General features: G+C 31.7%; 5 protein-coding genes across 12 annotated transcripts; 1 reads left to right on the forward strand and 4 right to left on the reverse strand.

Moving 5' to 3' along the window:
- Positions 1-5,336: 5,336 nt before the first annotated feature.
- On the reverse strand, positions 5,337-37,778 carry Mmp1 (Matrix metalloproteinase 1). 8 transcript variants are annotated; one of them, XR_011108835.1, is made up of 14 exons: positions 37,521-37,778; positions 30,949-31,248; positions 16,221-16,350; positions 14,491-14,595; positions 13,855-14,023; positions 12,792-12,867; positions 12,117-12,194; positions 11,059-11,190; positions 10,751-10,919; positions 10,263-10,466; positions 9,557-9,813; positions 8,966-9,050; positions 6,428-6,539; positions 5,576-5,665 (listed from the first exon to the last, which is right to left on the reverse strand). XR_011108835.1 is itself a non-coding variant. In XM_068772357.1 (13 exons), exons 2-13 carry the CDS (start codon positions 31,105-31,107, stop codon positions 5,565-5,567), a joined length of 1,665 nt encoding a protein of 554 aa, XP_068628458.1. In that variant the 5' UTR covers positions 31,108-31,248; positions 37,521-37,778; the 3' UTR covers positions 5,337-5,564. The 8 variants fall into 8 exon arrangements, 3 of the variants coding, with proteins under 3 accessions (XP_068628458.1, XP_068628456.1, XP_068628457.1); XR_011108833.1 differs by having other exon boundaries at positions 8,879-9,050; XR_011108832.1 differs by lacking the exon at positions 6,428-6,539 and adding an exon at positions 7,363-7,556 and having other exon boundaries at positions 5,580-5,665; positions 8,879-9,050.
- Positions 37,779-54,873: 17,095 nt separating this feature from the next.
- Positions 54,874-69,959, reverse strand: SiaT (Sialyltransferase). The gene is made up of 5 exons (XM_068772989.1): positions 69,182-69,959; positions 58,595-58,692; positions 56,272-56,417; positions 56,065-56,195; positions 54,874-55,121 (listed from the first exon to the last, which is right to left on the reverse strand). The coding sequence occupies exons 1-5, from the start codon at positions 69,957-69,959 to the stop codon at positions 54,874-54,876; spliced, it is 1,401 nt and encodes a 466-aa protein (XP_068629090.1).
- Positions 69,960-72,294: 2,335 nt separating this feature from the next.
- On the reverse strand, positions 72,295-77,839 carry Tmem43 (Transmembrane protein 43). The gene is made up of 8 exons (XM_068772710.1): positions 77,757-77,839; positions 77,570-77,676; positions 76,951-77,177; positions 76,238-76,431; positions 75,298-75,473; positions 74,438-74,666; positions 73,924-74,029; positions 72,295-73,094 (listed from the first exon to the last, which is right to left on the reverse strand). The coding sequence occupies exons 2-8, from the start codon at positions 77,672-77,674 to the stop codon at positions 72,959-72,961; spliced, it is 1,173 nt and encodes a 390-aa protein (XP_068628811.1). The 5' UTR covers positions 77,675-77,676; positions 77,757-77,839; the 3' UTR covers positions 72,295-72,958.
- Positions 77,840-78,286: 447 nt separating this feature from the next.
- Positions 78,287-86,465, forward strand: LOC137929682 (transcription termination factor 5, mitochondrial-like). Its single transcript, XM_068772740.1, has 8 exons — positions 78,287-78,480; positions 78,556-78,793; positions 78,875-79,035; positions 79,613-79,953; positions 81,252-81,383; positions 83,191-83,309; positions 84,865-85,143; positions 86,075-86,465. Exons 1-8 carry the CDS (start codon positions 78,351-78,353, stop codon positions 86,349-86,351), a joined length of 1,677 nt encoding a protein of 558 aa, XP_068628841.1. The 5' UTR covers positions 78,287-78,350; the 3' UTR covers positions 86,352-86,465.
- Positions 86,466-86,785: 320 nt separating this feature from the next.
- On the reverse strand, positions 86,786-91,825 carry repo (reversed polarity). Its single transcript, XM_068772419.1, has 3 exons — positions 91,121-91,825; positions 88,890-89,013; positions 86,786-88,813 (listed from the first exon to the last, which is right to left on the reverse strand). Exons 1-3 carry the CDS (start codon positions 91,492-91,494, stop codon positions 88,160-88,162), a joined length of 1,152 nt encoding a protein of 383 aa, XP_068628520.1. The 5' UTR covers positions 91,495-91,825; the 3' UTR covers positions 86,786-88,159.
- Positions 91,826-112,719: the final 20,894 nt, after the last annotated feature.

Here is a 112,719-nt window from a genome sequence, read left to right on the forward strand (position 1 = left end):
ATTATACCCATAATATTGACTATGTACATTAGGATAACATAAAGTAGTTGTTGTTTTGTAAGAATAAAACGTAAAAATTTGCATATAATGAAAATTATATGTATTGATATCCGTCTCATGATTTATCATTGAAGGTAATTATTGCAGATGCAATGTGGTTGAAAATGATTTTTATATAAATTGTTTTTTTAATATTTATCGTATATGTATATCAGATTGAATATATAATAGGCAGCCATCACGATTATATTAATGTTGAGGTAAAACGGTCTTTGTTACTTTATCTCATTTTGTAATGAATTTGAATGATGGAGGTGTCGTTATGTGATTAAAGAACAAATTATAAATTAATGGTTATTAAGACTTTATTGAATGGATATTTGTTGAAAATGTAGTCCTCAGCTGGGGACGTAGTTGTTGTAATCAAATAATATTAATAATAAGTAAGTTATTTTTTACGTTTTTATTGTGTAAATATATCAAGAGTGGTTTGTTGTTTCCAGCTCCGTATACAAGTCACCGAAGGTGCTAAACGTCTATTAAGCAGCTATAAAGCTTTTTAGATCACTACTAATTTCATACTTTGAGAAATGTAACCCAATCTGTTGCCGGTTAACACCGCGATCGCACTCTATGACAGGGGCTACAGCGGTTAGAAGTCAACCCTACCAACGTTGCATCAATCTGCGTGCTTCACTATACATTTCACAATGATCTATTTTTAATTTAATATTAAAATTGTTATTTTCGTTGAGATCAATGCGATACTTTCTGCACCTACATTCAGACGCGGTTGGAACTTGCGTAGAACAGAATGTTATTTAAATATAGATACTAATTCATTCATAAAAGTGATACCTAGTGCCTTCACTTTTCATAAAGTGAAAGCATCGTAAACTAGGAAGCATAAGTAAAGTTTGCGTTAACAGACCCACCTTTATTAGAGTATTCAAATAATCATGAGCTAAAAGCAAAAGATACTCTTACTTTATAATCTGTTCTGGTGTATTCTTTATTTTTTTTCTATTTATTTAATATTACGTATCGACACTAACTAATTCGCACATGTAAAAGTATTATTATATAAAAAAATTAAAATTAATATAAAAAATGAACATATGCTTAGCGATTTATCAGTTGTACTCGGTTAAAATTATCTGTCCTGATCAACGAATATCAATATTTCAAATTTACTTCTTTATAGATAAATAACATTAACATTAAATAACATTCGAGGATTATTTAGTATTGATATTTACTGCCAATAATGTTAGCATCAGAAGAATTTTAGACTAATACCACGAAAGCGTAATAAATAATTGAATTTTTTAAAATATCGTCTCATGTGGCGATTCCTAAAAATGGGTCATATTAGATGATTACCTCAGTTCGGTGAAACCTTTGATCTTTTAAAACCTAAATTCAATAGGGTCTTTTTTGCCCTCTTAGAGCGAGGTGTTTTTCACGATATCTACATGTATATGTATAAATTCTAAAAAAATTAGCGTTAGAAAAAGAATTATTAGAACATAATTGGAACAATTTCGAGCACTCGTTAAAACTTACACATTGACCGTGAATTCCTTCTTTTTGGATTTTTTCTACTCTCACTCTTAATAATCTTCACTTATCCACTGTTCTAACTTGACTAGAGTAGACACATTAACGACCAAAAGAGAGGAGTTCGACACGTTGTGTATGCTTTTATAAATTTGCTTCATTTAGAATCTACATTCTTGCGCGTCGTAAAAACTTTTGCTCTAGAAGAAACTTTAGATCTTTCACATTAAAAAATAAATTTTATTAAATTCAATAATATAATGTAAACAGTTTTTTTATGTTATGTTCTGAGGGTACAAGCTTACAGTGAAACAAACAAATATTTTTAACGTGACCATATAAAAGATAAAGTTTCAGACCCTTAACAGTTGAGTGTAAGCCAAGGGCTGGAAATTGTGAAGATTTTGAACGGAGTTGGTTATTGAAGATTGCGATACATTTGCTTATAATAGTCTTTTATGGTCGGCATCAGAATTATCCATTCCGTGACCGGATTCGTCTGGTAAATATGCCTTCGCATTGTTATATTTAAGTATACAGATATCCTGTTTCCCTCCTCGCAGTATATTTTTAAGTTTTCCACGTATACATAAAAATATGAACGGTAACGGCGTTTATTTTTAGTTTTCTAACATCAAGCCAAGATCTTCCACGTTCCTAAGAACCAATGATACACTGATGAAAATACGTGTGCCCTTTTCCGTAGACTTAGCTAATAAATTTTATATTTCGTTGAAAGTTTGGTGATAGTGTGTATATTATGTTTTTGAATAATATACGTATATTTTGATGTACATAAATAAAGTGTAAATGTATAACGCACAAATAATATTGAACAAATATTGTAAGTATGCAATAAAAGTGCATACGGAAAAAAAACATGTACTTAGCTGTAAACTAATACCGAAAATGTTAGTAATACAATTTTCATACATTCTTATGACGCTAAGCGCGTTCTGGTTAACGTAGAATATTATTTTTTTGAGAGAGACAACTCATCCGAATTCATGTTTTTAAATCTGATTTCACTTATAGCAGCAAGCACTTGAGTCCATTAAGTAATATGTATATTTTAAGTTGTCAAAAAAATATTTAATTAGTGTTACTGTAAGAAAGATCTTTCTGTTAGGTAATGCAGTTACTTGGTTGACTGTCACACACACGCACAAAACACATTTGGAAATCGCTTTCGGGGTCGTCCACAGAGATTTTTAATGAATCGCGTCTTGCGTTAAGATAGCTTAAGAATAACACCAAGAGATAGCCTTCGTAATACGATTATAACTATCTACATTGTATTTTAATATAATAGTAACAAAATTCAGTGATCTGTTAATGTTACGATATTTTGTACTCTGCAATAATTTTATTAACATAACATATGAAAATTTTATATAAAACATAAGAGATTATTCAAATATGGTGTTTGAAATTGTAATAGCGTGTGGGATGACAATTCTGCAATCTGTGTTTACGTGTAAATGGTACGGGTACGGTAAGTGTGTAAACTGTTGAAATATTTGCAGTTGCAACAAATTAAATCAAAACAAACAACGAATAAGGCAAACGGCTTCCGATTTTCTATGAATATGATATGATAAATGTTGAATGAAATCGGCGTGATAGATTAACGGTCCAACGAAAACTTTCATTTGTTCCATTAAATGTCCTATCCACACAAAGTGATTATTATTTAAATTACAGACTTATTACTGTACTGATATCACTATCTGATACTGATATTGATTATTAAAAATTTAACCTAGCGGTCGATCAAAAAACTATCATGGATTTTGGTTATTGAAATGTGTACATTTGTTATAAATTAATAGTTAATCCAAAATATATTGACATTGTAATGAATGTTGTAAAGTTTTAAACCCACTTATTTTTTTTATTTAATTTGATTAATTATTTATTACTTTTATTTGACGGAGATCGTTAGTTTTAACAATTATAAAAAAATCGGGTTTATAGATAGAATAAATTAAAACTTGATTGACGTGCAAACGCGCAATACATTTTGTAATTGTTGTAATTGTTTATTTACGTTGTATGTCATAATGTGTGAATAGGGCATAGCAGTATTAAGACATCTTCCTAAACGGATACACTTTTTGCAATAGTTTTCTATTTACCAAATCACCTCTACCATTCGTTTTTCTGTTACTCGTACAAACCAATAGAACAACATGGCCTTCTCAAGTTTAAGAACGTAGTTAGTGAATTAAGAAACGATGAAATATTTAAAACGTCTTATGATAAATTGTAATTGCATAATTATAATTCGAACGCATTTAGAATGTGTACTGTTCACCACTACCCTAAAAGTATCTCTTATGTAGTACACATTCCCGAAAAGTATCTTAAGATCTAAGTTATTAATTAAAATATTATTTGTATTCTATGAAATGTTTTGTATGTAGTCACATTGTAGCTAAAGGGTTAGTTAATTATTGAGAGTCTGTAACTAGTCGAAAGGAGAAGCAAGTTAACGATAAATATTGACGATGTTTCGGAGACTCAGCAGTAACTGGTCTTTTAGCCGCATTGGAGTTTGTGTATGTCGCTGATGTGATCATGTATCAATTGTTTTGATGTCAGTTCATAAATTAGTATAATATAATGCATGTAATTAGTGTCATTTCCATTTAAATCTAAATGGTTTGTGTTAATTTGATAGCGTTATGTTGGTCTAGATACAAGTTTATAGTCATTCAAAGGGTATATTAAGTTAAATTTAATACTTCCCGATCTTTTAACCGGCAAGTTACCTTGTACCAGTACAATAAGCCCACGCGCGGCCGCAGTGACGTGTTATCACTTAAGTTTAGAGCGGTGCGACGCTCGTCTCTTACTGTATGTGAATTAATTAATCCTTAAAGTTCTAGATCATATAAATATATATTATTTTTCAACGAATGTAAATGGTGATGAAGTGTTTTTCGATCGAAATTCTTTAAATTATAATTCACCGACATAATTCGATAAAAGTAAACATGTTCGTGCACTGGGCGACTCATTCATTATATTAATCTATAATCATAGCGAGGGAGGTAGTGTAGTGTAAATTGTAAATCGTAAAAGTAAACAACACGAGCGCATGCAGTCGAGGCGCGGCGCTAACACTGCCACAGCACGCGGCCACTAAATATATTGATATGATCTAGGATGTGTCGTAGGTGTTTTTCAAGTAGTGATCGTGTTCTAAGTCTTATGTTACGCCTTCTAAATGATATGAATGGGCTCTAGGCACAGGCGTGACGCAGTTCCCATAACCACCTTACACATCGATCTACAGACACCCGAATTCGTGGAGCTATTCCGCCATAATTATGAAGACGTAACACATGTCCAGCGTAATACTCGTAGCGATGCGAACCTTGCTAAGGAACACCGTAGCGCAAGCGACTTAAACAGGCTACGCCTGCGCCTGTATCCCATGTAGGCAACGTTCGACATTCGGAAGTAAGATTAATCACGTTCGAATAATTGTAGACAGGTTTCGAAGTTTAATATAATTTGCATTTTCCTAAGAGTTAGACGAACGATTGAGACAGTAGGTCGAATGGCCGTGTTATGGTGAATTGTGGAGATGTTTATTAAAAAATACGTTTATGAAAACAAAAAAAAAACCGAGAATTATTGTCACATAAACTTGTAATTACTAACGTAAGAGGAATTATTGGAAAAAACAGAAAAACGTTAAATAAACCAATTGAATTCAGTCGTTTGTTAATTATTACCTCATAGTCGTTTAAGAAAATGAAAAGCAATTATCGCTTTAAATATTTTAATACAAAAATGTTCGCTTACGACAATATCACACTCAAACTTACATCATCTATTTATTTTAGGTATAAAAACTATGACTTCACTTTAAATTATCGTTCTCACAACAGTATAAAAAGTTAAGCATTCACAATCACAGCAAGACGTTCGCTATATACAATACAGCTGATGCGGACAGGCGCACAGGATCGCAGTGACGGCACGTGGGGGCGCTAGGAACGCGCGGCGGCCAGAAGCACGCCCAGTGTTGCCAGGAGCACTAACGACGGCCGCGCTGACTCGCCGCTGCTTCCGCCAGTACCGTCGCCTTCATCTACCCACACAAATAATATTGAACCATTCGCCTATAACGGATGCAGTCTTGCAAGCTGATGTTTGCGCCTTGAACGCAAATATTGCAAGCGAATTAAAAGCAGCCATTGCAAATTTCTAAAACAAAACACTTATAAAATATCACTTACACCGACACGGCAAAGATAGAAGCAGTGTTACGTTTAATAGATAAATTATATGTAGCTTTGTAAAATAGTTTTTAATTTTTTTTAATCTTTACAACATTTAAAATAAATTTTACACTTGCTCTATTTTCTTTTAACTCAAACAACGGCAGTAATAATGTCGGTTAGATTTAATAAATCAATTGTTTAATTGATTAATTGTTTACATTGATATATCCGTTGGTAGTTGTGACTTTAATTCAACATCCTGATATGTTATATAGGGTTTTAACTTGTATATATAAATTATATGCTACGCTTTGACCGTGTCGTATAAGTGAATGTTCTCTACGAAGCTTTGTTCATGAGCTAGCATGCTTGATTGAAATTCACAAAATTAAAAAAAAATAGTAAGAATCGATATGATCCAAATTTGCTGGCTCGTGAATAAAAACACTATAAAAATTTATTCAAATTTTAATGTCGTGAAACCCACAACAATAATGAAAACGGTTTAAAAAAGCGAATTAAAAAAAAAAAACCAACCGCAAAATTCGTTAGTCGTTAGCTGTCATGCATGCAACGAACTTCACGGAGATGAAGTATATGAATAGCAAAAGAAATGAACGGAAACCTACGATGCGGGTGGGTGACGCCACAGCGGAGGACGTTAAGTCGCCCTCCTTAAGTATTGGAGTCCCGAGGTAACGAGAAACTACAGCCTAGCTTCTTTTGATTTAACGTTGGCAACTGAAAAATTAACTCCTCTTTAACAAATTGCTTTTGATGACTTAAACCTTTACCCACACATTCTAACTACTTCAAAATGAACATCTAGTATCTACCAAAAATTAAAAACTCATGCAACTTCTAAATAAAGATAGTTAAAGAGTATATTATAGAAGATATATCATCATTTGAAGTGAAACTACCGGGTACGATAATTTTCTAGTTGTTCTATATGCTAATATATTAGTAACAAAATATATACACGCATATCAATGATTAGCCAATTAGTATCGAACAAATAAAACATATTAATAATACAATTAAACTAAATGATTTTTACTTTTTGTTAAAAATTATTTTTGTTACTGTTACGTGCTAGGTTCAACAACATCTACTTCTTTATCTTATACATCTCGTTCTACACATGAGAAACCACAAAGAAATCATTTGACAATAAGTAAAATGTATAATTTTTTATCTGAATAACCGTTTGAAAAGGTTGTTCTAGTTTGTCTATTCTTTTCTGTCTTTTCACTAAGATTATTAATTCCTTGAGAAAGAATAGAATGTGATTATAAATATTTGTAAAACCTTGTAATATAGTCATCATAATATACATAATAGTTTTTGTTTAAAAACATATAATAGCCGGTTTAAAAATTATCTTTTGACTATTGTTTCAATCGTTTAAACGCATAAATTTATCAACAGCAGACACTAATATTTTACACGTAAAAATGCTTAATTAAATACGTTTGAGTAAGATTAGTGTTCGCAAGCACGCGTGCAAGTAAACGTCCCAAGCGACTAAATAACATGCAAATGTGGGATGAAATCAACGTACAGGTGACGCGTGACAAGCTCGCCGGTACTAAAATCACCGCTTATGTCTATAATCTCACTGGTACTCATATGCTCTCCTATTAAACTAACTGAGTCTTTGTTCTTTATTATATCTCTATGTACAACGTTCAGGAACTCTCCACCGAGGCTATTCCCTGAACCAGAAGAATGACCTTGGAGCGGATGATTTTACACCTAGAAAGACAAAACACACAAACACACATGACGTAAGGTGGACATGTGTCATGCACCTTCACGTACCGTGTGGGACAAACACAGACATTGAATAATTTTAAAAACACATTTGTGGTGCTATATCGTCAAAATTGTGCACGTGAAATATTTGCTAATTATTTAACAGTCTTGATCGATGTTTTATCCATGTTTTAAAAATAATAATCCATTAATTCTTATATACCGATCAAAAATATGCAGTTAACTTTGAAAGACATAATGATCATACACTGTGCACAAATAATTTTATTCTAGTAATTAAAAAATTCAAAGCATAAAATGTTATTGTGTGTTGTGTGATAGTAAATATATTGTGCTTAAACATTATGCACTTGTACATTGTTTTTAAATAAAATATTATAGGTGCAAAACATTTAAGCGTGGTCAATACAGGTAGATTCAATGGCGCCCAGAAGCCGTATCTATAACTCAGGACTCACCGTCGACCATTGTGCCCAAAGACAAGCTCCCTTGCTTACGAACCACGATGTTCGTAAGCCAACCTCGTAAAAGCATTATGATCTTTTAGTAACGTTAATGTATTAGCACGATAGAAGCTTTAAAAATTAATATCGAAAAATGTATATTAAAGTTTTTAATTTGTTAGTATATAACTGCTGTTAAATAATGATAGAAAGGTAGTTTATGATCATTGTTATGTTAAAAAAAATGATACATGACAATCGAACTGGTTTGCTGAAAATAATTACAAAACATATAAAATAACAAGTACATGTCGGATGGCAAGGATGTTATACAGATAAGAAATAAAAAAAAATTAGTCTCTAAACTAATAGAACACAATCAAATACAATGAAAACAGGAACACGTAATGGAAGACATTCACACAAAGATTGGCAAAAGAACAAACATATAATAGTGGCCAGGTCGGCGACGGTCATCCCTTCTTTGAAACTGTAACACGAATAATAGTAGCTTCAGAAATTTTCTAATTTATAGAATAAATTGCCAGTCATGACAACGAAAATATTGCAAAAAAAATTGACAAAGGATTATTATGACCTTTAATGACTTTTACCTTTGCCTTTTGACATGAGTAAATTAAAAAAAAAACTACTAAAAAAATAATTACGAAAAATTATTTAAAACCTAATAATAATTGAAATTAATGCTTTACATGTTGCAATGATTTATCCGTCAAAATTTAAATACGCTTAACAATTTTAAATGTTCTTTTTTAATTAAAATGTTTTTCTGAAAACCATGTTATCAAATTCACTCGATTCTTTAATCGGAAGTGATCGGGGCGTCCATGAATCTACCTGCATCGAAGAGTATGTCGCCGACGTCGTCATCCGCAAGCGGAGGTGAATTTGTGTCCGTGGGTGTGGCTGAGAGACGCGCGTTACCTCCGACGGTCCCGCTTGGCGCACTGCTGCAACCTAACCACCAGTATGCGGTTGACCGCGGGAAAGCTGGCTTGTCTGTGTCCACCTGTAAACCGTTTTTATAACTTAATTTTAATAACCACATAATCTAGACGCCATATATTATATACAATTAAAAGAACCCTATGTAGTAACTTCCAAGTTGTCAAGAAATGTTGCAAAACGTGAAATAGCAGACATACACCACGTAACAAATAAACTTTCGATTTTTATACAAAATAGATTCCATAAATGCTTTGTCTAATCAGAATAAGTAATAGTAAATATGTAAATCCATTACGAGGTCTCTCAATTATGGTCCCATTGATTATGCTCGAAATTTTTCTAAGAGAACTAGTCAGGAATGAGGAGATCCGTAGACGAACCGACATAATCTTTGAACTTTTAAGTCCAGCGAAGGGTTGTCCACCCTTAAATGCACAGACGATCTTTTTAAGATCTTCGAAAGATGCTTACAACTGATCTTACTGGAAATATTTGGAGAAGGCCCATGTCTACTAGTGGACGTTTTAAACAAAAATAATCATAATGACGATGAAATTTATTACGTACACTAAATGTTCTGTCGTTGAACCGCCAGTAGGAAGATCCTTTGAAGAAATACGTGTAACCATTGGTGTATTGTAACGCAGCATCTATACTATCTGGAATGCCTTCCCAGTTAGAAAGCGGTTTGGGGTAAGTAGATTTGACAGGAGGGCGTTGAGCCGGATCGAATCGCCAGAACTTCGCACCCTTGTAGAAGTAAATTTTGCCATTACCAGACCAAACCAATGCAGCGTCAATATTATCTGGTATACCTGTGAAACCTAAAATGTGTATGGATAGATTAGAGTGGGTTAATAAGTATCTAATATAGTTGAAAGTTGATCAAGAATGGTACATGTTGGCCACCATAAAATGTGTAATGACTACTAAAAAATAAGATTATGTCACAATTAGCTATTTTAAGTTATAATTTCCCTGAATCAGCATTGTATTCGTTTGTTGTTGCAACTCAGCGAAATTTAAATTTCATGTATTAACTTACGCTAATTATTTATGTTTGGATAATCTCATTATTACAAGGAGTCATCAAAGATTGTCTAAATAAATATAATAAAATAATGTTTAGTTACCATTATTATTGATAATTTTTTCAGTTTTTATATTAAATGGTAGCAAATATTAACAAAAAATTTAAATATAGTTGAACAATGGTTAAAAGTTTATTAATTTTAATTCATTATTTTTATCATTGAGTGTGTAACAACAATACCTTCACTAATATCCTTTGGATAGTCGCCATCGATATTCTGACCGTTATATCTCCAATATTTAGAGCCCTTGAAGAAGTAGGTCTTGCCATTCTTGTAGGTGAAAGCGGCATCGATGTTCGCAGGCAGGCCGGGCCACGCGCGCGATATCAGTCGGGGATAACCAGCTGCTACGCCACTCTCTGTTAGTCTCCAATAGTGTTCGCCTGTTGACAAAAATATCCTTTATGAATTTTATTTCAAGAGACAAAAGACTTCGCATCAATTGTTATAAGATTTTCTCGAATGTATTTGAGTAACAATTCCGTAAGAAGATGTATAGTAAATAACACATTAACAAGCTCCAGAACCCTTAACAAGCCATAGAGAGGGACGAAAGTAACCGTGAGATCCCGGCTGATTGATAAGCTGTAGTGGCAGTGGGCAGGCAGATGGCTGCTAGGTCCATGTAGGTAGGTAGAAATTAAAAAAATATTTAAAAAAACTTTACCTTTGAAAACAAATGTGGCTCCGTCAGCGGAGTTGAAAATGGTGTCGATAGATGGATTGGCGCAGAGAGCAGGGTCTTCAGCAGATGTAGGTGGTGTGGTTGCCCGTGGTGCCGATGGGCGCGATGGAATACCGCCAATATCCAACTGAGTTTTGTGTCCATACAGAGCCTGTATTAAACAAATACACATGTGAGTTCTTATCGTGTGAAGTTTCCTATATAAACACTGTACTAAATTTTCACAACAAAGTTATTGTTGTATTCGAACATGTTATTGCCGTTTAAGGAAACTCAAAGAAAAAACATACCTGGATGCCTTGGATATCATCTTGGTCAAGCTGGAAGGCAGGGTCGTATCCTCGATAGAATGGAGCCATTAAAGCTGATCGAACGTCACTGTGTGACAAGCCTAAAGAATGTCCGAACTCGTGTGCTGCAACCTGTATAATACAAAATAATGCTTAATAATAGAAAGAAATTATCTTTTAATTATTTAAATGATTACGATAACTACCAATGTATAAATGTATTTAAATAATTTTGACGCATTTGTATGATAGAACAGTTAATTAAAAATATTATCACATTGGTATTAAAAGAGTTTTAAAAGGTCAAGAAAAAACCTATGTACCGTACTAAACACATGTACGATGTAAGTCATATTTGGTACAAGTATAGTTTTATATTCTTCAAGCTTAATCATACTACTGACAAAATCTACAAGTCAATGACCTGATAGTGTCTAAAATTCTCTTTTACTTATTGCATTGTTCAGAGTTTTTTATTATTTTATAAGAGTCTGTATGTGTTGAATCCAGAACCCATTAATAACCACATTTAATAAGCATCAAATAGTACTTCTCATTATTTTCAAAATCTTACGTATGTAACGACTCATTTCATAGCAGTGAAACAATTGCCGACCGGGGTAGTCATGCCATATTATCAATTGTTAAGAACTCTTTTAGTTAGAAATTACTGGCTACTATGAACTATTGAGTTTAATAAAAAAAATCATAGGATATATATAATAATCATAGGATATATATAATTGTGAATTACTGCGTCCTTAATGCAAAGGAACTGTTGTATTTACGCTTTATTGTTGAAAGACATAACCGCCATGAAAATCATTAAACGCGTCACGCTATCAAGCCGTTCTCTTTATCAATAAATGTTGTTGTAAAATTTACGAGTTATTTAGTATTTTAAGGAATAGCTTTATTAAGTTATTATTTACCTTGTTCGTGCAACATTTTTGATTAACTTGTTATGCTTAAAGATGGTCATATATCAGTAATGTTTACGTGTGTATGCTAACAAGATTATTTACTTCAAATGTTAGTTTATTAATTAATGTACGTACTTGGAAGAGATTGGTCCCGCGTCTTGAATTAATCGTCCACATTTCAGCGTCATCGAAGTGAGCATCACCTCCATAAACCTACAATTAAAATTACATATTTATCATTAAACTACACATTAAGTAATTAAACAGTAAATATTTTGTTAAAATAAATTAACTATTTATTTTCAGTACATTGATCGTCATTGTCGTGTCTAATGCGTTGCATAGGTTTCACCCAAAGATTGCCACTTTGACGCCTTGTGCGGCCCACATCCAGCGACTTCTTGCGATCTCGACTATGCAGCCTGTCCACCTAGTGGATAGGGTATCCACACCGCTTACACCGACTCGCAGTCACCACTCTACAACTTTTCGGTAACAACGGCCGGTGGTTGCACAAGCTTACGAACAATTCTTTCACCATCACCTTATTTCTGACTCGCTTTCGTAGCGAAGCTCCGAGTATAGCCTTGTCCATTGCTCTCTTTATTTTCATAGTTACAAATAATAATGTACGTATACCATGTCTGCATATGTATAATTTCAAATTGGCTACGCTTTCAAACGTTTTTCATTGCTCTTGATTTTTCATAATAAAAAATGATGTAGACAATAGAACGGGAAATGCATTGACATAAAAATAACAATTTATTATCATTAATGGATTCAAATGTATCATAAAGTTGTACTTACAGGGAAATACGCATGGGCGAGGGTTCCACCAGGTCCGTCAAACGGATCACCATCACCATGTTCTCCCTTTTCGAATCTGAAAAATGTTAATATAGTTTTCTAGTGAATGTAAATAATCGCAAAGATTATTAAGTAAACAGTATTCCCTAAAACTAAATATCACCCCCCCGGCCTCTTAAAGATCGCCAAAATGATCTAGCTGCCCGCAACTAGTGACTTGACGCGACCCTTACTACATCGTCGGTCCACCATGTGGTGGTTTTTTTGACGCATCTATCAGCTTGTGGTAAAAAAACGTTAATGCGCTTAAAAAGATTGAACTTCTACAGTTCAATCGTCGCACGGAGCGCAGCGTACCATCAATCACACTTTTGTAAGCAAATGACCTCGATGATCGAAAAACAATTTCTATTGTTTCTGATAAAGTTTATGCTAAGCCGTTTATTAGCCCTAAGACGTTTACAGTTTCATCTGACATGAGTTCATGGAACAGAAGAGTCTGTAAACTATAAAAAAACAATTAAAAAATGCGTTACACTCTGCAACTTATTTTGCAAGTTATGCAAGGAAAAATTTATGGATTATCTTTTATGTATTTTTACCATTTTCTTGTTGGTCGACGAAAATACATAAGAACCCCTCCGGATATAGTAAATTAAAGATGCGTATAAACACATCCTTTGCTCGTTGTGACTGACGAATGAAATAAGATGTGAATTTTCTAGTGCTATCTCTGTCAATATACTGTACTCTAGTTTGTACTTTAACGATATTGAATTTTTTATTTCAACGATTTAATTGAACACATGAAACCTTAGTTGCTGTAGGCAGAAAATTATAATAATTATTGTACAAATTACGTCACGCTCTTTTTCATTGTAATGACGAGTTATTGTGACATAAACTGTTTTTGTACATATGGTAATGAAAAAAATGATCAACTATTATTGTGAAACGCTTTATTTCAATTGTAGCGGATTATCTTTATAATGTTATAATTTTTTTTGGTAAAATATGATTTTACCGTTACCTAATAAAACAATAATTTTATTGTATAACTTACCTAATTTCAATATGCACTTGACCGGAACGTTTTTGAGTGAAGGTAAGATCCGTGTAATCAGACCAAACTGAAAATGCTTTAGCCAATTCAGCGTCGACTTCGGCATGATTCAGCCGTGAGGGATACTTTGAGATTTTGTAAGTAAGATTCTTTACACGCCACCTTGAGCCTGATATGAAAATATGAAATTAACGTGTTTTAATTATATTAATACATAAACAAAGAAAATTCATTAGTGATACAAATAAAGAAAGTTCTTGAATTGTTTCTTTTTGTTATCAGTACATCAGTTCATTGACTTTGTAAATCGAAGATCCCTAGGATCATATAAGAGGTTACGGTTAATTGATATAAAATGCAGACAGCGTTTGTTGATTCGCGTAATATAAGCATGTAACATTTAAAAGTATAATATGCAATTCCATACACATTTGTATTATAGTAGCAAATCACGTGACCACACGAAGAAAACAAATCCTCGTTTCATGGCTTCAGAGGCAAAATTTAAAAGTTTTGATTTCTTTTAAATTTCAGGTCATAAATTTAAATTAATGGGAGATTCTTTAAATACCGGGAAGCACAATTTGTTGGTTTATCTTTTTTTTTGTTTCTCTTAAAAAAAATTAGATGTTTCACCTTGCAATGCGTATCTTTTAGCACGACTTTCACCAAATCCAACTTTGTCACGAACACCACATCTCGGTAAAGACATGACTTTTGCTGTTTCTTCATCTAGTTCACCTGAAAACAATTCCAAAAATATACATGCAATATTTGTTGACAGAGTATCAACGTTTTAAAGTAACTTATCACGTATTACTTTTTATTGTTTAAACATCTTAATCTTTCAAACGAGTACTGTAAATATCTTATGTGGTAATAGATCATAAACAATGTTTACGCTCAATAGATAAACGGTCTTGAATATTGTCGTCGAGGAAATAATTATACAAACAATGTAAGTCGTCGGAAAACGTGAATCCAACCAGGAATGAAGGCAATCTTACTTATAAATAGTTAAAATTCAATTACGTATATAGCACAACCATTCTCGCATTAATAAACTAGTAAATTTGTATTAAGAGCTGCTTAAGCAAAATACGCACGTACTTTATATTGGCTTATGGAAAATCACAAGCAGTTTTTGTCCTACTCCTAAACAAGTTTTTGGTTAAAGTCGACAAAGGATTCTTGTACTATCGTACTATTAATCGCATAAGAGTATCTAATGTACAATGAGTCATTGGACAAGTATGCTATCTAATTTTCTATTCATACAAGAATATATGTTAGTTTTAATGGACTTTTAAAACAACGTGTTTATCGTGAGCATGAATTATGTATACGTGGCCTATAATATGGCGTTATTTGCTTACATAATAGGTTATTCTGTGGTGGACTCCAACTGTTTACCATATCCATTACACGTATGAATGCGAAATTTAAGTTCTACCCAGATAATCGTATATTAGTAGCAGAACGTCCACGCCACTCACTTAGGTTTAATACAAACCTAAGTGCCATCTGGGAAATTTGTACGAATTTTAAATTCTTAAGATTTAGAGGGTATATTTTTTGCAAATGACGCAATACGCCAATTGTCGTATTAAATAATTAGGACGAAATTTTATATGTAAAACATTAATGTACACATATAAAAAATTATATGATTTCCAATATTTGTGTCTTTGACAATTACACCATAAAAAATATTGATAATTGGATTTTCAACGTTGATTTTCACACTACTAGAAACGTTACGGAAATCTCCTATTATGTTCATGGAAATTAAGTAGTAACAAAGTAATGTTCTAAGAAAAATATTAATAGAGAGATCAAACTTTACAGCAAATAACAACACGCGTTCACGTGTAGGATCTTGTGTCGTTGTCACATAAACGAGGTCAAGACGTCTTCGATGTGAGCTATTAATTATTTCTATTGCTCCAAGTGTACAATTTAATACGCGTATAGTCACGATGCACGTATAAATTAAAATCCCAAGATTGCTATTATGTTGGAAACAATTTCAACAAACGCTTAATTCTGAATATTTCCACAAACACGGGTATTTCCATGAACTGTACAACAAATGTAAATATTAGTATTTTTATTCCCAACATCCTAAACCAAAGAAATAACACTATATTACCTCCCAAATAAACATTGCAATGGGTTTAAACTTCTTCGGCTTAAAATCTGTGTAGTTTTGGAAAATAACTCTTTTTAAACGGCAATTACATAAACAAGTAAATAAATTGAATCATAAGTTTTTTTTAAGAAAAATTTTTCACGACCGTAAAAAAAGTTTTCGTATTTTTTAATCTTAAGAATCATACAGGTAAAGAGAATAGTATATAACCAACCTGTTGCATTAAGACCTGCGAAACTTTGGAATTCTGCGATCGCTCGGCGCCAAGAGCTTTCATCCATGATATGTCCACTGGAAGGATTCCGTACAGACGGATTCAAGTAACCATACTGTGCTAAATACATCTGAAAAGAAAAAAATATTAAATTATTTTTCACTTCATTTTTTGTATAATTAATTTAGTTAAAATAATTGTAATTTAATACAATAATACATTATGTATTTAATATACTTCAATTCAATTTTTTTTATATTTTACTGCAGAGTTTAGGAATAGTTTAAGAAGAATATTTTTTATTTCGAATAAAAAAGGCATAGTTTTTTTAAATAGCCCTTAGTTGAAATAAAATTAAATAGCTAATATCCATTTAATAATTAATAAAAAGGATAATCAATGGGTTAGTAACAGCCATTTACGTTATGTCTATAGGTTCGGATGATTTCCATTATGATAAAATGTTTTTTATTACATCAATATAAAAACCGCGTGATATTTTTTATAGCTGTATAAGCTTGAAAATATAAATAGTAAAATAAATCTAAATATAGTATCACTTTATTACTTTTAACCAGGTTATTTAAGACTACAAAAGTATAACGCGTTTTTATAGTTTTCTTACTTCTTAGTTTATTGATACTACTTTTAAATTACTATTGCTATTAATTGCTTTTATAGGTTCTATTAACAATTATCAAAGAGCAACACAAAATTACTAGATATTTCTTACTATTACTATTCCATTTGTACATTTGTGATAAACATTAAAGTATTTTTTAAACATAGCATAATAATGAAAACAATTTATAAAAGAACATGACATCATGCAATAAAACTAATCAACATACATATTTCTTCGATTATTAACTAAAATCAAATACATATTTTGTATGATATGTTTTATCATTGTTTATGACAAGGTTACCCCCTATTGTTTATTGTCGTGTTTTTGATAAGCGATAACATTTAAAATTAAACTACAGTGTTTGTAATGTGATAATTATGATTATCACTTGGATTAACCAAGTGTACGTGCTTTATTTTGATTAAAATAATACATGAGAAACTAAACAAGAGCTACCTACAAAAATTGTTAGATGTATACATCAATTTCACCTTCACCATTATCAGTTCTTGCAATCTTTACTAAAACTACAGTATGTGCATGTGATGAAAATATTGTTTCAGTTCTTACGAAATTTTTCGTTCCCCCTGGCGTTTTCTCCAATATTCGAAAATACTAGAAGATAAAGTAAAAGTTTACTTGCGATTCTGCTAGCTATACAATACATTTTTGCAATATTTATTTCAAACATGTAATTTTCTATTCTATTAGCAACATACTAACTGGTACTGGACATATTGATATGGAAGTACATTATTCCTCTTAACGATTGTATAATTGTTAATAAAAATATTTTCGTCAACTTTTATTAAAGTTAACCTTTGTTATTTCTCTCTTTAATTTAATATCTTAATACGCTCGCTTGTATAAAAAGAATTACATATTTCCGTTATTACGTTTTCTCAGTATAATAATGAATAGAATGATCTTATAAGAAATAAGTAACTCTTAAATTCAACCATGTTTTCTACGAATGAGAAAAATGAAAAATGAACTCTGTTACACCAAAAATCAATCTACCAGACGAACAGTCATTATCGTGTAACACCTTTAAATAAGATCGTTCGTTATAATATTTTCTTGTATAAATGAAAAAAGATCGGAGACATATTTTGGAACATAGGTGTTTTACATCTAACTATTCACTTACTTATCTTATACTTCATTGCAATCATGTCGAAACTTACTAAGAAAATTTGATTGAAATTTACACAAAAAGATAACATAGTTAAAAAAAAGTAAATCAACGAGTGGCTTTTTATAAACTAAGAGATTTCATATTTAAATGTATTTCAACGTTTATATGTAAAAGAGACTTTACTGATTTTTGTTGAAGACGTCAAGATATTGGTGACCTTGGCGGTTGTAGCGGAGTCGACGACGGTGGGCACGTGCCCTGCATCAAAATGCGTCGCCACATGTGTCTCCGACTGGCACCGCGTTGCCCTCCTCCGGCTCTTTGTTACCTCTTGCCTCGCTTCGGGGAATACTATTCACGACGAAGTCTACCACCTCAGTCAATACCCCCAAATGCACGTCTCCATTGTATTATCTTGTAACGTATAAAATTGCGTACGCATTTATTATGATAGCGTGTTTAAAATGTATTTTAAATTTCTGACGATTATCATCAGCTTTCTCGTCAGAATTACGGAATTGAAATATCATAAATTGATTATGAATTTTTTGGAATTTTTATAATGCATGTTCTCGTCTCATCTCTAATGGTTATCAGTATATCAATGTTGGCAATCACGGAGACATAAGCCTTTTCTAAGAAGGTGATTACGGAAACTAATTAACAAAGCTCAATGCTGATTAGTGGATCAAGTTATTATATTTATGTAAATTTCTCGAACATTTCGTTTGTATTTTCAATACAGAGATAATCTTAGAAGCATTGTCCGTGGTTGTTTTTTTAAGTCACATCATCATGGGGATTTTAGTAGTTGTTACCATAGAACCAAAACAAAACCAAATTAATCAAAATAGACAATATTTGTCAGGTGATTTATAAATATATTTTTATATTATTAGATGTGATGTTATCATGGTATTCGACATAAATAAAACTGATTCTAATGCTAATAATAATTAAGATTATGTTTATCTTTCGACAAAAAGTTATGTAAAGATTATGTCATTCCACTACATTATATTCCGTTTAGTTTTTGGGTACGTAGTATAGGTGTACGACATGCGGCTAGCGTTCGTTGACATGCGTAACGTTGTTTGACGTACTGCGTGTATGTGTGTATGTACTATTTGCACATAGAGTATCACAGCATTACAATAATTTTATTTCATACATACAGCACTACACGGAGTGAATACCAATTGTAATAACATAACTTACTAACAAAGTTGCTATGTGAGTAAATCTTAACTTTTTTTGTTAAAGCAGTTTTTGCCGCACTTACATGGAATGAAAAAAAATTGCAGTATTATGTATTGTAAATAATTTCAAAATGAATGTTTGTTTTTCCATCTAAAGTCAAAATTTACTATTTTACATGATTTAATTGTTAATACTTCACTTTCACAAAACGCTGGGTGCGGGCAGCGCGAGATCGGTCATTGTGGCTTCACTATATACTATAACCTATACCTAACAGTGGGCCTCTACCAGCTTACATAATGCTAATGATGAAACATACATTCATAACAATAATTTAGCAAAATTAAAAAGTAATTGGAAGATATAGATGTGTCAGATGAAGGTGTTCCCTAACGTTAAACTAAGACAATTGAAGGAAATGATGATCAAAAAAGAATAAAAAACATAGTAAAAAACAGTTTCCGACAAGCAATGTACAAGAAGCAAGTACAAAATAGTGGATTTTTTTTTTGCAAATCGACAGTTCACCGTAAGGATAATCATGGGTAGCGAAAAACGAATGACTTAAAACTGTAATTTGTATGGGCGTATCGAGGTTAGTGTGTCCAATGAATAACGGTTGGATGCTGGGCTTGCGTCCGATCGGTTTGAACGCCGCCGTTGGCCTACTTTTTAATTTCATTTGTTACAACGAACCACACACATTTTTAGGACAACAATTATGAGAACACTAAATATTTAAGAAAAAATATAAATATTTTTGCTACGCTAACCAGTTTGTAAATAAAAAAAAACTCCACGTTTTTAACCAATAAGAAATAGCTGTGTGCAATTACTTCAATTGTCATCAGCAGATCAATGCAATCAATCAAAGTTGCGATAAAATATCACTATTTATAATACAGAATACATTTATGTTTCGTTACTCATACTTGCATTTTATTTAATAAAAATAAAATAGTACTTTTGTACTTGTAGACAACAGTCACTTCCGTTGAGGCGTACCTTTGTTTGTTCTGTGCGTATGTTTGAATCACCCTGTTAGGCGATGTATTTATCGCTGTAAAGTACAAATACACTTTTACGGAAATTTTATTTAAAATTGTATGTTTAACACGGAATGTTGAATTTGATCATTATTTTTTATTTCGAGCACTACAGATTGTGTCCCTTGTTCGTCATTTTAAAATTTGCAAATTATAAAGGAAAATAACAGACAGCATTGCGAAAATACATACAATTTTTTTTTTAGATGAGGTTTCGGAGATGTATAATGTATATTAAAAATAAACCTTAAAATCCGCCTAAATCGTACACTTATAAATCAACAACTATTTACTAAAGTTAATCAATATTTACTATAAAAAATAAAGTATTTACACCATATGTTGCTGCTAGTATACCGGTATTATGTTCAACAACTCTTTCATCTAAGACCCTGGTTTAGTATTGAGCCTTTAACCCGAGAGCCAAGTTGGGAGTAAGGCCTTTTAGCTGAAACACAGGTTGAGAGTTAAGCCTTTATGTTGAGACCCTCGTTGAGAGTTGAGCCTTTTGAGCTGAGAGCCTAGTTTCGTTTACTTACCGCAGATAGACTAGAAATAAACTATAATACCATGTAAAAAACGTTTGATAATCAACGTTAGAATGATTTCAAGTTCGTCATGCGGGCATTCGATGATGCTTTGTGTCATTACGTACATTATACGTATTTATCTCGGTTCGCAACAATACATAAGTACAGTGTGTGCCGAGCGCTTGCAACAATTTGTTATTTTGTTGTCCTATCCAAATCGTTATTTGTATTCACTCGACAGAATATGTATGTTTTTTTTTTCGCAATAAGTTAGATGTTAGGTCTGTATCATAGGTTCTCATCTGTATTTTTACCTCATTACTAAGCGATTCATTTGTTATATTTACCAAAATCAAAAGTTAATTACTAAGATTTTATTTAAATATGCTTTCGTACACGGTTAGAGGCTTCTTGTGAGGTTTTATTACGCAACTAACAACTATGTTTTATCGTATAAAAGAATCAGAATTTAGGAAAGAACAAATATTTAATTTTTGTCTTCTCCTAAAAACGTATATCTCACGACCCTACTAACAAATCTCTCATTTTCTTAACTTGTCGCATAACCTACTATACTCAAATATCGTTAAAAGTGCGTCTCTAATTCCATTTTAGGAACATTATTTCGGATTCCATTGCCATTTTTATCGATTGTTACAAACTGATGATATTCTATAGTTAGTTAGTCTTACTACTTTATTACATAAATAGAACACTAAATGTTATTAATTAAACACCATAATTTTCACTAATGTATCAATGGATAATTTTTATACAAATTATATAATATATAACTCTACAATAAATTTAATAAATAGAGTTGTATAAAATTATGATGCATAACACCTGATTGATTGAATTATTTATAATTATATATTCCTGTAATTAAGATTCTTTATGTGCAAACAAAATAATGATAATAGGTTATTTACTATATATTATACCAACACGTGCCTTCGCCCGTTAACTTCTGGTACTGTAGAAGTATTCTGCGCATGACTAGTCGACACGATAACATTTGCGACGAAGTTTTATATCGTAATTGGATCATTTAAATTATTATTAATCTGTTTAAGTATAACTATTCATAAAAGTCATTACAGATAGTGCACCCGTTAACATAATTCAAAATAATAACAGAGATCTATGATCTATTTCGTAGTTACCTGAACGTTTACCAACACGTGTAGATATAGGAACGCAATTTATTAACACGTTTAAATAATTACATTCATTATTTTTTATTTATATGTTTTTATAATTTCTCGTTTCGTACTTGTTTGTTATCTCTACCATTATTTATATTTTGATAAATACAATAGGTTTATTTTTTTATTAAATCACTTGGTATGAACATGTACTAATTAGCGTACAATTATCTGTTTGGTTATTCTATTGTGACACAAAAACCTTATTTCTTAATCTATTTTCATTACATCATAAGTATTCTCACATTATAATTTTTGTAATATTTATTAATGTATTCATTTAATTCTCTATTATCTATAATTTTGTTTAGCCATAAACGTATCATATGTTAGTTATTAATTATCTGTTTCAATAATCTATAATTATCAATTTAGTGCCTTTAATCATTATCACATTGATTTAATAAATAACCTCTTTTATGATTAAAAATTACCAAAATTAATAAAGTCGCTATATTGATAAAGTAATTAATATTTACACATTCAATTATAACCAGGGAATGCAGTTTTTATTTCGGTGGTACATATATTAAGAATGTTAGGCTAAAGAAATCGTATCATAAAAAAGCGTATGTAAACGCAAGTTCTACGTTGAACATTTTTTTTATAAACCTTAGTAGCTCGACATTACAATGGGCAAGGTGTGTCTCCATTATACTATCATCACGGTCGTCTAGAGCATAAAAATGAACATAGCTTTTTCTGATGCTAGTTCTTGTTTTAATTATTAAATCTAATCAAAGATTACAATTAATTGACTATTTAATAACACGAGATCAACAAGAATGCCCGTTACAAGTAAACAAACATCCTGCGATGACTCGATATAAAAATCAAGCAAATAAACCTTGGCAATTAGATACTTATAGAATACATAATTAATACGGTTCTTGCTATTGTTGTCTTCTGTTGTTGCTGTGTACTGTTTTTCAACTGTTGTTACTGTGTTCTTAAAATATAACTAACGACTATTTTAAGATTACTTAAAACTTATTAAATTAGAGTAAAACTTATGTTCTTTCATACAATGTGGGTCAATATTTATATAAAATAATCAACTATTTAATATTTTAAAACATACAAAACTGTGACTTTAATTTGGACTTATTTACTAGCGGTTGAAACAACATCTAATATCAAGATCAATCGGTCAACGATCGTAAACAGATCAATTTTTTGTAAAAAAATATATATTTATTTTATCTTTACCGTTATTTTTAATAAAATTTATTTTTTGGGTTTCGTTTCTTTATTTTTAACATGTATATGTGCACATCTGTTTGAATTTGTAGGTTTACTGGGTTTGAAAGGCAGAGTGCTAAAGCAAACGGAACCTCGGCTTAGACCGCCATATATTTCCTTCAAAGGATCGTAGCCGACTAAGCTCTTATCTCGAGATAGAGACTGGACGCAAGAGAACCTCGGTATACGCTGTCAGTAGAAATGTATTTTCCAAATTTGATTCAGATTTTTCGGTACCGGAGATAACAGAACCTCTACCGGTTGCTCAGATTTAAAACAATTGTCACCAACAAATTGTTAAAAATGTACTAAAGTCTATGTATATGTATACTGCTTGTTAACCTAGTGTTTTGGCAGGATAACATATATAAAGCAATTAGACGTAGTAGTGGGCTGGGTATTATATAGGCATAGCGCCTAGAAGTAGTGACCACTGTGACCCTGGAGTTCTGGAGTAAAGATCACTAAGGAAGATGCTGGCTGTAGGGCGATTACAACTGGTCCTATTCGAAACCTGTGGGAGAAGTCTATGTCCAGAAATTGTGCATACTTACGATTATCACAGCCTCACAATTGCGGTAAAAGAGAACTAAATAATCGCTTAACGAGCTAGCTTATCTCGCATTAACGCTCTATCTTATTTATTCGAACACGCAATAAATAATGACAACATTAATTACTTTCAATTATAAAGTTATCGACAAAAGTTTTTAATAGAAACTATCGCGTGTGAACTAACATTTTCCTGTAGTAGAAGGTAGAAAATATACTTTTTTCACAGTGCATGTCTGCCCTTTGTACGGTCGCACGCACATTGGTCACGTGTATGCATTGTCTTTACTTTTCTAAAAGAATAGACTATGATCACCTGATTATCTACAATCTTTCCAACGTGTATTGAATTTTTACTATTGCGAGTTATAAATAAAGAATTACAAATGGCCATTTTTACTCGTGTGGTTATAAAGGATGATTGATTACAGGTGTTAACGCTTTAAAAGGAATGTATATCACATTTCTCAAAAAGCTTTGGCACCCATTTCCAATCCTCGTATAAAGTGATCCCTCTGAAACATGTCACATTGTTTTTTGTATTGGACTTGGATGCGACAGACCAATAACTTCAGGCAATATAAAGTTTGCAGAGGCAGATGGTATACAATAATTAATTTTAATAAGTCGTCGCCGTCTTTTCAGCCCGCTGTAAGGTATAGAACCCTTACAAAGATATCGATACTATCATATACTATAAACCCCAAGCTTGACAGGCGGGTTGGGGATTGCAGTGTAGTATTATGGTACGCAGAGAGAGGACGCTGCTTCCCGTCCTCTGGAAACTCTTGCAAACAGTTTGTAGGCAGTTTACTGTAATGTAATCATTTCACAAAGTGTGAATTATATAGGATTATATCCCGGGTATGGAACCAACGACTGACGATTTTAAATCTCAGTCCTCTACCGCTGGGTTACCGCTAGTCAAATTTTAATATGTAGTAATCCTAATTTGGAAAAGTTTTTTTTACTAATTAATTATTACGACATTTATAAATTGATATTATTAGCATATATTAATTGAATGAAAATTAGCTAGACATCCATACCTATAAATCTTTTACACCCATAACCAAATGTATGTACATAATATTATTATCAATGTTTAAGTAAAGTAAACTAGTGTAGTTAAGTAAAACATAGATAAAAATGATTTGTCATAATATCTGCGAGTTGTATGGCGAACAATGAGTACAGGACGGCGGCCGTGGAGCGCGTGTTGAAGGTCGGCAGGCGCTTCCTGCGTGCGTGCCGCGCATGCACGAGTTGTCGCCGCCGCATCATGACTTGTCACAGGTGTCAATCGTAAAAACACTGACCGAATGCGACATCTCTAGCGCGTTGACCGTTACAAGGAAATATACATCTACCAGCTTCCCCGACACACGTTATTCGTACCGTCTGAAGTTATTGGCCTGTCGCAGTTCAGTCCATTTAGAAAAAAAAAAATAATAAATCGCAATCCAGAGATAACTTTATCTATTTAATATCTTAATAATAAACAAAGATTTATTTTACTTGCTGCAATTGCACATTTAGTAAGCGTAAGTACTTGTCAGAAGCAGCAGGACAGTGGAAGAAAAGAAAAATGTAAAGCCGTCACTTAACAATCTCGTGTGTCCCTTTTTAATCTTGGCCTCCTCTTTCTTGCATATACGACCGCTAGTGGTGACTAGAACTTATGATTATATATTCATGGTAATGTATTTTAGAAAATGACATTTTTTGTTTTTATATTTTAACTATTTTTCCACGCAATTTTTCCGTTTGGTTTCTCCATATGAACTTCCTTGTACCTTAACGATGGAATAAAAATTAATCTACTAGCCGTACTCGAACCACATTTTATTTATTTATGCGTATATTTATGTATGTGTTTTTTACATAGATTTTTCCCTTTGTCGTGCATTTTTTTTCATTACATTTAATATTTCATTACATTACATTAATTATATTATCATGTAGTGAAGCTCTTGCGCTCCATGGAGTAACTGAGCGGAAGGCTCTTTAAAAAAGACCTTGACTTAAGACTATCACTTGAATCACGTTTAGTATTTTGATGACGTACCTCCGTCATGAGTCCTATAATAGAACCATCCTATAATAGGATAATGACCGCATTTTTCTAATATGTTTGAATTAAGAACTTCCAAATTGTAACTTACTGCAAGAATTGTTGTGCATAAATTATTCATAGGCTAGCCTTTAGCTTTGAAAAATAAATTGAATTGCGCTATCGTCACAGCTGACCCGGTCGGTACATATGTCGGCGGCGTTTGAAGTTACATCATACTATTAGATGCAATCTATTAGCGGATTACTTTAAAGTATGGCTGTTATGTTTACATTTTTTACAGACCTAAACTCGGCATAAACTTCCAGTCCCCCATATCATTGTTGACGAGGCTTTATTCTTGGAACTAAGCTCATTTCATGTGCTCGTTAAATCTCACAAATTTAACCGTTCTTTATGTTATCTTTTCTCTTCCGCGAAATAAAAAAAATCTTTGAGCGTTAAGATATTTTTGTAGTGCTTATCTTATAGACCACAGAAACAAGCAATCGTAGTTTTTTACCATTATAATACTAATAAAAAAATATTACTGTTAATATTGCAGACTCCCAGAGTGTTAATACTTCAAGAACGGATAATTGTGAATTAAAATATTATATTTAAATTTATGACAATAACGAACGAGTATTATCCGGGTGAATTGTACCGGTTAAGAAGGTTATTTGCAAAGTTCAACGCTCCAAACACCGTAGGAAATTTTACGAGAAATGTCCGTTCGATAGTGCATGAGTCGAATTTTGATACTGCATTAATCGCGAAGTCAGAATCGATGAAAACAAAGAACATCACTGGTTTCACGCACTTTCTGACTGGGCCATTGTTCTTCGCCCAGGAATTTATCAGGATAATGACCCTTCCCCAAAAGGGTACATTAATCATAACAGTACTTATTCAATTAACAGGAAATGCTTTTTTTAATTCAGTCACGTAATATTTGCATATACTTTGAACAAACAACAAAACAAAGATAATTTTGCAATTATTCTATTTCAAAAAAAATTGAATTTCACTTTCGTGATAAAGTATCATAAAGGAACGCGTATTTTTCGTCTTTAGTTAAGCGTATCCTAGTAACGACTTTAGCAGTTCAATACTTTTTATCACAGCTGATTCAGACATTGTCCCACTCAGACCACTCATTTAATTGCATATGTATGCTTCAATATGCATAGATTGTCTACAGCATACTAATGTTGAAACAAAAATAAATACTAGGCGAATTTATAATATGTAATTTTTAAAAATGACATTTATATATTAGTAATTTTGAATTGTTATAAAAATCCGAGTTGGTTTTAATCGATACAAATATTTTAAACACTACTTTTTTAAATTTAATTATATCTCGCAAAATGTTTTAATAAAGACACCTTGGTGGTAGACATTTTAACGACATGTTGGTTGTCTAATACCTGTTAATGTTTAACAAAGTATTAGATGTTAGTAACCTTTTTTTTTAAGAAGTGACAGCTGTTTTATTTAATATTAACAATAAAGTTATCAACCAGCTCTGGTATCTGAGATTAGTCCATATATGTACCATTGATTAGTTTATACATAAAGCGTGAATGTTTTTGTACACGAGTTTTTAAAATGTGTATGTGGAATTTTAGACAAGATTCTTGTTTTCTGGTGACACTTTGTGTTATTTTATAAAAACATGATCTTAATGATAATTAAAAACAAGTTACTGTGATTGGTTGGTTATTACAGAATGGTTTAAAATGGTAATTATTAGTAGCACCATGATTTACATTCGTTTATAAGCTAATAATTATTGTAGCGATACTACGCAGCTGTTTTTTGTTAGACCTACATATATCGATTAAAAACCACGAGCTTTCCTTTTATATTTTTATTTTGTGAATGTAGAAAAACTTGATTACAAAGTAATCTCTTCTTACAAAGTAATTCTCTTCTTGTAACTTACACATAAATTACATTTATTATTAAAACTAATATAATTATGCTTTTTTTACATGGCTATCTTTTACGTAGATTAAAACGTTATTAATACTTTTTTATACATTAAAATTAAAACATAAGTAAACTTAAAACTTTCAACTAAATATCATTGCCCGTATAAATATTATTGTAATAAGCATTAGTATAAATGCGCAACAATATTGATTAACAAACTTATTTGTGCTAAACCTTAAACAGGTTAGTGGTACGTACATTTGCCTTGACATCACGAGGGTTATTTATTATTCTCCAAACCGCACGAAAAAAAAAACGAATCAATTGTCAGAGTCAAGGTTGGAAAATAACTTAATTAGAATTAAAATTAATTCCAGTTAATCTTAACATAATTATAATAAGCTTTACTAATAAGATGTGTTCGAATTGCTAATTCGAATCTATTTTTGAAAAATCAATCGTTTAAGATCCGGTAAAGGTATTCATGCTATTTTTATTATTAGTTAAGAATTAAATGAGGTGTTCTTAACAGCCATGCCTACGACGTCAGATAGTGTATGATTGCAATATTAATGTAAATATTTTTAGTTATAATCGTAAGTTTTAACGTCTTGTAATTAAAATTTAATTGTAGGTAGTTATTTTACTGTACCGAGTAGTGGTAACCCAGGGATAGAAGACACAGACTTGCGATCGTCAATCTTATATAATTCACACTTTGTGCAATTATTATAAAGGATTGCCATTGCTCACAAATAAGTTTCCAGAGGATGGGTTAGCAACGTTCTCTGCGTACCATAACACTGCTAACCCACAACTCCCCTGCCAAACGTAGCGATTACGGTACATTGCCCCTTAGATATATTTGAGGTGTATGCCTTGCAGTGGGTGTCTAGGGGCTGAATGATTTAATTGTTAATTATTATCATTATCAACAACGATCGCTACAGTAAACTAGAAAAGGTGTTTATTTGATTGTCAGTAAAGGTAAAGAAAGTAAAATTAAAAACATTACTTATTTCGGATTCTATACTTTACCACTCTTTGTTATAAAACTGCATGCATGTTTGCGATTTTAGCACGAAATAACTTTAGATAAAAACTTAAAAATTATTTTTAAATGATTTAATGAATGACGAACTTAATTGCATACACTCATACTCTTTTACTCCTTGTTGTAATTTTAATTGACTTTTTAAATAATTTGTTTATTTTTTTTAATCTATATGAAGGCATCAAAGCTATAAAGGTATAACGAATACAAATATTGATGAGATTTTTTTGTATACTATTTGAAGATAACAATTTTAATATATTTTAGGAAAGAGATATGAACAGTAAAGTTCAATGTTTACAATAACCGTTATCATTATTATTGACGCAAAGTTTAAATACGAGTGGTCGGTGCTCTATGACCTAGAACTTAGCGGCAAGCGTGTACAGAGACTGGTTTCGTGAGTCACATCTCACCCGCTGATTTCTGAGAAACGGTGTCTTATAAGTGTTTCCTCTTAAACCCGAACAACGTCGGATATGGCTACCTATGCCCATGACTCATAGCATTGTTGGTGACCAATTTATATAATCTTTCCGGATAACGTATCCTGGATATCGGATATGAGTGACATAACAAAAACATGTTCTGCGGTTAGTTTGAATTACTTTACGCTTTTTATTATTACGAGAACAAGAGACTTAATGTAGTAGTGTTATACACCTACTACGGTGTTATATGTTCGCGTGAACATTGTTATTTATTGGTAAACTACTGACCAAGCAGACTATGTACCCTCATAACATATTGGCTTATCGCATTTTAATAGAAAATATAAATTTATTTAACAATTTAACTTTAAAATGAATGTAGCAAATATTAAACGACAACGTTTGCAATTTACTATTGTTCATAAGAACCTTCTACGAAGTATTAAACTTTTCAAAAGATATGAATGAAATCTGCAAAATTATTCTCCAGAGAAAATGGGAATAATTTTTGTGTATTTTATTAAACATATGCATATATTTACATATATTTGTATCTTGCTTATTATTACTTAAAATAACAATTATAAAAATAAAATTACACAGTTTAGATTTTAGGTTAATTCAAAAAGTCTTATGAATCATTTTTCTTAAATTGTTTTGGTGATGAATCTCTTGTAATATATGTTTGACGATTATTATTTCCCATTTTGTAAAAAATTGTAAAAATTCAATTAATAAAATCGGTAAATATGATGTGATGCTCTATTAAAATAAGTATAATATTTCGATTTAATTTTACAACTTATTCATGTTTTTTATTCAATTTATATTTCACAGAGAACGTTTAATAATATGTTTATTTTACATGTAATGCTGATTCATAAAATAAACACTCTTATTTAATTACTACCGCTCGAAATGACGCAAACTTTATTGAATATATAGAATATATAACATTTATGACCAATACTGATACATAGGTACACTTAACGGTGAGTCATGTATTACGCATACGATATAAAAATCAAACACGTGTGGATAGATCTGTGCAACTGCAGAGCATTACAGTTTGGTCGGATAACATCCTTCTTCTGAATGAACTACAACTTACTATCGGACGTGGGACTACTATGGAATCACTCGGAAACAATTTAATTTAGAAGCGCCCGTTTAGCAAATTTCCAAGAACGAAATGAATCACGGGTGACGGTGAACTTCCGATCTTGATTACGATAAGTTATTGGCATTTACGTATTGCGGTGTGACTAAGAAAGATATTCTTTTTTTTTTAAATTATGCTAATAATGAATTTGAATTTATAATTTGAGACATAGTTTATTGAGAAGCAATTATAATTTTACAACGAAATTAAACATTAGCCATCAAACAATTTTTATAAATTTCTTTAACTTTAAAAAGTCGATTAAGTGAATTTTAACCGTTCAAAAATAAAGTAAAAAAGTATATTCAATCAAAGAGGTTTTTTACATGTTATTCATTTATTTTTAAAAATAAATATTTCTTTAAGATAAATTAAATGTTGTTACTACTGACATTATTTTGATTTTTTTATACTTATTTTCTTATTTTGATGAAAATGTAAATAAATAACTAAATATTTAGATAAAATATATATAAATACCTAAACGTTTAATTGGTTTTTGCGTTAGTTTTAAATATAAAAAAATGTTGATTAATTACTTACCATAGCTTTATCTGTGTCGCCAAATGTAGGCGCGGCGCTGCTTCTCGTTAGAAAAACAAACGCCGCCGCCATAGTCCATAATATCCTTAAACTGCTTTTTAAACTTACGAACGCCATGCTGATATTTGTAAAATTCTCTCTTGTAGTTATTAAGCTCATTTATTTGTACTTTCTATTGTATACAAAATATCTTTCTTAATTAAAATGATATCTCATTACTCTTATAATAATTTTACAAATAATTATAAATTTATTGTTCTCGTTGATATGTTTCAGTCCGTGATGAATTAGTTGATGGTTCTGTAACAAAGAAAATAAGATATGATTATAATATTGATAAGATATCATTTTCGAAGAGGAAAAATACGTTATAAGTTTTACTGTTAAGCGTTCATCTTTCTCTTTTTGTACATCAGTTTTTCGTACATCAGCCTTAGTCATATGCCAAGTCTTATAGCTAAGCTTCACTTACTTCAATAAAAACTGTTGTCGTTCTTGTAATGAAAAAAAATGTTTTAAAATTTATATTTAACTTTCGCTTCATGTCGATTTGTTAAATGTAGTATCTGTTAAAGGATATAAAGTTCGTTCAGAAATATATACATGTATCAAGTATTTTATTTTATAAACAGTGTTACCAGTAAAATGGAAGAAAACCCTAGGATTCTAGCCTTTGGCACGAATGTCTCAACGGACTCAATATTTAAACATTTTTTATAACACTTAAACATAAGAATCACAATAATTTTTACTTTGAAGTGAATGATTAGGTTATATCATCGCAAGAAATTCGGCGATGTGTCCATTCATTAATTACCTCTAAGGAATCATTTATAATCCAGTTATCCAGGTTATAATCTATTTAGGAACGATCCGGAAAATTAGGTAATGAGTAATAAAATTTAACATAGTTTGGTTATTAAAATAACAAACGCTAATTAATACTAAAAAAACATTAATTATTTTATCTTAAATATATAAAATCTTAAATAATTATTGGACGTGCACTCTCAGAGCGTGAAAGACAACTGCTAATGAAACTCGATGTCTCTGTCTACGACTTGTGCATTTACCTAATTGATAATTGATTCAGACTTGTTCCTGCAATTGAGGAAAATTTATTAATTTATAATTTCATCGATTTGTCAACAGAAAATGACTGGCATTAACGATTAACGATGTAAAACAACAATGTTTTAAACATCAATTCCCTTAATAGCATTAGGTAATAAACTTTCAATGCTTATGACTGATATTTTTTTTTTCATTTTTACACTCATTTGTTTGACCTAGATCCGTCGATAGCAATGAGGTGCGGGTTTTGTTGTCATCAAACATTATTATCTATAGGCGAAGATAAATTGTTAGTAGAATCTAACAATTTATTTATCAATAATTTTGTGTACTGTCGTACTTAGGTTTTTCAATACTCTGTATGTACATAAATCGATAAAGATAAGGAGAATTGTTGTACAAATAAATCTAATAATATTGTTGCTTCATCTTCTTCAAACTAAATATATATATATATATTTACAATCTGGTATATATTTCTTTTTGTGACAACTTATGGCAATGAGCAGAAAGGTTTTTTAAAATTTATAAATACTTTTTTAACGGCTAGCTAAGTAGAAGTGACGTTTAACAAGGCACATGTAATATTATGTCAGCATCATGAGCTTTATAACTATACGACTAAATAATAAATTAGATAAATAAATGTAAGATAAATATCTTAAATCATTAATATAATAAAAGCGTGTTTTTGATAACCTATGACTATTACAATATATATCAGTACTTTGTTAATTGGCTGCTATTTATATTACATATAAAGTACTTATTAGCGTTACTTGTACAGCGTAATGTATACATAAATGTCTAATCTAAACGAGAATTGTCTGTTTTGTGTAAAGACGGAAACAAATAATCTAAATGAGGGAAGACTGTTTGCAGATATAAAACTTCATTTTTGAATATGGTTAGGTGTACCATTAGTCATAATATATAAAATAATTAATAATTAATGTAAAAAGCGTAACGTAATCTTTTACCCAATATTATTAAAGATATATTTTATCGTAGATTTTATTATTTGTCATTGATACAAATTGAGTTTTAGTTACTGTCGTTTGGAAACTGCCGTATGATAGATACATCTATTAGAATAACATATTATGTAGTAGCAGTTTCTAATCGGGCGGTTTGTTAACCTTACAGTGTTCTTTAAATCTCTGTAAGTTGATTGAACAAGAAAGGATAAAAAGGCGTATTAATAATCCAATCTAAATATTTTCACCATCCTTTGAGCTGTAAACAAAAATTACTAAATCAAATATTTAAAATCAATAGCAGAGCCAATCGATCAACAAAATCTTAAGCAATTAGCTTAAAAGCGTAACCAAGGTTGTTTCTTTGGCTGCCGTTTTTTTAAATAGCAATTAACTTTTAAATAACCAACCGCCCCAAAGATTAGTAATTATGACTTTTATGCTTAGCATTATGCTAGTAAATAGTAAATAGTAATTAATCATCTACGTAATACATTTGTAATAATAAATTCACTTTATGTATGTGATTTCAATTATTTAACTATGATAATTATATTAATTGATAATAATACATGAGTAGTCGTGTATTATGTAGTTTAATATATTTAAAAGTGGGATCGAGTTTGTCAAAGGTCATAGCCGAAAGCGAGAATCGTAGAGAGGTGTCGCCAACAATGTTCCACTCACCAGAGCGTGACAAGCAGTTTCACCGGCATTGGCTTCGGATATCTTACCTAACTTTACTTATCGAAACTTTTTTTTATCATACAACTCTTGCCTATTAAGACTACTATTGCAATGCAAATTCGGAACCGAAAATCTGTTTCAAACTAATCATTGTTTGTGAAATGAAGTTAACGATAATCAATATTTATTACTCTTTGTGTAACCTTTTTAATATCGATTGAAACTGATTTTTTTTTCAGATAAAAGATTGTTTCTGTTTCGGAACAGGATTTAGATTCAAATTTCATTAGAATTTAAGAAAAAACTATAATTTTCGAATAGCTGACTTCAATACATGGTAATAAAAGTAATTACGATTCGTCATATACTTTAAATTTCAAATAAAATTAGGTAACCAACCATTAAAGCTTTTACAGAAAAGCTACACTAGAAACTTAGCATTATTTTCTGTAAATTATACTCTTATAGTTATTGGTGGTAAAGTTCACAGGTCATCGTCGTTTCAGACCTTAGACATCTACTGCAAGGCAATGGCCTCCCCAACGGTAATTAAAAGAGGATATGCCTTAATCGCGACTCATGGCAAGCGGGATGGCGATCGCAATGTCGAATTGTGGCACGCAAAGGATACTGCTGTTCATTCTATGGAAATTTGTTTGTGAGCAGTGGCTGTTCTGTAATGCACAAACTGTGAATTATATAAGATTGCATCCCGGGAATCAAACGCGCAACCTACTCGTTGGAGATGTGAAGTTTATAGGTATACTATATATATTCCAAACGGTTTTAATGGAAGTCTATGGGGGAGGCCCATGTCTTGCTGTGGACGTCATACATCTGAAATAATGATGGTGAGAATGATATATCCCAAGGAGTAATAAAAAAAGATATCGTTGAGCAGTTACAAAGACTAAATTACTCTAAAAATACAAAATAGTCAATGTTAACAAAGTATGTGGAAGCACAATAATTAATAAGCTAGTTTTTAGTAAAATAAAAATAGCATTATTAAAAACAAAACTTTATTTACTGACAATATAGCACAGCATACCGTTTTGACTATGGCCCTTTTTTCGTTACAAATTTGCTAGAAATTAAAACTTTGTTACAAAATAAAAGATGTATTAGGCGGCCTACCAATCCAGTAAAATGACTTAAACAAATTGAGTCATAGCATACGAGGGAGCTCTTGAATTTATTAATTAAATGTTAAAGCCTTGCGTTCTTCCTAAAGCTTGGTGTAGCTATATCAGCTAAAACTGCCAATAGAAAAAAAAACAGAATTTATCCTTCTAGTCCAAAGATAAAAGATTTGTATAAATAATGATTTCATTATACGCAACGCACCTATCAGCATTTTACACCCTGTTTTATTATTGCAAGTCCAGCGCCATACGAGAATATTAAGTAGGCTGCGTTGGCTGGTCGGAGCTTTGCTCTCACGGGGCTGACGCGTATAGATTCGCATCAGCACGACCCTGAAAGTGACTTCCTCCTTCCGGACACTCTTCGCCAATATCAATAGCATGCTCAATGTAAATATATCTCAATCTGAGTAATATATTTATAAATAAACTATTACAAAATTTTAACCACCATCAAAGTCCTTATTAGAGTACTGATACATTTTGAAGTTGTTATTGCTCATAAGTCATGCACAGTTTTTATGCTTAAAGTATCTTTTATCTTAATATTTAAGCACAAACTTTTTCGCACAAGTTTTTAATTTTTTCAACGTCTTTCTTCAAATTTTCTATGAAACCTTGTTGAAAGGTAATTTAATTACAGGCTTGTTAATAGGTGGCATTGACGAAAGAAAACGTTTATGCACTAGCGTATCATTTGTCAATGATTCACGCTATGCTTTCATTTTGATAGAATACATCAGGCCACCCAAAGAGCTTTGCGAAAAAGACTACGTACCTATAAAACAAGTAATTATTGATTCTATAAAAATTAAAAATTTCTTTATTCCGAATTTGAATTTCCTTTAAATTTTTTTCATCAGCAGTTTGAACGTTATAATTGCAATTCCAATTTGAAAACTTGAAAATTGTTTAATCAATTTCAATCAACTTTTGATTGACAAGGACTTTTTGATCAACAAGGCGCCTTCAAAAGCAATTGTATACTGCTAGTGTAAGAAGTCTAAGTACGGTCTGTTAAATTTATAGAAAAAGGAAGAAGTGATAGTTATCCTTCGATTTCTGTTACGGAAGAAAATGTCCTAACAAGTTGTAGATTTGAATAAAAAATACGGCGAATCTCATACGAGATTACCGATTGCTTGATCTGCTTATTTCATAGAAAAGTATCCAAGATTTTGTACACACACATTTGCATTAGAGGGATTGTTTGCAAGGTATCGCACGACCTCTACACTCCCGAGCACTCCGCAAAGAAAAATAGGAAATTCCTACACATTATATGTGAACTTTTAACTCATTCGTCTTGATTTGGTACCGTGTCACTTGTATACCCTAGATGCGCTTACTGCATTTGGGAAAGTCGTTGACAAAGTACTTACTGCAGACTGGAAAATTTACCATAAATATTGCACGAAACTTTATAAATCCTGGGGAAGAGAGTTTTTTGAAAAGATGAAATAAATATGTGTCATTTATAGAACAATACTATACTTTCTTAAAACTTCGGAATGTCCAATAATAACAAGAAAGTGGAGAAAAAACACACTAAATTAAAATGATTATATACAATTTTAAATGGAAGGTATTCCACCGTAAAATTTTAAAGTAGTTAACTAGAGAATAGTGTATAGGTTTGTTATTTACACAAAATTTATTTCCTTAAGTATTACGTATGCGACCATGACTCAAAACCATATTCAATGTGTAAGTGTCATATGTTTATTTCATTTGACCTTTACATAAAAAAAACTAACATATGTGATTCGCACTAAATTTATAATTAATAAAAAGAATATTGATTAAAAAATTATATTTTTTGGGAACATACGTGTACATCCGGAATATTATTTCAAAATGTCACAGCATGGTCGGCGTAATTTTGTAATGTTTGTTCAATGTACTTTTTTTTTAATTACTATTATAAAACTTAACGTAAAGTGTTAAGTGTCCTTTCGAGTTTCGCAAGAAATTCTTACTACGATACATGTAAGATCAAACCTTATCAGCATGATAACATTTATCGGCTTTATCCACCGAATTTATCTGATAACAGTGTTCACGATGCTATGTTCTACTTCGTGAAACAATTATCTATCAGGTTTTAAAATTGTACCACCAATTGCCCTTTTGTAACACAAAACAAACTTTATACTGTTATTTGTTAAAATTATACGTATGAAACAATAAATCGGTAATTTATATTACCTATTATTTATTCCGTTCGTGTAAGAAAGGCAACTGACCTGCGAGCACGTTATTTTAATACTCTTAACATGACCACCCGAGTGTGGTGCATGCATTTAAGTTGTAATGGAACAACCGTAAGGAATTTCAATTCACTATATTTGTCGCCAAAGAAGTGACGAAGGTGTTGCGATTTATTTAACGACAGTTACATTCAACATATAGCGAATGTAAACAAAATACCTTGTATGAGTTTAAGAGTTAACTTTGAACAATTTCAGTTTACAAGTGAAGTGATCTAAAATTAGGAATTCGAGATTTTAATAAAGTCAGGATTCTCTGGACATATTTAAGACACTAGATTAAAACTTTGATCAACAAAGGTTTAAACAATTTTTTTATTCTCTTAGCTTTCTTTATCGAAACAGTTGGTTGTTATTAATCATCAAAAGAATAATTAAAAACTAATATTAATAAGTCATTTGAAGGATTTTTTACTTGCCTTGGATAATGTCCTAGCGAAGTCCACTCAATCCTTACTTCACGTGTTTTCCATAAGTCCGATTAAGCAGAGAAAGTTCTATAACAAACTATGTTAAATGGCTTGAAAAACAACACAACGCACTAAGGCACCGAAAAGTTACGCGATATTCACTTTTTTCTTTGCAATTACACGAAATTTCAAAGAAAACGTGCGTGTCGCGTGGCGGGAAACTGCGGCTGCGATCGAGGCGCCGTGGGCACGACCTACCGCAGTCCGCGACTTTGGCTGAGTGTGCAGTACGAAGCGCGCCCTCATATTTAAAAGCGAGTTGGCCGCCGCCCGCCGCCCGCCGTCCGCTGCTTGCTGCCGTCCACCGACACGAAGCCTCCACTCGCCCCTTTACTCAACAAAACTTTAACTTACTGCGAAGCTCCAATTACTTCGACGAAAGGACTATTTTCCTCTATTTATTTTATTCTACGAAATGTTTTTTGTCACATTTATCATTTGATCAAACCCGAGAAATGTTTCAATGCGTAAAATAAATAAAGATGACGATGAGTGATTAGGTTCGTTATTTTCTTTATATTTCAAATAGATATTTTACCACTCATAAAGAGAGATTCTTCCTATAATGTTATCGAAGCAATAACGTAAGACATCAAAGAATGGTACTTAAACACAAAAAGGACTTTTAAAAAAAAAGGACTTACGTAAAAATATTTACGTATGTAAAAATATCCTTTAAACTATTATCCATAGATCCAATAATAAATATGATATCATTTATATTAATTGATCATTAAAGGATCATTTTTATTTTCATTTATTTGCATTAAAATTTATCACATAATATAAAAAAATACATCGCTAACTTTAATGAAAATAGTCTTTTAAAATTTTGAAGGTAATTTATTTATATATATTTGAAAAAACAAAAAAGGCTCACTTATAACAATGTGTTGCTGTTCAATGTTTTTTAATATTTATTTTTAATATAAAAAAGTATCTCTAACAACATGTGAAATTTTAAAAGTAGCGCTAGCGCTTTGTATAGCGGGAAGAATTAACGCAGCATTAGTTCTTACAAAGATCGCTTTTCGCAGAAGGAATTTATATATTAGGCGTGCGTCTTACCATCTTTTATGTATATCGTGATCTACTCGTTATTTATTACTTAATGTCTTTTTTTATCTATATTATGTAAGAAAAGCATACACACAAATAGTTTTAAAAATCTTATGAGCAACATTTCATAAGCTAATTTACAAGCGTTTACAAATACTTTTACCACATATGTACCAAAAACAGTATAACACAAAATAAATGCATTACTGTTTTAACTAAATACTTTAAATGTATTAAAACTTGCAAGTAAAGGCTTAGTAGGTTTAAATCATTAGCATTTTTAAAATTATAAAAATGTTCACTTAGCTTAAGTTTCACCAGAGAATTACTCTAGCAAAATTAGTCTGATCAAATTTATTGTTGGCACATAGTAAGAAAAATTTGTGCTTATAACTATTTTTAGCAAATATAGGTTGTAGCACGAAAAGCAATGTTAACGCAAGTTGATTTATATATCCTATTTTAAACAGAAGTTAAGAGTAATGAATGTGACCATTAGAAATTCTGTATAAGTAACATGTATATTACGCCTGAGACGCAGTGATAATATGGTGTAATATTTGTAGGGCCGTTATTATTTAAAGTAATATCATGTTAACGCAATATTAAAAATTAAACTGAAGTAATCCTTTTCATAACAAAATTTTCCATGAAAAGTAAGAAAAAAATTCACGTCCTTGCTTTTCTGGTTATCGTTAGAAATCATGCTCATTCCTAACAAAGCGTTGCGGTAAAATAACGTCGAGTGACGATGTGTCGTGTGGTGTATCGGTGTAACCTTCGCGGGACCTTCCGACAACACCATGACAATGCTATTGTCTGTGATGACTAAACAAGAGGGTGGTTCCTGAACTCGGTGTTGGTGGTATTTTGTTGTGGTGAAATCATTCATAAGGGGCCCCGGTCAAGGACGCCTTTGTTACCCGCCGTCGTAGCACATACTACATGAGAAGAGGAATATTTATTATAACAGTCATTTGCATATTCGATTTTCAAACCAACTTACAACAAACTTATACATATACTCCAATATTATTAATTTTATCAAGATGCTGCTTTATTTTAAAAAGCTGCCAATACTGATGGTATTAGCAGCATCACAACACATGATTACATAGAAACAGAATTTTTAAGGAATCCTTTTCTTTTAACTTTTTAATGAGGCATAGCTTAAGTCCTTAATTTCTAAATAAGGAAATAAAACTTCCACGTAATAGTATAACTATCTCATTCTTGAAAATTTCCGTTTTCCTGCTTTGTAAATTTCCATTAAACATACAGACAAGAACCTATTATTTATATGCATAGAGCTTTAACTATAGTTTACTTAAAAATGCATCGCTAAAGTTGTGCGTTGGCAGACAAATTAAAACCATAATATTTGCATAAAATTTATTTGACATTATAAAATAATTTATATTTATTATTACACAAAAGCTCCGTTTATTGTTAACCTTACTACGAGTATAATATTCCTTTTAAATAGATTTCCCTCACTTTATCTCTTTTTTCAAATATTATAATATCATCAATAAGCCTTTACTCAGAAATACATTTTCGATACAAAATTTCATCGTGTATGACCACACAAATTAGTTTCGAGTAAAAGCTATAATGACTACATTGAATTCCTAAAAACGATTTCTTTTTAATGATGTTCACAAATTTTACCTTTGCTAAGATTCGAATAAAAAACGAAATAGAAAAAATATATGTAAAAATGGGTATAACAGGTCTTATAACATGTAATCATCCGTAATTGATTGCGCATATTCTATACGACATTGACACACTGGCTGATTCGTTATAAGCGTTAAAGGGGTGAATGTATAGATAATTTGTCAGCAAAAAACTTTGAAGCTTTCACACTTATTTCCAATAAAATAATATGTAATCTGTAACAAACATCCTGTAAAGCAATCACTGAAATTTTTAACGCTATTTTATTGGAACATATAACTTCTGGCTGTAACAAGCCTGCAGGGACAGATATTGAACAATAATTATTTTAATATTAATCCGAATTTTGAAAACAATTTTCTTTACTACATTATCATTATTAATTGTGTTTGAAATCATTAATTTTTGGATATTATGTACCGTAATTAAAGGCAAATGAGCTGTATAATCAAGCCTTTCAAGTTTATACACATATAACTTTTGTATTAAATATTTTACAAAACAGTTACATAGACCCGTGTGATACAGCCGTGAAAAAGATTTAAAAGAGACCGCATCCTTTCTATCAATATGTTCAATACTTTATTTATGTGACAGTCTGACTATTTTATATTTGGCTTAGTGTGTGAAGAAGACTAAGAGAAAGGAGCCCATAAACAAATAAAACTCTTAAACTCAAAGTTATTATGTTATGTATATATTCTTTGAGGTTAATAATTATTCGATTAAAGATGAAAATGTTTTGGCCTTAAAAAAAGAATTCACATAAAACACGTTATTCGGTAAATTTTATTGCGTGTATGTTAATAGATAAAAGTCTAAAATCAATATTTAATAGCATTGAAACAGGCAGTGACCTGTAAGTAATGACCTATGTGCTTAACAACAAATATCACGGAATGTGAACTTTCAATGAGTTCGTTACGTCCTTCACGTAAATAATAAAACCTTACGATAATATTTTAAAATGTTACTTGTATTGTTTGTATGCAAGTGAAGTTCTAACTTTGCAAAAAATTGAACAGACCGGACATGCAGCCTTCAACACCATCATCGTTATTTAAGCCATGTCCACAGCTGGACTTAATCCTCTTTCAGGGAATTCCAATAGGACTTGTTGAAAGCGGTTTTCGTTTGTTCACCTTATAGGAGGTCGGTCTAGTGGTCTCCACACCAGAACCTTAAAGCCCCAGTGGTCATCTGTTCTACTAGATGTGTCCTGACCACTGCTTCTTCACACTTCTTCGCACTTCTTGCCAATCCGCTGAGCTATGTAGGTTACTTTCGGTCTTTTACAGATGTCCTCCTTTCTGATTCGAACTCGTAAAGAAATTCTAAACTTGCCTCTATCCAGCTTAACTATTGAATAAAATAGAAGGCGGCCTCTGTTCTACCTCCCACTTTTCATGTATTTTGAGCATGGATGGACTTAATTTTATAGTTTATCCACCACCAAACGTTGAGTATTTAGTTACTGTATTACAAAAGCTTCGAGGTTTACCATGAACTTTTTTAATCTTTTAATCACATCTATTTTATATCTTGTATAAGCTAATAAATATTACACGAAAAATTTTAAAATGATTTAATACATTTGTCCATAAATCAAAAATCATAAAAATTCCTCAAAATAAAGTTTCGTTTTTCATTTAAGGAATTTACACGAAAATATAATAGATTTAGAATATTTCTAAAGTTATGAAAATTTTGTACATGCAACTAACGATGTTGAACCTTTAGTCTCAAGGCCTCTTCTAAATACGAACAAAACTTTAAAAGATCTCTAGTTACATCTGGTAGGGTCGTTTTTTTATCTGACTTTCAAAGAGGAATAATCTTTTAAAAAAAATTTACATGGTTTTTGTACATAACCTAAATGAACTTTAACAAATTTTAAAATGTGAAAACAGAAACAGATAAATATAGACTAGAGTTTTTTTTCACTTTTTTTTCATTCATTTCAATATTTTTTTCAGCTTCTGACTTCAAGACATTTGATTTGGGACGCTTCAATTTCAAATGCAGTTTTAGTGCAGTTTCTATTTCAAAAGCCATCATATTTTTTAATGCAATGGCTTTAAGCTTGGACTGAAAAAGATTCGCTACGTTGTCATTAATCAATTGCCATGTTTATAAGCTTCTTTTGACAATTACTCGACAAACTCATGTTAAAAATTATTAGAGTTGTTAGTATATTTTTAAAAACAATGTTCACATAGGAAAAGTATTTCCCCAACCAGTTTAATAAAATTATAATACGCAGCTGTAATAATTCTTACTTATTTTTCGAACAAAATACTTTGGTTCGATGTATTCACGAGAATCCAAATTATAACATGAAGGGCTATATGTTCACATTTAATTCTAGGGATCTGCCTGCCAGTTTTTTTAATGACTGAAATTTTTGGGCAAACATATAACATTTTGGATTTATCTCATTAATTTTTTTATGCTTTTAAGAATGCTCTGTTTTCAATTGATAAGTTTGAAGTAACAGATTTCGGAATCGGATTACGGAATCTATCCATTGTAATTCTGCTTAGCCTCAGAGGACGTTTTTTGCTCGAAGTCATAATTTTGTTAAAATTATTGCCGAACTGCTATGTAGATTAAAATGACTTTCCGAAGTCAAAAATCCCGACGATTTTAATGTAAAATTAAGAACTATTTTCAATAATTGTTCAAAAGTTCAATAACCTCAGCGCAGTGATGCGCAATAACAGCGACTGCGTTTTTTTTTACACGCGACATTCAAATAGAATACTGGAAAAGATTTTGAGTAAGTTACGAAATTTTAATTTATAATAATTTATTCGACGTTGAACTTTGAAACTATATTACTTTGTGAATACATTGCATAATGTTGGTAAGATTCTTTTTAATTTTTGGTACCGTGAAATATAAATAAAGCTTAACAAAATATCAATCATTGATGTACTAGATTAATAGCCATACGGTGCAGTGAAAATAAATTTGATAGCATTAGTTATGCGTCATGCACAATTCTCCTGCGGTTCATTGTCCTAATTCTTACTATATATACCTATTGTATACCTGTACATTGATGGCTAAAATTATATATGTAATTGTATATGTATATATATACATATAAATATTTATTACTATATATATATATTTATATATATATATATATATATATATATATATATATATATATATATATATATATTAATATATATATATATACATATTTATCAAAGCTCCGATTATAGAATGGTATAAGGAAATAATTTAATGCGCAAAAAAATAAAAATAATATGTAGTCTTGTTAATAACACAGCCATCGCTGAACACATCGTTAACAACTAGTTGCATTATTAACTTAGAATTTAATTAACTCTTCTATGTATCGCACAAAGCTCTAATATAAATGATTCCTATATAGCGAAGATATTTCTCCAATAGTTTTTCTTTTCCTTATGGAGTATACTCCAAACTCCATGTGTTTTATTATATTTACAGCCCGCCAATGGGTCAATTAAAAACTCCATGCGAAACAATTGAACTTATTGACCAGGAAGAATTATGCGCCTTGCAAACATTCTTGCATGCGCATGATTAGGTATAAACGTTGGAGTCATTTAAGCGTTGAGTCAGACCTGAGAACTCGTTTAGGAGTAAACATGAAAAAAATTGTCCGAAACAATAGATATCACGAGCCCCGCGTACGCGCAGCCGGTCGTCGGTCGAGTAGAGACAAAAAAAATGCTACCGAATTCCATCACGATCCGAGGTTTTTCAACTCGATGCTGCTGACCGCGCCCTCTACACTTCTACTGGACCTTTTCTTAGTATTTTCAGAATGCGCACTGTTAAATACTACATATAAATTACGCAATTCCTCCTCATGAAGAGACGGTGGTTGGTTTCCTAGAGAGCAAGCAGCTATTGCGGTACAATTTTTTGAATTCGTATAGTTGTTATTGTACTATACAGTATTTTCCCTAAAGCACCCAACAAACAATTCATCCAAACATTTTATAGCATTGTGAATTTCTGATTGGGTCATAAACCGAACGATTGTAGTAAATACATACATTGGCGAACGATTCGAATTTTAATCGACGTGTGCAGTGAATGCGTGAAACCCTATGGAGTTCAAGAAGGCAGAGATATTTTAAATCATTATTCCAGTAGCCATAAATCCAATGGAACATTAAAATAAATCGCGTTACATTTAACAGTGTCTACAGTAAATCGTGTTCGCAGGCGCCGGCGCTGAGCTAGGTAGGCGCCTAAAAGACAGCTTTTGTTTCAATGCTCACACAAAAACATTTTTATTGAAATATCCGAAGAGTCGTCAATCTCTCTCGTACTCCTTAGTATTTGCAGCATCGCTGTTGTTTACTAGTTTTGAACAATTACGGTGGTCATGGCAGGAATTTAAATTTCCCACAAAGACGATCAACATGCGATGATATAAACTATAAAATAATTTGTTGAGCAATCTACTTACCTGTGATATAAATTTTTCTACCAATTCCACACGTCCACATTCTTATTACCATTATCACTTAACATTATTTATTTTATACCTAAATTCATACAAACGACTAGGCCTCTAGTTTTATTATTGTCTTAGAATATCAATTTTATTTATAAAATATTTATACATTGTAGTCATGATTTTAATTTACAGAAAAATATCTTAGACATTATAAGCGTACATTTCTTCTTATGCAAATGATTCACGTTTCCACCAAGCACAACGGAAGTACAAATAAATATTATCTAATTATTTCTTTATATGTACATACAATCGTTATCGTATGTATATCTGTGTTTTGTGCCAGTATTCTGGTACTACTGCCAAGGTATTCTCCACAATTTTAACTTGAATAGTAATCGATGTCTATTATATTTGTATGAATAAGTCACAAAAGAATGTGATACCACTATCACATGTTTGAGAAAAATAACATAAATAACAGCTCGGCAGACCAAAATATAAATTTGTTTTGCCATGACTCAGCTCTGTCTGACTAACGGCAATCATTACCAATTACCTCGGAACACTTGGTGATTTACACTGATGGTCCATCTTTGACAAGTCGCGGAAGGGGACGGTCATGATCTAAGTCGCAAGACAATTGTTTTCATAGAAGTTAAAGATTGCGTGCGTACATTTCCGATAAATCGAACGTTTTCCATTGTCGTTATTAAATAAGCATAAGTACACTAGTTACGAGTTTATAAACAATATATGTTTTATTAAACCACGTGCGATTAATTCGACACGTGTATCCTATAAGTGGTTCCTAATCGATTGTTGCGATTGTTTGTTAATAGAAATGCCTTCACAAATAGTTTTAATATTATCTATAATTATTAAAGTCACTTCATTGTAATTCCATCACTTTATACAAATAAACCATAAAAAGCGACACCGGTGATTTTTTTTATTTATGACACTACTCGGAATTTAAAAGCTTCGGACATGCTTTAATATTACGTACAGCAGTAGTTATTAAATATCAAACACTTAACAATAGATTAAACAAAATGAATTTAATTATTACTATTCGGTCGCGGGATGCAGGCAGCGCAATATCGGTCATCGTGGCCTAGGCCTTACAGATGACATCCACCAGATGTATGAAATTTTTTAAAAATAACAATGGTATATTGTTCAGTGCAATCTCATAACCGCAATTAATATTAAATTTTGAAAAAAAAATAAACATGAAAATAAGAATCAAGACAGTTTTCGGACAAAAAACTATATGAAAACAACTACACCGTTCCTCGTAAACGTGCTAAAATAATATACAATAATCTGGCCCCGATACAGCAACAATGGTGGTGTTGTATCGTTGTTTTCAGCATTTGAATAACTGAAACAAAGGAGTTCGTGCTTATTACGCTTTAACTTACAACTGTAAATTTTGTAACAGTTGGGTTATATAAAGCCGCGGATAATAGCTCTCTGTGGGCCACTCGGTGACTCACTCAAAGCCGTTAACAAAATTTGGCACAACTGTATCGTTCGTAATGGATAACTTAAGTGATTTTCAATTCAATTTTATTGCATCTTCTTAACGCCTTTAATATTCAGTTCAATTGTCAGCATCAATATTTGATATAAACTCATCCTTACACAAAGCTCTTTATTTCCTAATACTCACAATTTTATCCTTAGTTACAATAAAATTTATGTTTTCATTGACGTATTATTCTGAATCATAACAATAGGAAAAATGTGTTGCTTATTTGCAATAACAGCAATGTGTATACGCTACCAAATTTTTGATAGTTACTATAAAATGGTTCCTATATAAAGCATAGTAATAATTATAATACATAGGTAAGTGTGAAAAAAGTACTCATAAGCTGTCTATACCTGTACAATAGTATTTTAGCGTAAAGCGTGAAAATTTACACAAAAAAAAATATAAATGTTTCAAAGAAGGACAAAGTATAGAAAAAACAGGTTTTCTAATGCCGATAATGTACTAAAGTAATTAGTATCCTCAGAGATCTATTGCTGGAATAACATTATAAATAACAAACGCCGTTAATTAATTTCATTAGCGCAGTAATTAATGAAATTGTAATAATATATTCTTGTTCTTTTCAGCTGGTGGACGCCCGCTGCTAGACATTGGCCTCCACCAAAGATCGCCGAGCACTTGAGCACTCCTGCGCAGCTCGCATCCAGCGACTTCACGCGATCTTATCTATGTTGTCGGTCCACATAGTGGGGGACCTGCCCATGCCGCTTCTATCGGCTCGTGATCGCGACTCGAGAACCTTTGCTATAATATATAACTTATAACATATCATACATTTAAATTTTACTTTTAGCTTTTTGTTATAAATTTAACATTGGTTAACAAATAATATGATATTGCGAATATTAGAATACAATTTAGTGGATAGTTAGACATATTTATCGTTATCCATCTTCATTATCATTTCAGTTTCAGAACGTCTACTGCTGGACATAGACCACCCCCATATCCCCCTTGAATAGGAAATCTATTCGATAGGACTGGACTAGCGTTTTCCGACGTCATGACATCAGTAACATTTACCTACATACCTTGGATGAAAGTCCTACGATACGTTTTCCGGTCCATTGTCTTCACTCAAAAACTTTAAAATTCCAATAGCCATCTGTTCTGCGCGCTATATAGCCTGCCTATTGCCACTTCAACTAGCTTTACCTTGATATATAAAAATAAACAACTGTCAAAGTTTTAATGAAAATATTGAAGAAACCAGTACGAGATTGTCTTTATAGCATGAAATATTGTCAAATCATTTATTTCAAACGGAATGAGTACAAGGGTTGCCCCTTGCGACAATTCAAACAATGACAGTTCGATGATTCACTTTGACCGTATGTCACTAAAAGTGCGTTATATGAATCGTTGTTTCCTGGATGTAACCGCAAAAACCCCATGTCAGTAATAAAGTTTTCTGGTTGGTAAATAAATTCGGTTGCATACGACGAATTTTACAATGAAACATGAACTTTTTTATCTTCATGAAGTGATTCCACGCAACGGTTCAATTTATTTATTTTAAATTATAATAAATAATTCTAGTACGTCGTTCGCAGTTACACTAGTCTACACTAGATTACAGCAGTCGACGTCCTTCTCTTTAAATATCGAAATAATTAAATAATAAGAATTAATTAAGAAATCTACGTAGATTAGTAAATATAATTTAAGCAAGTGTACGCGTTCTTACAAAAAAGGTAATTAAGAAAATTTAGTTTTAGTAATTCCTATTATTTATCTGGGCTAATTAATCAGAAGTGAATAAATAAGCCTCAAACTGAACTAAAATAAACAAAAGTTCTCCGCACTACGGTGTCATAGTATATTGTAATAAATTTGAGGAAATTCTAATTTTTATATTCTAATAAATGAAAATAAATAATTTAAATGTAAGAAATTACTTAAAAAAATTAATAAAATAATTATGTATTTCCTATACGTTCCTATTAAAAATTTTTTACACAAAAAAAAGACTATTACTATTAAATATTTATAGTTTTTACACAATCTATTTAATATTTTTTACACAAAAAAAAGACTTTTAAAACGTTTAGTCATCGGGAGTTTAAAAATAGGTCGATTTAGACTCAAGACAACTCACGCAGGCCTTCTTTGAAGTAAGATAAATTAGAGTATGCCATGTGGTCACTGCCAAATCATCTATTCGTCCTACATATAGTTTAACAAAGCCATAAAGTACGTCATTAGGATAGGAAAGTTCTGTGTCAAGCTTTATGAGTAATGTACTGAATCATTATAATGGATCCCCGTTAAACAATAATCGAAAGAGTTTTCCGAACAGCATGGTATAATCTACCATGCAGTTTTTATATCCTTATCTTGATTTATTGACTTAGGTACTGAGAATCGGTTTTATAGTGATCGCCTTATTATTATAGTACAAGATTTGTAAATAGATACAAGATAAAAGGAAAATCTGAGAAACATACAAAAAGCTTGTGAAGATTCAATTGACGCAACTTGTTCTGATTACGTTAGTTGTTTACTAATAAGACAGATAACACGAAAAGTTTTATGTGTAGTAAATATATAGCAGTTTGTAAATATTAAAGAGTTTAATTTATTTTTGTCAGGTTTGTACTGTTTGATTACACGCTTCCTATTAACGAGAGTCAAATGTTATGTATCTTTCGAATATTCAGGGCTGGTTTTCTTCTATCTTTCCTTCATCAATTCGGAGCTATGGCGATCGCATTATTAATATAATATAATTCTAAAAAAGATAAGTTAAAATTCATTTATTTATTGATTAAACAACTTTATTTTTGAGCCTATTTTATGTTTGACTTTACTCTGCTTCGCTAGGTGTTATGGTTATGGAGAAAAAGTATGTAGACACTCTGCAACAACACATCTGTCACAAAAGTTTAACAATACATAATTATGCATAATTATATTTGCACATACACTTTCCATCAGATATATCCTAAATGAAAACAAAATAATTAAGCGACATCATTGCCGAGAATTCTAGACATTCAAATATTCGTTAATTATATGTTATATTAATGTTGATAATGTCACTCAACAGCCGATAAGCTCCTTTTGCAATGCATAGGCTTTCCCCAAATATATCTATAGGAGGATATACCATAATCGCCGCATTAAGCAGGCGAGTTGATGATCGCAGTGTAGTATTACGGTACGCAGAGGATGCTGCTGTCCATCTTCTGGAACCTTTCCGCAATGGCAATCCTAAATAATCAGTGCACAGTGTTAATTATATAAGATTGTATCCCAGGAAAAGAACCCGCGACCGCCGACCAACCAATGCTCTTCTTATAGTATGCTTATTAAATTTTATAAATCGTAGTTTAATTATTGTTTCCAATATACGTTGTGCGGAATTTTATTAAATCTGATTCCGTTTGTTACAAATTAATACCATTTTTTTTGCAGATACAATTTTGATATTTTACAAACGCCAGTTTTTCACGGTGCCCACTACACTGTGGACACCATCTATTTTCCCTTAATTAATCAAAGTATTCGCAAGTTTGATTTCCAATAGATGCGACGCCGTTTATCCAACTTTTATTATTTATTACTTAAATGAAAACATTGTTTTAACGACGCCTTAAAAACCTTATGAATAAATAATAAATTTTATATAACTAAATATTCTAAGCCTTTAAGGCTTATTTATTTATGTCCACCATCGGCAGTTACGTATCAAACACAGATGACTAATAACATTAGATATTGTGTTATTTCGCACAATAATATATATATAAACCTAAAACTTACGATAATTATTTATTTAATATTTTTCATGCTATTTTTATAATAAAAAAGAAAAGATAAAAAGGGATTTAAATAAAATTAAAACAATTAACAGGATCTTATACGTTATAATGTATGATTTCAATATCTTTAGTAAAATAAAAATTCAAGGTCGATTCAATGCGTATAATGAGACCGCGGCAGCGCGTTGAACGAGCAGCGGTAATGAATCGACGTGATTCATGCTTTGAATTAACATGTGTGTACAAACGATTTACCAAACTTCATACCGTTACGCTTAGAATATAAGTATGCTATAAGTATATTTTTATTCAGCTTAATATTTTTTATCCAAATATTACGATCTTACGACGTTTCTTCTTTCTTAAACAATTTCATCTTAAACACATCAATGGATCCCGTAAAATAAATAAACAAATACCACGCTTCAGTAATAGTATAATAAAATATTACTTTTGCCAGAATAATTAATACAATTTTACAGTTATACAACAAGTGGCACAAAGTAATGTCATTATGTGAATATACTTCAAATCTTTACAAATAGCGCCAATTGTCATCATATTAAGGTACAGCCTTAATATTTGGTTGAAAATACTAAGATTGATTACATTGATTAGTCGAAAAATTTTCAAAGAAGTCCGAACGATGTCCATTGTCGAATGTTCCTCCTCGTAGATTTCCACAAGGACTGGTATGAAGCGGCCTGCTTCCAGCGTCTTCAGACGACTTTAAAAATACCGTCTGCCCACTCTATAGGTGAACGTCCTGTGCTTCGCTTGCTGGTCCGTGGTCTCGATTATGCTATAATTAGTTTTAAACCTAATCAAAATTTTAATAATACACTTGTTTTGAACCAGAAATAAGAGATTACATAATGACAACAGTTTTTATTGTTGAAGACAATAATTTCAAGGGTTTATTCGTATGTGTCTATCTGTTATCAAACTTTACAGGGCATGTACCTACTACCAACATAGTATTGCAGATATAATACATAATAATATTTTAATAAGGTAACTATTTTATCTTCTTAGTAATTCAGCTATAGTGAATACAATTGTCAGGTACTCCCAATGAGAGCCCGTGTACCCTTAAGTTTAGATAAAAATTTTAACAAACACGGCATAGTTAAAAATAAAGGGATATTTTTTCATCTATGGTGCGTTTAAAATTTTTCATCTAATATCGGATATATAAGTCACTTACGCAATTATTTACAACACTCGTTAAAATTAATTAAGGTATATAATAATGTTGTTGCTTCTATTAACGGTTAACTCGGTGTATTGTTTTGGTCGAATCCAAATTTGATTATTTTTGCAGTCATGATCCGGTTCAAATATTGCGTTGTTTACAATGATAATCAAGACGTACTTTCCATCCTTAAGCACATCTAACAGGTTATACAATGAAATCATGAAGCAAGGTCGTTCAATAACTTCTAAAATATGTGGACAAACGTGTTAGAATTAAATTCTTGATTAATAAATTACTAATTTTTTCCTGACAGCATTAAACACATTTTATGTTGTTATTCATTCATTTACTTAATCATTTATTCACATTATCATTAAAAAATGGTATCAATAAATGTGACCACTAATATACGTCATGCTGAGTGCTGAAAGAGCCAAATTTAATACACACCAAAATCAGATTGAGCTTCTCTATAATGGCATCCTTAAAACTAAAGGTAAGGGGGTTCCAAATAGGCCCTTATCTTGGAACAGCCCGTAAGAAACAGAATACTGTCATTGAATTGTTCAATAACACACACGGCTTTTATGTCTTTCTATACGAAATTGTATAGAGTATTATCGACTTATAAAACAAGACAAGTTCTGTTTTGAATTAAATAAAAAAAAAAAAAAAAACAATTGGTTATAAAGAAATATTAATTTAAAGTAATGAATTTTTCATTTATTCACGTTTACTGAACTTTGAAAACTTGTAAGTTGATTTATAATTATGTTTATAAATAGATTACATAATATAACAAACTAGATATTTTAAATATATGTGTTCTTTAACACATAGATTTAGACATACATAAAGAGATTTAAATAACTACGCAATATCAAAACGGTCGCATGGACTAAACTTTGTACAACGTATCTCGTTAGATGTTTTCCGTGAGATTGGGGGCAAGGAATTCCAGAGTTGTGTAGGTTAAAAGCAATTCGAAATTAAACACGTTTACCACATACCTTAACGTTTATTTACAACAGATACATTTCTCACATTTCATTGGCAAACTCATTCTCATCCAACTAGCCAGAGGTCCTCCCCAATTACTGGCAATTTCTCTACGAGGTCGGATCAAGGATACATCGTCCGTAGACAAGCGAAATTATCCGACGTAACCTAGTGGGTTAGCAAGTCGAAACGATAATGCGCAGGCTACTTAGCGCACAGAACATGGCCACTAGGACCTTAATTGTTCTAGAGTGGCGCTGATATATGAATATCGCGTTAAAACGGGGACCGACAACTACAGCGAAAGACGTCCACCCGCAATGTTGCAGGTCGCTGCAATTTGCTCCTTTTGTTAATCAATAGGGGAGGTCTATGTCCAGTAGCGTATCAAGTTGAAATATTGATGTCTTATTTCTTAATATCATCTTAATAGCCAAGGAAATTTTATTATCAGGGCTCTCTTTGTATGTATAATTTCATTTCATCATCGTATGATGTTACAGCAATTTGTGGTCTGTTAAAATAATAAAGAGTAACATTTTTCACAAACAACTAAAAATACACAACGGTAAAACTAAATAGAAACGAACGCGAGTCGTTAGTATAAGGAAACAGGATTTAAAAAAATAATAACGAACAATTGATAGAGGCATTAAACTTTTTGGAACTTTAATTAAGTGGACGAAAAACTAATTTTTACTACGGTAAATGTTTGCTTGTAATATCAGAAAAAAAAAGTATATTCCTTCGGTTTCACGCATGTAAAATAAAAAATAATATTTATTATTAAAAATTATTAATTAACAATAATAAAATACGGATTAATTTCATCCAGGCGCTAAAAATATATTGACTAAAGTATTTGAATAATAGTGTATTAGAATATTATCTCGGTTTTTAGGTGCGTTCTTACATCGCACCACGCCTTCTTTGTTATAGTTTACGTGATGTAGTAATATGGAGAAACTATTGTAGATCATTCGTTCTTTTATAGTTTTTATTCTACAAGAGTTCGTATTTTCTAGACTTTTTTCAAATTAAGTAAAATAAAATAATACAAGATAGTTACAAGATAGTCCTTTAGCCTTATACATTTTTAATCAATTTGTAAGAAAATTAAATGAACAGGTTACAGTAGCAAAGCAGTAGTAAACTTTGTTTTATAGTTTTTAAATAAATAGAACCGTACAACGGCTTCTTTAATTTTGACACTTCCTTTGTCACCACGATGCATATATAACAACGTTTACTAAGCGCTGTGAATATCCAATGGTGTAACAGGCCATGGCGATACATGCAGAATATTATAAGTAATTAGTGTCATTTCCGTAATTTACCTCCGGCCTTATGTGTAAAATTAAGTACTTTGCCGAAGGCCATTTAACCACAACTTACCGTCATTTTGTTCTAACGAGAATATCATTAAATTCAAGAATTCATTTTTATACTCATCACATTTGTACATGCAAATACCTTTACTTATCTTATATGGTAGTATATAAAAATTCCATAATTAATAATCATACGATGGTGCTATCTATTTATTGCTTTTGGAACAGTGCCAGGGATAGGGAAGGGCTAGGCACTATTCCAGCGCTTCCTAGTACACTGACTGAATTACCTTCACATATTTGCGAAATACCTAGTGCCTTAGTGCAGTTCGGCTACGTACACTCATCACGTCGCGAATTCACATTCCGACCTCTTCTACGAAATGTATCAGTGCCGTTGACCCTACGAGATACTTAGCGCGCAAAACAAGAAATATCAAAGTCCACGAGGAAAATAGATTATACCTTTGCCTCCATTACATTTTTAATTAAGTAGTCTGCTGTCAAAATATTTTTTCTCGTCAGCCAGTAGATGTACGCTTGGAATACGAATTGAAGTTTATTATGAAAATTCGATTAAAATTCATGAATGTCGAGGGCAAGTAAAATAAGTACGAACAAGTCTGTATCGTTCTGTGAAGCAGGAAGCACGGCGTTGTCGCTGGGAGCCTGTATCAATTTTGTTGCGCAGCTTCTCGGATGTCGCGCTAATTCCGCGCGCTCGTGTGGAATCACTAATCAACAGACACTAACGCTCTCATCCATCAGTATTCTGCCAGCACCCGATGCCCAGTACGCGATAGCAAATCGCTAAAAATACGAGATACTACAACAAGGGCGTCTCATGGCCGACATGACCTTACACGAATCACATAAACTCAGTCTAAAATTCGTTCCTGTTTTACAATTCAATATTTTTAGCTCGATGTTGAAAATCAAATAAAATTGACGCCGTAGCTCGACAAATGTAATAATATTTTTTAATTGTATTCTATCACAAATTCTACATTGCTTTTCAGCCTTAATTCTAATCAGGAAGGTTATATAGTTTATAACTATATCGCTGGCTATAAAATTACAACACATTACAAAGCCGTAAATATACATTGGACAGTTTTATACTGGTCAAGTAGAAACGCTTACGACTTATACTAATTGCTTTCATAAAATACAATACCTAAGTAAAGCTTATGGAATACATATGTGCGTGTCTTTGGAAGACTAGAATAAGTAATTCATTTAATTTTGGCAATTCAAGCTTCTAACACCTGCAATATCGACGAAGCCTCTTTGGAAAACGTCCAAATCGGAGTTTTCACGTATCCGTTCGACCAGGGCCTTTTCTTGAGCGAGTGGGTGCCAGGCTCCTAGAGTGCATGCGGTATCGGCGCGTGGAGCGTGATAATGACATCGCCGCGTGGCCCGAGTCGAAGGCACGTATTCAAACACGCGAACACGGTTGCACCGATGCATCGCAAACCATATTCCTGAAACGCAAGTATTTTATATAATTTTAATTAAAAAAATCATAATATTATAAGCACTAGTTGACTTATGTACAGCGTGATGGAAACAGACGGTAAAAGCTTGAATGGGATAAATTATAGTTTAGTTTTTGTCAATAGTTTCAGAAATGACAAATGACCTAATGATAAGATAGAAAAAGCGTTTTCAAAATTCTCATTCTTTTTCTGCTTATCAGCTGATAGACGTCACGAGGCCACCTCCAAATATCGCTACTATAACCGGTTTTACGCTGACTGCATAGAGACTTCTCGCCACCTTAACTATGTCATCGGTCCGCCTAGTAGGCCGGCCTAACCACGCCGTGTCTAATTGTGTAAGGTGTCAAATTCAGATTACGAAATATTAAATATCATTATTGTTTATATCTGTCCCTGCACTCTTTGTATTGCCAGAAGTTATGGGCCTATCGCATTTTAATACAGTTTCAGAATGATCACTTTATACAGACATGTTAGAAATAGGCATAAATACTTAAACCCTCTCCACTTTAAAGCTGTACCAGTTTAAAGCACTAACAAAATCAGCCTTTATATTCCTTTATATACTTTGCACTAACATACTCAAAGTATAAAAACAATACGTATATAAAACATTTGTTCAATAATCATCCATAAAGTAAGTTTTTTAATTATTTAGCTATTTTAGAAAAAGTATTAGAAATGGCAGTTTGTATTGCGAATATAACATGGGCTTTTACTTACTTATAATAGAACCCAAATCAAATTTTGTTTACGTCAAGTAAAACAAAATGACACCGTATGCTTTATTTTATACAGGATTACAAGTTTAGTATAACTGGACTATCTAAATGTACTAGCAGTGGTAGTCATACGCAGAAATGATAGTGGTTATGATACAATAATATATTTTTTTTAATAACATAAAACTAGAACAATTTTTTACCGATGAAACCTGAAGAAGGGGGATTTCTTTTTAGGCGATACGGTGACGAATCTTGAAGCAGAGTCCATAAGCTCCATAAAACTTTAGGATGAAGCAAATGTACGTCTGCTCCTGGCATTATTTCAAGTAATCTGCGAAATTTAAACACAAATATTATTCGAGGAAAAACAAACAAAACGTTCGACGGCAAATATTTCCTGAACATACCTTTTGTAAACAGGAAAAAGAGGAAAGTCTGAGTGATGAAACCATTCGTCTAAAGTCGCAGTATAGTTGGCAGGGTCCCATATTAATATTGAAACTTCTTTATACAATGGATCATTTAAGAAATTAAATTCTGGCTTTGTCACCACCTACAACCAAGTACATGAAATGTTATTTGTAAAAAGACTCAAAAAACTATTCATGTATATATATAGAGTTATTATAAATTTTTTTGTACAGAATGTTAAATCAAACACCCAAGTAATAATAACAATAAACGGTAATGTTTTAAACTATGTAGACTTTACGGCTTTCCTAGCTGTCACAATCGATTCTAAACTTCAATGTAGGCCTCACATAGACTCTCTTTTGATCAAGCTAAGTGTTACAGCTTATGACGTTAGACGTTATTCCAGATGAATTAATAGTGCCTCGCCTTGGCAAATAGCACATATGAATAGTCGTTGCCCATAAAGCTAAATTTTATACGTCCGTGAGATACATTAATTCATATATGTTCATTTTTGAAAGAGTAAAGTTAAAAAGCGTAATGGTATTCATTGAGTTATCGAGAAAGTCCGTGCTGCGGTATAAACTCCGCTGCTTCCTAAAACTGCTTATCAGAACAATGGAAATAACCTTCGCATATAATATCGTAAATCGTAAAACATTTTAAGTGTACAAAATTTTCTACAATGCCTGCAAACCAGACAACTATAAAAACTGCGAATAAATGCGCGGATAGTTTTATAGGTTTTAAACTGATGATAATAAGGATAAAAAAGAAATTAATGTCCTTATAAAAAATAATATACATAATTCGAAACATGGTACGTTAAGATTTGTAGTCATTTTATTTGAACATCTCAGAGTGCATAAAATTTATTGATATTTTCAATGGCACCAAAGTCTTAATGTTTTTTAATTAATTAGGTTGCCTGTCCTAGGTTGTGACGAAACCCGGATAGTAAAATAAAAAAATTGTCACATATGTGGTACATCATCCGATCATGCGAATTCGGCTTGACGTTGATTTATGGCAAGTACTATAGGAATACAAGGTTGATTCAAAATGCGCCTTTGGTTCTCTGATGTAGCACATGTCAACGAGAAAATGACTGAAAATAAAATATTTAACCATGGGCACAAGTTGGTATGAAAACGATAGTATTATTGTGAACCTGGTGAATATTTGTCAAATATTCATCGTTAGATTAATTGACGAAACTTTGCATCAGTGAAATACTTAATTTTACGCGAGTTATTCGAATCAACCCCCTGTGAAAAAAGGATCATCGTGCTTTCGCAGAATACCCGCTTGAAATACCATTTTAATATTAATGACACGTAAGTAAACAATACATATTATGTACGTGAGGTATTTTTTTTAATTCATTCTCACGGTATGGTGATGTAATCGAACTTTTCATTCCAATATACTAAAGTTAACACACAGTCTATATAAGTTTCAATATTCTATGAGAGTGATAAAAGTTAACTTGTATACTTGTAAAGTTTATTGAGAACTATTATCCTATTAAAACACAGGAATTATAAAAAATATTATTTTTATTACTCTTGTCAAGTTTCAACACTTACAACATAGGCCTCTGTATTGAAAAAAGATCGTGCCATAAATCAGGACAGATAGGTAGTCGCTGCTTTCTTTTAGGTTTTTGGTCCGAGAATACATTACTACCGAATACTAGACATTCATTTTATATGTTATATTGTTATAAACATTATTTAACCAAATTTAGCGATATACTTTGAAGAAAAAGTTTGCACTGTATTGCGTATTAACACATTTCCTACTTTGACAAAACGTTGAAGAATCCTTTGTAATAGACATCCTAAAAAGCCAGAAGCTAGATAGCAATCAATTAAGCAACAAAATAAATTTTAAAACATCACAAGCTTGACATTCAATGTTTAAATGAAAACTCAACAAAAATTCTACGACGCACCCAGGCCTGCTCTAGTATAGAGAATACGTGAGCATACATATGTACCAAGTACGAATTTGGGGATTGTGTTTAACCTTCGTTTTTTTATTTCTGAGATACAATTTCCTATTAAAGTTGTTTTTACGTGAGTTGTGACTCTAGAGAGTAATAACTCTCAAGTAGTAAAAACAACTGTGGTTTTGTTATTCACGCAAATTGTACAGCTGTTAGGGATCGAACCCCAACTAATAATCGTAAATCACAGTTTTCAACTAACATTACGTTTCTTATAAACTAAACTGACTATGGTGTGTAAATAAATGTAATTTATATGCAAAGAGATAAGATTCTGACAATTTTATTTGATATATCTTAATTACCTGGGAGTTTAAGATACGAAAAGTTGTCTTCGAACCCACGTCTTCCGTGTAATTGTCAGTGGGGGCGTTGTTGAATCTCAGTACCATATCATGAGAATCTGTGAACAACGCAAAAGGAATTTAAGATCACTTCTGTTGAATTTTTCTTAAAATATTAGTACTGCAGCGTCAAAATAAACAAAGCGTTATGATGGATGTTCTTGATGACTACAAATCTGTACTTTTCTAATTGTTATTCATTTTACACTGTGTAAACGGCGGATATAAATTCATACTGCAACGGCCTCAATCCAACTTTATCTCACTGTATTGCAAAAATATTTAATTATTAAAATTTTGTTAGTTATTGTCTGTTCTAAATTAATCAAAATAATTTTGAAAAAGGTCATCTTGCGCTTTAGATGAACTGAAATGTCAAACAGCACGCAGACCCAAGCGATGACGGAACAAATCTTGGTGTTTTAGACAAGTCACCAAAAAAAACCAGGAGACCGTGACACATGGAAACATGATCCTCATCTTTAAGACGTCAATCTAAAATTCAGTCTTGAAAATAAAGATGTACATGTATTCATTATGTACGTAAATGCATACAGAGGGATTGATTACAGATGTAAAACTTTAAAGGAGTGAATTTACAGCTTGTTCTAAATTAATGTGTGATATGGCCTATCCAAAAATTCAGATATAATAATTACGCCTAGTAGAAAAAAGCGTTTTCAAAATTTCGTTTTCAACGTATCAAAATTGACTAATGTACATGCAGATTTTGTACTGCTAAAAATTATTGGTCCGATGCATAACAATAAAAAAATTGAAGTGATTTCATAAATAATTAATATTTCAAAATGTCAATCACTTTATATAAAATGATTGGAAATAGGTGTAAAAGATTTAAAGCTTTTTACTGACAAATAAGCTATGATTTTACCCCTTTAAAGCTTTTTCACAAATAAACATTTACCATGTATAATCAGTATTATATCTTAAATAACATTCGCAATTTTTGTTTAAACCATAATAAAAATAGATGAGAAAATACATAAAGATACATAACATCCTTCCGGCCCTCGATAATTCATTGCTAAGGAGTCATTTATAATAACCCTCATATGTGGGCCGCGGCCGTGATCAGGAATGTGCCGGAACACTTGTAAATAAAACAAGAAATGGAAATTATTATTTATCTGCCAATTACCGGTAACTAGTCAATCATTAATGCAAATCTACTATGCTTTTAAAACACAGAATATAACTAGCAATATATATCATTATGTTACATAAAATTTGAAATTCTTATGTGTTACGCTCGGCAAATAAAAATTGCTTAATTTTAAGATGTCATTAAACGCGCAACGTTTCAAATAAAGAATTTGTTTAAAAAAAAATTTTTTTTCTTAATCGGTAGTTAACTTTTGTCAATGTTACTGGCACATATTTAAAAAAATTGTTTTGAGAATATAAATCTAAAACCAACTGCGATTTATTTTTATAATGTAAGTCTAACTTAATTTATGTATAATTCATAATATCATATATTAAAACTATGATCAAAAACAAAACCATCGAAGTAACGATGGTATATGGACGTCGAACAACTTGATCCTACCCGTATCAACGAGTGCTACAATATCGTGACGTAATCACATAGTCTTCATCGTCGCCACAACTGGACCTGGGCCTCCACCATAGATTCCTAAGAGGACAGTTTGAATGCGACCTGTAACCAGTAAGTGACTGGGTGGATAGTTTTTTTATGGCTTTCATTATCGGGGGCCTCTCGTTACCCTATGTTATTTTTGGGACAGGGATATATTTTACAATAGATTTTTCACAATCTTTCCTATTTTCACATTCTCTCTCTCTCTCTCTCTCTTATTCTCCACAATTTCTTTCTTTCTTTTTTCTTTCATCCTTCATATTTTCAATCATTCGAATAGCATTCATTTATATTACATTCACGCAACGCTACCGATCCTTCGCCACTTTTCTAGAAATTTTAATTATTTATGTTTCCAATTGACTATTTTCATTTTTATTTCCTTCTTTTTTTCTATTTTGTTTTATTTTATACAATACTATCATAACTTTCTCATTTTCTACATAACAATTTCTTCTCAATATTATAAATAAATCAATATATTACACTGTCTTCTCCTTACACAGTTTTGTTGCGCTTAATTACATCACTTATTATTTTAAAATAATACCGCAAGAAAGTGTGGTGGCTCTCTTCTACTTGCATTATGGGGTGGATAGTTGGGTCCTTCTGAAAATTCTTAGCACCCCTTGCTTTGCTAATGCCATAGCTGCTGCCGCCGCCATAAATAGCCTAGCTACCAGGTACTGTGAACCTTTTTTTTTCTATATTTGCTCAATATATGTGTCAATTTTCACCGCGCTTGGCATACATGCTCAGGAGATCTCCTGAACATATTACGACGGATGATGGATGAAAATGACTTATAATCAACTCTTACAGCACCCACAAGAAGGAGGGTCAGGACTACTCTATTCGCCAGTAATACCAAGGCTGATTGTAGTACGCATAGTGTACTACATATAGTAGTATAGTGTAGTTACATTATGTAGCCCTGTTTACAAACGGTTAACTAAAATTAACGAAAATTTACGAATCATAAACCTATCTATCTACATAAACTAGGTCCGAGTGTTAAATAGGGACATACTGAGAGATTCATGTCCCAGCAGTGACAATATTACATGGCAAATACAAATAAAAATTATTTTTTTCATAGCAAATACGAATTCTCTTAGTCAAGTTTTAATAAGATGATCAAAGAGTATAAATTATTTCAGCATTCTAGACACACATATGTTATCCTCGTCTTAACATTGATTTGAGTTTTATCTTGTTTAACTTGAAATGGGCCTTTCAAATTTTAACACTCACGTCACTGATTAATAATCAAAGAGTCTTTGTCAAAAGTTACCAAACCTTGAAAACTATAACTTATAACATTTTCCGCTCCACTTGAACAAATTTTGAAATATCGGTCGAAGAAATAGGAGAAATCTTTGCTATTGATTGTGGTCGCAAACCTAATATGTTAAGAAATATAAAACCGTAATTGAATATCAAACGAAATACGTTAAAGAAATGAATACACCACGAAATCGATTAGAATATCAATAGAAGTTTCTTGAATACCAAAAACTTCTCGTTTTTCAATAAAAAAAAAACTGTCGTTTATTATTGACTTAGTTATAAATTTCTCATACTTTTTTACAAGGGCAACTTTTTGAGAGAAGCAGTTATAGGAGTAAATTAATAAAACTCTGAATTTAGTTCTTGAAACGAATCGCCCTCATCTCTCTGTAGCCTCCAATCCGCCTAAACTGTAATAACTAATGCAAAAAATGACTTTCGGTAACAAAAAGGTATTTCATCATCATCATTTCAGTCGAAGGACGTCCTCTCCTATATAGAGGCCTCTTCCATACGACCGGCTCAGATCCAGCATCTTCCAAAGACCTGTGCTGTTCTTGTCAATCCATGGTCTCCAATCCATAACACCCATCAATCATCAGTTTCACGCGCTTTGTGGCCCGTCTATTGCCACTTCAACTTTCTTATCCGCTGGCCTATGTCGTCTACATTTGTTCGTCTACGGATCGCCCCATTCCTGATTCAATCTCGTTGAAAATTTCCAAGCATGTCCCTCAAACGTTGCTAATAATTTGTAAAAATATTTTTAGTTACATATTGTATTTACATGTGTGAGAGTTAAAGAATTGACCATGAAAATTCTACATAACAAAATCGAAAATAAAACTGTTCAATAATGTATGTGCATTAACATCGAGTGCAGACACGCTTCTTCTATTGTTTGTATTCAGCTACAGCGTGTTGCGAAATTAACATGTCATTTTTATTACGAAATCGATTCCGTTGCCTTGATAAATAACTAGATAATACCACCGTTAACTAGATACTCGTTATTCCATTGTCACAATTATAAAATTCATTGTTTTAAAAATATTTACGTTCACTCGTATCTTAGGTAGAAAGTACTAATTTGTTACCGAAACATAAAAAAATCAAACACCATTATGTTAACAGCACATTTGCTTTTATTAGCCATAAATTCCACGTAAAAGCTGAGTATATCTGTAAGAATTTTTTTTTAAAAAATATTTATAAACGATAAATAACGATAAAGATTCAAATATTATTAGTTATCGCATCTAATAATCATATCCAGATAAAAAACTCTTTACACAAAAGTCATCTATAATTATGTATTAGGTTATTCATTTAAACAATTAATAATACAATAAAATACAATAACATCTAGCCTGGCTATCCCAAGCCCGCTTCGCAAACTTAATGAACACCTTGAATTTCGTAATATCTAGCTGAACTCTACTCGGTCTTAGTTCCAGATATACTTTGTGATATCAGTGAATAGGTGGAAAGCTGAAAACTGTTACATATACATATGGAGAAATCGTTACAATACACACATTAAATTATGTATATAATTTGATAGAATAAGTGTTTTACGTATGAGTACATTTAAAATGAATTTCAAATGTTATTTATTATGAACCAGTCTTCAATTTTTTAATCATTGAATAGTTATTGTGACCGAGTAATATATATAATAATTAAAGAAATGTCTAATACTATCTATAACACTAATCTATAACACTTAATTTAAATTAGCGTTATATGTACCACGAATTAAATGAAAGTGCAGAGAAAAATCAATATAAAATACTATTCTATGGAGACATAATACTTCCTCAAACGAGCTGACTTAATCTTAAAACATGCCTAGACTACGATTACAGTAAATGTTGTATTTTCATGATATTGTATGCAGAGACAGTCTTAAGCGCAGTTGATTTAATGCGTGCTTTGTACAACAATAATCAAAATATTATTCAAATACGGTCATCATTAGTATATTCAATGCGTATATTAATCTAACCTACTTGCATAACCATTGCACGTGTTAATGGTAAACAAGCAAGGAAATTTCGTTCCGCACTAGTTTAAAATATTTATATAAAATGCGCAGTTGCGCAGAACTGTAGGACGGTTCAGAAGTCGCAAATACAATGGTCCATGCGCATGAATTATGCAGACCCATTGCACGTGCGGGTTGATGACACGGCTCGCCACTACGATGTAAACAATGCACGAACGACGCCCTCTCATCATCTCACATTCAATTAGCGCTACAGCTTAATGAGACTACTAAATGTTAGTAGGTATACTGTCGAATACAACTGTGATTTCTTTGTTATTGGCAAATGTTATTTGCCCTTTGGCATTTATATCTCTACGAAACGTGATACGACATGGTGCTGAGGGAGCTTGACTTACATCTTTTTACATTAATAAAGCTCAAGGACTACTTGGACATATTTATTAACATTAGATATTGCTCGGGATGTAGAGCCACCAAGCTTTTAAGGCGGAGAAGGCTTCAAGTGATTCGAGTAGAGTCCTTTCTTCTAGCCACAAGACACAAAAAAAACATTTTGTTTCATTTTCGCGATTTACTATCGGATTCCACATTAAATTAAAATGAGCACAATGTACGTATAAATTATAAAGTTATGTAAAGTATATATGTAAAGTTTTATAGTTAATTTCTAATTTTAAAAGGATTAAAAAATGATATTTGCTTCATAATTTGACCTTTCGGGAAATAAAATTGTAATTTATTTCAAGTTTACAGAAGCGCCCGCTATTTGATTTTTAAATAATAAAACTAAAATAAAAAGCTGTTCAAGCGTCAATTTAAAAGGAAATATATGACTTACACTTGGCTATAGTTTGTCATTTACTCGCTCAATAAGGAAAAATAAAGTGAAATATATAAATATTTACATGTATTGATAACATTAATAGGAAGAAGTTTAAAAATAATCTACAAATTGCAAAAAAAGTTGCCACTGACAAGTCACTAAGTGACATCCTGCCAATTGTCTGTTACACGTCTAGGCCATAAACTTATCACATTTTCGAGAAAGGACAAAGACACAACTTGCGGTTAACACATGACTAATTCTTTATAATAATATGATTTGTGTAATGAATCACGCGATGCAATTTCACACAACTAAGGAAGCAAACACATATGTTAGTGAGTGTAAAAATAAAGATGGCTGTCGTAAATGTTCTCTAGTCATAGATATGAGAAAACACACTACAATAACGTAATATTTTTCTGTTTGTTTTTTGTAAATACCAAAAATAGATGCTGTTAAACAACCTCAATATAAAAGAGAGAAGTGTTAATGGGTTCTGCTATATTTTTAAAGCTAAAAAGCCGTCAGTTTAACTACAAAAATCACAACCGATCTACTCCAATATAAAAAAAATACCGCTTATCTATTACATTAAACTTATGAAATAAAACAATGTGTTTGTTACCTACAATGCTTCGATATAGTTAGTGCGAACTTTATGAGTCTATGTCTGTTTATAGATTCTTTTAAGAATGTATATCTTACGATCTTAAATATGTGTTGATGCAAATAGCTTTCCGATAAGAATTTTTACTAAGTACTAGTTGGATTTTCCGATGCGAACGCGAAGGTTTTATAGAGCGTTCGTAGTCCGGCGTCGGGCGTCGGGCGCCAGTGTTTGTTTTCAACGGCCGCCGCATCAGCATATCGGCTCGTCTCGCATATCTCGAGTTAGATTGTTGTTCGATCATGAATAAATCAACACCAAACATCGATTTGTACGAGCTTATTAGAATTATCTCTAAAAGCAAAGTTATCACGTTCCTATTCACCATTCTACATTATTGTATCCGTTATTAACATGGAATAAGAATTACTTAACATTTTTAATAACAAAAATTGGTGATCTTCATTTCAATACTTTTTCGTGAAACTTATACACTTTTTTTTTAGAAACCTATTAATATAAATATAATATCATTTGATGATTCGAACTTACCCCATTGATATTAATTTATTAATAAATAAAAAAAATTGACGCATATTTTGCTTTTACTAAACATATTTGGTACACTTGCTCTAGAAAATGACAAAAAAAATCAATCGTGGAATTTCAGAGAATTTATTTTTGCATTTAGTTGTCCACAGTGACATGTTATTTACTATAAAGTTCCATAACAAGCAGAGTGGTTACTGATACGAAATCAATACATGCCATTTATACTATTACATTAATATTATGAATTCGTTATTTTAAAATACTATTTAAATATCAAGTACAACTTTAGCACCAATTTTTCGTATAAAACGCTGTAACCTACTAAAGAAAAGACTACGAGAAATATCTTAAAATATTTCTAGAGATTCCATTTTCGTAGAATTTAGGTTATTAATATTGTGAACATAATATAATGGGTACATCATGTATAATAGATTGAGAAGATCAGAACGAAAGACCGACGTAGGTCAAAGGATTGACAAGTTGAAGTGAAGTGGGCTGACCACATAGGGCAAAGAACAGAAGGATGCTAGGCGTTAAAGTTCCAGAGTAGTGAACCCCACAAGGCGTCACAACAAGTAAACCGTGTAGATTATTCGGTATGTTCAATATTTCAATTAGGAGAAATAAATAAACTTTCCAAGCTGAGGTTCACGGTGGAGCCCTCGAACTCAATTAATGTAAACAGGTCGAGGCCAAGCTGTTTGCCACCTCAAGTTCAGGCTGTAAATACCAACGAACAAAGATCATTTGTTAATAAAACATGAAACTAATCATAGTGAAACTTCTAACATATATGTATATATATACATATACATATATTTATACACATATATATATATACATTTATGTATATATATACACATATATATATATATGTATATATAATGAAATTTATTTATATTTTAATATAAGCAAACTATGATCATTGCAATGTTTTCAAGATCATAAAGTGGCATTATGTAGACGCGGTAACGACATCGATCTTGCAGTTGTTTGTTTCCCTTCAGATAAATAATAGTGAGGTTCTATTAAAGTAAAATTGAAAGGTGGGAATGTCAGTAATCGTATGTGGATCCAGGCATTTATAGATTTTTTGTTGCATTTCAAAGCGTATGCGGGGAGAAGAGAAACAGTTTTAGTATTCACGTCGGGTACAAATATAGCACGGGAATATTCTTTGTAGATATGATAATAAGCTGATTGTTGTATTAAAGTTCGAATAGTAGTGTTGGCGGGTGATCGACCGTGTATTGTGCAGCTATCGAATCGGATCTTTTTCTTTGTGGACACATTGTCATGCGCGGAGGGCTTCCTTCGTCGAACGTCCCAAATCGTATGCGAATTACGTGAATTACTATTGTTCACGGGGCTTTACTGATTACTCACAGACACAAATCAAAGGTGTAGACAACTAGGTACCGACACAAAGTGCCGACTATTTATTATCGACTGAAGGAAAAGTGTACGTACAACGCGTGTTGCATTCCAACCTGAAATTTGCAGAATTTGGTTTGCGAAGGATGATTAATATTGGCATTATATTTTGCATTATTCTTTTTATTTGATGCTAAAGATAAAACACAATACTTGAAAATAATATATGATATACATATAATTCGAATTCTGAAAACGATTGTATCTAATTTAATGTTATAAATGCATTAATTCTTCCAACAAGGTTCGTTTAGCTCACACACTAACAACAGCTTGTTTAAATAAGGTCAAGGTTCTAGCCCATACATCACAGTAATATCTTGGACAGGGAGATTTATGTCTTTGAAGGAGTCAATTTGTAGTAAATGGGGTGTTCTTCTATTTCGGGATACCTTGTGAGTTCTGAAAATTCTACGATCCCGATGTTTAACTCGGTTTGAAGGGACATCTAGGGCAATATTTCGGTCATTGTTGTGGGAAGCTTTCTGTTGTAGTGCGTAGTTAAAATATTCGCACACCTATCGAACACAGAACTTCAAAGTGTGATCGGTCAGGAGGGAAGGCACACATATAGTGGTTAGTCGTTGCCATTCATAACTAGCCAGCAGTCTGCATTCTTTCGCATCTTTCAACGTTCTTCTAAATTTATTTCCAGGAGTCTTATCAATATCAGAATACCATGTGCCTCAGGATCAGTAAAATAAAATATATATTGTTCCACACGGGCGTTTTATGTTCATCATCTAGTATAAATTAATTCAGTATAATATATACCGTTATACGACATAACATTATAAGAAGACAAAAACTGTTGCATGACACTAGTAGAACTTTTTCTATTTTTAATTTGGATCAGTTAACCGACTTTTTTTAACACTCTCACGTGTCAGCAACGCGCTCGTTTTGGGTTATTGCCCTGAACAAAATAAGAATAGTTAAAATTAGTAACTAGAAAGCATTTAGGACACTAACTGTAAAAATAATATCGTATACATCATGAAAGTCGCGATATGGCTCTTATAATTGAGTAAGTAAATCTCGTTCGAATTCAAAATATCTTCATTCGAGTAGGAATTTACATGAGCTTTTGAATCGTCGATTATTTACCATTATATGTAATAAGCTTCTGCCGGCTCGGAACGCGGATCTGTACAGAAGAGCCGGTCAAAAAGTTAACAGTTGCGTTTAAATGAATTTTAACAATTTTTCAAGTCAATAAACCAAGCTTCACATATTAATTTAAGGGCATACTTTTAATTTTATATTAGAAACTAGGAAACGGAAGGCCTAAGACAGATTTATTATTCAAAATCAATTTCAAAACAATGTTTTTAGGTGGAAAACATTTTATACGCAGTAGCATTTGTTTTTACAACGCAGGATCGTAGACGGTAAGAGAGAAGAAAAATCCTGCTTGTAATTGGGACGCTGGAGAAGAATGTAAACTTACGCTAATCGTATGTCTCTATTCTCCAAGATCACAAGATCAAGCTAATAATCAGGGCAATCGCTTACCCTTAAATTTTAAAACACATAAATTAGCGAAAATCGAGGAGGGAGAAATGAGGCGACTATGGTTTACTAGTCTTAAAGTAATAAGCACAGTTAAAATAATACACAATCCATCTATGGTTTAGTAAACATTTTTATTATGGACAAATACTGTTTGCTTGTTGTCAATTACAACTTCCAGTAGCATTGCGCGAAAGGCGATTATACTAAACCTTTTTACAACTTTTCAAAGGCACTGGACCATATATTCTATTAAAGTTTATAATTAAGGGCATAACGAACAAATTTTCCTTTTTTTAACTTATACTATCTTTTTACAAAATGATAAATGTTTTATGCAGGGTGCTATATTTAAAAATATTTATGTATGACGTTGTTGACAACACTATCTGCTATATGCGCTTTTTAGAGATTTCGATACTCTACCTAGTCTTCGAATTTTCCGTATAAAAAGTTATATTTTATTTATAAATATTTATGACTCTAAGCACCATAGAATAAACACAGCTAAAGTTAATTAAAACAATATGTTATGAACAACATGATTATTTTAAAATTTAGGAGAACGTTTCTATTTCATTTTTTTGTATTGAAGCCTCCTAGTTATACCCTTTGTAGCAGATATTAATATGATAGGTAAATAAATGATCGCATTAATTATTATAAACACAATTACAAGTAATGATGCTCACCTATAAAATCGCCTAAATGAGATCCCAACAATGAGCCTGCACTAGTTACAACGGCGCATGTATTGAAAGTGCGATGTCCTAGCAGGGGCTCGGTAGGAATGGGATAGTTTAGACGCTTGAAGGGTTCATCATTTGCAGTCACCGTTTTCACTGAAATGCCGCTCAAAGCACATTCGATATCCCTCTTTGTCGTTTCCTTCCACTGCCCCCTTTCATACTGCACGTCGTAAGTATTTTGTGAGTTTAACCCCGATGTAAAAACTTTACTATCGCTCATCAAAACCCGGTGAAATTCTTTCAATAGTAATGTTTTAAATTCCGCTGTCCGTATTTCACAATCCGTCGTCAAATAATCGTTGCACGCATATTTATCGCTATCAAACTCTAATATCGGTTTGTGTATGTTTGGAAACCGGGGACTTCCATTGCTCTTTCTTACTATATTTGTCGAAGGCCGGGCCTGTGTTCCAGGAGACTGATACAGTTTACCACTATTTTTCATAGACACGACAGATCTTTTATTCATGTGCCCACTTTGGTCTTTACTAATTGATTTAGTGTATACAGAGTTTGTATTGTATTTTTCAGAATAAAAATTCTCCTGATATGTTATATCCTGACCATTATTGACACGCTGCGGACTGACCGGTGTTTTGTTGAACAGCCTTTGTCTTTCAATATTCATCCAATACTGTGACCATATCAAGTACAAATAACCACACATACCGAAACAGAGAAGGTTTATAAAAACCCACACAGACATTGCTGCTGCTTTCATTATTACTTAATCCCTATTGAGCATTGATTTTTTGTAAAATCACTTTAAAATAGTCAACTTTCAATCGCTTAAACAAAATCATTTAATTTGTATAATGATTGTCTTATTACTTGTATAAAGATTATAAGTCACAACCATGACTAAAATAAACAAAGCTTCTTGGGCAGTTCACGACTGTTAAGGGTGGAGTAAAATCAGCTGGTCGGGCTTACAATGCGCATGCGAATAGATAAGAACACAGACTTGATACAGAGTATTCAATATTTGATTACAAAAAATTAAATTAAGTTCAAATTTTCAGACACAAATGATTCATTTTAATACAAATTTCAGTCAAGATTTAAATGACTTGCGAAAAGTTTAAAGAAAACTAGCGTTACATACAAAATCAACAAAACTATTGATTATCAGATTAACTGCTACACCTTAAGATCGATATTCTTTGTAAGTCTTTTAAAGTGTTAATTATTCTTGTCTGTTTTAAACATAAGGTGCGCGATGTCGATCCCAGAAATAGGTAAAATACGATAGAAAAAATGCATTCATTGTAATTTTACTGAATAATAGTCACCGTTAGGAATTACGTAGTATTTTTTGTATTTACTTTTATAGTATACTTAAGAGGCCTTAGTGTAATTTCTCTCACGAAGCTACGACGAGTAATTTCAGATTCGGACAAATTAAAACTCCGCCATGTTCGTTCTCCATCGATGTTAGACCGGACCTTAGGTACGCATCCTAATTCAGTGAAAATAAATCTTTCATCGAAGTGACCATATAGATTCTTCTTTTTTTAGTCGACAGACGCGAATTGGCAAGGCATAGGCTTCCACGATGAACGGTCTAGCAGTTCCCGCATCCAGAGACTTTGCGCCACCTTAATGTCGCCGGTTCACTTAGTGAAGGTCTGCTGGATTAGCTAAATGAAAATCAATGTCAAGAACAAAAACAAGGTGCTACAACTTTAAAATTTCTGATTATATACTTCATACCTACAATTGGCATATATTAACATTTAAATCATTAAATTAACTTGCTTATACTATCATTGAAGATTTTTTTTATATGTAAAAGTTTATAACGCCAAAAATTTTATACTTACTTATTTTACATAAAGAGAAACATTTATTTACTGAAGATCCACAGTCAGCGAGTAAAAACTGCGATACTTTAGAATATAATGTGTTCAAACAAAACCAGACGGAAAAAAAAACTTTATACAGTATAATCTTTTATTTGAATTCTATATTTTAAGCAAGTGAAAAATTTATCAGTGTTGATTAGTTAAACATTTGTTTATTAAGTTTACTACAGTGATATTATTCGAGTATTATTTTTTAACCTTATCATTTTAAGTTTCAGACGTATTTTAAATATAAAATGGATATACATATTTTGTTTAAAATATCATTTTTATTGATAATGTACTTTATTTTATCTGGATAAAAGTTTAATACAAAAGGTTCGAGCGTATTTATGAAAAACTATATATAGTAAACTCTTATATCTAAATAACTAATTATTAGAATGACTAGATTGTATTACATTTATGTTATGATAAATATAGTTCTAATAAAACAACCATTTTTTAGGAATATAATTTTTCAGGTGTATGTTCATTTTAAAATATTTAAAATGTTTATCGAAATCATATTTTAAATACATGTGCATTTTTCTATTTATCACATACATTAACAAATTATACCTTTTATCTCCTAAGCCAGCCATCGCCTGTCGTCAATATATTAAAATTGGTGGCAGGTATAAATATTTTATTTTGAAATACAGGTTCCTAAGTTTTTTATTACAAGACATAATATAATATACTCTAAATTTCTAAATATTGCGCGTATTCAATTATCTAATTGTCATTTTTTTAATTAACTATCAGGCTTCATATCAATATTGATACCACAATATTACTATATATCAAATAATAAAGACTTATGAAAAGCAAAGAACTTTTAAAATTAGTAATATATCTGTTAAAAATATAAATAAAACAGCACTAAGTTTTCATCCTAGAGAATAAAATTTTACATTATCTAAGATTAAAGGAATCAACTGAAATAAATGTAAAAAATAACTAAATTTGGTGATCATTTCTAAAATCTGTAATGAATATGTTTAGTGTATAATTTTTGTTACACCTGTACTCAAATTTTACATATTTCAGTATACAATCCTATTAATTCCTATTTTGCAATCATTTGTTTTTTTTTTTTATTTTCACCCATATAGATTTAATTGTGCATACTCAATGTCAAATCGATTCATAATCTCAAAAGTTTTCAACGAAATTGCTACCTTCATTGAAAAAACTAATTTACCTCTACATAAAAATAACCTAAATTGTATACATTGCAAATAGATTGAAATATAATTTTATGATAAGTAATGACAGCATAGAAGCATATATCTATCAAATTATTACAAAATAAGTACAGTCTACTCATAGGTAGATATTTAGTTAGGAATTCTGAGATTACCTCATATAAGCTTTTTTATACTGAACGTGCATGACTAAATAAGTGAAATTATAATAAATTATGAATTAAATCTATTTAAATTACATATGACAATGTTCCCCATTCATGTATTTACACATTTTTTATCCAAAAATATATTTAATACTTCTATAGGAAGTACATTTTGGATTTTGGCACATGGTGATGGCAACACATTTGTAGGTAGCCAAACTTTTTGATATGTATTTTTATAAAGAAAAAAAATTAATACTTCTATTCAACATTAATCAATACAATTTCTTTTATTTGTTGTAATTATTTATACAGTACATTCGGATATATGTCAAATAAGGTTAACATGGCAGCAATTAAAAAGCCTGATTCAATAATCTTTTCCACTATTTCTTTACTAAACGATTCTCAAAGGACTCATGTAATACCTACAGCCACATCTTCGAAAATAATAAACACATATAATAAAGCCATGAATGACACGCTGAACATCTCCGACAACATTGGCGGAGGCGTTGGTCAGCGGTCATCTCTCCAACGTGTGTACCCTGACTCCGGGGGCAGTTCGTGACGAGCGAGCAGGGTAGAATAATGAACCAAAGGTAGTAGCGCTCCGCCCATGACCATTGCCCCAAAGATCGGTTTGTGGATCAACCTGGAAAAATTTTAACTATTTAAACATAAAATCTTCTAAATAATCCCTCAACACCTTACATTGGTACATCTCTCAAAGAGATGTTTGCTAATAAAAAAAATTGTCAATACATACTCAAAACGAAACTAGGGCAGGATGTGTATTAACCTCTTTAAACAATCGTATTAATTATTTTATTTTTAATTTATTTTATATTATTTTTTATTTTCAATTATTGAATATTAAAAAATAGCGATAATAAATCCTTTTTGTTACATAAACTAAATTTCATGGCACATCAAAAAAATCTAGTGTCTTTAATTATTGCTTTGATTAGTACAAACGTCTTTTACATGTGCACATATATAGTAAAGAATGTACAAAATTAATTTGATGGACACATAAGGTTCATAAAATAAAATAACTATAAATGTCTATAATAGATGGCTGAATTTTTTACACACCTGTAAAATGTCTCTGAATTATAAAGTAATAAATCAAAAAACTTTACCAAACTAACAAAAATTGTTGCATTAAGCATACAGGGTGTTTGGTTACAGATGTAAAAGTTTCAGAATTAATAAATACGATGTTTACGTTATTTATTATTTCTGAATTTTGAAAACACTGTCTTGCGTTATTACAAAGATAAAATAGTTAGAAAAAAGTTTAAAATTCTGGTTACTATATAATAAAATGAATGATTGTTTTTATCTGCCCTTGCAGATTTTGTATTTTAAATAATGTAGTAAGAATGAAAAACTGAACCCAATACATAATAAGTTTGTAGTAATGTTCGATTATAACAAATGTTTTCCAGATTGACATATACATTATCAAATTATCTTACCAGGGCATTGATATTATAAACATTGTATAGGAGAATGACAGGACTAGATTAACCCACACCCGTGAACAACGTCTTAGGCTGCTGGATACCCATTTGCACTGCAAAACTGAAATTATGAAAAATATTTAATTAATGTTATGTAACGGTAATCTACCAAAATATAGTAAATCATAGATCTATCAATATTATAGGTTTCTTAACGAACCAAAACAATATTAGAACTGAAATCAGTTTGCATACCACATATTTCGGCGACCTTAACAAGGCCATCTCGGTGGACACCTTGTGCTATGCTTGGTGGTCCATGATCTGTACTCCAGAACTTTAAGGCCTTCTGTTTCATTTCTTTCTTCTTCACCTGATCATTTGGGCTCTGCCTGATACTTTAGGTTATCTATCTCCCCATTACTGATTCGAGCTCATGAAGAAATCCAGACCATAACCCTTTACATTACGTTATGCGGCTGTGAGCATATCAATGAGGCCATGGTTTAATTATTTTGTAAAAACTTACACAATGTGATCCAGTCAGGATGTAGAGTCATTGCTGAAGCAAAGACTTGAATTAACCCCAGCATCCGGTACTTCCAAGTGTGAATGTTAGCATCTCTCTTCTCCAAATCATAGAGCTGCTTTAGACTGTAGGAACCCTTGCGAAAAAGTGATATGGGGTCTGCTGATTTAAAGTTTACTGAGGTGTATGGCTGGAGGATTCCTCTTTCTACAATTCCAACTGCAGTATACTGTAAATAAGTAATTACATAGCAATGTCTATTATCAAACTCCTCAATTGATTTATTTATACAAAAAAATGTGGTGTTTTTCTATATAAAAATGTTTACTTAAGTATTTCAAGTCACCATGAAAATAATATGCTACATACCCATATAGTGTGTCTAAATGTTCCTAATTTCAGTAAGATGAGTAATAGTTTTACGCATATTTTAGATTACATAGAGACAAAATTTTTCTTCATATCTGACAGTGACCAACAGCATTTTAAATAAAACATTTCTGTATTTATTTTTAACAACTAGTAATTTATTTTTGCACATTACAAAAATAAGACAAATTTTTTGTCTATTATCATTACAATTGCAATTAATAATTAGAACTGCTGAATGCTTTTAACTAATAAGGCAATATCTGCCTTGTGCACCTAGTTTTATATCTCATTAATAACAACCTAAAAACAATTTACTGCTAATTATTGCAATTCCAGGTCCAATTACTTATTCTTATCTAATTAAATGAAAAACTAACATTTGTTATAATAACAAAAAAACAAAAGTAATACCAAAAAGTCTTTAAGGTAACTGATCTCGCAAAATTTAATACTATTATATAATATTAACATATTAAAATGATACTCACAATGTCATCTTCTCGTCCAGCATATGAGAAGTGTATACGTAGATCACCAACTTCATGCTCTAATGCACTCGCCCCGTGGTAATAGAAACCCGAGTGCAACTTAATGTCACTCCGTTCTGGTCTGGAGTCAGACCATATTTCATAGTAGTCGTTCACTTTCCGCTTTACCTCTAAACCTGAAAAATTATAACTATTAATATAAATTAGATTAAAACTGATTCACTTCGAAATCACTTGATAATAATGTGACACTAAATAATATTCAACTGATGGACAGTTTTATAAATTATTATTTGGTATCCAGTACTTTTCTTTAAACACAAATCTCATTTAAATAATGTCAGGCCAAGCTAGAGACCTGTATTATTATTAGAGACTATATATCAGTAAAGGCATACACAAAATACGAATTAGATACTGGAGTTCATTGTCATGGAAGAAATTCTGCAGCTATTTGGAAACTCTAGACTAAGCAAACCAGTTTCGTCACCAAGATAGTATGCACAAATTCTCAGCCTTAGAAACTCAATGTTTACTGCTGGAAATGCACTTTTTCCCTAGTAATAGGACACCTGGCTTACAATAAGCTGGAGAAGCATACACATTAACAGCAGGCGCAATGCTGATGAGATTGGACTGAAAAACTCATATGAGCTTTGAGCAGTTTTCTTCCATTCAAAGCAGCAGGACCAGTTGGTATTTTTTTTACACTGCTGTAGTGGGGTATAGAAATCACAGTGGACGTCTTGCGTGTCTACAAAGGGACAAGACTGATGCCTACATATTACTATAGTGTTTAGGGGTAGCACCTAACAGGGCTACCCATCCCAGATAAAAAAGGTGTCTTTCCAAGATCGTCTGAGAAATTCGGGATTTTTGGGCTCATTATTTTATTTCATTGCTTTTGGTTAATATCTAACTATTTGACTTAAATATTTACCCAAGAATAACCACCCAATTTTCACACTTTCTGCAATATGTGTTTCACTAAAAATAGGCATTGAAGTTGGATTGTGATGGCCAGGTCTTATGTAAAATAGTGATGAATCCACAACATAATCTCTCCAGTCTTTATGATACCAATAGGTTTTTTGTGACTCTTCGCCTGGTTCACTTAAAAAGTTTTGCTGGTCTCTGTAAAACATATGACACTCATTAAATCATTACTTCTATTAATCATAATAGGTCATAATAGAATTATTTTAAACATAAAATTATGATAAATATTTTAATTTAATTTTGTCATTAATAAATGCCATTTGTCAGTTGACCACCTCAGCATTATTGAGTTTGAGGTGGCTGCTTTAAAGTCACTTAACTTAAACCTCTTTCGTAATTATGGATTCTCTTTTGATCCCTCTGATCAAAATAAATTAGCATTAAATATTTTGCCCTAATAATATTATACAAATTATAGAAAATCATTTTGAAAGGGGTATCATTATGTGAATATATTGGCACTAGCAAGGTCAACAAAGAATGGCCTACATGGTAGACAGTCATCTTTATTTAGGATGTTAGAAAACATTAAATGCGAGCTGATTCTAACTAGTCCAATTGGATATGTGGGGAGGCTGATGTCTAGAAGTAAAAACCCTATCGCTATAATGATGATGGTAATAATAAATACAACCTTACTGTTATCTTACTTACGTTGTCTCTTCTATCCACTGATACATTTGGACTCGCTTCCTCAATTTAACTGCTAACACTTGAATGTTATAATCAGGTTCTGAAATTGGTTCTAATATTCGAAGTGGGCCTGTGATATGAACAATTCGATTTTCATAATGCCCTGCATCATAAGCTGTGTGTACATCAATACTTTCTGCTCCTGATATTAACTCCTCTAACACTAGATTGCTCTCAATTGTTTGGCTCTGAAAAAGGTAGAGGTTCGTTTTATTGATAATAAATGCTTAAAGTATAATACTTTATTAATAAATTAATAAGTATATAATAACAAATATGATTTTCAATAATATTGCTTTAAACAAATTTTTTATCTTCAAACCAATGCTCTTCTAGTTTGTCTTACAAACTAACAAGTTTATAGTAGGTAGGTAGTAGTATGAAACAAATAAATATAATACATGCATATAGAGCATATTTATTATCCTATTGAAATTTAAATAAACTTAATTCTGTTACAAAATTTACCGACATTAATAGACGTTGCCAAAAAAGGTTATTAAAAAATAAGCCCTGTTAATACGTGTATTATTATAAAGAAAATTAAAGCGTAAAGGTTATTTTATTAAAGAAATCTTACCTCTGCCCATACTAAAAAGTAAGTAACTCCTAAAAATAATACTAAGCTAAGCAAGGTCGTTAACCAAGTTTGTTTGAACTGATTACAAAAACTATACCCATCCATATCTGTAAAATATATATTTTATACAATAATATTTCTTTTAAATATAACTCAAAATAACAAAAAATAGTACAAAATATTCTACCTGCAACAATAGATAAGTTTACTGGCAATTTAAAAAAATGTAATACTAATAGTTTAGTATCAGAGACAAATAATATAATAACTAATCACAACACAAAAATAAATACTTATTGCTAATATTTGATAGAACCTAGTAGCTTTTCTCTTTTTGATTACTCAGGCTGCCTATATTACAGGCAAAGAAATAAAGTCCATGCAGCTTATTAATGAAACACAAAATAATAATTGTATAACAATTTTCTCATTTTAGAACCCTGTAAATTAGTCTTTAATTTAAGGCTCTTTATGGCTTATAGATTATATTTTTATATGTTTAGAGATTATACTTTTTATATTTGATTTATGCAATTACAATCTTTGTATATAGTTAGGATACGATAAGTTTTCTTTAAATAGATAAATAAAAATGAAAATGAGATCGTATATTCGTTACATTCTGCTTTTCCCTTCACGAAGAATTTTTACAAAACTACTATTATCTGTTTGAATGAAAATCAAATGACATGTGTCAAAATTGTTTCGATTACAAAATAAGACTTGTTGATATTAGAATAATAAAGGAAATAATGTATAGATTAACACACCTGTAAATAAAATGCAAATTAAATACACCACTATCATATTGGCGAGATATAGAAGCAATTTACTATCAATTATTTTTGATAAAGGTTTAAAAAAATGGTATCATAACATGCCTTTCATTAACTTTTATGAAAAAGTTACAGGTATATAGTATTATTAGTGAAATACCTTAAAGTGAGAGATTATTTTAAAAAATTATAATTATATAACGTTTACAGGAGAACCTATATCAAATGACACGCTGCGTATTTTAAGAACTCGGCATCCAAATCTCGAAAAAGTCAGCCAAACCCACATAGATTATGTTCTTCAGGTCTTAAAAAAATTCGGTCTAACAGCAATAGATGCATGCAAAGATCCTCACGTGTTTTGCATGAATGCAATTAGTATGGAAAATTATGCAGAAATTTTGAAAGAATGCAGTTTTGTGAAAATTATTCCTAAATATATCATTAAGTATGTTATTTTTTATATTGTATACCTTCTTTATTCCTTCATAACTATTGAGTTTCAAATGTAATAATTTAAATTTCGCAGGTATCACTCAATTGTAAGATCCAAAACTATAGCTAGTTTAAAAGAAGAGGGTCTTTTAAAACCAAACCTGGACTTAGAGAGAAAATTACTACAGTGTTTTAATGATTGGCCTGAAAAGGAAAAACATTTAAGTAATTTCCCAGATTCGAGTACTTCTATATGTATGTATCTTAATTGATTCCACACCGTTCTGATAAATATTCATTTTCTCTAGAGATTCCAAGAGATGGATTTAGATATAGACTTTATAACTATTATGGATACCTTTTTGTGTTTGAATACAAAAAGGAAAATAATTTTTGGTTTAAATTCTTTATTTTGTTTTTTATTGTAAACAGGTGTCTTATAAGTTAAAAATTGATGTCATGTTATTTAAAAAAAAATTGCCATATTATTCCTATTACCAGACTATAATTTTTTTTTCAAAAAAAAAACTATAAATCCTAAAACAGGAGGCACAAATTCATACTGGGGTGACAACATTGAATTAAAATAGATATTGTTGAAAAAAAAAACCTATTATTGATTTTCTGGGTTTCGCCACTATCTTTGCTATAAGTTAATTTTGATGTGACATTCATTTATCAAAAACTGTGTATTAAATAAAGGTTGAAAGATTAATATAGGTTGTAGAATATTTATGGTATTTAATATCTAAAAAACTTTTTACTTATACTATATTTACCAACTTGTCACTTTATATTTTTAATCTAATTCTATTTTAACAAAATTTTTCAGTAACCTTGAGGACAAGTGTACTTGAGAAATATCTGAGATGGAGACTTCTGGTGTCTGAAGACGAGTTCAAAAGTTATTGTAGTAAATATTTACCACTTCGACATAGACCTATGTGTGACATTATAGAAGCTATAGATATAGCACAAAATGATATCAAATTTAACACGGACACAATTAGAAGAAATGGTTTCATTATTTCGTCAGATCCAGTGAATACTAAATTAATTATTGAAAATGTGGACACATTAGCAGGTTATGATATTAGAGAGGCTATAAGAAATAACCCTGGAATTTTAAAAAATAACTACAAGGCTTTATTGGAAATAAAAAATATATTGCAGGTAAGTCAAACTCACAAAATTCATAGCACTTCATTATGTAATTAATAATCAATATACTATTTCAATGTTAATTGAACATGGTTTAAAAATGATAAATCTTAAGATAAAATGTATTTTTTTAAATCACATTTTATTTTACAAATGTAAAAAAATAAATTATAACAAATTCTGGTGAATTTATTAATGTAAAGATTGCCTTTTTTTAATTAGCGATTGTTAGTGATTCTATTCTTATAATATTTGTACAATGCTATACCACTTCTACTATCAAGATGTTTGTTTTGTAAGCAATCATTTTTCCAATATCCTCTTGTGTTATAGTAAAAGCTTTAAGGAGGTGAATAGCTCAATTACTGTTTAATAATTTATAGTACACCATATCCAAAAATCAAAGGTTTCAAAAATAGTTAAGAATGTAATAATAATATAGCAAGAAAAGTTTTAAAATTCTGGTTATTACATTAAAATTGATTATTGTGTACTATTCCCTGTAGGCTTTGTATTGCCAGCTTAAAGCTTTTACATCTATAACTAATTATTCTGTAAATTAATCATATTTAAAATGTTATTGTTTGATAAAAATTAATAAGCTACATTATAAATCACTTTACCAAAAAAACTCTCAGTATATTTAACAACTAACATTAACATTTTGTTTTATAATATTTATGTATATATGAGGAATGGCAAAATAAAATGTAAAAACTCCTCTTTTAGTGAAAAAAATTAGCAATCACTTTCAACACAATACCATAAAATTATGTCACCCATTAGACTGGTTTTAGTTTGAATTTAAAAATTTTAAGCAATTTGCCTTGCCTATTTGGCCTATTGACATTTTTAAACATTTCCATGTTTAAAAATATCAATAGACCAAATAGGAACGAAATTGATACATTTCGTATGTTTCTGGCACGCAGTACTTTCAAATCTTGATATCTCATAACAGTTTTGTGCGAATTATAATTTTGTCGATGGTCAATCATAACATTTTATTCTAATTTTTTACCTGAGAATAAATACTTAATTTTATATGAAAATATAACAAAAAACGTGCTTATTACGCGTTTTTACTTATGTATTCATTAGAACCCATATTTTTTAACTGCACATAAGCAAACTTGTTCATGCCAATTTTTGAACTTTGGTGAAATCATGGAAATATCATATTTTGTTCTGTCACTCCTCATTAAAATAACTCATATAATCCTACCCTCAATGTTTAATATAAAATGACACATTTCATATAATATCAGATATAGCACATTTTTTCAAAATAGTTCCTATTTTTTTTGTAGAAATATGACATCAGTGAAGATGCTCAAAGACGTTGTTTCAGAGTGTACTGTATGAACCCTCAAAGTGTCCAGGAAAGGCTGGATCAATTAAAAGAGTTAAAAGAGTACCAGATACTATCAACAAATCCTAGGGTAATGTTGAATTATTATTACAATTTTTTTATTTCACAAGTTTATCAAATTTGAATATACTGGTGTAAGATCTGATGAATAAATAAAAAGCACTTAATAAGTTAAGTATTACAATTTTTTTAGGACAATATTAATAATTATAATAATCTTTATTTGGTACAATAACATACATCAAAATAGATGCCGTTAACTTTCTTTTATTAGGGCATGTAGTCGTCAAAGGTGCTGCATTCTATGACTATGCGTCCTTACTCTGGGGATACAATCTCAAACAGAGAAACACCCTATACCTAACTTACACCCAAACCTATAAACAGGGACAGGTTCAAGGACGCTCGCCATCCACGAGGTTCAGGGGCTAAAGAGCAAGGCATCGTTGTTAGTCGAACAACAGATAGCCTCGCGCTGCAAACATTGGCCATCATACGGTGGTAGCATTTCACGTCACACAAACTCGTGCGTGTATTACACGGACGAGACACAAGATGTGATCGCAAGCTTTATTGATGAGGCGAATACGGCAACCACCGCAAAAACACTGGCTGTATACAACCTGGGAATGGCAATATGTAATAAGAATAATAAAAACTGGAAATTTTTAGTGTGTTGTTAAAATAGATTAAAAAGTATTATCTAATAGATTCAGGCTTAACTTTGTGGAGTTCATCCTAAGTAAGAAAGGGACTAAAATATAGCTACTTACGCTATGTAGCAGTAGTCGTGCAATAAAGTGCACCGCCCGCCAGCCCGCTGATAAATTACACAACTACCACCGTTAATTCACTCAACACACGTTTCACCCCTCTACTTGGCATCCTCAGGAGTAATATTACACCGACCAGTGCCAAACACCGAGTGCCAAAGAAAAAAGTATTAGTAAACACTGTAACATCCAAAAATGTGAGCCAAAAAATTTCGGAAATATTAAACGTAAATATAAAAACATAGACACGGACGCTAATGTGTGTTGAATCTACATCCTAATAATAATAACAAAAAACTTATTTTTATTGACTAAAGCTGTTATTATCATTGTTTTAGTAAACATCTCTCAGCTCACAAGAAGATAGTTTCAAAATCTTTAAGAATACATAGTAAAACATATTAAGTGAGAAATAAAATCATATATTGAAACGGATATAATAATTAGTAATAATGAAATGTATAAGTATTTGCGAGTATGTATGTGTATGTTTATTCAATTAAGGATTTTTTCATTATTAATTTTAAAATCTTCATCGGGTTCAATGTAAAAGAAAGTAAATATTATGATAATGACAAATATTTAGTACTGGCTAATGCAGAAAGTTTTTCGAACTGGAAATTTCAAACCATCTTGAATTAAGAGGTGTATGTAAGATCACAATATGTGATGTGTAGTCTTTAGAATATGATATAATATACGAATAAACGGCACTGTAATAAATATCACTTGCTACGATGAAAATTATTTTACTTATACAAAATTGTAAAATTTTGTCCATATTGATCAACTTACAAACCTATGATTTATACTTTTTTCTCACAATTTTTTTTATTTAACAGTTCTAATAATAAATTTTTCGTCATCATCTGTATCATTTCAGTCGTGAGACATCCACCGCTGGACATAAACTTATCTCCACAGATTTCCAATAGAACTGGTTGAAAACAACAGGCATCCAGCGTCTTCCAAAACAAGGTTGTCTTTGGTTTTATGGTCGTTCATCTCTTCTATATGCCATATATATTTAATTGACATTTTAAATTTATGGCTATAATACATGTCTGCCTATTAGCATAAAGAATATATGAGATGTTTTATTAGGTTTTATCATTGGTGGTGCACAAAAGAAAAATGTTATCACGTCTAGAAAAAATTCAATCCACAACCAAGCAATGTTACAGCCTGAACCAACTAGTGTCTTCTAGAAACGTCTTTAATAAGTAAGTACCTTATTTTAATTCATTTTGCTTATATAGAACATTGCTCAATTATTAATAAAATATAAAAATAGAATTTACATTATTTTTTATTTCTTTTGAGAAAATGGTTCTTTGCAATGAACAAAATCTTTCTAAAAGTTTGCTATGTAAGTAGATACTTATTCAATTTATTCATATTATCTGCATAGGATAATTTACGTTGGCTCCTTGTGAACATTATGTAAAGATTGCCTGAAAAAACCAAATTTAGTAAAACACTAGAATAGATCTGACACCAGCCCACAAAAAACTCAAAGGGGTTTTATGCTTTTCGGACGCTTTTGTGTAATTAACTCCTTAAATTTATTACGTATTGTGATACAGAGCTGCCCAGCAGTACCTTCCTTCCTGTGCTATTTAGTATAACTTTTCTTTTACTACTCTTTCAAACTAACTTTTAAAAATTAGTAAGCATTTTACCAACTTAGCGCTCATAGTGCTACTGAAACTACTGTACCGCAATTCATTTATTGTAGGTGACGCCACCTGTAATACAATTACTCTCTTACATACAAACGCCAAATTTTCCTGAGACCGAGAAACGTACCCGAGTTTCCGAAAGACGCGTCGTCAATAAGTCAAACAACATACACTGCACACCTTCAATGTCGTAATTCGATAACTAATCGATTTCGTCGGTAATTAGGCCGAATTGTATATCACAGAGAATGCCCATCCTCATCATACTAGATAGAAGCGTTGCTAAAGTTTGTTACGCTACTTCCTCTTCCAGCACTAACGCTTTCCGAAGTGGAAATAGTGATATTAGCTAGGCACTAGCAACCAATCAAGCCGAAGTTTTGCACTCTCGGGCGCCTTTGTATCGGAATGCTAAGTGGTTATTATATACGAGTCACAGCCCAAGCCAGGGTCTCCTTGTTGCGGCGCTTGAGCCTGGTCACTCCATAGAGCGTCCGCCGAAACGATCAGTTAAGCGTCCTCCCAATCCAGGTCTTAGGCTAGGCTAGGCCATTTGCGCTTTGTCACCTCAAACCCGCGGAATCTGCTAATAGCATTTGCAACGACAGTCCGGTCCAAAAAAAATGAACTGCGCCATAAGAAAGCGCGGCGAGTTGGAAGTCGAGGATAAAAGAAGCATGAGCGCCACCGCCGCGAACGTTAACAGAAGCAACGAAGCGACCGAAACACCACCCCGTACCTCGCTTTCCCGCCATACTTAAGACGCAGTACAAAAGTTTTTGTAGCACAATATTTTGATGGTTCAATTCGAACTACATATTGTAAAAATATAAAACACTATACATTAAAATAATAGTTTAAATAAGTTAACAATTTTGACTTCTTGTTATTTCCGCTATTACAAATATAATTTTCGCTTAACCTTAACCTTAATACGAGTAGACACGACTTGTACCATTAAATTGACTATTGGTGACCTTTTTTAAAAAAAGATTTTCAAATTAAGTTCGTGCACTAACTCGATCATTAATTTTAACTAAACATTTTAAACTTTATGTAATAAGTTTGTTATAATTCTGTTTGTTAAAATTTTCAGTTACATCAATGGTTTCGGTAATAAAGTTTGTGGGAGAGATATGGCAATATTAATAACGAATTCTATTCAAACCGCGCAAAAAGATAAAGGTAGCAACACTTTGCATTCAAATGAAAACGAGAAATCGAATTTGACGAAGCTTGTGCTAAATAATCTAAAGAAACATAAATACTGGCTACACTCTTCGCTTTATATAATCAATGAGAATATTCAATACTTGAAGAAGATATTTTATGGTGACGTTATCTTGAATAATTGTCAGATACTTTTATATCCACTGTAAGTATATTACTTTTTATTTTAAAATATTATTTTTTACTTTTTGAATATATAATTTAATAACATTAAATGAAATTTGAATTAACAATCAGCAAAATCTCTGGGAGTATTCTGGGATATTTCGAGTCTTGTACCGTCGACCACTATATACTACCTAATAATAATACTAACACTAAATTGAAAGAAATTATATAACAATATCCCTCACGATATTGCGGCGACATTTACTAGCCTGGACTTATTCTTATATTGAAAAACATGGAAACGTGTAGTATTAATATAGAAACAATGTCCCTTACGATATGGCGTTTTCGGATATTTGGGCGAAAGTTTTTTGTCGAAATAATTACTATATGATGCTAATAGGGGAGTTAGAAGAATAGTCATATCTACCTTTATGTTCCATATGTCAACTAGACTTTTAGTAACTTGTTGAAACCGCTTTCTTAAGTTTAATTTAAAAATAACTTACAAATATCCAACTACCCGATGTTCGGCTATAACAATTTTTTTAATTTTGCTTAATATTCGTTGTTTTTTTCTTTATATAATGTTTTTTTTTTTAAATCTTCTAATATATAAAATTCTCGTGTCACGGTGTTCGAACTTGAACTCCTCCGAAATGGCTTGACCGATTTTTACCAAATTTCACATGCGTATTCAGCATGTCTGAGAATCGGCTACTATCTATTTTCCATACCCCTAAGTGATGAGGGTGGTCCACCCCTAAATTTTATTTTTAATTTTTTAGACATTTTTTTAGTTTTTATTTTATTATGATACAGCATACAAAAATACATACAAACCTAAATTTTCACCCCTCTACGATCAACCCTTATTTTTAAATTGAAAATTAAAAATATTTTTTTTGCAAAACAACGTTTGCGGGATCAGCTAGTATATGTATAAAAGTATTATTATCTTTTTCTAGTATTGAAAGCAAAAAGTATTTTGAGTATTTCTTAAAGAAACGGAGTCGTGGGATCGTAACGAAGGATATTGATTTAGGCTTGGATGGAAACTACAATAGCATCAATTATGAAAACTTAACCGATGAACAAATATTAAGCCTGGTGATATATGAAATCGAAAAGAAATACTATTTCAGCGGTGACGGTATCTGGAGTAAACAAGAAACTGCGAGGGAGACGTCGCCTCATAATGATAACACAACTGGCACATACGAAATAAATAAAAGTAATAACTAATGAAAACTATGTTGTATTACAATAAAGAATTAAGAAATTAGTCAAATGTTTAAAAAATTCGACCAATATTAAATTAATCTCCAACACTGGAATATTCTTTTACTAGTTTAATGTTAGTGTATATTTTTTAAGTGAATAATTTGTATATATACCTTTCAGTTAAATAAAAATTGTATTCTACTTTTCAACACTCTTTTATTTATAAAACAATGAATACATTTTACTATCGGCAAATTATTGCTTTTTGACGGTTACCTTTAGTTCATTGGTGTTTTAATTTAAAATAATGTCAATTTTTTGCAAGTACAAAATGAAACAGCTTAAATTACTTATATCATGTAATGTATACAGCCAGCTTGGAAACTTAATATTTACGTTTCTATAAAAGCGATACGGAGCATTATTCTTAATAAAAAGCTTTAATAACAAACACTATTAATTAATTATAGACAAAACAATAGTAAAAATATTAAAAACCTATCACTATGAATAGAACAATAAAAAAATCAAATTACAGTTAACTTGGCACGATATTCACGTTAGGTTTTAAACTATATACAAATAATTACTGATAGGTATTCGACATCACATTTTATATTTACAAAATCAGCGTATAATACTTTTCTATGTATAATAAATTATAAAATAAAAGAAAAGATCTCATAAGAAAGCCTATGTGTCTCATAAGAAATACTATGTTATCTATCAAAACTTCAATATTTTCCACTGTCCCACTTTTTTGAAAACACTTTGGCCTAATGTCGAGTCCACACGCTTAGTATTTTTAATCAAACGTCGCCATCAAAACGCCTGCGAATGTATGTTGTGAGGAGGCAAAATGAATATCAACTTTTGATATTTATTTGAGTTTTTTTTTCAATTTGCCTTTCATTTGTTATAGTAAACTGACACCAGGTCTGATCGATAGCAAATGCTTGCAAACCAAATCAAACACGTCTGAAATTATAACGGTTTGGTAAATTTTCATAAGATTGTGAACGGCTTAAACAAGCATTTTTATGGAAAAGTTAAAAAGCAATAAAAATGTAATTAGCTATTATGAAAGTAGGGAATTATTTAACAAGATTTTAAAAACACACTTTTAACTACATAAAATCCCAGAGAAGAGAACACAGTAACCTATAAAAAATATTCTTTTTCTTATCTATTTTATTCGCTAGAAATGCCAAAGTTTAAAACTCAAAACTGTTATACTAATTACAACTAATTAAAATATTTTAAATAATAAGGCACAAGGAATGCACATGACAATTTAGCAACAGACTTCGCATTTGCAAGTCTACATTTTGTATCTTCCAGATAAGACATATATCTTGGAAAAGAAATTTTCTACAAATTAACACGAGAAGAATATTTAATAGTAAAAAATATACTTATTATTAATAAAGTTTCGTAAATATTTTGCATTAATATTGTTCATAACTTTATGAGCTTCTTGCATAATAAAATGCTATTTACAAAACTTTATAACAAAAAAAAAATACACGATTACGCTAAAATGTCAAATTTTATAGCAATTGAATAAATGACTACATTAAGTTGATTATAGCTTCTTTGTGTACATAAGAAAGAAAAAAAACTTGAAAGTCCTTCGTTTGTTTTTTTTTAATAAGTTTTCTTGGACCGTGTTTTCATGTTATAAAATGAAATAAACCCTTGTTTATTAAACCTATTAATATTATTATATTCCGGTCTTCTATAATTTAAAAAAAAGTTATTATTTGTCGTTCCGAATACTCCTTTTCGAAATTACTCCTGGCCTTGGGTTAATTTCGAAAAGGAGTATTTCAATTCAAAAAAGGGGGCAACGATGTGTAGGCTTGACCAGAGTTAGGTTCCATTTTGACAACTACGGGAGGGGCCAGTTCAGAGTGTCGATCCATTTCGTAGTGCTTGTCGTGCGGTACCATGCCACATTTTTCATAATCCTCAGAAGGTGCTACATAGCGTGGTGGCTCCTCTTGCAGTGAACACGCTGAATATTTGTCCTCGTGTTCGTGGCCGCGGTAATCCAATTTGTCGTCATGTCCATGACTTTCCATTTGTGGAGAGTGAGCTGCTATCATAGGATAATCTCGCACACCTAAAGGAGGCGGACTACCCTCTCCGTACTCATAGGTATGTCTTGGTGCAAACATTTGTCCGTCGTGACCGTTAAGAACAGTTGTGTAAGAGTACGCCGCGGGTTGAGAATTAAATCCTGGATAGCCACTACCACCAGATGATAAGAGGTGATGGGAGGATAGCTCATATGAATGTTGGTACGACCATGAATCAGCTGGAGCCGATAAACCATTCTGTGGAAATGCTGGTAAATTACCACCAATAGTAGAAAATCCGCCGCCTAATGTAGTCGAACTCGGAGAACTGGAACCAATGTACCCGGTTTTTCTTGGAGGTTCACGCTTTCTCCATTTCGCTCTTCGATTTTGGAACCATACCTGTTAAAAAACATTATTCACATCTTACAGTCACAAAAATTAATCAAATTAGAATTTGCTAATAGAATTCACGTACCTGAACTCGTGATTCCGACAAATTTAATTTAAGAGCTAATTCTTCTCTCGCGAATACATCAGGGTAAGGAGCTCGTTCAAATGCACGTTCTAACTCCTCTAGCTGGTATGCAGTAAAAGTAGTCCTGCAAGTTAAAGTTTTAAAAATCCTTTTCTTGTTCACAAATCATATTTAATCTTTAATTAATTTATTTAAAATTACTGAGCGATACCAAAAAATAAAAGCAAACATCATTTTTTTAAATTATATTTGAATAATGTTTATAAATACAAATTATATGTAAATTGTTTTTATCAATTGGCGGTGCATCAAACATCTGACGCGTGCAATATGGCTGCGGGCGCGCGCGCAGAAATTGATTGAGCGTGAAACGAAATTCACCCCTGACGTGTGCCAGTTCTAATTGCCTACCAATTGACAGTACTTACAACGCGTGGTGGAATGCAATAGTGTAGTGCTTACCATACTACGCTTCAAATGTTTATGAAAACTATAATTTATAATATTTTAAAATTGCATGTGTTTCATTGGGCAAAAATATATATTATTTATTTCCGGTTTATTTGCGTTCCTATGTTTTATGTGCTTACTTAATTAAAATTTTTCGTTATAAACTTTTTATTGCGTTTTGTATTAATTATTATTATTAATACCAAAACAAAACTTCACTGGTTGTTCTCATTACCAAAATAAACTATGCTTTAATTATGATAAGTTTTAATCGACTATTAATACCTACATAAAATTAAGTGCTATACTAAGTTGGGAATATAACGCTATTGCAATGTTATACAAGAAATAAGAGTATTTTTAAACAATATAAAAAATACATTCCAACATTCAAATTAATAGGTGTAATAAGATCTTTTACGCCTTACGAGTATTGGAATAAATAGATGATGCGATAAGTCAATTGACTCCCTGCGGACATGCGGGTAATTAACTTCAACCCAATGTGACGTGCCCGGTAATTTAAAATGCAGTTTTTATGACATCCATAACACTTGTTATTAAAAAAATTAAACATTTTATAATTTCGTAAAGAAAGTAAATTAATTTAGACAAAAGATGTGTAAAATGGATACATAATATTCAATTTATTATAACTCCCACGGACATAAGATTATTAAAAAAAAGTACTTAAAAGTATTGTTAATTTACTATGAATTTCTTTTCGTATCATTTTCTTTATTATAGAAATAAAAAGTTAAACTGCTACGCCATATGTCATTATCGTTTTCAGATACTCATCGTATTAGTTATGCAATAAAGAGAAAGAGGGGTGTCAATTTTTATGTACAATATTTTAAGTTCAACGTTAGTTCTGTTTACAGTCAATAGTTATACGTAGTTGTTTAAAACACAAAATCAGTAGCAAGACTGAAGCTTGAAGTTTAGATAAACAATAAGCAGGAAATTATATAGTTTCGAAATACGCTAAAAATATTTTGTCAACAATAAAATGTCAAGCAAAACAAATATTTTCAATAACAATTAGTTGAACAAAAATTCAAATTACAGGCATTGAATTCATATCGTGTACATGGTTAAATAATAAAGATTTTTATTCACATCATGCGTTTGTCTAATCCTAGTATACAGGTTGATTGGTTATTGGTGTAAAAACCATAAAAGGAGAATGTATAACTCATTTTTCAGCAAAAGGATGCAAAAATTTTATAACTATCATTCTGTTTATCGACTTATTTGAAATATTTCCATTTTCTATTTTGGGACAATGGTAATCTTAAAATTCTATCATTAATTAGTTTTTAACTTATAAATTTCCCTTACAATAATCTAGAATAGAATCAGTAATAATTCTGACCAAACGTAGTAATTTCACATAATTGGTTCTACGACGTAGAAACCGTAGACTCATAAGTTAATATAAAACTAGATTAGCTTGTAAGCTCGCGAAAATTTAAAAAATAATGTATAGTTTTGTTTTTAGTCATAATCAGTATATAACGCACACAGATAAATTCAGGTATATAATTTCCATAGACTTGAACTGTTTGATTATCATTATTAATAATATACATCTATAATAAACACAAGTCAATAACTGGACTCTATTACTGTTGCTTTGAGGAAAGGTGCTGTAAAAAGAAGTCAGCATCGATTCCGTCAGGGCGATTCAAGACGAACACGATCTACAGAAACGACTGAGAAGCAGACAAGAAAAAAAATGTAAATGAATTTAAATGTAGTTCTACTCAAATTCTTACCTGGTTTTCTTCTTCTTAATGCCATTATTATCGTTTTTTTTCTTTTCACTCTTTTTGGTTGTAGGCGGCGCAGGAGGCGGCGCAGGATGCGGCGGGTGTGTCGAATGTTGAGGTTGTGCGGTCTCGACGGATTGCAGCAGCAGTGGTTCTTCTTTCCTCTTTTGATCAGCAGCCGCTGCGAAAACTGGTAGCTCGTCACGATACTGAAGTTCGCCGCCCGCACCCACTACAACCTGAACGTGGCGTTCTTTGCTGAAGTCGCTGAATATATGCTCTTCGAAGGTAGGCTGGTCCATGCCAGGAGGGCCGGCTGTTTCGAAGGTGCATTCGTAGCGCGCGGCTCCGGAGCCGGCGCTGTCCCCGCACACGTACATGTAGCCTTCGGCGGCGGGCGAGTGCGCGCCCGCTACCACCGCGCCCACCTCGCTTGGCTCCGTCGCGGCGGCCACGCGCTCCTCTTAGGCGTCACCCAACCGCTACCTCCACCAGCGCGGACTTATGTTTCAACGCCGATATTAAACAATTTAGCTCATCAACGAACACTGGGGATCGTCGTTCGAGCCGTTAGTATCCTCGTGTCCGTCCCGGTTAAATGGCTTTAATCAACTTTAACGAACTAACCGAATTTGCTCTACGGTTGGTCAATTTATATTACCATAATACTACTGGCGACGAATGACTTGAACCAATGATTGCGGCGCTCGAGCTCGTCGAGAGCAGACGCTACAATGATAATTTCGTTCGTAGCGGGAGGGCAGACGTGAGATATTACGTCGGGTATGGCGGGCGCTTAGGACTATGACACGGAGCCCCGGCCGAGCCAATAGCGAGGCGAGGCGGCCACTCCCATCGGCTCGGAGCCCCCGACGTCGACTCGCCGCCGCCGCTATCTGCGGGTCGGAGCTACACCGACCGCATAGCCTCTGAATGCATATCATGCGGGATTCCCACAAACTCTCCTGACAATCTGTTTGTTTCATATTATAGGGTGCAAACACCCACATCATTATTTTCCACGTCCAAAAGCTTTATTGTAAATCCGTGTCAATGCTACTTGTATGTCCGACTCATGATTTATATTCGTGGGAAATCACGTGTCGAAAAGAGTCCACCTAAAAGATATCGCTTAATCATAAACAAATAAATAGTCGAATTTAAGAAATGAAAAGAAGTAGCGTAACGAAAACAATTTTTTAGTTTTTAAGAAAACTGCTGTAGAACAAGTTGAACATCGCGAGAGACACACGCATACTGGCGTTGTCGATCGACGCGCCCATCGCTTAATTATTAATTAACAGTTATTGCTGGGGATTATTAATAAAACATTCGCCCTGACTATTGGCACTTAGATTAGCGTTGAGGGAGTAATGGCGCATTTCAACAATTTCGGTTGTTATTTAATTGAAGTCAATTTAGATGATCAGAGTCTATTTAGGTTGGTGCTGGCGCTCGCCAGCGGGATCTCTGCTTCATTGGGTTTATTGGTGACTTTCAGACAACACGAATTGCACTCGCTGATGCACTTCTCAACGCATCTGCAGCTTGTACTAACGCAAAAAAATTGGGTCATTACAATGCGTATAAACATTAGTGAAATATTGTGAAAGGTAGCAAACCCCTAACTTGAATTCTTGTTATATCTTCTACTTGAGTGATGTATATGGCTGCATGATGGCAGCGTAAAAAGTGTTTGTGTAACGAAGAATATTCACAGGATATACATGTATATATAAGTGCAGTTTAACACCCGAAGGAATGTGATTAACGCAGATAAAGCTCCGCGAACGCTTTACTGGAACAGTTTCTACAAACATTGTAAGCTTTTTAAAATAATTTTCTTTACTGTTTTCACATTCAAAGATTTCAAATTTACTTGAGAAATTAAATATAACATTGAAACTTGTATCTAGCATCAAATAGTTTTGTTATACAGTTATATAGTTTTGTTATAATATGTTATATTAAAGAGCAACTTCAGCCTGACTTCAACCATACCACAACCAATAAAAGCAGTGATTTTAAAAAATATATTCTACATATTAGTAGTGGATATTAGAAATTGTAATAATATTTATCGGAAAATTAAACGTAAACAGATCTGGTTTAACGCTTTTATCTTAAACTTAAGTGTGTACATAATATAAATGCATTAGAAATAACAATACAGTTCACCAAGTTGGCCTGTGGTAAAAAGTATGAAAGTGGCTTTGTAGTTTATCTTTTAATTCTTCATTTCATTGCAAATTTCTGATTAAAATCTAAGCCAAAAGTAGTGATAATATGCTGATGTAACTGGCTATAATAACGTGTAACTAGCTAGCTCGCAAGCAATTTCATTTCTTATGAAGAGGTTACTTGCTATTTCAAACCTTAATAAAACTTCGATCCATTATTACAATTTCAATAAAGGTTTTTTTTTTGTATATTCGATTGTTAACATAATCCATCTAAAGTTGATCAAACTTCATATCCATCAAACAAATGGTTCTGGTTATTGTTACAATAGCGTTAGTAGGGAGTTGTTAAATATTACTGCCTTTCTACAATATAGTTAAAAAATTGTCTTTTATACATGTAAATGCTTTAATGAGCTTATTAATTATAATTTTAAGCTAATTGTGTTTATATTTAAACTGTATATAAATTTTGTGCTAAAAATAAAATTCTTGCTCAGTTACTCAAAATTAATTGTTAATATTTTACTAAACCGTTCTTGCCATAAATGGCAATATACGACGCTTGCTTTTTTAAGTGTCAGAAGCAAAATTTCGTGAAAAAAAAAATGAAAGAAAACTCGAAATAAACTGTCAATTTTGTTCACGTTTGCAATTATCGTCTAATCTAGATCTCAACATTGGCTTTCATAATATTAAATTAAGAACATAGGATTCTATTATTTTTGTATATGTAAATATTTATAATATAATAAAATTAAATGCTGTAATTAGTATTGAATGTATAATAAAATCCAATCTGCAGATTGGAGATTTTTTAAAACAGGAAAGTGATACCTCTTGTTCCTGATAATGTAAAGCTCTTTTAGGTTTTAACAATAATACAAAATAATAGATTATCCTTCTGAAAAGATCATTCAGGTTTAACCTCGAAAGTGTGAAATTCTAAATTCTTTTAAATAACCCGCAGTTAAAAGTTAAAATGTTAATATGAAAGGGAGGTGTCGTAATTAAAAATATTAAAACATTTCAATAGTATCCTACCTAGTTAAAAAAGAGGGTTATCATATGTAAATCATATCGTTGTGTGATTTTAAGGAAAATAAAGTTATAAAGTTACATTATACGTTATTACCTTTATAATAAAAGTTCCACTGCTACTATAATATTATATCTAAACAATTCAGTTCGTAGTCTCAATTGTAGCAAAATCAAGTAATCATAAGAATGACAAAGTTTTTTTTTTCAATTTCAAAACTAATACTTTCCTTATATAAAGTTTAATTTATAATTTACCACTAGATTTGTTTCGATACGTTCGAATTTGTCATAAGACAATGGTGACAATCGGAAGGTGGTTAAAAAAGAAATATAGTCAATTGCTTCAAATTTTTAATGGGTCTGTAATAGCCAGCAATCAAGATGAGTTTTTTCTTGTGTATGTCGTATCATCGTATTTTTTTATTTTAATAACATTTTTATTTTCATTACCATAAAAATATATGCATAATACAAAAATCATAATAATAATTATATTTAATGGTGAAAGGAAGTAAATTACATTTATGTATAATACAATATTCATAACAATGGTACGTTGTAATTTAGTAGTGTGTGAGGACACAAATGTAATGATAATAATAAGCAAAAGTTTTCGGCTGTAATAACAAAAAGATAAACTGTTATTTTATATTAGAAATATTTTTTTACTTATTAATCAATTTATCTTCTTATCAATTAATTTAATTAATATTATTATACACATCAAAGTATAATATAAATCTATAAAAACATATTTAATTAAGAAAACGACTCTTTTTTGAGGCGTTTAATTTAGAATGTTATAATGTATGATTACTGTTTATCTTTGCACTAGGCTCGTAGGCATTGTATGCGGAGATCATTAACCTGTGAAAAATCGCCATGTGAACACTTTCGAGATTTAATTTTTATATATTGTGTAGATCCATGATCAACATAGACTTAAATAATAGACTTTATTGTGAGTGCACCCAATTATAAAATATGAGAAATATAAAGTCATATGTTCAAAAAACTAACCTTAAATTTGTACATTTATATAGGTATACATAATAAAAAGTTTAATATGCTGTAATTTATATAAAACGGCACGAGTGTAAGGACATAAGTAGAAATTCAAAATTTCCTTCATAAGCGTTAGGTATTAAGCATGAATCATGTGACTCCACGCGTAGGCGCTTCACATAAAATCTCACTGGCGACGGCAGGCCGACGCAGAATCTGCCGCTCGCTCAATTGGGCTCAATTGCTTTAATTGACTTCAATTGAAATGACCTCGCGCACCGGCTCCCGCTTCTCTAGCCTGACACTTTTACATCTATCTTTTTCGGAGCTGACATAAAAGCGCTAGTTATGATATATCATTGACCCTAATCAACTACCCACAGATAGATTAAGATGCATCAATGAAGGAAGTATATTTTATAAAAATAAAAATATATTTTTTATGAATTACAAACATGTTTTACATACAGTGAATATAATAATTTAAACGCGTATTTATACGTGTAAATATTACCCAAATTCGGGCCTAATCAGCAATCTCCCAGTCGAAATTTCTCTAGGAGGTTAAATTACAATTAAGGCGAGATACAGACAAAGCCTAACGGATTGGCAAGTTGAAAAGGCTGTGAACAGGCCTCATAGCGTGCGGAACAGATGGCCACGAGGGCCTTAAGATTCTGGAGTGGATACCACGGACTGGCAAGGACAGCGTAGTACATCGACCGCGTGAAAAATGAAATTATTAAGAAGTTGGACGCAGGCTGCTTCCTATCGATTCTATTGGAAATCTATAGCGAAACTTATGTACAGCAATGAACGAATTACGGCTAAAACGGTGAAATAGCCTTAGATGTTTCTGACGATGAAATATTTCATCATTTTATTTAATTTTAGATGTTTTTATTGCCAAACCGCTTATGGTGGTACCCCCCTACCAAAGTCAGTAACAGCCAGCTAGTAATTTCTGTAAAAAAAAACGATGCCTTTTGATGCAAAAAACTAATCAAAGTTTTGTATTTAGCTTTTGCCGGTGAACTATGTATACACTTACTATAGGATATGCAGATAGATTAATGCCCTAAGTGATGTTTAAGAATAAAAATTTACTGTACTGAACATCGGTTGAAATCGCATATATAAATCTCTGAAACTCTCATCACGATATCGCTGAAACTATAAGGCTCCATCATCATTATAATATAAGCCATAGACCTTCAACAGCTGGATATAGGCCTCCCCCATAGGTTTTCAATAGGACTAACCGTAACAGTCTTCATTCAGCCTCTTCCAAAGATTTTAACAAATTTGGTTAGAACATCGCGTTTGCCAAGTTAAAAACTGCTAAGAACGTATTTTATGAAATTCTACCTGAAAAGGTGCGCTGATTATTATGAAAATGCAGCAGTAGTGGCAACGGACAGACTATATTGCTTTCTGGGTGACGGTGGAGATTTCGTAATATTTATTAATATTCAGAAGACAATTAATTGTTATAAATACCAAAGTAATTAAAAATATAAAATGACAGTTAGATTTGTTAATTCTTTTTTAATATATACATGTATCCAGGGTGATAAGTCCCAAAAATCTTATTTACTAAAACTAAAATTAAAAATATTTTCTGCAGGAAGCTTAATATTTATAATACAATATTGAAATTGTGCGAAAGCTGCAAATACTAAAGTATAAACGTTTTATGGTGAATAAACATCTTTTAAAAAAACACGGCACATATTTCGGCACGTGTTCTATCCGGCGTTCAATTGACGTTAATTAGGAAATAGCATTGCGCAGCGAAGTTGAGCATTGTGATCTTCTTTGGTTATGATGGATGTTTTACAAGTTTTTGTATATATAATTGTATTCCACGTCATATAAGTATTTTCAAATTATTTCAATCATTTTCGTATTTTATTATAAATTATCTATGAATCATTCTTCATCAGAAATACCGATGAAAGTAATAATTCTAAATAAATCATACGTGATAAGTTTCGCGTATAATCTATTCTTTTTTTACAATTTACGTAATTTAGTATAATCTCCATAGAGCGTATTTAGTTATGAAGAATGTGTCGCTCATTTGTTAATAAAAAGCTTTAAAGTTTTTATAACTATTTTCAATCGGCCCGTAATCATAGTGAAATGCGACAGGCCAATGACTTCTGGCAGTACAAAATCTGCAGGGACACATAATAAACAATAATTAATTTTAATTTATAATCATCAGATATTTTAAAATGAATTTTGGAAACGAAAACGGATTTTTGGTTAGACTGTCCTTTACAATAATTGGCAACAAATGAAATATATATTTACACTTTTATAGTTTTTTATAAATATAACCATTCAGCCCCGTATTCGTATCAAATTTAAACCTATATTTTGACATAACACAAGAACTCTAGAACCATAGAAAGACTTGAATTTGGTAAGAATGTTTCTTACGCCAAGTGGAAGTCAGCTAAGAACGGGTTTTACGAAATTACAGCCGCGGGGAGCGTCGAGGACAAATTTGTTTTAAAATAACTATATTCATACTATAGCTCTTAAAAGTATAAAAGTGACTGAATTTTAAAAAAAAATTACACACAAAAGGCAGTGCCACGCGATATAGGCGGGAAACAATTAGTTATTAAATTATAGGGATTATACGTTTCAATTAGCCTAAACCGTATAGGTTCTCCAGTTGACGTTGCAGGTTTTCATGCAGGCGGTAACAAGTCCTAAGGCAAATGAAGAGCATCCTAAAACGCCTCAATTTATTATAAAATTATTTATCTAGCAGACACAAACCTAAGAGTAAACAAACATAAACAACATAATATAAAAAAATGAAATTTAAACCTAATGGAAATGAATTTTCATGTTAAGTGGTGGTAATCCATAACAGTTTCAACTTATAGCCTAGATGATTTGATAATTAAAGCATAAAGAGCGTTGAGGATACAAGTATATTAATACAGTATTGAACAATAAATATAGAAAGAATTAATGCTGAAAATTGATAAAAGCAGTTCTTTGATATTTTAATTACTACTTAAAACTTGTCACTTTGGAACTATGCAGGCCGCTTCTAACCTATCCTGTTTAAAATTTATGAGGGAGGCATCTACCAATAGCGAAATGCAGCTGAAAATAATGTCAAATTACGGTATTTGAATCTCAAAATAAGGTGTTCTTTGTCTATTTCTAACATAGCTGTCGACTGTAGCAAAGGTTATAGGTAAATTGTCACTGTAGTAGTTCGTCGTACAGAAAGATTACATTCTACATGCCATAATTGAAACTTAATGTGGCGTAAAAATTAAAAGGAATAAAGTAGTTTGTAGTTTATTAACAATAAATTATTTCAGAAAAATAAGTTTTTATCGTTAATGCTTCTTTTTTTTAGACTTGGTACCTTTCCAGAACCGCATAAATTCTCTACCAGAACTGCTTGCCTGCAGCTGTGTATCGTCGACAGACGAAAATCGTAATTTTTCAGTTCCAAGAACTACCTGGGTTTTACTATTATTTTCTACTCCGTCAGAAATATCGTCTTCCGTATGTACAGAAGGTATTGTAGTTGCTTCTTCATCAAAACGCAAACGTTTCTGATGTAGAGATTCAAGTTTTTCGGAACGAATATCACCTACTGTTTCAACTTTATGACGACGATGTTTGCGGACATTAGCACTTTGTGTTTCATATACGGTACTCAACAATTCCTTTTCTTCATCCGCTTTAAAATGTATATTTTTTTCACCATTATCAATAGTGTTAAAACTTTGGTTTACTGGTACTGATTCGATTGATTCAGATCTACACTGTCTTAAAAATTTTAAAATATTCAACTCATCCTCTCTTTTCTTATCTTTTTCGGTTTTGAGTCTTTTGTCTTCGTCCGAACTCAATATCGTTTTAATTTCTTGCTTTTTTATTTCATTGATATATGCCTCTTCCAAACTGTCGTTAGTTTGTACGCAAACATCAATAGCTCTTTTAGAAGCTATTTTACTTAGTTCTAATTCCGCGAAAGAATATAATCGTTTCACAGGTTGGTAATTCAAATTTGAACTTTGCGATGTATCGTCATCGTTTAAGTCCTTTACACGTGATTTCTTTGTTACTTTACAAGCTAAACAAAATTTCCATATTTTCCTGATGAAATTTTCTTCAGTTTTTTCTTCATTTTCAATTTCTAGACCCTCATCATAAATCGGACCGCCGTATAGCATTTTTGAACCATTATCATCTTCATGTGGACTTTGCATTACAGTTTCAAGATTTAAACTGAAAAAAAAAACCAGCACCTATTACAAAAAAGTTGTAACATCTTTTACAACTAAATAATGCTATTATAACTTTACTCTTAACCCAGCAAAATATTTGAAAATATCATGTATAAGTCAAGGATTGACAACTTAAAGTAGTAATGGAGAGGCTATGCGTTAAGGTCGTCAAAAGTCATTGGATTCAGACCACTTTCTACCAGTTCACTTAGAAATCTATGAGGGAGACCTATGTCTAACAGTGATCGTTCTGTGGCTGAAATGATGAATACTAAGTCACGGATATATCGTAAGAAGGAGTTTTACAAACGTGACGTATACTATAATACTTAGCCAATGTAGAATTAAATACGTTAATATATAAGCTCAGTAATATATCTCTAAATCGGAACACAGTAATATATAATAGTAATACAATTATAGATAATACAATAATATAACTATAATAGTAATATATTTATCCATCTAACCTGAGATAGAAATATACATACAGAACTAATGAAGATATTCCAATAAATATTCTTAGAGATAATAAACCTATTAAACGAATCTTACATGTTTTCAGATCGATCGGTGTATACAAAAAAGGCTCCGGAAACTCTGGGCACGCAGCGTTTCAACCAATAATGTACAATATATAGTAGTGTAAGAAGTACGGCCATAAATGTGCAAGCGGCGAGGTACACGTTGTGTCGGATATTAGAAACCATACCACATAAAAGACGATCTTCATCATAAATATCTGAAATAAAATAGATTCTTTATTAATATAATAAAAAGATATGTAAAATCAAAATAAAAGTTTCTTCTTTTCTATCCCCAAATTCTTCACCACAAAAATCATAAATTAACCGCAAATTTAACACACATACAACGTTTACACTTAGTCTGACCATAAATACGGTTACAATTTTAAAACCACCATGATGTTTCATTTCAATTTGGACTTTTGTTTGGACTTGTTTTCTTTTCGCGCCAATTAGTTTTATATTTCTTTTTTATATTAAAATGGAGTAGGGTAATAAGGCAAACTGAATTGCTTAAATAGCATTAAGCAGAACAAAACAACAAAGCTCAAGGTAAATTTTGAAAGACTCCATTCTGTGATGTGAACAAATTATTAAATTTCATTTAAAAAAGCAACTGTTGAGTTTCTGGCCGGCTCTTCTCAACAGATTAGTGCTCCGAGCCGGCGGTAACTAACTATTTACAATTTTAAAATAATTAACGATTCCAAAGCGTATTTTCAATTAAGTTTTTAATTTTTGAAATACCAAGATTTTATTTCGGAAAATTAAAAAGCATCTGGAACCATGACACGTATTTTAAAAAATGACTTGGGACTTGCAGTTAATAAGAAATGCATTGATCAATACTTAACTAATATATAAGTAATAAATGATAAAGTTGTAATATCAAAACTAATCTTTAAGCACAGGAAAATTGCAGAATTTTTTTTATACAAACAAGAAAATTTTTGTTCAAAGCTCTATAGGCGTTTCCTGATTAACCAACTGAGTACAAAGCTGATATTATCCAGTTTAAGTGACGGTTTAGTGGGGTATTATCACTCAAGGAGTCACTGTGTACGAAAATTCTTGAGGAGGTGGTTATGTCTCTTGATATTGTTAAATGTACCATGAACCGTAAGCAGAAATAGTCCTTTCAGCAGAACTCAGCACCGGGTCTTTATGACCCGGCGATCGATCCACCCAAAACGTGGTTGGAGACGAATATCCGGATTTTATCGTAACTAAAAGTTTTACAGAAGTCTGGTCGTCCTTTGAACACGATCTTAATACGTTTTATTATGATCAGTGGTACTTATGTATAATACTTATTGTGAGTTTTAGAGATAATGATAATAAATAATAATATTAAATGATTTATGTATTAGAAAAAATTATATTTCTATTGTAGCAATATTTATGACTTCTAGCCTTATATGTAGACCTTATATACTTCTTCATCTCAGGACGTTTCACTCACTACTAGGGATCATGGCGACACCTTTTGGCTCTAAAAGCCAATTGTCTCCGTTGCAAGTAAGCAAAATTTAGAAGAATTTTTCTAACCATATGCCCCACAGTTGGGCACTCCATCGCAAGCGCTCATGGCGTCGATACATACACGAGCACCCGAAATCTGGCACTCGATGTGTGCCATTGGACAATTTGTTTCTTTGCTTTTCAGAACTCGAGCTGGTGTCATTACTAAAGTCATTTTTTCTAACTAAAACAAACAAGTTTTTTCGTTATAAAAATAATATCGGCTCTTAAATGTAAACGGCTAAACGTAACTTAAAACATTTATGACGTTATGTTATATATTTAAAAAAAATTATCGGAAGATATTAAACTACCACAGTGTGTTATTTATACCTTTAATTACAAAAAGGAATAAAATTTTTATGACTATAATTTGAGATTAGAGTATTTCTATTTCTTACAGACCAACAATGTGGAAACAGACGAAGAACAAGTAGCGGGTAGTCGACATTTACATATATTGTACGAGGTAGGTTATATATAAACATTACAATATTAAATATATAATGTTGTCGAAAGACCAATACACGTATAACTGCTATAAATACTTTAGTTTGTGTTTCATGTTTCATTACATTTATTAAATACATTAAAATACCTAATTCTGTTATTAATCATATTAATTATTCATAATATTATACAACAAATAAAAAAAACATCAAAAATCAACTTAGATGATGGGACATTGCTTAACGTGGTAAGAAGAAATTTTCTTTCTATCATTTATTAAAAATAATCGTATCGGAATTTAAATCTAAAATTTGCACATAATCATCTTACAATATTGTATAATACTTTTTAGGTATTAAAAAATAATCGCACAAACCGTAAAATTGCTGACTGAAATTACTATTCTGGATGTATTAAAAAGGTAAACATGGCGAATTTTTGGATCATCGTAGTTGCAAATATTGAACAGTGTTGAACCCACGTAATTTCGCATATATCTTAGAGCAACTCGACCGTGCACCTTGAAATAAAAAATATTTCTATAGAAAATTCAATGTTAAAAAAATGAAAAAATTCATTCTTTAAAATATAGACTCTTTCTTAAACACACTACTCTTCAATACTCTTAATTCGACAATTAACAATAGAAACGCTGCCTCCGTTCAACTACGTTCAAGTCGTTAGTAAATAGTGGCTGTTTATTAAAAAGTCGCTAAGAAAAAACTAACGATCTGTACATTCATTCCGCTTAAGAGCAGATAAATAAGGTTATTTCAGATATTCAAATTCTATGTACCCTTTTAAATATTTTTAGGGGAGTCCTAAGCTTTGCAGTGAGCGTCTATGGGCTAAAACGACAATGATCTGCAACTAACGCGACATTGTTTATGCATATAGATGAATAAATATTTTTATTGTCAACAATTCTTTAGTAATATGTATGCCTTGTTTAATCGACCATCTTCAACCTGCCGTTTGACCGAAGGTAATGGAAGAATCGCCAAAATTCAGACTGTATTATTAGTTTTTAAGCTACGTAAGATAATAATAGATAAGCTTCGTTCATTCATTCTTCGTTCGGTACCATCATCATAACTCGTTAAGGTAAACAATAATTTTGTCATAAAAATATTAATGAAATATATCCGATTACAATAAAGAAAAGCATGACGAATCATCATACACGAATGAAGTATAAAATCGACCTTAAACTCATAGTGTCAAAATCTTTAAATATTCAGATATTATTGCGTGAGTAATTAGACTTGTTACAGTATCCTTCAAATCGAAATCTATTTATGCTCATGCACATGCTTGATGGCTGATATTTTTGCCAATATTAGATGAACCAAAAAGTATGCAAACAGATTAGAGAACTTTTTTTAGGCATTAACAATCGGATCAATCGAAAATTTGGTAATAGTAAAGAAAACCACCAATGAATATGGCGCTCATCAGTAAGCACCTTTCATCATCATCATTTAAACCAAAGAACTTCCACTGCTGAATATAGGTCCACTGCTGAACGATCACTGCCACCTAAAATTTCCAGATCAGACTCTGCCTGCCTGTCTCCAGTGTCTTCTGACGATCTTAACAAGAGAGACAATCCGCCTTGTGGGTGAACGTTTTACGTTACACTTGCCGGTCCGTGGCCTTCAGTAAATAAATACTTACAACTTAAATAACACAAACACGGCTTACATACACGATTGAGATAAAATTAAATATTTTAGCGGTTGTTATTGAGACTTTTCGGATGTATTAGCCTTGCTATAATAACGAGGTATATCGGTGAATCTTCGGCGCAGCAGTTTATTTCTACTTTGCTGGGAGTTGAGTTAAATTTTTCAAAATAGAAGGTGTAATAGTATCTATCGAGACAGCCTCTTACAAGAAAAACTTGAATCAACACTAAAGTAAAACTAAAATCAAGAGTAAAACCTTGCGCATCGCCGTTTTTATGCTCAGTAATTTAAGAAAAGCCTTTACGTCTTTCTTAAGCTTAGGCGTGATTTAAACCGAAACGCAGACATTTTAATCACATTTAAGCGCTCTCGTATCTTCTTCATTGTTTAGGCGCCCACTGCAAGGCATAGGTCTCCCTCTTCTATCGCCACAAAGACCTGTCCTGCGCTGCCCGCATCCAGCGACTTACTGCTGATCCTGTCGTAGGTCCACCTAGTGGGTAGGCCACGTCGTGTCTACCAGCTCGTGGTCACTTGAGAATCTTTTGGGCAACGCGACCGTAGGCTACACGAGCGATATGCCCTGCCTCTATGACTTCAGACGAACAATTCCTCCAGCTACGGCTGATATAACTTTGGTCCTTCTGCGGATTTCCCCATTTCTAATTTGATCTCGCAGCGAAACTCCCAGCATAGCCTCTCTCTATGGATGACTTTGAACCTTCTTATGAGGCCCATCGTTGACGCTCTCGTATACCTTACTCAAAACATATATTATTACAACTGTGTTATGACAGCAGTTTACATACTGTCTGAGTTACCAGAATAATGTAGAAGTAATAACACAACACCTTTTTGTTTTATCCCAGCATATGAATATCTCAGAATATGAATTACAATAATCATAATACAAAAAATCGATTGAATTTTTTACCTCATCATCTTTCAGTTCTACTAAATGAGATATATCTTGCACATCAACAAAATCTTCATTACTTTTTTCCGTAATAAAGGGATCTTTAGTAGAAGTTAAAACACGAGGAATTGCATTTTTTATTTGTAATGGCTGAATGTATCGCTTATTACGGTTTTTCAGTTTGTAACTGGAAAAAAATCATAAAATATAAAGTACATATAACAGTTTTAAGACATTATTACGTCAAAATTAGGCGTATCATCGCTTTTTCGCTACACATTCATACAACGTGGAATTTTATAAGATAAATAATTATAGGTTTACTACACCTGGCTTTAAAAGGGTCAATGTCAAGCTCATTTGTCGCCATTTAATTTTTGGTACACCCTTTCTACTAATTAGCTTTTACTACTAACTACTACTTATTTCTCATATTACTACATACATATTTAAATTAATTATCGTGTACTAACTACAGACAGCTCTGCCATACGGTATTGACGCATCGCATTCAAATAGAAAAAAAATATATTAATGTAATACATTTCAGAGTGATCACTTTTCCTGAAAATGAGCTATACATTCATCCTTGTAAAACGTTTACACCTATAACCAGCCACCGTGTAAAGAGCGTATACTGTTATACTCGTATTTAATTACATGTACTGAAAAATCCAGTTTAATAATTAATAAAGTAAGCGTAAAGTGTATTTATAATTATTACTTTAGTAAAGTAGTTCTGAAGAAAAATGACGATCATGGGAGAGCATAACCTAACCATTACTCGTTATCAAGGCTACTTACGGACTGGTCGATTTTCCTTGTTTGGTTGTGTTATTTTTATAACTGCGTCTATGTTCGGGTGAAAGTTCTTGCGGTGAAGTTTGATTTAAAAGTACAGCCATCACTGGTGCTACTTGCACAACATTTTCCCAAGACTCGTGGTTGACCATAGAACCTGTTACTAGCTCTGAACTAGAAATTATTTAAACAATCATGTTATATCACCCTTTATGCATTAATTACTTTTACTTTATTAGTTATATTTAAATTATTATAGGAAAATGATTCTGTGATTTGTACGCTCAAAATTTAATTAATATTTTCACAAATCACGAAACCTCAAATACCTTATTGTTCATATTTTTTAGACATTTTTAATTTTAAAAACTCGCAACAAGTGTGAATTGTTTTAAACAATGTTCAGTTCAGTCTACATTTTGATTAGTTGTTTTTTTTTCTAATGCTTATGCTTTAGTATCTTTAAGTATTTCATGTAAAATATTCGATTATCACTCCTGGTCATTTTACGATAAGAAATTTCTAGTACGGTAAAAATTTCGTGGAGATACATATGTACACATTTAAAAATTTCAATACGTAACTCTTACCTAGTCGACGATTTAGTCTTAATTTTTGTATAATTACTGTGTACTTCGTTTTCCAGATTGTACGTGGTTGCTTTCGAATAACGTAAATCTAAAATCAAATACTCCTTTTATTCAACTTTGAAAATAATAATAATTTGGATGCAGTAGTGTACATGTATGGCATCTACACGTATTTTTAACTGTCCTTAAACCGCAGGCACTTGAATTGCCTGTAAATACATTTTTAATAAGCTTAAATTTATATAGAAGACAACAATAGTATAAAAATTGTTACAAGAGATGACAACTCTCAATTATTATAGAGAAAAGCGTTGTCGAGCTACCTGCGCCACTTCTTTACACACTAACGCTAATGTTAGCCAGAAATAGCAATCCACCAAATCGTAATAATAAACAAGGTTTTAGCCCCAGCCGAGATCCCTCCAAGAGCTCGGCGGTCTGCCAATCCAGCAATAAAGTAGTATGTGTCGTGTGTCCTGAATATGACCTGGAGCTTTGTAACCGAAAACTGGATTTTGGTTATGTGCAATCTGCGCCATTCATCCTCAAGTCTCGGAGTATATAAATGCCAATGTCTTGCTCTATGCAATGCTAAACAACCGTCATAAAAATAGTTTACCACTAAGTTTGTTATCTCGGTCGAGTAATGTAGTTGTAATTATAAAATCAATGTCAGAAGTATGTAATGGAGGTTCCTGATAAATCTGACTGGACTCTGTTACGATTGACATCTTTTCTTCCACCGTCCTTGTTTTATAAGCGCTCAAATTATACGGTATTGGTGATAGTGAAAAGCTTCCTGCAGCGGCAAAATCATCAATGCTAAAATAATTAAGATGAAATATTTTAATTTTTCTAATATATATATATATATATATATATATATATACAACAAAATATATTTTAGTATACTAAGTCTAGTACTACTAAATGAAAAATATTTACGTAAATATATATTCAAAAAGATATTTATTATAAAGTACCTCTTGGTATCGTTTACATTATTAGTCAGATTAATAAAGTTTATGACACTGTCTTCGATAACATACGTTTGCGAACTTTTGTTTTGTAAAATCGATGACACGGGCATCAAATACACTGAAACCAATATTTTGTGCGAAATCACTATACACTATATATACAGGTTGATTGGGCATAGGTTTTAAAACTTTAAAAGGGTAAATTTATAGCACATTTATCAGAAAAATCTTTGAAATGCTCTAAAATATATTACTAATTTTTAATGCGACTAGCCAACGAATTCTGGTTTTATAAAGTCTGCAGAGACAGATTGTAATTAATAACTAAAATAATATATATTATCATTACGTAAATTATTAATTCTGAAACCATTGATTTTTAAGGAGAACACTCTTTAAGGTTTTTTTTACACCTGACCAATCATTCTGTATACAAAAGAAATCCATTTGTCACTACCCCTTATCACGATATCTCTTGAACTAAAACTTTTAGACTTAAAATTTGGTAGAAATGTCTTTTTCCTCGAGTAGTTTTATTAAATTCCATGCGAAGCAAGCAACAACGAATTTATCAATAACAACATTTTAACCGAAAACATAAAAAAGCAATAAACAGAAACTATTCTTTTAAACATTTGCCGAACGAACGGCAGGGGAGTGAAACGTCATAAAATTCGTAAAAATATAATAAAACACTATCTAGATATTTTTACAATAATCAGGATAAAACACCATACGGGCGCATTTTACGTAAATATTGTGAAATTAATAAATGCGTGAAATAGGGGACTTTTCAAATCCCCAAAAGATTTAAAGATATTTTTTAATGGGACGTTACTTTCGTCATCTAATAGTTCTACTTATTTTAAGTAATTAATATTTACTTTATGTGAAATATTTTATATTTTCTTTTTGAATACTTACAACTGGAATTCTGTTGAGAATCTAAAAATTTCTGTATATTAATATTTGGAGCTCTTAAGGCGATTGATGAATTATTCTTTTGATTTAACGAATTCATTATTTGATTTATAACTTCTTTAGGTTTAGTTATACGCTGGTTAAAATAGAGAGCTGAAGAACCGTTCTGCTTTGTAGATCTTGTACACCATAAAAATAAGGTATTTAATACGAAATGTTCAAAAATGTTAGTTTTGCATGAATATTATATAAAGTATGGATAAATATTCAATACATGCTTACTTTTTCCTTTGTGTTGCAGTTTTAACTTCCGTAATAAAAGTTGGTAACCTCTTTTTAAAATAATGTCGTCTATTAGAAAATCCTTTACGTTTATTATACATCTTTTTATTAATCGTCCTAAATAGAAGCCTATAAAATAATTATTAGGTGAAGGTTATAATATTTTGTAACATATTTTTACATTTTTCTCGGTGAAACTATAACAATAAAAAATTTAAATATACCGAGAGTCTGGCGTGTAAAGTCCTGGATGGTACTCCGATATAAATCTCAACTTTTCAGTAGTAATATCATTATTGATAGCATCTTGCGTCAACATAGAAAACTGAAGTAACGGTACTACACTTGTGTCATAACTTACTCCTTTCCTGTATTAAAATGAATCGACAATATATTTTTTGTAAACGCTTGAGATATCTCTTCGTCATCAAATGAAAAATAATAAGGTACGTATAGGAACAAAAGAAACAGATATAGCCCACCGGATTGACATATTAAAGTGGCAATGAGAAGACTAGACTAGACGAAGACTTTTCTGCGCGCTATGCGCAGAAAAGATAGCTGCCAGGGCTGTAAGGTTCTGGTACTAGGTCCTCGGCTCGGAGCAGCGTAGGTACTCCTACCATTAGGTGAACAGGCGACCTTGTTAAGTTCGCGGGAACGCAATGAATGCTGGCCGCTTGCAATTGGAAATTTATGGAGCAGGTCTTAGTATAACAGTGGACGACCAACGACTAAAATGATGATGATAATGATAAAAACACAATTAAATTAAAAAATTCAAAGATCAATTTAAATACTAATAACAGCCATCCTCTTTATCTTTCTGTTATACCTATAGAGGTATAACAGAAAGATAAAGAGAATGAATAGTAATAGTACTATTTATTATTATCATTATTAATTGATTTATATTTTAACGAGCGTAATGTTGATCTGAAGGTAAGTTAAAAAGTCCTAAAATAACACTGCCGTATAGTCCGACAGTTTTGATAAGGGTGCTGGAAAACGTTAGGCGGAGGCTGCTTTCAACCGGTTCTGTTTGAAATCTGTAGAGGAACCCTATTACCAGCAGTGGGCGTCCTATCGATGAAATTTTGGAGACTTTTAACTTTATTTTTATTTAATACGTCATCATTTCTACTCTTTAAAAATACATTCATCAGAGTCATTACTGTGATAATCGGGCAACTACTAGGGCGCGGCAAAACTATTCTGACTAAAACTCCTTTTTTAATTTAATTAATATATAAGCCTACAAAAGTGTATTTCTTCTGTAAGGTATTTGGAATATTATAAATAAGGTAAAACGACATCCATAACACCACAATTTCCATCGATACTCAGCGCAATATTGACTAAGTTTTGCCTGTGAACGAAACTGTCTTTAATATACACTTAATGAATTGCAATTTACAATGATTTAAATATTGATTCTTAAATACATGTTCTATGTCTTACTATGTTTATTTTACATTGATTTTATTATTGTTATTGTTTGTAATGATCCATGTTGTAAGGCATAAACCTGCTGATAGCACATACATGCTTACTCAAATAATTCAGGAAATCATTTTTATTTATACCTCGGCGTGACGTCATTAATCATTTCTAACAAATCATCGACACGTTCGGGCCGCACACCATCCAATATGAAATTACCAGAAACATTAAGCAGCGGCACATCCATTTCAATGTAATCACCGCCAGTATTCATATTTGTACTATGTGATAACTTTGTAGTTTCTTCTTCAGAGTCTTCATCATAACTTGTATAGTCAGAGCTTAAAACAAAATCGAACCTATCAAATATATCTATAACATTAAAACAATAAATAATACCGTATCGAATAGTATCGTATGATTTAATTAAAAAAAATTATGCATTATTTCGAACTGTTTTTGACTTGCACTATCTTCTTCTCTAAATAATTGTTAAAGACATTGCTCGTGTATCCGACGACTGGTGGGACCGAAAGATTCTCGAGGATATGTCCGTCAGTAGCCCTGACACATTTTGGCGATCTTTTGAAGATGCCTGTGCCTTGCAGTGGGCGTCTGTCGGCTAATATGATATTTATAATAAGCAAATCGGATCCTACCATACTTTTGCATGAGGCCTATGTTTTGCAGTTTTCGTCTATAGTCTGAAACGGCGACGAAGACGACATCGGTTATTTATTTCGATTTTGCTTACCGTGGTAATAATTACTTTTACCTATAATAAATCGAGGTGTTCCTTCACTGCCTTAGCTTGTTACTCCTTTTCTCAATATAATAATCATTTATAAGACCACGATTCAGAAGCTGAGACTATTGACTGACAAGCACAGCGAGGGACGTCTACCCACAAATTGGACAGACGACCTCTATAACATGGTCTGAAGACGCTGAATACAGGCCGCTTGCAAGTAATTACATTAAAATCCTTAGAGGAGGCATGTGTTCAGTAGTGGACGTGCTATGGTTGAGATAAGGAACCCGACAATGATTTATAAGACCAGTTGCTTTCGATAAAAAACGATAATGTGTAAATATATAAGGCTTTACATATTTTATATAAATATACACAAACCTGTTATCAATAGTGGTTGTTTGTTGAGTAGCTTGTAATGTATAAAACTGGGTAAAATTTTGGACTTCTTGCCGCATAATGGAATCCGGTAAAGGTCCCCAATACCCGCCGAATGTTTCCCCTATCTCGTACACTAACAATTGATCGTTATTTTCCGTACAAGAACTTAATAGACTATATTCGGATAATAATTGTATAACTAAAATTATATTACTTCCAGATTCGGCCCTACGGAAAAAAATTTTGGTTGTTAGCTGCATTTGTTAAAATAATAGATAATATTATAAAGAATAAGGGTATTTTTTCATTAGCCGGGCGCTACCGAAAAATTATTCACAATATGCATATATGTGTGTGTGTATAGGAATGTAGGAACTATTAAAATAATAAGCTTCGAAAAATAACGAGAGTAACAAAATTTTTGAAGGTCACATTAGATTGTTAAAGTCATGGGAGAAAAGAGAAGATAAATTCCAATTAGTTTCAGATAATTTGAAGCAGACGATGAATTAATGTGATCGAAAATCATTATCATACATAACACACGACGTATTCAAGGGTTGCGTGAACAACTTATACGGACGGACTATCCAAAATAGCGCAGAGCGAAAGAATGCAGCAAAAAAGTTTCCAATTGAGTTAGCGGAAACGCGAGGAGGTTTTAATGAATAGAAACCCCATATATTAGGTTAATGGAACATCATTGAATCTTGAAACATAGGGTAGGTTAAGTTAGTGTTAGTCGGTGATATTCGCGCCTGGCTAAATAAAAAGTACAACAAACCAAGAAATTAAAAACATTAATTATTAACATTAACATTAACTATTTGCATTACAGTTAACTCCATTGTGGTGTCCCGCATTTTCCTTCCCACTTCAATTAAAAATTACAGAGCAAACTGATATATAATGATATTAACTTGGTTATGACTGATACTATTTGAAATTACGAAATTACCTTATGTTGATCCTAAATACAATAGCATTTTTAAATACTATTTTAAAAATAAATTAAGTCAGTGTATACGTCATACATGATGATGGGAAATAATTCTAAAAGTCATAAAGAGGTAGGTATGCTGGAAAATGGTGAACATTTTCTAGAAACAATCAGTTTCCGAAATAACATAATAACAACATAATAAGGAAAAACGATTTCATAAATCGGATAATCATATTAAAATTAATTATTGATTACTATCTATAAAAGTAGACTTTGTACTATCAAAAGTTATGGCCTCTCGCAATCCAAGAGAAAGAAATAAATTACATATCTCACTACATATATCACTTTATACACGGTGATTAGAAATAAATGTTAAAGCTTTAAAGCTTTTGCTGCCAACATTAATCACCGTGTAAACAATGTATACTTTAAAGAAAGATCTCGCGGAAATAGTGACGTAAAGAGTTTTTTATTTCAAAACTTATATAGCACATCATTATTATGAGTAGATCGTATTATAAAGGCATCGCGAGTTACCCACCTAACACTAATAGAACAACTATAAGGCAACTCCAATCTCGAAAAGTGTAAAACATGAGAGTTGGCATCTAAAACATGTCTGCCGAGAAAAACCGAGGGCAGTACCCGTCGCTTACAATACTCTGATACATCTTTCTGATGGGTATACTTATGGCGAGCCATTGTTCCTTTTACATCCTGTTTCACTATTAATAAATACACTAAAGTAATGTAATAAAGATTCTTCATGGCATTCGTTTGATTTCATGACCATGTAGACATTAAGTAGTTATCCAAACAGATAATCAATTATTAATAAAAATTTAATGGACTGCTATAATCATTTTTTTTTGTTTATAGTACATATTTATATTATGTAGCACAAAACG

Source organism: Battus philenor, unplaced genomic scaffold, assembly GCF_028537555.1.
Source record: "Battus philenor isolate CCGP_79_NKW_IND1 unplaced genomic scaffold, ilBatPhil1.0.hap1 SCAF_5, whole genome shotgun sequence".
Lineage (NCBI taxonomy): Eukaryota > Metazoa > Arthropoda > Insecta > Lepidoptera > Papilionidae > Battus > Battus philenor.

Excerpts from the sequence above, each read along its gene's own strand:
- Mmp1 (XM_068772355.1), bottom strand. The coding sequence starts at position 31,107 with ATGAGCTTAATAACTACAAGAGAGAATTTTACAAATATCAGCATGGCG. Across the intron at positions 12,195-12,791 it reads TCGCCCATGCGTATTTCCCT|GTTTATGGAGGTGATGCTCA; the intron begins GTAAGTACAACT and ends TTTTAATTGTAG. Across the intron at positions 10,920-11,058 it reads ATGATATCCAAGGCATCCAG|GCTCTGTATGGACACAAAAC; the intron begins GTATGTTTTTTC and ends TGTTTAATACAG.
- repo (XM_068772419.1), bottom strand. The coding sequence starts at position 91,494 with ATGTACGTGTGCGGGGACAGCGCCGGCTCCGGAGCCGCGCGCTACGAA. Across the intron at positions 89,014-91,120 it reads ATTAAGAAGAAGAAAACCAG|GACTACTTTTACTGCATACC; the intron begins GTAAGAATTTGA and ends TTTAACTTGCAG. Across the intron at positions 88,814-88,889 it reads TGTCGGAATCACGAGTTCAG|GTATGGTTCCAAAATCGAAG; the intron begins GTACGTGAATTC and ends GTTTTTTAACAG.
- SiaT (XM_068772989.1), bottom strand. The coding sequence starts at position 69,959 with ATGAAAGCAGCAGCAATGTCTGTGTGGGTTTTTATAAACCTTCTCTGT. Across the intron at positions 58,693-69,181 it reads TCATTTAGGCGATTTTATAG|ATTCTCATGATATGGTACTG; the intron begins GTGAGCATCATT and ends CGTTGTTCACAG. Across the intron at positions 55,122-56,064 it reads CCCTTCTTCAGGTTTCATCG|GAATATGGTTTGCGATGCAT; the intron begins GTAAAAAATTGT and ends CTTGCGTTTCAG.
- LOC137929682 (XM_068772740.1), top strand. The coding sequence starts at position 78,351 with ATGCAAATTAAATACACCACTATCATATTGGCGAGATATAGAAGCAAT. Across the intron at positions 78,794-78,874 it reads ATTCCTAAATATATCATTAA|GTATCACTCAATTGTAAGAT; the intron begins GTATGTTATTTT and ends TAAATTTCGCAG. Across the intron at positions 85,144-86,074 it reads CAGATACTTTTATATCCACT|TATTGAAAGCAAAAAGTATT; the intron begins GTAAGTATATTA and ends ATCTTTTTCTAG.
- Tmem43 (XM_068772710.1), bottom strand. The coding sequence starts at position 77,674 with ATGGATGGGTATAGTTTTTGTAATCAGTTCAAACAAACTTGGTTAACG. Across the intron at positions 76,432-76,950 it reads CAGTGGATAGAAGAGACAAC|AGACCAGCAAAACTTTTTAA; the intron begins GTAAGTAAGATA and ends TATGTTTTACAG. Across the intron at positions 75,474-76,237 it reads AATTGGGTGGTTATTCTTGG|GTTTAGAGGTAAAGCGGAAA; the intron begins GTAAATATTTAA and ends ATAATTTTTCAG.